The sequence below is a fragment of the Populus nigra genome, chromosome 3 (assembly GCF_951802175.1).
Source record: "Populus nigra chromosome 3, ddPopNigr1.1, whole genome shotgun sequence".
NCBI lineage: Eukaryota > Viridiplantae > Streptophyta > Magnoliopsida > Malpighiales > Salicaceae > Populus > Populus nigra.
This window is the reverse complement of record NC_084854.1, coordinates 18,776,887-18,878,951: the sequence shown is the minus strand read 5'-3', so window position 1 is coordinate 18,878,951 and position 102,065 is coordinate 18,776,887. Positions and strand designations below refer to the sequence as shown.

General features: G+C 32.5%; 7 protein-coding genes and 2 long non-coding RNA genes across 10 annotated transcripts in view; 4 read left to right on the top strand and 5 right to left on the bottom strand.

Annotated features, from left to right (window-relative positions):
- Positions 1–11,584: 11,584 nt before the first annotated feature.
- LOC133687829 (uncharacterized) lies at positions 11,585–12,349 on the top strand. Its single transcript, XM_062107162.1, has one exon. The coding sequence runs from the start codon at positions 11,684–11,686 to the stop codon at positions 12,185–12,187; it is 504 nt and encodes a 167-aa protein (XP_061963146.1). The 5' UTR covers positions 11,585–11,683; the 3' UTR covers positions 12,188–12,349.
- Positions 12,350–14,652: 2,303 nt separating this feature from the next.
- LOC133688988 (putative pentatricopeptide repeat-containing protein At3g08820) lies at positions 14,653–16,943 on the bottom strand. The gene has a single exon (XM_062108677.1). The coding sequence runs from the start codon at positions 16,728–16,730 to the stop codon at positions 14,682–14,684; it is 2,049 nt and encodes a 682-aa protein (XP_061964661.1). The 5' UTR covers positions 16,731–16,943; the 3' UTR covers positions 14,653–14,681.
- A 6,258-nt stretch (positions 16,944–23,201) lies between these two features.
- On the bottom strand, positions 23,202–31,320 carry LOC133689622 (protein SCAR2). Of its 2 annotated transcripts, none has more exons than XM_062109553.1 (9): positions 30,975–31,320; positions 29,759–29,922; positions 29,151–29,274; positions 28,942–29,068; positions 27,959–28,020; positions 24,357–27,849; positions 24,176–24,262; positions 23,951–24,064; positions 23,202–23,868 (listed from the first exon to the last, which is right to left on the bottom strand). In XM_062109553.1, exons 1-9 carry the CDS (start codon positions 31,127–31,129, stop codon positions 23,815–23,817), a joined length of 4,380 nt encoding a protein of 1,459 aa, XP_061965537.1. In that variant the 5' UTR covers positions 31,130–31,320; the 3' UTR covers positions 23,202–23,814. The 2 variants fall into 2 exon arrangements, with proteins under 2 accessions (XP_061965537.1, XP_061965538.1); XM_062109554.1 differs by having other exon boundaries at positions 27,959–28,017.
- A 14,701-nt stretch (positions 31,321–46,021) lies between these two features.
- On the top strand, positions 46,022–47,392 carry LOC133690229 (short-chain dehydrogenase reductase 2a-like). Its single transcript, XM_062110457.1, has 2 exons — positions 46,022–46,270; positions 46,442–47,392. The coding sequence occupies exons 1-2, from the start codon at positions 46,176–46,178 to the stop codon at positions 47,262–47,264; spliced, it is 918 nt and encodes a 305-aa protein (XP_061966441.1). The 5' UTR covers positions 46,022–46,175; the 3' UTR covers positions 47,265–47,392.
- Positions 47,393–58,355: 10,963 nt separating this feature from the next.
- Positions 58,356–67,504, bottom strand: LOC133688045 (uncharacterized). The gene is made up of 24 exons (XM_062107428.1): positions 66,966–67,504; positions 66,815–66,886; positions 66,695–66,738; positions 66,503–66,614; positions 66,340–66,411; positions 65,903–65,965; positions 65,668–65,745; positions 65,477–65,569; positions 64,952–65,071; positions 64,567–64,653; positions 64,162–64,371; positions 64,032–64,079; positions 63,322–63,576; positions 62,891–62,967; positions 62,432–62,676; positions 61,890–61,958; positions 61,740–61,804; positions 61,450–61,619; positions 61,239–61,317; positions 60,331–60,586; positions 59,942–59,987; positions 59,560–59,668; positions 59,359–59,421; positions 58,356–58,634 (listed from the first exon to the last, which is right to left on the bottom strand). Exons 1-24 carry the CDS (start codon positions 67,293–67,295, stop codon positions 58,554–58,556), a joined length of 2,844 nt encoding a protein of 947 aa, XP_061963412.1. The 5' UTR covers positions 67,296–67,504; the 3' UTR covers positions 58,356–58,553.
- A 4,182-nt stretch (positions 67,505–71,686) lies between these two features.
- LOC133688427 (uncharacterized) lies at positions 71,687–72,399 on the bottom strand. The gene is made up of 2 exons (XR_009841142.1): positions 72,249–72,399; positions 71,687–72,072 (listed from the first exon to the last, which is right to left on the bottom strand). It is a non-coding gene; the product is annotated as an uncharacterized LOC133688427 (long non-coding RNA).
- Positions 72,400–82,595: 10,196 nt separating this feature from the next.
- LOC133689108 (uncharacterized) lies at positions 82,596–85,977 on the top strand. Its single transcript, XR_009841249.1, has 2 exons — positions 82,596–85,218; positions 85,713–85,977. It is a non-coding gene; the product is annotated as an uncharacterized LOC133689108 (long non-coding RNA).
- A 1,023-nt stretch (positions 85,978–87,000) lies between these two features.
- LOC133688139 (pentatricopeptide repeat-containing protein At2g38420, mitochondrial) lies at positions 87,001–90,369 on the bottom strand. Its single transcript, XM_062107531.1, has 2 exons — positions 88,232–90,369; positions 87,001–87,925 (listed from the first exon to the last, which is right to left on the bottom strand). The coding sequence occupies exon 1, from the start codon at positions 90,212–90,214 to the stop codon at positions 88,694–88,696; it is 1,521 nt and encodes a 506-aa protein (XP_061963515.1). The 5' UTR covers positions 90,215–90,369; the 3' UTR covers positions 87,001–87,925; positions 88,232–88,693.
- An 8,846-nt stretch (positions 90,370–99,215) lies between these two features.
- The window catches only part of LOC133689133 (TOM1-like protein 6), a 5,085-nt gene continuing 2,235 nt past the window's right edge, over positions 99,216–102,065 (top strand). Inside the window, exons 1-6 of the mRNA XM_062108894.1 lie at positions 99,216–99,671; positions 99,993–100,071; positions 100,321–100,419; positions 101,132–101,245; positions 101,769–101,932; positions 102,039–102,065. The exon at positions 102,039–102,065 is cut by the window's right edge and continues 55 nt beyond it. Coding sequence (XP_061964878.1) covers positions 99,532–99,671; positions 99,993–100,071; positions 100,321–100,419; positions 101,132–101,245; positions 101,769–101,932; positions 102,039–102,065 — 623 coding nt within the window. The 5' untranslated portion in view covers positions 99,216–99,531. The remainder of the gene's footprint in view (positions 99,672–99,992; positions 100,072–100,320; positions 100,420–101,131; positions 101,246–101,768; positions 101,933–102,038) is intronic.

Sequence of the window (102,065 nt, the reverse complement as noted above, 5' to 3'; positions counted from 1 at the left end):
TCAAATACATAATTACAAAAGCTAACAACATTGATATTTTCAATAATTTTATATTGAATAACTTTTTTATCTTAATTAGTGGAAAGTACTGTCATTTTTATTTAAGTTTTTTTTTATAAATTTCACATTATTAAATAAAAAAATTAAAATATCATTAATATCATATTTATATGGCATAAAATTTGAGTACTCAGACAAATTTAAAAAATATAAAAAATATTTCATATTGTAAAAAGCTAGTATTTTCATGGTTATTTGATTTTTTTTCATGAAAAACCTTGTTTCATACTTATGTACACATAGATTAGAGCTATTGACTATTACAATGAAAAATTATGGTATAAAAAAGGTTGGGCTTAATAAATTTTTTCTTAATTTTTTATCTTCACTATTCAAACAAATCTGATAGATTCTTTTGAGAGGAAGAAAGTCCATGTGAAGAGTGTGGGGGCATTACTGTCTTTTCGGTAGAGTTTTGATAGACCTGTACGGGGGAGGACGAGAAGGACAAGGAGTAAGAAGGGAGTGTTGACGGGGGTAGTGTTGTCATTAAGGATGTCGTTGTCTTACCGCAAACTCAGACCATCTCATATGGTGAAGGACTATGTGAGGAAGGACAGATACAAGTGCAGCCCAGTACTCCAATTATTATTTTTACAACATTAAAAATAAATCAAATCAGATAAAAAAATACTTTATTCTTAGTGGGTATAATTGAAATCGAAGAAAAAAAAAGCTGTAATAGAAGCTTACATTACTAAAATGAAAATCAGACAGTGTTGTGGGAATAATATTATTTTGCTATAAATAATGTTATTCTTGAAATGTCATGATAAATTGAATATAATTTGGATTTCGAAATAAAACACAAGACAGGAGAGCATGAAATCAAAGATATCACTAAATCTTCTTGTTTTTTTTATTGGATAAATACTGTAGTATATATAAATCATATTGTTTGTATCTAATATATTAAAGGTTGAACTTGTACATGAATTTTGTTCTTTCAGAAAATTAATTTCATATTACTGAAATTTGAACACAAATCATATTAATTCACATCTAATAAAATAAAATTTGAATTGTTAATAAAAAAAATACACAAATATTTTATAAGTTATCTCCAAAACCATAAATGTTAAATACTCCTTAAAAAAAACCTTAAACAAAACCAATCTATTACTATGTAGCTGGCTAGCACAAATATTATAAAGCAAGAATACTTCTCTCGCAAATCATTGCAAAAGAAAGGAATATCCTAACTCAAACATGCATTAGGGTACTATGATCTCATGCAGGCTTTAGTAAGAACTCCAAGTTCATTTGCTAATCCTCTTTAATTGACGTAGCGAAAAGCTAATAAAAAAAAAGTCACCATCTTTTTTCTAGAATTTACACGAATCCACGAGTAAAATACAACACCCGAATCCATGAGCCACATAGTAACATTTCTGAAAGAAATTCTTATTCAAAATTAAAAGTACCTCTGATGAGTAGGGACTGTTTGTATTTATAAGCTGCCAACTCTAAGCCTAATAAAACTATTACTTATGAAAATAAAGGAGCTAGGAAAATCCCCACTAAAAACATAAATCAAGTCTTAAATTTAAGTAGTAATATTAGCAAAACAACAAGGACCTCAAATAAGAGTCTACGTTTAATAGGGAAAAAGTGGCTGGTAATTGTTTCTTGGTAGTGATATCATCCTTGTAGAACTATTATTTGTTATGTTTTGGGGGGTCCAATCCATTTAGAACTCCTTTAGCAAGCTATCTTGCATCAGTCTCCCCAACTTGAAAAGAACTCGCCCTCGAGTTGGGCAGATGAGAGGAAGATTTGTCGGGTGGATGATATTCGAATAGGTCATCAACATTGAATGTGGGAGATATGGTTATATCTGCAGAGAGGTCCACTACATATGCATTATCATTAATCTTCTGCAGAATCTGGTAGGGGCCATACTTCTTGTCGCTCAACTTATTATACGTTCCCACTAGCATCCGCCTTTTACGCAGATACACCATCACAAGTTTTCCTATCTCGAAGACTTTAAGCCGTCATTTTTTGTCCACCGCTGCTTTGTGTTTAGCATTAGACTCCTTAAGATTCTTTTGCATCTCTTTTAGAATTGCTTTAATTCGGTCAGCCATGTGCCCTGCTGTAATACTCATACCTGAAAGCTTTGGCAGAGGCATTAAATCTAAGGCATAACTTAGGGGTTGACAATATACAACTTAGAATGGTGTCTTCCATGTGGATCTGTTTATTATGCTGTTATAGGCAAATTCAGTCTGGGCCAAATTAAGATACCATTGCTTCGGTTTCTCCCCAGATAGACAGCGAATTAAGTTAAGTTGCGAAGAGTTCGGTTTACCACTTTCATTTGCTCATCAGTTTGAGGGTGGCTTGTGCTGCTGAAGTTCAACATTATGTCAAACTGTCATCATAAGGTCCTCTAAAAGTGACTTTAAAATTTAGTGTCCCGATCTGAAGTGATAGATTTAGGGACCCCGTGTAAACAAACAACTTCTTTAAAGAATAAATTAGCGATATGCACAACATCGATAGTTTTTTTGCATGCAATAAAAATGAGTCATTTTAAAGTACCTATCTACCATCACAAAGATAGAATTAAACCTATGCTGAGTACGTGGAAGTCCTAGAACGCAGTCCATCAACAGATCTTCCCAAGAAGCTACTGGGATGGGTAAGGGCATATACAAGCCTGTATTCTGGGTTTGCCCCTTGGCTGTTTGATACGTAGGCCAGTGTTTGACATGACTACTAATATCTCGCTTCAATTGGGGTTAGCAATACCTTTCTTCTGCAAAGGCCACCATCTTATCACAACCCAGGTGTCCACCCAAGCCGCCACCATATAATTCATGGATCACCTACTCCCGTAATAAGCTCTTGGGGATACATAACTGATTGCCTCGAAATAAATACCCCTCTTAAATATGCACTCTTAAATATGAGAGAAACCCTGTTGACACTTTATCTAGACATTACTGAAATCCTCATCATCAGTATACAGTTCCTTAAGAAAGTCGAAACCTATAACTTCAGCCCACATCATGATAAATAGTAACACCCTTCGGCTTAGAGCGTCAACTACTTTATATAGCTGACTTGACTTGTGTTTCAGAGTGAAAGTGAACCACTATATAAAGGAAACCCAATATGTATGCATCTGGTTCACACTATTCTGACTATTAATGAACTTCAGTGCTTGGTGATCGATGAAAAAGATGAACTCTCTCTACACTAAGTAATGCTCCCAAACTTTTAAAGCTTGAAGCACAACATATAATTCAAGCTCATAGGTGGACCATTTCTGACGAGCCTTACTGAGTTTCTCACTATAAATGCAATGGGCCTGTCTTCTTGAGATAGAACAACACCAATGCCAATGATAGAAGCATCACAGTCCACCTAAAATAATTTGTCAAAATCTGGTAGTGCTAAAACTAGGGTAGGAGACAACTTCCCCTTAATCAACGTGAAACTGTGCTCTATCTTAGCTCTCCAAAGGAATTTCACTTTCTTCATGCCTTTAGTGATCAGTGCGATGATTTGGCTAATCCTTGACAAATTATCGGTAGAATATGGCTAGGCCATGAAAGCTATGCTATTTGTTGACATTTTTTGGGTAGGCCATTCCTGAATGGCATGAATTTTTTCTTTGTTGACCTTAATTCCATCAGTGCTCACAATAAATCCCAAAAATAATAAATTATAGGTCATGAATTTTCATTTTAGCAAATTAATATACAACTTGTTCTACTGAAAAACTGTCAATACTTTCCTCAAATGCTCAAAGTGGTCAGATTCACTCCGACTATAGATCAATATATCATCGAAGCACACAACAACAAAACTGCTAGTAATTGAGTACCTGATTCATTAGTTGCATGAAGGTACTTGGGGCATTGGTTAGTCCAAATGGCATTACTAACCACTAGTACAAACCCTTCTTTCTTTTTAAAATGGTTTTCCATTCATCTCTGGGTCTGATTCGAATATGATGGTATCCACTTCTTAAATCAATTTTTGAAAATATTTTGGACCCGGCTAACATGTATAGCATATCCTCTAGTTGAGGGATGGGAAATCAATACTTAACTGTGATCTTGTTGATAGCCTAACTATCTATGCACATGCGTCAGCTGTCATTTTTTTTGGTACCATCAAGGCTGGTACCGCACAAAGGCTCATACTCTCCTGAACCAATCCCTTTTTGATCAGTTCTTCCACTTATTATTGTAGGATGTTAATCTCTTTCGGACTCATTTGATAGTGTGGCCAATTTGGTAGACTAGCCCTCTGAGTTAACTCAATCTGGTGTTAAATATCGTGCATGAGAGGTAACCCATCTGGTACATCTGGCGGTATTATATCCTGGAATTATACTAGTAAAGGTTGGAGTGCCCTTGAGATGTTAAGAAGTTCGGTTCCAATTCCTCCACCAACTACCACTGCAAAAATCTCATTGGCCTATTTGGTTTCCTCCATAAATTTCCCTCTATCAAACCAAAATATCGGCTTCCCCTTGATCTTTGACTCTACTATAGAGAAGTCCTCTTTTATGAGATCTAACACGACCTTATGCCCTCCCTTCATGAAGACATATATATTATCACGACCCTTATAGGTAACATCCATATCAAATTGCCACGGTCTGCCTAGAATCATATGGCAGACATCCATTTCGACAACATCACAAGTAATCTCATCCACGTAATTTTTTCAATGGAGAATTGAATGCGGCAAATCTTAATAACCTTTGTCTCTGTACCCCGCTTAATCCAGCCAATTCCATATGGTGATGGATGTTTCTTAGTCTTTAACCCTAGTTTCATCACCATTGATTTGGACACTATGTTCTCGCTACTGTCGCTATCGATAATAACATTATATACCTTTCTGTTCACAGTACACCAAGTTTGAAATATGTTGTGTCGCTGTGACTGTTCCATCCATTTCAGCGCCGGTAGAAGTTGTCGAACTACTAGAGAACATGAAAGTAACTCTTCATCATCTCTCCCTGTAATTTCATCCTCTTTGTAGGTGTATACAATTTCATCTTCTACCCTCTCTACCTCCAGGTCTGACTCCTATCTTGATCCGATCAGGTTCACTATACCATGCCTTGGACACTGATTAGAGCAATGCCCTAGTTGTATGCATCGTAGCATTTATCTAAATTTGGTCTAGCATAGGGCACTACCAGAAAATTGATAAATACAAACGGAAATACCGAGGGAATTACCGTGGGAAAAAAATTAAAACAAAGCAAAAAAAAATGATGACGTGTCATTTTTACCTACGGAATCACCGACGGAACAAATTCTGTCGGTGATTCCGTCGGTAAATTTGTTGGTAAATTGTGAACACTGTTCATCATGTTAATTACAAGGGGAATCACCGATGGAAAATTCCGTCGGTATTTTCCAGAGAGTAAATCACCGACGGATTGAAAAGTCATCGGTGTTATTTGGTGGTTTTCTGAAAAAATTCAATTAATTTAAACTTTTCATTTAAATATTACAGACGGAATCACCGACGGATTGAAAAATCGTCGGTAATTTTTTGGCGGTTTCTGAAAAAATTTTACGAAATTGAAAATTTAAATAAAATATTACCGATGGAATTACCGACGGAATAATTAAAAAATATTAATATTTAATTATCCGTCGGTAAAGCGTCCCAATAAAAAGCCTGAATGCCCTTATTTCACAAGAGACAGACCCGTTTCTTATTATTCTTCTTCTTCTTCTTCTTCTTCTTCTACTTCTTATTCTTCTTCTTCTTCTTCTTCACTATATGTAAAAAACATCATTAAGGTATGTCTTCTTCTTCTTCACTTTATGTAAAAAACATCATTTCTTATCTATTTCTTTCTCTTCTTTTCTCTCCTCATCTCCTTCTCTTTTCCTCCATGCTTGGGTATGTCTTCTTCTTCTTTCTTCTTTTATCCTCTTAGTTTTTTTTTTAATTAATATGCTTAATGAAATTTTTTTCTCTCTCCTTAGCTTCACTTGCAACTACATTAAGGTAAATTTTTTTTTCTTCTTTTTTCATGATTTTTTTCACTAGATTTGTTTTTTATTTTATTTTTAATTGTTTTTGTTCTTAATAATTGTATAAATGTTGTTGTGAGATTATTTTTTTCATATGAGATCAATTTTTAATAGATTTATTTATAGGATTTTTAAATTTTTAGCAATTGCAACTTCATTTTTTTCATATGAATTAATTTTTTAGTTGAATTAATTATTTTATTTTATTTATTTGTTACAAATTTGTTTGAATTGATTTTCTTATTCTTTTTTCCAAGCATTTTGAGTATATATTATACAGTGTTAATTTATGTTAATTTAATTATTTTATAATTTTATAAAATGAATTTTTTTAAAATGTTTTTCAATAATTACCGACGGAATTACCGACGGTAATTCCATCGGTAAATCCGTCGGTAATTCCATCGATAAATCCCTTGGTAATTCCGTTGGTAATAAAAAATTATTACCGACGCGTCTGTTCCGTCAGTAAATCCATCGGTAATTCTATTACCAACGGATTTACCGACGGACGAAACATTACCGACGGATCATTTTCGTCTTTGATTCCGTCGGTAATATAATTACCGACGGAATATGTGTCTTACACCGACGGAAAAATTTCATCGGTAAAACTGTTAAATCTTGTAGTGGGGATTCCTTGGTGCTTCTAGAGGCAACGCTCCTGCAATCATCATCGACATCCTGCTACCACTTGGGACTTTAGTAGAACTGGCCGGTGGTGGTGGGTTCATTGGGAACTTCCTTTTATTTGTTGTAGTATGTATGGTATCAAAGAAGTTTTTTGTCACGACTACTGCCTTTGACCTGTCCAATTACGCCCTGCCTTTGTAGCTAAATTAATGGCTTTAGTTAAGGAATAAATGGTATGCATTGAAAGCCGATCTTGTACATTCAAACGCAATCCCTCAACAAACCTAGCGACTTGTTGCACTTCTGTTTCCAACAAGTTATTATGAAAAGATAATTTGTGGAATTCCTCAACATACGCTTGAACCGTCCTACTCCCCTGTTTGCAATCCTGGTACTGTTTATCTGCTCATAATCTGGTGGCAAATACCTGGATTGCAAAAGTCGTCTCATCTTTAACCATGTTTGTACCATCCTTTTTCTTTGTCGCATCCGTGTGAGTTGCAGCTGCTCCTACCAAGCAAAGGCTCCTCTCATTAATATGTAGGCGACTAACTTCACTTTTTTATCTTTAGGGATTTTTATGTAATCGAAGAACCTCTCCACTACTGCCAACCAATCGAGAAACCCCTCAATTTAAAGTTGACCATTAAAACTGGGTAAATCCATCTTCATCCTGAACGTATGAGGTTCTCACTCTCCCGCATTGTGATGACCCTGTCGATTATGCCTAAATATGCATTCAATATATTCTTCATAATTCTTCTTTATAGGCTAGCTGCCTACATGGAATTGGATGGTGTTCACCAACAGGATTAATCATTTCCTTGTAATTCTCGCGACCCTCTTCATCTTTACACCACTGATTATTTCTTGTCGTTAATCTAGCAAAAGTCGCATGCATTGCTTGCAACGCTTACTAGGTTTCATGCTGGAAAGTTCTGAATTCTGCCTGTGTGATCACACCGTCTTCATGATTTCCACCATCAAGGGCTTCTCGATCATTTAATGTGTTTGCAATCTGTACAAAGGTTAAACCAGCTCTGATACCAATTAACGTAGCGAAAAGCTAATAATAATAAAAAAGGTCACCGTCTTTTTTCTAGAACTTACTCGAATCCACGAGTAAAATACAACACCCGAATCCATAAGCCATAAAGTAACCTTTCTGAAAGAAATTCTTATAATGATGGCTCAGACCCTAAAAGGTCTTTAAAAAATTTTCGGGCCTAGAGTTAGGGTTTGGGTTTGGGCACAAAGCGCATGACCTGATGCCCGTAGGCTCAAGCATCACGCATAGTGTTCGTGGCCTCAGGTGTGTGAGGCCTGAGCCCAGGTGCCTAGTGCCCATGGGCTCATGCATGCAACCAACCTGATCCCAGGGGCCAGACACATACCTGATGCTTTATGTCCTTGACCAATGTCTAGTCCCCTGGGATTTTTGTCAATCAATAATGTTTGTGTAAGATATATTCTTTCTTATTAATGCATGTGTATGTGATATTTATTGTTCATTAATACTACAAGGATGATATGACTCTTTGCCCCTCTCATTCAAGCAAAAGAGACAAGGTTCATGAGGTATAAATACCTCGTGAATCATCAAGGTAAGGAATTTATAATTTGTATCACATATTATTTTCTTACAGAACATTCATTTTATATCAAACAAGAATAAACAATTTTTTTATTAAAATTTAATGTTTTTTTGCATATTTATTACACTTTTCCACTTTAAAAACATCAACTTAATCATAAAAGGATTCTCAAATCCATTAAAATAAAACTATTTTACCAGTGTTAAGATTCTTACATTAAACTATCACATTCATTTGCTATGTAAAAAAAAATCTAATTACATGAACACTTAATTAAACCCAATATCCAATCATAAAAAAATATATTCCAAAGTATCCTAAATATTCATAAGAAATTGCTTCTAAAAGTTTATAATAATAATATAAATTTAAATTTAAACACAGGTATTCAATCATTTATTATAATCTGTCTCATCATTGAATCAACGAGCACGAACAAATAAGATTTGCCATAAACACAAGTGTTAATAAAAAAAAAAACATTAAATGTGATTGCCATGTCGTTAATAGAAATGAAGCGTCAAACATGGTATATTTACTCTATTCTAAATAATAAATTTTAAAGATAAAAAGCAGAAGCAGAAGATATTATTATGTGAAGGCACTGTGCTTATAAAATGGACTGCATAATGCACAGTGCCCACCTTTCTCAGATGGGAACGGTATAATATAGTGAAGGAAAGATTTTCCGATATTCCCATCATCCCAGAAGTTGGGTCATATCTAGAATTCCCAATTTGATAAAACTTTTTATTATTTTTATTATTATTTTCTTTTTGTGAGTGTTTAACATTCCAAAATTCTCCTTGCTGTAGACTGCGGGGTCCAATTTGATTAAAAAGAAAGACAAGATACCCTCCCTTCGCCCCTTGGATTTGGACTGCAATGAAGGTTTTTGCCTTTTTCCTTTTGTACTGAAATGCGTCCTTCAGAAAAGTAGATGAGACAACAACAAGTCCAAGCACAGATTCACTTGTTACAGCACAAACACTGTATCCTGCGATTTTCCATCAGATTTTATTCTGTTTCGCTTTCTTTCTTTCTTCTTGCTGGTGGAGGTGTTTTCTGGCTGCCGCTGCGCTCCTCATGTCTCTCTTTTCTATTTGTCCTCGTCCTAATCGTTTCAAAGAGAAAAAAAAAACATTTTACTCAATAAAATAGATTTATTCAGGGCTGAAATATTCTTTCATTTCAAAAAAATAAAAAAGAAATTATACTCGTATTTTTTTAAATGAAATAATAATAATAATAGATCATTTGGAAAGGTGTACAGACTTAATTAATTAAGGGAATATGCTATCGAAAAGCTAAAGCTGAAGAACTTTTGTACGTGTGTATATTTGCTCGATGTTTTGTAAGATTATTAGAATAGATACTGCAAGGATTAAAAAATTAATTAAAAAAAAAATCAATTCATTCCTAGGTGCGCACAGTTTCTACGCGGGATACTCATAACGTCATGTACTACGTGTTTTGTACTAGCAAATTCGCCGGCATTTTATCGCAGAGATACTGTTCAAAATAGATGTTGCAAAATGATCTCACCACTTGATTTTTCTACGATGAAACATGTTTATTTTTTTAGAAAAAAAATTAAAATGTTAAATTGCAATCACATAAAAAAAAACTAAAGCTACTGGGGGAAATAAAAAAGTACATACATACATACATACATACATACATACATATATATATATATATATAGAAAGACAGAGAGAGAAACCATAGATTGTAATAGTGTTCATAATGTATTTAAAAAAAAGACAAATTTCTTGGTAATTTAGTTTTTTCTTTCCTTATTTTTTTCAATTTATTTATTTGATGTTGCATTTACTTGGAATTAGACTTGGATAATTTTTTTTTACTACTTAGGATAGGGGATTGCTTGGTGTAGAGGAAAAATTACTCGCTCAATAAATAATTTATTTTTTGAGATTAGATGAAATTTTATTAATTTAAAATTAGGAACTAAATTTGAATATTAGACTAATGATCATAACCTTTTTTTCTTTGCATTTTAGATAATACATACAGTGTTTTCTAGTAATAAAAAATGCTTTTTTTTTTCGTGTTGTTGAAAGGATCATTATGTTAATATGTGTAAGTGGTGGTTGGATGATTTATCATTAGTGGAGTTTATTTTTTTTATTTCTAATTTTTTTGTTAGTATTTTTATAAAAAATTTATTAGTTTTTAATTTCATCTTCTAATCTATGATATACTATTCTTTTTTAATTTGATCTTTATTTTTTGATTTTATTGTCCTTTTATTAAAGTTATTTTTCTTTTTAATTTCGCCCTTCAATAAAAAAAATTTGTGGTTGCCCTCTAATTTATTTTTTTATTTTGATTTTTATCTTCATTATTTTGATTTTAATTTTTTATTTTGAATCTTTTTTTGTAGTTGTTTTTTCCTGATTTCATTCTTTAGCATTTTGACTTGTCAGGGATTCGACTTCATAATTTTTTAATATATAATATTTATGGTATAATAATTTGAGTCATGGATTAAATATGTTTTTTAAAAAACCCATTATTTAATGGACATAACCCCATAAAATCTAATTTCAAATGGACCAAAATCACACGAAGAAAATTTCAACTTTTTAATCTCAAACACTTGAAATTCAAAGAAGCTTGAATCCATTTATTACTCTTTCAATTTAGTCCTTTGTTTTTTTATCTAATTAAAAAAATAGCTTATTTAACCACTCAGGGCTATAAATCAAGCCGTAGTGTTTTTATATATTTTTTTAAATATATTTGCAATACCTTAAATATCATTTTTTTTAAAAAAAAAGTTAAAGCTAACCAGCGGCGTAGATTAGTGTGCAATGCAAAGTCAGTATTTATAGTTAACGTTCAAGTTTCAAGCTCATTTTTCAATAATTTATGTGGTAATTGCAAGGAGGACTTTTCTTTCTTCTCTTTGGTAATAATTCTAGTGGTGCCATGTGGCCTCTTCGCACAGGCCGAAACAAAAACAAAGGACAAATAAATCAGCATCATTTTCACGCCTAAATAATGACCAAAATAGAAAAATAAATGCGTGTTTTTGTTCCAACTCCCAGCTGGGCAGCCTCTTTCTCTCTGTTCGCCACAACTCCCGTCAACACGTAAGACTCTTCTTTTACACTCTTTTGACCGTCCACTCTTTTACTTGACTCCTCCTCTCTTCCTCTCTCTCTCTCTCTCTCTCTCTCTCTCTCTCTCTCTATATATATATATATATATATATATATATATATATATATATATATATATATAGGCTCCTTCCCCCCTATCCAATGGCCTAAGAAATTAACCAGAAAGAAACACCATCACAATTGCTAGCGCTAGCTGTTCTTGCAAGCTGATCAAACTTGAAATAATATGGGAAACTACACTTCTTGCTGTGCTGTTGTTACCCTCTCAAGAAAACCTAAGACTGCAAAACTTATAAATTCTCAGGGAAACTTTAGGCAAGTAAGTCTCCCGGTAAAAGCTGCAGAGCTCATGCTTGAAGAACCTGGCCATATCATCGCTCCAGTAGATGAGCTGAAGCAAAGGAGTCGTACAATAGCCATGCGAGCTGACGATGAGCTTCTGCCTGGAAAGGTATACCTGTCAGTTCCTTTAAGTAAGGCAAACTGTAAAATTTCTGCGTCGGAGTTGGCAATCATTGAGTCTACCATAGCTGCTTGTGCGAAAAGGTCGAGCAAGAAGAGAAGTGGTGCTAAGGTTTTGCCTGCTATGGCAGTGGACTTGTGGGAGGAGAAGGGATCAGAGAGTGGGGTTAAGGTCTTGGAAGGAAATGATACGAGCTCTACCAGTTACCGGTTAGTGAATTATAGGCAGTGGACTCTGGCGTTGGAGCCGATACCGGAGGAGTTTTGACCACAGATGAACCTTTTTTCTTTCTAGCTAAGGTTTAGAGTTTTTTTAGAGAAAAATGGATACATTGTACACTTGAGATGCAAAGGTAGGGGGTTATTCAGTTAGGAAATTAAGAAATATGTTCATATGGTTTTCTAAGAAAAATTGATAAATTGTACACAAGACTTGCACAAATATTAGCGGCCTTCGTTGATGAACTTGACACAGAAAAAAATCATCATTGCTAATTCTTAGCAGCTGCTCAACAACTGCATTCATGTTATCTAGACGTGTTATCAGCAACCTATACTTTAATGTGAACCAGTTAATGGCTCGATTATTCATACACATACACCATGAACCATTCTTCTTAAAGACTAGGAAGCTAGGACTATACATGGATTCATACTTTCTTGAATTTACCTTTTTTCTAACAATTTCACAACCTGCCTCTGCAAACCTTTAGCTTTCTTAGGGCAAAGTCTATAAGCTAGTTTGTATGGGAGATTAGAACCTAAAACCAAGTTAATATCTGGTGCTGAATATTTTGTATAGGAGGCATCCCCTAGGGTAACTCTCCTAACGTCAATTCTGCAAACTTGTTAGCATATCATATACTTCTTCCTAGTTTTACTACTATGAACTACAACATATACTACTTGTTTACCCCTCATCTCTTTTATAAGCTATGATAAAAACAACAAGCTCTTCCCCTTTCTAGTTTTCACCTTCACCTTTTTCATAGGTGTGACCACCATACGTTTTCCTTTAATGCTAAAGTTATAGATGTTTTTTCTACCATCATATACCACACTTCTATCAAACTATAATAACTTTTTTTTTTTTTAGTTTAACGTGGGTATCTGAGCCAGCTTTTGCACACCTCGACTAATCCCACAGGCCCTGAAGTTAACGACCATGTAAACCTCCAGTGGCTATCATATGAGCAACCACTAGGCTTGAACCTGAGACCACAGAGGGAGTAAACCTTTTAGTCCCAAGTTCTTATCACTGGACCACCACCTAGATGATTACTATCATAACCTTCTTAATAGGACATATCATGTATTTATAGATACCACATCACACAAAGCATTATCAAAATATTTATGTCTCATGGAAAAGAAAACAAGACAACGTTTCTTAACAATTACCTCAATGTTTTTATTTAACCACATCAACTTATAAGGCTAATGATGACTTTTAGTTGCTAGCTGAAGTTTCCTCATTGCCTTTACAAATATCACATTCTCGTAACTACCACTATTTATTATGAGGTTGTAGACTTTATACTTGATGGTTCATGTGGAATGAAAAATACTAGGTATAAGGTTTAAGAATAGCCAAAAGAAAGAAGTGTTTTTTCATCTTGTCTCAATCATTGATTTTTTATTTTCCTTGCCTTTCTTGCGTCTTCTTCAATTGTTCCCACCAGACAAATGCCTGGCCATTCAGTCTGACTGTGATTAACTTAACTAATGTTTGCTCAGGAACCTTTTTATACTGAAAAATCCTGTTAATTTCATTCAACCAATCTATGAACTTCTTTGTCTGTAAAGTTCTAGTGAGCTCGAGAATTTTGACATGAAAACCAAAATCCCCATATTTGATCTCTTTCAATTTAAGAGGTTGTCTCCTTTGTGTTTTAGTACTTATATGGACCTACAATCACTCTCATGGTTCTGCTTCTAGTTCTAGTCTTGTAGGTCCCACTCTTTCAACCTACAAGTCAGCTTTATGATCTGCCTTTAAATATCTTTCATGACGAGCTCTAAAACGTTTTTCTTTCAAAAGAAAGCCTCCTTATCCCTTTATTGACTACACCCCGCTCCACAAACTTTCCTGCCATGTTTTTTAGCAGCATACAACAAGCAAACAATTATCCATGAAATTGCATAACACAATAAGCAATATAAATCTAAGATCATTAAGCTCTGATATCAACTAATTCAAACGAAAGCTATAAAAACAACCATAACATGAAAAACACTAAAATTTTAATGAGCAAACAGACTCTAAATTAATGATTTATTTATATGAAAATAGAACTAATAAAGTCTACATCTTTAAAGGTTTGCAAGACCTATAAATAAGTCAAAAAATCCTACCTCTACTATAAAACAATTAGAAATCCAAAATAAAAATAAAAATCTAAATTCAAAAAAAATTAGAAAATAATAACAAAATTGACCCAAACAATAACATTCAAACCTAATTCTCAATTATGAGAGATCCAACGATCTGCTAAGTGATGCAATAGCTTTTCATATGAAAAATGATTATAGAATTACTTGGAAAGATTTAACTGTAATCCAAAAATTGGATGTCTTGTTTTAAGTTGTTAATTTAATCTGGTATGATAATGCTTTTGTGTTTGAATCTAGACATGTTTGACTGGTATATACTTTTGTTTTTCCAAAGTTTCTTCGCCCTGTAGGCTTCTACTAATTTCTATTCCTAAAGTTAAGAATAACACGTCAAACATGTACCGTTGAAACCAGTACCCAAAAAAATTTCACCAATAATCTTTACATGAACAAGAACCATCATTAAAACAATGGAATCGGTTGTTATCTCTCACAATTATCTCTCTACCTGTAAACCTAGAAATGTGCTTTATTGCCTCATGACAATCACCACAAACACGAAGATTTTTCACAACACGAATTTTGTCATTTGGAGCTGTGCTTATCAAACCAAAGGCAATAGCCAGCTTCTCACTGTGACAACCAATGAAATGCTCCTTCTCCTCTTCTTCTATATCAAACAGCACATAATCTGTTGTGGGAACATAACCTGATGCTTTCAAGTCCGTGACCAATTCGCCAAGTTTTGCATATATTTTCTCCGATAAGGGATGGGATGTATCCCCCACAAGGAATTCATGAACAACTCCATCCACTTCAATCCAACTATACCCTGGTACTTTCTTAATCCCCCTCTCACTCATGATTGACCTAATCTTTGCTGCATCTTCCCATTTATGACTTGCTGAATATATATTTGACAAAAGAACGTAATTACCTGAGTTGGACGGTTCTAATGCTATGAGCTGTTTCAGCACAACTTCCACCAATTGGGTATCTCTATGCAGCCTGCATCCACCCAGCAATGCTCCCCAAACAATAGCATTGGCCTCCATTGGCATACTTTTGACAAGCTGATGAGCTTCATCTAAGAAACCTGCACGGCCCAGGAGATCCACCATGCATCCATAGTGTTCGATTTCTGGAGTCAAGGTAAAAACACGTTCCATACTCTTAAAATATTGACGACCCTCATCAACCAGACCCGCATGAGTACAAGCACAAAGTAGGCCAACAAAAGTGTTCCCATCCGGCTCAATCCCAGATTTCTCCATTTGGCCAAAAAGTCCAAATGCTGCTTTGACATGTCCACTCATGGCAAGACCTGATATAGCTGCATTCCAAACTACTATATCTTTCTTCCTCATTCCCCTGAAAACTTCCCAGGCGCTATCCATTCTCCCACATTTTGCATACATGTCAATCAATGCCGTACCCAAGACAGGATTGCCCAAGAACTCATTTCTATCCATCAAATTGCTAGCCCAGTTCCCTAATTCTAGTGCTCCTAACCTCGCACAAGCACAAAGAACCCCCACCATAGCATAACAATCAGGTCTGAAACCCTCATTCAACATTTTAAAAAAGAGGTCTAAAGCTTCTTTAGGCAGCCCATTGGACGCATAACCCTGAATCATAGAACTCCAAGAAACAATATCCTTCTCCAGCATCCCATCAAAGACACTACATGCTCTCTCCATGTTTCCGCATTTGACATAAAAATCCACCAAAGAAGTAGCCACAAACACATTCCTTACCATGCCAATCTTCGTTATGTAATCATCAATCCACTCTCCACTTCTCAAATCCCCAATTCGTGTGCAGGCAGCCAAAACCCGAACAAGACTGAAACTATCCGGCCTCAAACCCATATCCAACAACCTACGAAACATATCAATCGCCTCCCTACATTTCCCAACACCAATATACCCACTTATTATCGCCGTCCACGCAGCAACATTCTTCTCGGGAATATCATCAAACACCTTAAATGCATTGTCTATAAACCCACATTTCCCATACAAACTGACCAAACTAGTATTAACAAACGCATCCGATTCACAACCCGCTTTAACCACAAGGCCATGCAACTTAATACCCAATTTAGAATCCAAAAGCCTGGCACACGCTTTCAACAAAAAAGGGAAAGTAAAACTATCAGGAGAAAGCCCTTCTTTTCTCATTGAGTGGTAAATTTCAATGGATTCTGGGAAAGAATCATTCAAAACTAAGCCATGGATCATTGTATTGAAAAGGAAAATATTAGGTTCTTTGGTTTGATGAAATATGCGATGGGAATAGTTTGTGTTGCCAAAGTTGAAGCTGAAACGTAAGACCTTGTTAAGGAGGTAACTGTCTTCGTCGAGGCCGAGGCGGAGAAGGGCTGCGTGGACATGTTTTAGGTGTTTGAGAGAGTTAAAGCCTTGAAAGAGGCGGATTTTGATGCGTGCTGACTTGTTGAGAATTAAGGAAGACATAATTTGAAAAAGAAAAGGACTTGTTATTTGTTATCTTCGTCATCATTATCCATAAATTAAGATGTTTAAAAGAAAATTTATTGGAAAAGATTCTTGAAAGAGTGAGGGAGAAATGACCTCCTCTCAGGGGGGTTTAGAGCGAAAACCGAGAATGAGAAGTGAAAGAGCAGACAGACAGAAGAGGAGGAGGATGACAACTGACAATAAAATATGAAAAGGGAGGGAATAATTTTGATGTTGTTTCATGATAGTTATTAAACCGGGCCGGGAGTTGATCTTGCAAAGAAACGGGTATGCGTCATTTGGGTTAATCTAAAGAAAATTAAATAAAAATATTTAAAATTTTAATATATAAAATATTTCATATAAGTTATATTACACAAAAAAAAAAGTTAAAAAACATTCTAATTGTATTATATATATATATATATAGTTCTACATAAAAAAAAAAAATAATATTTTATAGAGATATAAACTATAAAAAAATATATAAAATCAAATATTTACAAATTAATTTTATATTTTTTAAATTTATTAAAAATATATAAAAAAAACATCTTATTTGAGTTTCATGTTCACATTATATGTCATTTGAGAGTGTGATCGGATCAATTATAAATCTAGATTTTAATCATTTATAACTCAGTTAAATTCCCAAGTTACCTAAAATCCGAGTCAACTTGTTATGTCAGGTTAGGGCGGGTTTTATATCAATGTGTTTTATGTATTTTGGATGGGTAGGTTTTATTTATTAGCCTTCCTGTTTTTGGGATCATTTTCTTAATTCATGAATTAATTAGACCTTTATAATTAGATAACCTTACAAACCCTATATATTATTAACAAAGGGTACGGCTACTAAAGTTAACTCTTCAGGAATACCATTTTAGGATACGAATTTGCAAAGTAAGGTTATCAAATTATCTATCTATCACGTACACATACATAAATGAAAATGAAAGATAAAACTATTTAAGGGCTTATAATAGCATTTCTCAAACCCATACCCGATGTACCAGAATTTCAATATATATATATATACACACTTTAAATATATATTACTATTTTATTTTATATTGAATAATAAATAATAATAGGATAATAAATATTTATATAAATATGCAAAACCTGATAAATATAATGTGAATATTTAAATTTTTAATTTGATTGATAATAAATAGAGTATAAATATAAAGAAAATCAACATGTAACTTGTGAGTTAGGAAATGCAATAACTACAATACAGAAAGAAAGAAAAAAAAATTAAACATAGAAATATTAATTCTGGTGATTAAATAAGGGAATGTACGTAAGGGTTTATAATATAATCAATTGCCAAAAATAGTCATTAGTATTGCTTAACCCTTTCACTTTTCACTTTATTATTTGATCTCTATATATTAATTTTTTTTTAAAAAAAAAAACTTAAAGGTTGATTGATTTACCTGTGCATCTTTATATGAAACATTATATATTTCACTGAAACAATGTTTTTATTAAAAAAAATTAATTTTTTTATCATTTATTATTTTTAACTATATCCTTGAAAATTAGATTAAATGAGATTTTGAGATCCAAATTTATTTTGGATAGCTTCTTATAAACAACTATGCATTCCTTTTTTTTTGTTAGTGTGTTGTCGGCATTTTTTCTAAAAAAATCGGCTTGGATTCTTTTTCTTTTTTATCCCTTTCGTTTTCTAAATTGTTATTAATATAAATTTCTTCCTTAAACAGATGAAAAGTTATACTAAGAATTTAATTCATAATTAAGAAGAAGACAATTATCTCTCGATCAAGCAAGGTAATTATAGATTCTCACATAAATCTAGATTAGATTTATAACTTAATCCTGTTGATTGGGTACGTAGAAAAACCTTGGTTTTTACATTAGATAATAAACAAAAAGTTTACTTCAAACAATAAATAATAAAGATTTATATAAATAAACTATGAAGAGGTTACATCGAGCAAAAAAAACTATCAAAACCAAGAGCAAACACTAAATCTCATAATAAAGAAAAAATTAAATAAATTGAAAGCTTATATAAAAAGCATGTAAATAAACAAAGATAAAGCACATAGGTGTAAACATTAAATAACCATTTAATAGATGGTTCACCGGTAAAAGTTTGAGATTAAAGAGTTTGTTTCTCATGTGGTCTCATGTTCGAGTTTTATTGTTGCTAATATGATAGTCATTAGAGGTCTACATGATCATTAACTTTAGAGCCCGTGGGATTAGTCGAAGCGCGTGTAAGCTGACTCGGTCACCCACGTTAATAATATCAAAAAAATACATTAAACTTACAAAGTAAACTGCAGAAGAAAATATGTGTATTGAAATTTTTGTTAATATTATTCTGAGATGTTTATTTTGAGGATCAACATAAATATATAATGTAAATGAAAAATCAATTTTACTTTTTATCCTTCTCTTGTTTCTTAATTTGATTGTTAAATTATTTAAGGACATGTAGTTGCTTTATCTTTGCCATTTCCATATATATATATATATATATGCATAATTGGATTTAAGTATGTTTTTTATTTTTTGTGATATATCTTTAAGTTCTATAATCAATTATGTTTCTATTTTGTTGTTCCTTGTATTAGTAACTTAACTTTTTTTTTTTACTTCAAATTAAAATGTTAACTTTTTTGTTGTTATCAGTTTCTTAAAAATAAAGGTCATGAAGGAGTATGCTAGAGGCTTTTGAAATATATAAATAAAAGGTATAAAAAGATGTGTTTCCTAACATCACAACAACCCGCTCTCTTTCCTCAAATATAAGAAAATGAGTCTTTTTATGTTTTTTTTAGAGGATCTAATTTTTATAAAGACATCGTCACCTAGTATTATAATCACTAAAAGCCCTGACTGATCTTTAAAAATTTATGGTAAGAGATTGATTATGCTAAAGAAAAGATATTATCACCCTAAAGAACTTACCTGATGCAAGCTAAATTTTTATTTGTCTTAAATTGCTAAAAGTATGTTGTGCTTAATCTACCGGTGTTCTATTCACAGGGTAATGACACATTTAATACGACGAGTTAAACTTTTATTGGTGGTTCAAACTTATTCGTCTTAAGAAAATTCCATGGAAGGAGCCTTGATGAGGTTTACATGCCTTATGATATATCAATACTTTTAACTTTGACGTTAATGAATATTGTACTAAAAATTAATATCCTCAATTTTGACATGGTGGGTATTATATTGATAAGGCTTAATATTTTTGACTTTAGTGCCAATGAATATTAGATTGAAATTAATAGTCTTAATTTTGTCTTTAGTTTGTTAATTTTTAGTTAATGAAATTCTATGGATACAATTGTATTATATTTTAAAGTTATTTAAATCATGAATGATTTTTTATTTGAATTATATATTTTAAGATACTTGAACTTTTCTACTGTTTATTTCACTTTTATTTTTATTGTGTTATATTGATATTTACCACTTGACTGAAATTGTCAATATATAATTAGTAAAAACATTGTACTTATAATTTTACAATTTGAGTTGACGATCTGAGTTTATATTATGTATTTCATGTTGTGTCAAAAAAATATTTTTGACAACCTTTTTTCAGACTCTAACATTAGTGGATATTGAATTGAAAAATAATATCTTCAATTCTAACATTGGTGAATATTACATAGTAAAATTTTAATACTTTTAATTCTAGCGTCACTGAATATTAAACTAAAAACTTTTATTATATGAAAAATCCAAACAATGTGCTTCTCCTTTTAATATCTAAGGCTATGAGTCAACTGACCTTAAATATTACAAGTGAATAGCAAAACAATTTTGACATGATTTTTATAAAAACCAAAGAATGTTGACCTAATAGGCCTTTTAATTTGGATCAAGCCTAAATGAGTCTTCTAAACTTGTTATAAAACTCTAAAAATATGCATGAAAAATATTTTTTTGTTTTTGTTTTTGTTTTTTTTTTGTGAAAAATGCTAAAATAAACATCAAAACATATAATACTATTTTTTTTGTTTCTTTTTATATATATTTGAGAAACTTGACCATATGTACATTTTGACGATGATGATTTTTTAAGCTTTAAATTATTAAGATTGTATAATTACCAATAAAATGGATGAAAATCAAGCAAGTTTAATTGTTCATCAAAAAAATTATAAACACATAAGAGCTCTAATTTTGCATGCATAAAATTACAACAAGTAATAAACACAAACACATAAACAAGTCTAAACATGTAATTTCACTGAAACGTTACATATGAGAATACATATGCACAATTTAAAATATTTGGCTAACATCATTCCAATACAAAATCAATCTCATATACATTGCATAATCTAAAATCTCATCACAACAAACATTAAAATCATCGAATAAGCATGATATTTATTCCACACAAATATTCATTCAATGAATATTGCCTAATCAAAACATCATCATAGAACACAAAAAAAACAATAAAGCAAGGTAATTATTTAAGAGAAGTTTGGGGTTCAAAATGAACCTTCTAAGGTGACTAAAAACGATTGAAAAGGGCTGCAATGGTGGCAAAACAATGTTAGAATGAAGAAAATCGGTGTTGGCTCGTGACAACCACATTCCAGGAGTCTTCTTTTTAGTTACTTGGTTCCCAAGTAACATAAATTTTATATATATTCCTTATTTCTCTTGTTTTACACTTAAACCCTCGACTTTTGTCATCTCTTTTTAATTACTTGGTTACTAAGCAACTTCATTTCATCTTAATTCCTTATTTTTTCATTTTTTTCCACCTTATCCCCTGATGCGAATGTCGTTGGTATATAGATCTAGAAACCTACGGTCAATATGATCCTTTCAAATAAATTTAAATTATAGCTTCTAATTGAGTTTGACATAATGATAACTTGTATCGAGACACCAATATTATTGAAACTGAACCTCCATTTAACGCTTATAAAGAGACATAGATAAGTATTATAGAAGACACCATAAAACTTGGTTAATTCTTTGATAAGTTAAAGTATTTCTATGAAGAACCAAGAATAAGCAAACTCTCACACACAAACTTTATTTATGAATAATCAACCATCTCTTTTTTTTATATATATATAAAAACTAAATAAAAGTTAAATAACCATATTTATACTATGTAAAACATCTTAAACAATCCTAGAAAAATAATAAAAGAGTTCTAGGTAAAATAGAAAAAAAGAATCATAAATCAACTAGAAACCTAATGCAATTTTCGTATAGTATCTTCTAGATCTTATCTCAAGGCCTTCTCGATATACGATTGACCTAAAACTTTAATCCAATATAAATTAAAACCTTTGAAAACTTATGGTGAAATTACATCTTCATCAAATACTCAAATAAAAATTTATTCTTGTTAGAGTAAGGTAAAATAGAAAAAAAAAATCCTAAATCAACTAGAAACCTAATGCAATTTTCGCAAAGTATCTTCTAGACCTTATCTCAAGGCCTTCTCGATATACGATGGACCTAAAACTTTAACCCAATATAAACTAAAATCTCTGAAAACTTATGGTGAAATTACATCCCCATCAAATACTCAAATAAAAAATTATTCTTGTTAGAGTAAAATTATACATTAGAAAAATAAATTCAAAACTGCCTCTAATATCATTGAATGATAAGGAAACCTTACTAATGAGAAAATTTACAAAAAAAAAAAAAAACACATGTTGATGACATGAAAATCCTTGACAAGATAATCCTAATTTTGCCACCTATGCTTTCCTTGTAGAAAAGAAATCCTTGCTGAATAAGAAGTCCACAAATCATAAAGAAACAAATAGCAAAACTTGTACAACAACTTCTAGCCTAACTTCAAACACGTCATTCTCTCCTGTTTAGATGAATTAATGGACATACTATCTATAGATAAAAAAGCTTCGTATGTCTAGTTTTCAAATCAACTAGAATTGCAATAAAATTTCACATGTAGATCCAGATATGAACCAAACAACACACAAAGATCTAGTTTAGTAGATTTGCAACTTGTTAATCTAAATATCTAGAATCAACTCAGTTAATTTATCTTGGATCATTTTATTTTTAGAATTTATAATAGGCCACATAAAAACCTCTAATAAATTCTTTAGTAATACTTGTTAATTCATATCAATTTTCCTTTTACTCGAGAGAATTCATCATCAAATTATCATCTTAGATGTTGACTTATTTTTGAAAGGTATATCAACCTTATTTTGTAATTCTAATTTTTTTTTTTGAAAAAAATTATAAGCAACCGCATCACAAATAATCTATTTTTTTTAATATTATGCTGCAAGTCTATATGATTTGACCTTGTTCATCCGTCCTTTTTTTCTCCCTGCCTTTTCCGTGTAAATTGACTGGTGCACAAGTTTCAATTGCTTTTTCGGTAGAAAGTCTTGGTTGCAAACACAACAAATATCATGGCCGCATCAAGTCTCTAGATGAATCTAATCCACGCATACATTTGATCAGGCATATTCCACTTTTGACTGCAATATATTCAATTGGAAGTAACAAAACTATAGTGCCAAATCAATGATAATTACAGTAAAGGATTACCCAAACCATCACAGGATCGTTCCTAAGCCAGAAACGAACAGCAATGTACGACAGAAACTTCCTATCATGACAACACTTGCAAGGTTGCAAAATTTCATATTCAGTTCCTTACACATCAAAATTTATGTGTCTCTGACAATTTACAACTGCTAATATATTTAGAAAAAGAACAATACAATTTGATGGGTAGAGCGCTTACACGCCATACACTTTGAGGGTAGAGCGCTTACACGCCATGCCACAGTCGTTCTTGTATAAACCATTTCACCCTGACACTGGATTTCCATGGATACAGAGAGCAGCATACCAGCAATTACATCCTCGTTGATTATATGTCAGGGGTGAGGACACGAGTCTTAGGGGGGGAAAGGCTGTGTTATAAATGATATAGTGTTGAGAGCAAAAGAATACCAAAAATTGTAGATGTTTGCTATTTACTTGAAGGGAGGATATAATATCTCTGCAGAATTTCGAGGCAATAGCTGCCACCTTGGAGTGATGTAGGTGAGAGTATTGACTAAGAATCACTCCAGCTGTCTGAATCGTTATCTTCATCGCTTCCAGTCAATGCCTAATTCAAAAGTAGACATCATAATTATTATATTCATGCACACACACCAGAGAGAGTGAGAGACAGACAGACAGAAACAGACCTGGCGAATTGCATTTGCTTTCTCTAAGATGGCTGCGACCTTCAAGTTGGTTTTCGGACCCTGAATACCCTGAATGCTAGGCCTTGTCACGGTTGCAGGCTTCAAGTTAAAGGACTACAGCCAAACAAGGAAAGAAAGAAAACTTACGTCCTGAGAACCAAGGGTGGTCATGCCACCGAGAGAGAACAAAAATAGTAAAAAAGAAAAGAAAATGCAGGATGGAACCTTGGTTCGTATCTGTTCCAGAAGTGAATCTCTTTCTTCTACTTTTGGTCCAACCTGAGGTCGAACTAGTTCAGCAACCTTTCTCAACTGCAAAAAGGTTCGAAATGTCATAAACAACAGACCATGAAATGTAAGAACATAAAAACAATTGATTGCAAATAAGACAGCAAATCACCATTACCTTGCTTTTATCATGTGCAGCAACAGCATCAATGAGAGGATTTCTAGGACGAGGGATCTTGTTTCCATTTGGCTTTCCAACTTCATAGGTTGGTGGTGTCATAGCTAATGCACTCGGCGGCCACATTGTTAATCCCCGTGAAGTTACAAAATCATGATGCGGCTCTTCTTCCATAGTTAGTGGTGCTGCAGATTTACCAGAAGAATTCCCTAGTTCCTCTTCTGAACTTTGTGAACTCTGACCAGGAAACTTCATGTCTAATACTGTTTTGGGTGCTGATTGATTAAATGGATGGATTGGCAGGACCTGTGTTGGCATGGGATCATTTACAGCAGTCGTATGTTCTATGTTTGGCTCTAGTGAGAATGGATTGGAACTAGATTGTGCAGATTCTCCTCCTAATGGAAGGAAACCATGCTCATGCCTCTCATTGGACATTTCTGGTAAAGCCAAAGATGAGCTCACAGATTGTGTTGTGTCTGATCGGAGGTGATCCTGTTGACAGTGTGCATCATTGTCAATGATTGGTGTTTCTGACAAGAGTGAAGTTGGAAGCAAGGAATTTCCCATTGACTCTGTAGTCGAGTGTGGAAACATCTGACTTTCTTCAACAGGGAGAGACAGAAATGGGTTTGAAGGGTGCGCGATCTCTCTATCTAATGATGGGAAATCAAAATGGACCTGCTGATCAACCATAAATGGCTGGATCAGTGGGAAAGTGCCTTCACTATTATCAATCATATCTCTGTATGCATCTAGTGAAGCAGGTTGAATTTTCCCTAACCTCCATTGCATAGGAGGTAGAGGTGGCAATGGTGGCATTGCCTCTGGATAGACCTGACTTGCCTCAGGGACAGGGAGTGCACCAAAGCTAGGAAAAGCAGAATCAAATGGATTTGTTTCCAGAACAGTTGCATTACGTTCCTGACAGAATGATTGCAGTAAAAGCTCTTGACTGGAGAGATCTTTCAAACGGGAACTTTCAGACTGAAGATCTGTTGATATACAACTTGCTTCACCTAATTTCAGGCATCCCCTGTCTAGTTGATCAGACTTCAATTCCAATGTGTGCCCCAGAGGAATTCCAGTTCCTACAAGGTACCCAGTAGATGAAGTTTGACTACTCAACAAAGTATTTGTGTTGTCTGCATGACTGGACTCTGCACTAATCTGATCATCTTGCACCTCAGTTGATTGTTCTAGAGTATTTCCCGACTCTGGTAGATAACACAAAGGCAAACAAACAGTGTTGTCGCTAGCCTCCGCATAATGATGCTGATGGTTATCTTTTGTTTCTGACTCCTGGTTGCTCAGTTCCAAAGACAGGTTATGAACTTCACTTACCTCTTGATTTGGATGGCCTTCAGAAACTGGTTTATATGGGTTAGAATCCCAATCTATAGAAGTAACTTCCATCTGCACCTGTGATTCTGACAGAGGTTTGGCAGAAATTACCTCATCAAGGTCCAACCTTGTCAGATGTGGATCCCCAGGGATGGAAAGAGCTTCTAGTGGCTCTGTAGCATTCCTAGGCGGGGAACAAACTAACTCTGAAGAGGGACAAATCACATTGCTGACATCTTCATTGTTTGCACCACATGAAGCAGCACTAGATACAGCCATATCTTCTGCTTGACCAGTTTCAGTTACAGCATCATCCAAATTTACATGATCTTCAAGTATTGGTTTATCTGAACTCAATGACTGATGTTCGAACGACGCAGCATCTCCTCTTGTAATATCCACCTTTGTGAATGCAACGTTTTCCTCAGCATCAAAACCGTTTGAAATTTCTTCAAGATTTATATTCACTTCAGAACATGGAACTCCTAATTTAGATGAGTCAAGTTCCAATTGTGAGGCATCAATAGTTATATCAGAGAAGTGATGCTCGCTAACGCATTCGGTCTCTGAAGTATCCACCACTAGTGTTAAATTTTCTGCTCTAGTCTCCCTTGTTGCAATTGCATCGTCAACTTCAGAAACTAAAACATCAGGCTTTACAAAATCCAAATTATCAGGCAGAGATAGGACCCCTGAATCCAACTCGACTACAGGCAAAGTTGACTTAGGAAATCGCTCCTCTGCCGGTGTCATAGTTGAATGTTCAGCTGCATAATCTGTTTGAAGCACTCCATTCACAGAATCATCACTGCCTTTCTTTTCAAAAGCCAGATCTGACACGTTTGACACAAGCACAACAGCATCGGTTAACATTTTTGGATCTTCATGATCCAACTCACCCACAGAATGAGTTTTAGAAGAATCTGTAAGTGAAGTATCATGCCCCAATTGTGAAGGGAAATCAGATAGTGCTACCAAAGAATCAGCCAGGTTTAAACCATTTCTATCGGAGTTTGGTGATTCAGAGCCAGGTTTAATACTGCCAGAGGATGCCTCATCTAGTTCAGGTCCTGCCAGGGGGCTTACCATGGAACCTGCAACAGGAGCTGCATGCAGGAACACAAGATTCCAATCTGTAAGACATGAACTACGAGAAGCTTCACCAGAATCAGGGATTTTGTCTTCCTCGGTATCATTGAATGTTACAAGGTGATGGGATTCAGTTATGCCACTCTCCGCAAATACAGATGGACTATCTGATGGCAAATCAGCAATGTCTCTTGGATAGTTTTCAGTAGAAGAGATAGAAGGGAACCATTTACCTGCTCCTTCACTATCAGATGCTGTATTCTCAGCCACATTGCTGAGAGTGTCAGAGTAAGAAAAGCTAGACGTTCCTTTCTTAAACGAACTGTTCCCACCCTCTGAGAGAGAAGAGTTTCCAATGGATTGAGAATCTGAAAAATTAGCTTGAGCATCCAGCTGTTCCTCGTTTGCATCAGAATCTGCACCGTGTGCCCTCACATCCATGAAGTCCTGACCATTCATAGGTTTATACTCATTGTCTGTTTCCATTCCAGAATCCATGGTAGTAAGAGCATCCATGTAGTTTTCCACCTCGCTTGTCATGTCATCGGAATGATCCCCATCTACAGTGCCCTCTGCTTTTCCATCTGCATCAACTGATGATTCCTCTTCAATCACCATCTTGTGGACAATAAGGGGATATTCATCCATCTCACGATCAACAATTGGGTTAAGTACCTTAATTATTCTACTATCAACAGGCTCTCCATTCAACTCGTCCATAAAAGTTTTAAGCGTGGCCTCCCGTTCACTGGGTGATGAAGATGTGCTTTCCCCTCCATGTGATGATTGCTTCACAGGGCTTGCCACACTGACCTCATGTATTTCATACCTTGATTCACTAGAATTATCTAATGTCAACTTCAAAGGTGAACGAGTGACAGAATCTTCACAAACTTGTTTACGATCTGGTGAAGGAGTAAGCACAAATTTCTGCATGTAACTCTTCCCAGGTTTCAGATCAAATGGAGATCCATTGAACAGCCTTCTCTTTAATTTCACTACCCGTGCAGGGTCAGAATGGCCATTTTCAGAACGCTCCTCCAAAAACAACTCATGCAATCTGCATAATAGTAAAGCAAATTTCTTCACCAATCATCCATGTTTACTTAGGATTTTGCAACCAAAGCACAGATACAATGAAAAACTAAATAGAAAATCGAAGGCCTCACTTGGCATGTGATGTTGGTACAACTTCAGGAGTTTCTCCATTTTTATACCGTGATCCTTTCTTCTGCCAAAAATAAAGCAAATTACATCCCAAACATTTTCAAGGCATAAAATTGTTTCATGCAATGCTAAAGTGGGGCAAATTCAAGTCACTGTGCCAATTAAAGAAAATAGCTAACCTATTAAAGAAAAATGAGCTTCTAGCAACATAACAAATTAAGACCATTTAGCCTTCAGGCTTGAGATATGGAATACTGTTTATTAAGATGGAAATAATTAGATTAAAAAATGTTAAGCATTGGGCGGGTGCTCCACTCTACTGCTCAACATAATCAAAGAGCACAACCTTGTCCAAATCCATACATGCGTATTATTACTTCCTCTACTATTCATATGAGTAGAGCTTCAAAAACTCATAAAGTTCACCTTCAAAACACTGTGCTTGTATATCACGCCTTTAAAATTAGATTCATAGTTTGAGCCCAAGAACTATTCTCTAACAGCTCGCACATTGAGGATTAATAGTCAGATTCAATGAAATCTATATTTAATTAAACAAATGAAAAAAAAAGGAAGAATAAGAAGATAGTAATAGTTAATTACCAAACAAAAGATAAGTTCTAAGTGATATATCATAATGATGACCACTAATTAATTTCATCAGAGCTAAAGTTTCTCCACAACAATCAAGCTAAGAGAAAAACTACATGATGCAGTGAACTAAGGTCAACATTTCAGTTCCACTAGTCCATTTAAGCTGCAAATGTGCCAAAATGGCAAAGGATTGCAACCATTTCTATAGAACAAGACCTCCCTGCAGGCCAAAGCAAACTATTTGAGAGATAGGCAGCAGGTGGACAAGTTTTATTTTGCAAAATAAAATCCTTGGATGAATCCTATATTGGGGAACATTCGCAATAATATCCCTTAATTTGATACCAGTAAGGTTGTGATCCTATATAGTGATGATCTTTTCATGACCAACCTTCTTTCGAATTTTCTTCCCCCTCTGAACTTCTACAGTTGCTATTCCAGAGGATGCTGCTTCAACTTTAAAGAATGATGGATCGGTATAACGTTTCAAACATGCCCCAGCCCCCGCAACATCAAACCTGTCAGAATTGACACGACTATAATATTTTCCTTTTTCCCTGGTATCATGATTCAAAAGTCAAAGCAAAACGATAATCATACTTATCCAAAAGGAATAACTGTGGTGGGCCACGGCATTCTTCGTAAGAGTCCATTACAAAGCGAGGTAAGCCTCCACGAGTAATTAGATTCTGCTCCATTTGTAAATTAGGATGCCAGTCAGCACCTGCAATGTATTTAATTAACCAATAAATTGCAAACTCTGATATTCCAATGGAAGAATATCGTTCATACACTAAAATGATGCATCATGAGACTTGCTAAACTTATTGGCACAGTACAGTTTCCTAAAATAAATAAAAGGACCTTCTGAGAATTGCACCTGTATTTGTTATCTCAAAAATGACATATCGCTGATATTCGGTATTTCCTAGTTCCTACTTTTTAGAATTATCATACCAGGTTTCTTCAATAAAATGCCTGTAAATGCCCTCTATCCTGTTTCACCTACATTCCAATTAACTCTCACAAACTTCACAAGAAACTGAGTTCACCTTTTCTTTAACAAGGCAGGCTACTTAGCAAGGTTGGGAACATGACACTAAATGAAAGAAAAGATACAGCTAGGTTATATTTCCATCTAATTAATGCACCAATACCAGACATTAACAGTTCATACAGTAATTTTAAAAAGCAGATGGTTTTCAAACCTGAGCTGGAAAAGAATGGTGAATGATTAGTTTGGGAGAGAAATGCCTTCTCAATTGAAGGAAATTCTGCCTCGAGCTGTTGTACACGAGCCATCAGCCCATGGCCTCTTGCTGCAGTTGTCATTACTTCTTCGTGCAGGTCATGGAAAATCTCAGCAGCGAACCTTTTAAAAACCAGAAGAAAAGAGACATCAAAAGCATTTCTTATACAAGAATTACAATGGAGAGTGGAAAGTTCCAAAGTACTATAGCAACGTGGACAAGAGTAAAGCAATATAAACCAAATAAATAGACCTACTTTTAATACTACTGGGCATAGCATGAACTACAAGACTGCAGAAAAAACTCAAGATTAGACAGGTCAAAATTGTGGCATTATGTAAATGATCAATCTTGTCTTTTAAGTGCTTACCCTTTTCATGGTTCCAAAGAGCACCACATCACAACACCTTTAAATAAACAATTACCAAGTAAAAACATATTACTAACAGATATCACCAATCGTCTCAAGAAACATAAAACAAATCATTTCTTTATAAATCAAATGTGTGGGAAATTCAAAACATTAAAGATTCCCAAAACTGCTAGAACACGCTTTCTAGATTATGAAATGAAAAATGCTATTATCCTTTGAGAATAGACTCTCATGCAGACACAAGAAAAAACAGCCCCCTGTTATTAATCAATTTACCAAGTATGCCATTGTTTCAGTTATATACTCCATTAGGAGAATCTGCTCTTAAGAAATGGCACTGTTGTTATTAGTTACAACTAGAACATTTAGTCCACTATTTTGAACAATTCAAAACCTTCATCAGCTAAAAAAACTCCTTCAAAATTCAACAAATAAGTTGACGAGATTGAGCTGCATAAATCTTTAACTCAATTGGGCTCAAGATTTTATCAAAAAATCCCAGTTCAAAACAAAACTCAATTACTATATTTAGAAAAAGAGAAAGAAATCAAATTCAAACCAAATCAGCCTGAGTGATCAGAATATATTAGATTCCTACATCAACTCCACGCTTTATCACCATAAATAGAAAAAATAAGATCAATCAGCATTTCCACAACTACTACTCAAAAAAATAAATAAATCAAAACGCACACTTGACTAATCAAATCCAAGCCCTGGAAAACTAGCATTTCACGAAACAAACACACAACACAACTCAAGCTCGAACCAAAAGAAAACGAGAGAGAGAGAGAGACTGACTCGGCGAGGTCACCGAGCTGGCGCAAGACGCCGACGAGGCCAGCCATGGCGACACCTTCCAAAAGCGCTTCTGGATCATCTTTATCAGCTGCTTTAAACAACTCTGGATCGGCTAAACTGTATTCGTTCCTTATCTGATATCTCGTCAACGGCATTTTGACTATAATAACGAATTATCAGTCGCTAAAAAAAACAAAAACAACCCTAATTCTCCTATTCTCTGTATCTGTATCTGTCTCTGTTTGATTTTGTGTTCTCTTACATTTCTGTTAGGGGGGGGGGGGGGAGAGGGATCTTTGTGTTGTTTTGTTGTTTTTTTTGGGTTAGAGAAAATGGATGAGTGTGTACGGTGTAGAGAGAGGAAACATGGAGAGACTTTATTATTTATTACTTTATGTTTTTCTCTCTATTTACTTTTTATTTATTTATTTCCGTAGTATTATTGTATTTTCAGGTTATTTTGTGTATTAAAAATAATTACACCATCCTGCTCATTGAGGTACTACTAACTGCGGGATTAATTATTTCCATGAATGACAAATGAAGGGTCCTCCCTAAAAAAAAAAATATACCACTCGTGACTTATATTTTGTGTAAGAGAAATATGTGTATATACTATATAGTATTGCTTGTTTAATACGTAGAATATTCCTAAAAAAAAGTAAGAAATTTATATTAAAAAAAAAACTAGCTTTGGTGGTATTATTTGAAAAAAAAAAAAAAGAATTGAAGATATATCAATCAAGACAGTCTATAATTTGAGAGGAGTTCAAACCCAGAAGCGGTGGTTTATTTAGAATGGAAATGAGGAAGAATATTGGTCTAGTTTTTTATTTTTTTGGGAATATAAATTCCTCGAGGGAAAGAATAAGGTTTTGGGGGTTTAACATGGAAGGAATTTGGGAGAGAATTTTGGTGAAAAGGGCGAGAGAGTGGATTATCAAAATCCTAATTGGTGTCTTTTAGCGAGCCACGAGGCGTGCACCCTGGCGTTTATAACGCCACGGTCGTATTGATCCTGTTGGACCATGCCATGCTAACGCGTATTTAATTTGTCTGTGGTCGGTTGGGACCGGGTGGTTTTCGGACCACGAGGTGGTTATCCCGGCTCGTCTACTATTTATAATCACCATCATGTGCTGGATTATTATGAGTCATAAATTATCCACCTCTTTTTTCTTTTTCTTTTTTGGAATAATAAATTATCGACTTGATTGCCTTTAAATTCAAGCAATGGAACTTTTCCGTTCAGTGATCATAGCATTTCTGGATTAAAGTTAAGGGCGATTTTTAAGAAAATAATAAAGAAAGAAACGCGGGATGTAGCAAAGGAATTAACAAAAAAATAAATGATTTCTATTACTCAAATGTTACTATGATCACTTGTTTCACTGAGTTGGTGAATTTTATACCATTAAACTGAAGGATAGTGTTTCATTCCTTGCGCTCTCATGATAGCGGCATGTTTTCTAAAAATAAGTTGAAAGAAATAATTTTATAAAAAATAAATTATAAAGTATAATTATTAATTAAAATATTGTTTTAAAAAAATTAAAACAAAAAAAATTACATCAACTAAAATAACTGGTCAAACTCGCGGTCTGGACTATGAGACTAAAATAGTCTCATAAAAAATAAATTAAAAATAAATATAAAAACCAATCTCCTCTAAATTTAATATTAAAGAATGAAATTGAAATTAAAAAATTAAAATGGATCACAAGAAAAAAGAAAACATTATTCAAATAAATAGATTTATGTGAAAAGGGGTAAAATAAAATAAATTAGTTTCTTTTGACATGTTGAATATTTTTACATACAAATTAGGTTATTTTACATTTGAAAACTTCATTTATAATATAAGTAGTTATATTCTCTGTATTGTCATTAATGTAATTTATTGTGGACATATCAATTTAAATTTGAATAATGTGTTTAAGATTCAACTAAAACTTATTTTTGATATGCAAAAATTAATCTAAAGATAAAGATATTTTAATTGATAAAAAAAATAGTCATATATACAATTATTTTTTTATTAATTTGAAATTTTTTATATATTTTTAAATTATTTTGATATAATGATATTAAAAATAAATATATTATTTTAATATATTATTAAATAAAAAATACTTTAAAAAATAATTATCCTCCCACTAAAATACGAGCTACTTTACTGCTCTCAAGCGACAACTGTGGAGTGGCTTAGATAATTTTACCACGTTGACTGTTCAGCTTTGTCCTGTGGTCCCAACTCCGAATAAAAAATCCAAGCATTTTTGTTTCAAACTGTAATGGTCCCCATGTAAATACACACACACTCTTGTAATTAATAACTCCTTTCTATACGTCCTTCACAATAAATAAACAATTTGTTTTTTCTTAAAAGAAAGAAATCCTAATTAAATTAAGCCTCAAGTGGAGCCCACGAATGGCCTGAAATGGGTGCCCCACATGGACATAATACAACCGCGTCCTTGTGGCTTTTGATTATTCATATTTTGAAACCTGATTAAAGGGATAATCTGCGGGGATTAAGCGAGGCAAGGGCCCCACTTAAGCATCACGAGATCCAGAAATATTAGCTATGCATGCGGTAATCTAACTTGATTGCAACGCTTTTTACAGGATATTACTCTTTGTTTTTTTAATTGTTGGATTATATTTGAAATACATGGGGAGTTGTTTGGAATTATGATAATGATTGTGTTTTAAAAATGATTGTAATTTAAAATATTTTTTATTTAGAAATATATGAAGATGATATTTTTTTAATTTTTAAAAATTATTTTTAATATCAACACATCAAAACAATCTAAAAACATTAAAAAAAATTAATTTTAAACAAAAACAAAAATTTTAAAATTTTAAAAACATGGATTGAATTGTATTTGAAACATGCTCTTCATCTAATGAAATTCAAGTTCTTTTAAAAAATAAATAAATTGGGACGGGCAAACAACCCGGCTCCGAATAAAGGTGAAAACATGTACAAAAAATTAAGAAGAATAGGGGTGTGAGTAAAATATGACAAGTGTTTTGAGGGCCTTATTGAAATACCCTTAAACGTAAGGATAAAATTGTACACCATGGAATAATTAGAGGAGGAGGGGCCATGGCCCAACTAAGCCATAGTCTCGTTGGGATATAATGAAATGGGATTCTAAATAATAAAGGGAGAAGATAAGAAACAGTTCAAAAGCTAGGGTTTTTAAAAGCAGAGACATTAAAATCGAGGAAGCTTCGTGGGGATTTTGTCTTTATAGATAGAACATGGGACGGTTTTGTCAATCTCTCTCTTCTGGTAATGCCTTTCTTTTTATGCCTTCTTCATGAGAGACTGATTGCTAGCTTTCCCTTTCGAAGTTTTGGTTTTTCATCATAATTTTTAGTTTCTACTCTTTCCATGGTCTCACAAGTATCATCCAAGACCCGAATGCTATTAATTTGGCCAGTAATTCTCCTTTCTTAACTTTTTCTTTTTTGTTATTATTTTAAAAATTCTTTTTTACCTTTCTTTTTTTTTTGGTTATTTTTAGTTTCTTTTACTCCTTTCATGGGGTGTTTAAAAATATGGTAGCAATTGTGGTTCAAAGTGTTTTTTTACTCAAAAATGCTTTAGAATAATATTTTTTATTTTAAAAAATTATTTTTTAATATCAACACATTAAAATGATCTGAAAACATTAAAAAAATAATTTTTAATTTTTATAAAAAACAATTTCAATCACAATCACGTATCCAAACACTAATAAAAATTGTATTCTTTTCCCATTGAACCTGTTAATTTATATTTGTACTCGTACATTTATTTATAAGAGAATAATATTTTGTTACAGTCTATTTTTCGTTTTTTATTTTTGTTATGCTTGCATCAAAAAGATGAAGAATTAGACATTATTATAATTGAGGGATCAAATTCTTGTAAGAAATAGGCACAAATTACTAGATTTAGTTTTCCTTTTTTTTTATCACAATCATTTCAGTAAATTTAAAAGTAGGCCATCACTTGAGATTTGAACCCTTATCAACCGTCACTACAGTTGAATTAGATACCCTTTCAACTGTTAGCGCCTTGCCTTAAATACTATTTATGCTATATAAATAATAAGACTTTGACATGGGGCAACATGATTAATTATAAAATTCAACTAAAAAAAAAAACAAGGCTTGATTTTAATTTGAGAGTCATGCCAGTAGAGCTTGTAAGTTCCTCTGACAGCTAATTAAGAACACAAGTACCTAGGATAGAAGGTTCGGTATGTTCGTTGTTTGTATCCCAGAAAAAAAAAAAAACAAAAGTTGTTGTCCCATGAAGAAAGAAGAAGGTTCGGTGTGTCCAATTCACAAACAATTTCATTGTGACACTGACAACACGCGAAATTCACATGAATATGACTTTGGGGGAAAAAAACAATTCAAAGCTGCATTTACCAACCAAAATATTGGAGGGTTAAGATTTGAACGGAGCATATTTAAAGGCTTCGGCAAACCAAAAGGGTCGGGCCCCATGTCAAATACCACCTACCCATGAAACTAGTGTACAGTGATGATGGTTTTAGGTCATTTGTTCAAAGTAATCTTATAAATTATTCTCCCAGACAGGTATTCGTGTGTGTCCTGGATATATATATATATACACACATCAGACGACTGTTGATAGTATATCAGTACTCCTTTGAAGAAGTTGAGAATACTAGTTATAGCATACATGAAAGAAAGAAAGAAAAAGGTTGGATATAATGATGTAATCTTTGCTTTAAAGCTGAGGTTGATGTAGTAAGTGGTGGAATGCTTTTAGGAGGAGTAATCACAGCCGTTTCCATTTCCCAAAGATCTCAACTGCAACGACTGTGTGAGGGCAAGAACGTGTTCATCAATGCAGCAGGCAAATAAAAATGATTGTCTGCGAGTGCTGGAGTTCCACCACTCTGTGTACTGTGTATTCTTTCCTTTTCTTTACCTATATTGCTATGCTAAGTTTGTCTGCATTTGTTAGCTCCAGTACTGATCTATTAATATAGACAAGTACATTCGGGGGTAACCCAACACCTCAGTTCTTTTGAGTTATAATGACCAAAATGCAAATGAGGGCATGATTACTTTTTCACTATTTTTTTTTTTATAAAAAAATTCTAATAAACTTGGACTGTGCACACACCACATAGTTTGAATGTAAACTAATCAGTTAGCCCACGTTTTCGAGATCAAGCAAAAATCTTTTTCAACCCCCAAAAAATAAATATCAACGTGTTTGTTTTTTTTTTTATGTTAAGAAAACATTTAATTATAAATTGAAAAATTTATATATATGTTTAATTAAATAGATTGAGAATCAATAGATGCAAAAAAAAAATTATTAACACTAACTAAAAACTAAACTGAAAAATTAAGAGATAGACGTAGATCAAGATAACTGATCTTACATTACGAGTCATGAATCCAGTTGTTTTTAATAATTTTATTTTTTAAAATTAATTTTAAATTTAATTAAACGATAATAAAAATAGATATATATAGAAAAATGATTGAATAAAATTAAAAAAAATATATGCTAGGTCGACCATCCCATGTATATATTTAGCTAATATTTTTAATTAATTCTAGTTTTTTTAAGAAAGAAAAATTAAAGTTAAGAACAAGGGCACGCGACTAGGCTTGGGAGACCTAGGGCACTCGGCCCATCAAAGAAAAGGTGCAAACTAGAGCGCCTGGTCTTTTATTATTATTTTTCAATTTATTTTTCTAAAAAGATAGATGATCTACCCTTGTTTTTTTAAAAACTAAAGGCAAACGATATTTGGTTTCCGAACACTAGAGAGGTGGTCAACAAATTGAGTTGAGAGATTTTTTTACTCAAAAAATATTTTTTAACATATTTTCATCTAAAACACCCTTTTAAAATCAATAAACCAATAAATAAACTCAAAACCCCCTTAAATTCATCTTAAAAAATCAAACTAAAAATTAAATTATCTCTCAGTCTCGATATACTTTTTCCAGCAATATAAAGGAAAATGGAATTTTTCTCGTTAATTGGGACCCTTTGATATCAAGAATGATATTTTTCATGGCTAGAATGTGGCCAACTGATGATTTTTTTTCTTTCATCATTTTCTGATATCTTTCTCTTCTCTATCAAACTAGAGACTAAAAAATAAGAAAAATAAAATTTTGGACCAAAACAAAACTTCCAAAAATTAAAGGGATTGTGATTGAAGAAAAAGGGAAATATAGGGACCAAAAAGAACTTTTTCATATGAAATTTAGATTGACCACATTATTTGATTATGTTTTACACTTTAGTCCTTGATCTTTTAATTATGTTTTTCTATAACAAATTATAATAAATAAATCACTAATTCGATCATAATAGGATTCAATTAAAGAGAAAAAAGTTCAAGCATCAAAATAATAATAATAATAATAATAAAAACAAAGCATTATATGAATCCTCATTGCTCAGTATTTGTATGTACATAACATAGGGATATAGTAAAAACCTCACGCCTTTTAAGTTTTGCTAATAAGACAAATTTTACAAGTATACAAATACGTTATAGATAAGATTAGATCATTAACCAGTGCTACACTGCAGGTTGAGTCAAATTTTTCTTGAATGTAAAAGGATGTTCAGATATTGCAAATGTTTTTTTAGTGGAAAAAAAATTAAATCATTTGAGGATTAACTCGATATGACCCAATTGACTTTGCGAGTCCAAAAGCAACTTGGACGACCCATAAAAATATAGTTTTATTTAAAAAGAATTTTCAAGATAATAACATAATGGATTGAGTTGGATCGACCCGGGTTAACATGTCAAATCCGTAATTCGGGTTATAAGACTATGATAAACCCATAGAAAACAAATCAAAACAAATTATAAAGCCTAATTTCCAATCTATCCAATGTTGAATGATGAAAATAAAAAAAATCAATTAAAAAAAGAACTTGAAAAAACGACCCGAGCTAACATGTTAAACTCGCGACTCGAGTCTTGAAACCGAGATAGCTCTGTAGAAAGAAAATCATAACAAATTAAGAAAAGAAGTTAGTTAAAAAATATATAAAAAATGATCTAAGTCAATATGCCTTATAAATCGAGTCATGAGATCGAGATAATCTTATAGAAAAAAAAAGACTTGATTTAACCCAGATTAACTTACCAAATCTGAGACTCTGGTTATGAGATTGAGATAACCCCATAAAAAACAAATTATGAAGCTCAATTCCTAATCGATCATATCAGATCCAATGTCAAATGATGAAATTTATAAAAACAAATAATTGAAAAATAACACAAAAATGAGCCAAGTCAATATGGGTTAACCCATTAAGCATTGTTCCCAGGTTATAAGGTTGTGATAACCTCATAAAAATCAAACCAAAATAAATTATGAAGTCTAATTCTCAATCAAACACAATATTAAATGATGAAATTGGGAAAAAAGTTAATTAAAAAAAGAAAAAAAATTGAGTCAACTGGATTAACCTATTAAACCCCCAACCCAGATCATGAGACGGAAATAACCCAATAAAAAGAAAATCCAATGTTGAAGGACATAAGACTAAGATAGCCTCTTAGAAAAAAAATAAAAAAAAACCTAATTTAATTGGGGTAAAAATACAAAAACCTACGACCCTAGTCATAAGACCAAGATATTCTCATAGAAAACTAATCAAAATAGATTATGAAACTCAATTCCCAACCGACCCAATATTAACTGATAAAATTAAAATATGGATTTATGATCTACCTAGTGACCATCTCTCTTGGAGGCAGTATATGAGTTTACAATGAATGGTTGAGGCAAAATATGACCATCATTCTTAGATTATAGTTAATGTTTCATGAATCTAAACCTCGACTAAAAGTCATAGGACAGAATGACACCTCCCCTCCTAGCTTAGAATTGAGTTTATACTCTCAGAATTTAAAATACATAAAGGCATGAGTCCATTTTAATGTACTTATGCATGAACAACATGTAAAAAATATGTGCTAAAATTAAATCACCAACAAATGAAAAATAAGGAGAAAATAAAATAAAGCATAAATAATGTAAGACACAACAAAAACAATCAACAAAGCTTAGTCCATCCAGAGATTCTAGGTTTGTTCCCTAATGAAGTCGCTATCTTGTCGTGACGTGCACGACGTTGAATTGTAGAGATACCTCCTAGATTGAGGGGTGTTTTGAGTTTAATAATAAAATTATGATTTGAGAGAGTCACCACCTAGTATCATGATCATTAGAAAACCTATAATCTATGAGTGTTTGAGTAAGGAGACTGGTTGTGCAAGGAAAAAACATATCATCCTCAATGCTCTATACTTATAGCAAGCTTCATTATTGATTAATTGTTATTCTAAATCATGTTTTTATTTTTTATCTCATCTAAAGTTCAAAATAGATTTCATTCTGTAAGGAAGTCTCTACCTTGTCAGATTAAATATTTTAACTATTCTGAACATCAAATTTTAACATCACATTCATTTTTTATTTTTTGTTTATAATATAATTTTATCAATAAAATTATAATATTTATCGTTATTAATTCATTTAATTTTATATCGCGTGTATGCATTATGTTGTTAACTGCCACGTGAAAGTTGCTGCTGCTGCTATCTAGATTTGCACTTAGTTTTGCTAATGTTCTTTAAAAAAATTCTGGGCAGCAAAAAAACTTCTTTCATGTTGAAGACTGTTGCTGCCTTAGAAATTTCTGCTGCGTCGAAGACCGGTACTCCTGCTGCTGCGCTGATCTGCTGCTGTGTTGCTGGTCTTATTTGCTGGAATGTAACCTACTGGAACGAGTGACTACTGTAGCTGAAACATTGTGACTGCTGTTGGAAGAACCTATTGTTGCGTCTGGTGCTGGATGCTACTGCGTCTGGTGCTGGTTGCTGCTGTTGAGTTTGACTACTGCGTCCGGTGCAAGCTGCTACTGTGTCTGGTGCAAGCTGTTGCTGCTGCTGAGTCTGAAGGCTACTGCGAAGGACTGCTGCTTCGTCTGTGTTGCTGTTGCGTCTGCGTCTTGTTCATTGAATTTACAGGTGCGGCAATTAGGGGCTGCTGCCGTGATCTCTTTTAATTTATTTTTTTCCTAATCTTCGATACCACTGTTGAAAACACTAAACATTTATTGATATTCAACCCACAAAATCCTGAATGCATGATACTTATATTCATAAGAAGATTATAGGATAAAAGACAAGCTAAAACTATCTTATTTTAATCAGGATAGAATCCCAGGTCAATAAAAATTCTAAATACAAATTCTTTTACACTATAATTGCTAGTTGATTTAGGAATTCTTCTCCTATCAAAACATTAATTGGAAGCCTTTTAAAGTTTCTCTACAATTTTCATTTCACCTCTTTGGTAGACGAGCTATAGCTATAGGTAAGTGTTCGAAATTTGGTTTTATACTTTTGTTGTTAATTATTCAGGTTTCAGAGGAGAAGACAAACAAGGATTTTCAGAGGAGAAGACAAACAAGGATTCAACACCTTAAACCTGGATGAGAAGTGGAAGGGTTCGTGTATTTGTGTCATTGCTCCTTTGGCTCTTAATGTTGTCTTGTTGGAAGATATATCATTTTTTATTTTAGTACATTAAAATTATTAAAAACATTTAAAAATATTAATTTAAAAAAATATTAAAAAGCAAGTTAAACCGCAAATTCAAGCACGCTTTTAAGCCCTTAAGCATACAATGGCTTAAAACATAGGTTCCTTGGCATGAATATATATAGAAGGAGGAGGGACGTGTAAGCATGGATGACTATATTTCTCTTCCAAATAAAAGAAAAAAAAAACACTTTAATAAGGAGAAAATAAAATGTTGACTCTCTTAACTCAGTTGACTATTTGGAGTTGTTTTTTCTTGTCGGCCTGGTTGCCTTTCAATTGCATTTAATTTTTAATGAAATCATGTCTATTTTAATCATAAATAAAGTTTTTAAATAAAAACTTATCATAGTTTTAATAAAAAAACAAGAAAACTTGGTCATGGCGATGCACGAATTGAAGCTACTCCCTTCAAACTTTCGTTGATACGGTGTTGGGAGAGCTGGCTGCTTATCGCAAACGCAAACGCCAAGGCATTTGCTCTCTGCTGTCAAGTTCCGTCTCATCTTGACCTTCATAATCTGTTATTAAGAAAAAAATATCTGTGATTATTATTATGTGATTTTGATGGGTGTAATTGAAAAAGAAAATGATAATGACTGGGCAGATTAACGACGGGTGGAGAGGTTTAAGAAGATAAACCGGTGACCAAGCGGTGGAGAAAGGATTATTAGTGGAGTTCAAGAAGGATTCAGAGAGAGTATTGCTGGCGGTGGTGCAGAGACGTGACGGAAAGAAGAATTGGATGGTGGACGATCAGGTTCAAGTAGAAACACAACTAACGTTTTGTTTTCGGTAGATGCTTATGATAAAATTTGTTTTTATTTAGAAATATATTTAAATAATATTTTTAATTTTTAATTTTTTAATATTTATATATTAAAATGATATACGAAAATATTAAAAAAATTAATTTTTTTAAATACTTTTAAAATATAAAACAAACCAGATTTATTATTATGCTTTCTATGTGTGTAGTTTAGAATGGTGTTACTTCTTCGATTAAACCCCAACAAATTAATTGTATTGTTCCCGGTGTTGACAATTTTGACCAAACCCAAATCTCAAGCTTTATTTAGAAGGCCCAATCATGCATGGGCTTTAAAGCCAGACATGTACACCAATTTTTTCTCTCTCTCTCTTTAAAAATAAAAAGAAAATGACATGTTATCTGTCAAGATAAAAATTATATCCTTTATTACTAGATTTTCTGGTGACCATAAAAAAAAAGGTCTAAGTTTTTAAACATAAAAAAATTTAATTTTTAATTTTTTTTCACCCAAGAAACCTTTAAACATTCTAAAAACCTTAATAATTCTATTTTCAACCTCAAAATAATACCAAATCACTTTAAAAATTAGAAGTCAAACATTATATATAAAAAAAAGCTTTGTGAGCCTTAATCTGCTTTTTTTTAGCCCTGAAAAAGGCACAAAACCTTTTTTTTTTTTATCAAACTCTATTATCTAAGATGAACTCATTATTATTAAGATTAATCTTTTTAGTGACCAATATATTTCATTTTTTTTTAATGATTTTTCTTTCATCTCTTAAAATCTACGGAGTGAAATGTAAGGAGGACCAAAATACAAACTTGTAAAGCAATGTGGCTAAATATTCAAAAGTCAAAAATTTCAAGGGCAAAATTGAAGTTTTCCACAACTTTTGAACTCTATAAAAGGAAAATGCAGCTTTTTTATGTTAATTTTGCTTTTTTTTTTCAAAAAAATTTTTTTAACGGTAACTTAAAATTATATTTTGCTATATTGATTTTTAATTTAATATTTGAATATTTTATGATACATCACATACATTAGAGCATGCAAAGTAAAACCTTTCTCAATATGTAAATCCATGTCAATATAACAATTAAGGATGAAATAGTAAGAAAATAAATTTCAATTACTGTAAAAAATTGAAGGATATAAAAAAAACTATGAACAATGAAATAAGTTAAGTGGATAAACAATCTAACAACAACTGTCTACAGTAAGATCACTAGTCCTAGTTGTTTAATTTATAGTGTAATAATATTTTTTTTGACATGGCTAGCCCTATAACAAATGGACTCCACTCCACCATAAAATTTCTCCTTGAACAACACCAGCTGATCTATGGCAATATCGACGTCTTGTCTTGTTCGAATTATTGCTCAAACTTCATTGAGCAACAACTTCACAACATAATCAAGCAACTTATAAGATCCTTAACAACATAATCAAGCAAAGATCATCAATTAGGTGACCATTGTCTATAGGAGCTCTGCTCAAGATTATTTTTCACTCCTTGGCTTCATATAGAGTTCTTAATCTGTGTTATTTATTGCAACATGTAATTAATTAGAATAAAAGAGAGAGGCTGGCTACTTCACACAAGTTTTTTAATGCCATGGAGCTAGTGGAAACATATATATATATATATATATATATATATGCAGAAGAACCAACGTATCGATAATTGCACTTAATTATTGTTTATTTGGTTTTGACCCTTTTTATTGGAATTGTTTTAACGTAATATTTTGCATGGTCGTGCTACACATGGTCAGTTTTTTAAAAATCTGCAAAATCTACTCTTTCCTGGTTGCCAGATTGGCTTGCTCAAGCATGCAATCTTTTATGAGGATTTGGCGTGATTCTCGTTTAAATAAACAACCCTAGCTAATAACTTTGAAAAAAAAAAAGATATAAGAAAATAATGGAGTGTTAGGTAGCAAATCCCACTTGAACAGTGTTTGAAATTACAGTAATAATTGTTTTTTAAAATATTTTTTATTTAAAAATATATTAAAATTAATAATATATTTTTTTTATTTTTTAAAATTTATTTTTAACATAAATGCATTAAAATATTAAAAATTCATAAAAATTTAAAAATATCTTTTAAACACTAAAACAAACAATGCTTTATTTTTATTTATTTATTAAAGGACAAAGACTACACCTTGAAACTACACAAATTTAGTCTTAAACCACTTGACGCCAAAATTCTGGCCCTTTCAATAGTAGGAAAATCAAGGCAATTAATTAAATATGTAGAAAACTTGAAATATAGCTGCATTCATCACTAGACATCTTCTCCGGTTTTAGAAACTGTAACTTTGGCTCATTATGTTTTTGTGTGGACATCACACCAGCAGCCGGCCTAATATTGACTCCACAATTCTGGCACTTCCAATCGACAAAAAAAAAAAAAAAAAAAAAAACCCAAGAACAGACTATGACCATTACAAAATAAAAGGAGTCATAAAACTATGCATCAATATATCCTCCTAATTTTATAAAATAAATTAGATAATTTTCAGTTTCAAAAATTAATTAATTACTCTCTTAATTAGGTTGACCATTCTAATTTAATATTACTTTGTTTAAAAAAACAATATTGTTTCTTCTCATCAACTTTTCTATATTATCTACTTCTTCCCCCCCCCCCTTTTCTATTTCTTAATTAAAACCAAAAAAAGGTACCAAATAAATTATAAAATAACATAAAATGAAAAAAAAAGATTAAATTAGAAATAGCTTTTAAAAATAGAAACTGAAACTAGAGAAACCATTTAATTTGTCTTTGAAAAACTAGAGAAATTAATTTATAAAATACTTATGTTTTAACCATTTAGTAAGTCAATACTGAAAACAGGACAGAAAGAGGATCCAACTAGCTAGTCTACGTGGGATGAGATCTCGAATCCTCTTAAACCAAATGATACAGATACGTATGTTATGCATCGTCCTATATATATATGAATTACTAGCAAAAAATCCCCCGTTCAATATATAATTCTTGTTTATATATATATATATAAACAAGAATTATTTATTGAACGGGGGATTTTTTGCGAATATTTATTTTTTGCTAATATATATATATAATGCGATTATGTACTCCATGAACCGAGAAATTAAGGGAAATATTCTACACAGAAACGAACCCATATTTTGTGGAACGCACATGGAATCAAATCTATTAAACATGTATTAATTAAAGCCCCTAAGGTCCAGACTGTACAATATCTCCAGAAAAGAACAAAGCCAGAGATTGTGGTTCTTGTGCATTTATATATATAATATAAGGTTTTTATATATCATATACTATATGGAATCAAGATTTTAGGTTTTCTTGGATGGCTTTTTTCTTCAATCAAATCAGAAGGAAAAATTTATTTTTTGTTGATTCTAAAAATATGCTTGGTTTTTTTTTTTAAAAAAAAAAAAAAACAAAGCAAAATATTGTTGATTGTTTTTTTTTCTTTTAGGGGTGGGAGTGGGGTTGGGTAGTGGAATATGAAATGAGAGGAAAATCCTTTTTAGGTGCAAAAGATCTTAATTTCTGGCTAGTTCAAGACTGGCACACGTACCCAACCCACACCAGCACCTAGATAAATATATATTGCCTCTCATTTCCTGGTAGTTTGCTGGCTGAAGCAAGTCTATTAATTCCAGTACGTAGAACGACGTAGCATTCATGGATGCTTCTGCAGAGCCAATTATATCTCCTTTTTTATTATTTTTAAATTCGAGTCTTTTCTTTAATATAAGAAAAAACCTTCAAAAGAAATCAGCGCTTTATTTTAGATGGTAATTGAATTGAAGTTTCAAATGTTAAGGGTTTTTTTTGTATAAAACTAAGTTTGAAACGACTGCACTGGTCTCAATGGTTGAAAATAAGGGCAAAATCCACAAGGCCAGACAGTTGTCAGCATGCCATAGGTCACAATTTAACAACCAGTGTTGACTATTGTAGCGTCATGCCAGCTAGCGGGACGAATCTTTGAAACTTCTGAGAATAGTTTGGTCAATTACGTGTTTTGAAAACATGTTTTTTAGGCAGTTTATTCCGTGGGATCATATGGTATGGTATCATGTACTTGTGGGCCAAGTGAGTGGAGGGTTTTTTGTTTTTTTTTTTTTAGTATTCTCAAATTTTATTCTCAAAATAAATTTTTTTGCCTTGATTATTAAAATAGGGTGCTTTGCCATGTTGGAAAAACGATATATATTCATGTCATTATCTTTTTTATGTGATTAATATTATTATGAAAACTAGTTTTTATTTTAAATATTTCTTATTTCTTATTTTTTTAATCTTTAATCTCTTAAATGTATACACTTGACGTAGAGAATGTGATATTTTTAAATTTGTTTTTATTTTTTTTAAAATCTCAACTAACACACACGCACGAGTTCATCTAAAAACTTTTTAAAATTAAAAAAAATGTTTTGATCTTTGGGACGATGGGAGATCCAGAGACATTGAAAGCATGGTGCTTTTTTTTTTCTTCCAAGAACTTAAAAAGTTAAATTCTGACATGACATACTACACGGAACTATGTCCTATTTAAGAAATTAAGTTTTAAAACACACTATTTAGAAAAAAAAAAAAAAAAACTCTTACTTGGGGAAAAAGTTCCAAACAAAAGAGCAAAAGCCTTAAACCCCAAAACCTTATTGCATCCGTCGCCTCTATATAACCCTCCACCGTATTGTTATCCTTACCAACAACAATCTCTCTCTCTCTCTCCATCTCTCTTTCCCTCTCACATACAGTTTGTCTACTGTGATAAATCATGCCTGGTCAAGTGATGCAAGAGAAAACCCTTCAAAGCATTCATGTCATGGGAAGGGAAAAGTCGACAGAAAACAGCACTCGCTCTCCTGGAAGGTATTTGCCCCTTTACCTTAATTTCTTAATTTGTGTTTCCGTATATACGTTCTCTAGCTTTTCTTTATACTAGCTAGTAACCGTAAGGAAGGGAATTAATTAGTACCTACCTAGGTTGAAAGTCTAAAACATCAAAGGTCTTTGTTCAAATTGTTCGGTGCTTTTGTGTAGATTGGAGGGAAGAGTTGCAATAGTCACAGGCGGTGCGCGAGGAATTGGAGAAGCCACAGTAAGACTTTTTGCAAGACAAGGTGCCAAAGTAGTCATTGCTGATGTTGAGGATGCTCTTGGAACTTCGCTCGTAAACTCATTAGCCCCTTCAGTTTCCTTTGTTCATTGTGATGTTAGCTTAGAAAAAGACATTGAGAACCTGATAAACTCCACGATTTCTCAATATGGTAAGTTAGATATTCTTTTCAACAATGCTGGGGTGCTTGGAAATCAATCAAAGAACAAGAGCATTGTTGATTTTGATGTAGACGAATTTGACCGTGTCATGCATGTGAATGTTAGAGGAATGGCACTAGGAATTAAGCACGCAGCACGAGTGATGATTCCTAGAGGAGGTGGGTGTATTATTTCCACAGCTAGTGTGGCTGGTGTCATGGGAGGGCTTGGTCCTCATGCCTACACAGCTTCAAAGCATGCCATTGTTGGACTCACAAAAAACACAGCTTGTGAGCTTGGCCAGTATGGAATTCGAGTTAATTGCATTTCTCCATTTGGGGTGGCCACATCTATGCTTGTTAATGCCTGGAGAAGTAGTGGCGAAGAGGAAGATTCCTTGAATTTTGGATTGCCTAGTGAAAAGGAAGTGGAGAAGATGGAGGACTTTGTTAGAGGGCTGGCTAACCTAAAAGGTCCAACTCTAAGGGCTAGAGATATAGCTGAAGCTGCTCTTTATCTAGCTAGCGATGAATCAAAGTATGTCAGTGGTCATAATCTTGTTGTGGATGGTGGAATCACAACTTCAACAAATTGTGTTGGGTTGTAATACTTATAGAATGTATCTCTCTCTCTATCTCTCCCTTTTTTTTTTCTCGACTTGTAGCTCAATGGTTGACAAAGCCTTGTGTGAGGATTCCATTCAATCAATTAAATTAGTTTTCAGACTTTTCGCTACCAGGAAGAATTGAACTCAAACCGATTTCCAGGCAATTGTTTACCGAAAGAAATCCATACAAATTCCAAAGCTCTGTGTAATGCTGGTTAGCGAAAGTATTTAATCTCCCTTATTCTTTTCTTCTAGCTTAAAATGTGCGATTTCTAGTTCCGAACTACAAGTTTTTTTTTTATAAAAAAAGTAGCACAATAGAAGGGTTTTTTTATAAAAACAAATAACACAATTAGAACTTATTTGGAGAAATAGCATACTCTGAAAAGTTAAAGTTGAAACCCTACGAATCTAAAGTCACATGTCTCATCCATGACTTTAGGGTCACATGTGTTAATTGCAACTTATTTTTTAAAAAATATTGCTAAAGAAATTTCTCTAACTTCTCAACATTCTATTAAAAAACCAAGCAACTCAACAAAAAAATCAATTCAACTATATAGGGTTTGAATTAAAAAGAAATGAAAAGCATGAATTAAGTTGATTATCCAAAATGATTTTTTATTCATTTATAATTGAATTAATATTATCTTATTAATTATTAAGTTCGTTGAGTTGGTTGCTTTTTATATAGAAATTTGAGAGACTAGAGAAATTTTCTCAACCACATTTCTTTAAAAGAAATCTAAAGTCGCAGATGAGACATGCGACTTTAGAGTTGTAAATGTCAATTGCAACTATTCAAACTAGAGAAATTTTCTCAACTATGTTTCTTTAAAAGAAGTCTAAAGTTGCAGATGAGACATGCGACTTTAGAGTTGTAAATGTCAATTGTAACTACTCAAATTATGTTATTTCTCTAAATAAATTTTGAATTATGTTATATTTCTAAATTTTCTTTTCTTGAGGGATACTTTATTTTAAAAATCATGATTGTAATGTGACAATCAAATCAATCACTTACATCATTGCTAAAAGTCATCAAATCACATTTAATTAATTAATTAATCGATCATAGATATTAAAGGATTTTTTTAAAAAAAACTAAGACAGTTTCAAGAAAGTTAATAGAAAATAACATAATTTTATAAAGTTTTGGAAAAATGATATAGTCTGTAAAGAACCGCAATTTAAAACTGTTATTTCCAATAACGGTTCTTTAATAATTGCGATTCATAATAGCGATTTCATATATGTTATTGAAAATATAAATTATATTATTTAGATTAAGAATATTTTTCATGAAAACCTTATTTAATAAGTTTCATTGCTTAATATATGGTGTGAGGGCAGATATTTTGAACATAATCCAACTCACATTTTGTTATTTTATTGTAACGAGTTAGAAAGACAACAGTCAAATTAGGTATGTTGGTAAATTATGAGAAAGAAATAATTATTTGTGTTGATGTTGGTAAATAATGAGAATTAATTGTTTGTGTTGATATTTAATATTTTGGATATTGATAAATGTTAGGAAATAATTTCTCATTGGATGATGTTGGTAAATGATAAGAATTAATTACTTGCGTTGATGTTTAATTTTTTAAATATTGATAAATTTTAGGAAATTATTGCATAGGTTGATGTTGAAATTTTTTTATATTTATAAATGTTGAGAAATAATTTTTCATAGATTGATGTTGATAAATGATGAGAAATAATTATATTGTTGATGTTTCAAGAGGTTGTGTGAAATTCTTATTCAAAAGATGATGTGACAGCTGCTCCTGTTATATGCACATTGATCATGAATTTATGGACATAAGTTGTCTTCCTCATATTATTTGAGCTTATTGAGATGCATTGCTTAGACCGTGTAATGTGACAATTTGACTTTAAGTAACGCATCTCGTCTGACATAGATACGAGCTATCAGTTACATTTTATTAGTCGTTTAGGTAAGCACATTAATTATAATTGGATGATATACCATCTCCAGCATGTATCGATGTGGGATGCATGAATAACGGTTAGTTAGCGGTTGTTTACAATAACGGGTGGTTAACGATTATAAACACCCATAATTGTCATTAGCGATTATTAATAAAACCGTGTTTTTCAATAGCGGTTAAGTCAATAGCGTGTTATTTTACAAATATTTTTCTCTCATGTGTTATTTTTTAAAAACTTTTATCAAACTGTGCTAGTTTGATAAAAGACCCAAATTAAAAAAGGGTTGTTTGGTCCAAACTACTAGATGTTTAATGAGAGATGTGATGTATTGCATGGTAAAATAACAACCCTTATAAATTTGGATATTTTTTTCTTATTTGCATGTCTTTTAAAAAAATTAGCAAAATAACACAAATTTTTTATGAAATAAAATAATTGGTACATGTCAAGATTAGAAAACATGACATTTAAAGTGATTACTAATAGGAAAGCTGACATTTCAAAACAATATTAAATGGACTGCATAAATGACAATGAGGAGAGATAAGAGAGGAAAGAGAGAAAAAAGACTTGAGATGCACATCAAAGTTCTAATTACAAACACTATTGAAAAGATGTTGATGAGATAACTTTAACGACATCAAGGAAGGCCAACAATGGTGATTGAATTGGGCCACACTTACCACCCAAAGATGACAGATGACTTTTTTTTTTTTTTATCTTTGACAATAAGTGTGACCCATTCTAGTCACCATTGGTGCTTTCCTTAGAATCGTTGGATTTATATCATTAAGAGCTTTTCAATGGTATTGATGTTGTTATAATTAAAGCTTTGGTCTACCTTTAAAGTCTTTTTTTTTCATTTTCTTTTTTCTCTCATTGCTCTTTAAAAATTACAATAAGAAAAAATGAGAGAGAAAAAAATAAAAAGAGCCTAAAGGCATACTAAAGCTTTGATTACAACACTACCGATACCATTAAAAAGATTTCGACAAGAAGAATCCAATAATACCAAAAAAGGTCAGCAACAAGGATTGGAGTCGGCCACATTTGTCGTCAAAGGCAAGTGAACCACCCGCCACGTTCGGGTATCAAGTGTGCCCCACTACGGTCATCATTAGTGTCCTTCCTTAGTGTCATTGAATTCGTCTTCTTAAGATCTTTTCATGGTATTGACGATCTTGTATTTAGAGCTTCGGTGTATCTTCGAGGCTTCTATATTTTTCTTCTTCTTTGTTTTTTCTCTCTTCTCATCATAATTTATGCAAACTAATTTCAGAATTTCTTTTACATTCTACGTTTCTGAATTGTGACAATTCTGAATATGGTATTTTTTAATTGTAACATGTATAAACTGTATTATTTCACTAAAACTTTTTTAAATTGTATAATTTTGTCAAGTTTCTTAAACAATCCTAATTTTAAGATAACATTTACAAATTTACCATAACTAATTAGGTCCATTTTCCACCTTGCTCTTTCTTCTAGGGTGTTTGATAGAGATCAAATAAAAGAGGGTTGTTTTAACTAATGAAGAACAACTATCTTGCAAAAGAAAACCTATGGCCTCATGTAAGTCCTACATATAAGGTAAGAATTATGTTGACAGATTGGACACAGTACTTTGCAACTAGAATCCACATATACAGGGTAATCGATTGGTGAGGATAATGTGTGTTCATATTTGGTAGGTTGTTGCTATATATGTTGAATTTAATTTTAAGTTTTAACTAATTAGCCAACCACCAGCATGATTTATTTTTTTGTGGTATTATTTCTACTCACAAAATTATTATTTCTTATAAGAAGAACACTAATAATTTTACAGTAGGAAAATAAAATGTTTTTTTGGAATAACTAAAATTAATAAAATCTGAATGTAGTGTTTTTAATTAGAGGAAAAAGCCAAATACACTATGCTTTATTTAAGTAAATTAATGTTGATATTAAATAATATTATTTATGAAAAAACATGAGTTAAAGGGCTACTTGGTCCATGAGAGATTTGAAAATTTCTTTTAACAAAATAAGAATAATACTATATCTTTCCGTGATCATTTTCTTTCATCTTTAGCTTGAGGTTAACTCTCTGATTATATAATAAATTGTCAAATGAATTTATTACCTTTTTTTAGTTAAAGAAATAACTCAAAGTTTTTTAAAAAAGATTTATATAAATATCAATTAAATTAGAGTTGTTTGGTTGACCCATGAATTAATTAGGTGAATTGAAGACAAGGTGTTAGAAGACAAGGTGTCAGGACAAAGAATAAAGATAGACCACAACCTTAATTTATTATATTTGTAACTTTTAAGAAACTTCATAGCTAATTTATTGTATTTGTATTTGTAGAAGGGTTTTGTTTGGTGCTTAGCTTAAAATGAGTAGCAAGAGCAGAACTAACTAGTTATCTTTATTTATATTCAATATGTCGAACACTTTCTCAACAAACTGCTCCTATGTCATATGCACCTTATTCCCCTTTCTATCTCAATATAATTATAAAATCAAGAATCTATTTTGCCAGTCGATAAAAACTCAAAAATTATCAAAGGGTACGAGCTGTAAATCTATCTCTTCTTCTTCCATGTACCTAGCTCTAGCCCGGCATAATAATTCTTTAGACAGAGGGTGGTATACGGAGGTCTATATATATATATATTGAAATATTGGCCAATTATATGGCTCCTAAGGTGACCAAACAATTTGAGGCAAGCTATCTGGGAGTTGATATTGGCACTCCAGTACCCATGGTTAAGCTAGCACACTCTCACATACCAATACACTATTTTATGAAATGACAGAAAAATCTTTAGAAGAAGTTAAACCTGAACACATATGCTTTCTTGAAGAAAGTGTTAACTAAAAAATCCAACAAAACAAAAACTGGTGACCTAAATGATTAAGAATCCGTTTCTCTAAGCTGCTGCTTTTGGTTAAGGTTGAAAAGTAGTTGAAAAGCATTAATATTTTACATGTTTTTCAACATAAAAAGCAAACTTGGAAACAATTTTGAACCTCTTCTTTTCAAAATGCTTTTGAACATTCTCCAAAACCCTCGTATCCATTTTCCCCTCAAATCGCTAATGCTCATTTCAAATGGAGAGAGGTCTCTGTGCTGAGTCCGTTCCTTGGTTAAATGTAAGCAAAGGAGTACTGAACGTTAGAGTTTCCTACTGTGTGTGTGACAAATTGCCTATGATGGTAAATTATCTACTTTCTTCGGTGTTGCTTGGGAAACCCATTTGCTTTTAGCATTATGCCTCGTCAGGAAGCTTCTGCGTCGGGCTCTAATTCTGAAATTCTAATGAAAAAAAAAATCTTGGTGTTGGGGTAAGCTTGATCTAGAGAAGCCTTTTCCAGTAACAATCCCATGTCCTCATTTTGTTTGAATCTCTTCTCTTCTTCTTTTTTTGGTAAAATTATAATTCACAGCTATCCGATTTCCAGCTCTTTAATAATACGAGCTCACTTATTAAAAAAAAAATGCCTGTTTACGAAAGAATATGAAAATAAAAGCCAATTATTGTCTAGACAATCGATTTTAGCATAGTATTTGGAAACTACCTGTAAAACAAGCTTAGGTTACTAGATATATTTACAGATAATTAGGGTTAACTCGAATCATTGGGAATGAAAGCGTTTCATTTTTTTTCTTTTTTCTTTTTTTCTTAGTTGTTTACCTGCTAGGTTAGATGGGTCAGTATAATTATTAAAAATTTAGTCATTCAAATATAAATGGTTAGGTTAATTAGAAACTCTAGATTAGACTCTAGACTTCTAGTCTTTCGCATCACCTTGTCAGTCTGACAACTACAGACCTTAGCATAGCAGTAGATAGGTGGCAACCAAACTTTCTCGAAACCTAAAAAATAATATTCATACCATAATAATTAAAAATAACCTAAATTAAATTAATTAAAGATATGATTAAAGATATGAAATTGAAAGAATCCACGTAAAAAAAGTAAAAAATTTACAAAGTGTAAAATTTAATAATTTAATGTCAAAAATAAAAACAAAAAATATAACGTTGAAGAAGAAAACCTGAGTCAACTTGAGATAACTTAATGAACTTACAATCCATGATATGAGACTGGAATTAAAAAAAAAAGAATTTCAAAAGACAAACTTAGTAAAAAAACCAAAGTTCAATAAAAAAACACATCAAAAAACCACTGAGCCAACTCAGGTTAATGATACCAACATGTTCTCAAAATAACCAAACAGGAAAAAATGATGAAAAAATGACAAAACTCAAGGGCAAATAATTTAATGTAAAATGATAAAATTAAAAAAAATAATCATAAAAAAATTAAAGAAAAACATTTGAGTCAACTCGGGTTAACTTGACTAAACCGCCACCCACGACATGAGATTACATGAGATTGAGATAAAAGAAAACTAGACTTTCAAAAGAAGGACTTAACAAAAAAGACCAAATTTAAATAAAAAAACATTGCAAAACAAAAAATGCAAGTTGACCCAGATTAACTTGACTAACCTGCTCTCAAAAGTAACAAAACAAAAATAGAAGCAAAAAAAATGACAAAGCTCTAGGAAAAATGATTTAATGTAAAATTATGAAATTAAAAAAAATTAAATTAAAATCATAAAAAAACTATGAAAAAAATCAATTTAGATTAACTCAACTAACATGTCACTCATGAGTCATGACATAATATCGATATAACCCATCAGATTAATTGGCACTCAATATGTTTTTTTTATTTGCTTTCTACAATGTTCTCATTATCTCATGATCCGGATCATGGGTAATATATGCTAACATGGGTTGATCCTGGTCAGTTTAATATGTTGTCATATCAAAAAAATTTAAAAGATGTCATTTTGAAATGTTTTTTAGTCTAACTAGTTTTTTTTCTTAGTTGTCTAGGTTATCTTTTAAATTATCAGGTTGGCCAGATCATACTGGATCAATCTCTACATAATTTATTTTTATTTATTTTAAAAAATATGTTAGCAATGTCTAAATATTTTTTCTAATTAAAAAAACTCCATAAATGATTAGGTACATATTTAATGAAGGTGGATTCAAGTTGACGAGTGTGATGAACCAATATTATGGCCTCATTTATTTGACGGGAAGTGATTTTCTGAAAACCATTTTTCAAAGTTTCTTGTGTTTGTTTATCATTAGTAAAGTTGATCAATGGAAAACACTTTCCAGTCAAAGAAAAATTTGACTTGATTTCCAGAAAAGTATTTTCCTTTTATTTTGGGCGAAAAACACTTTTTGGAAGTTGTGAAAAATTTAGAAATATCATACTATTTGCTAATTATATCAAATTTAGTCCTCAAACTTTTGATTGCTATATATATTTTGTTTAAATTTTTTTTTTCAATTTCATCCCTTAGAATTTGATTTTTGTATTGATTTTGGTTCTCATTTTTATAATTATCATTTGCTTTTCCTTTATTATTTTTAATTGAAATTTTTTATCTATCAAATTTGGTCCTCATTCTTTTGATTGTTACTTATTATATTTGAAATAATTTATGAAATAATAATAATTATTATTATTTTAATTTCTTCATCTTTCAATTTTTTTTTTATTAGATTTGATTTCTATTATTTTTATTATTATTTATTTTATTTGAGATAATTTAAAAATTTTTATATTTTTTTAATTTCATTCTCATTCAATTTTTTAATTTATAAGATTTGTTCCTCATTATTTTAATAAACTTAAAAAAAAATAAAACATTAATAAGTTATTTTCCAGCTTATTTTCCATGACATAATCAATTACTGAAAACTATTTTTCAATTTAATTTTTAATATATTATCAAACATCAAAATAATTTATTTTTTAAAAATTCATTTTTTTAAAAAAATTTTCTAGCAACCAAACGAAATATAAACGCAATTATATATTGAGCAGCAACCACGAAAGGAAATGAATGGACCTCAAGCATTCTTTTTGTGACCAATAGCCATCAGATGAATTTGCACTCTTTTTATGTGCTGACCCATCATCTCAATTGGCCTTTGGTACATAAAACAGAGCATTTGAGTGCACGACGCCATCATTCATGCACCTATGGTGGTCCTTTGCAAAGACCTCCTCTAGTTTGGAGGCCATGGCATCTTTCAAACCACAAACCATGATGATGGGATGGAACCCAGGTGGGGTTTTCAGTTCATCGTACACTCAAAATCATTGTACAATTAGCAGGAGAATGTCCAAACCCCATGAACACGCATCATGAGTTATTCCTTGCATCCAGCTGGTTCTCTTCAATGCATAGGCACGTAGATCAACATCCCTGTCTCTTAATTATTAACTTCTTTCTCTGTTTGTTTTTTACTTTGATTTTTTAAAAAATTTATTTTTTTTTATTTTTTTAAATTATTTTTATATATTATAAAAAAATAAAAAACATTTTAAAAAACAAAACTGCAAGAACTGCCAACAAGCGTGTTTGGTTTGTATCATATAAAGATTTGCTATGGTCATTTTCTTCAAGGCTGGCAGCCTATAGAGTAGTACTATTTTATTCCTTCCATTTTAGGTTCGTTGTAAGCCGAACGTTAAATTAGTTTGACTTCCATTTTCTGTACTAAAATTAACTTTAGCAATTAGAATCAATACATTATTTTATGTAATTCGGTTATAGAGCAAAGAAAATTTTGTTTTCTTTGTTTTTTTCTATTATAATTAGAATCAATATAATTTAGAGAATAATACAATAATTTTTTTTTATGAGAAATGGAATAGATGTACTATGGCATAATCATAATGGATATAATCGCAATCATTGCAAAAATTTCATACTTAAAACACAAACCACATCTCATTAGAAACAAAATATACATGTTCTTTACTTGTGGATCCCACCAAAAAATCCGAACTACATCTCATTACATATTTATCTTAAACACACCCTTAATCTCAATACTAATAAATGATCAATCTTTAGTCTTTGTGATTTTTAAGATTTTGTTCTGTAAAAGAGATGATAGATTCTGTTTTTGTTAAATGAAAAGCATCACAAAAAATATATGTATTTTTGTTGTTGTTATACAATTTTATTAGGGGTGTTTGAGATTGTAGTGTAAAATACTTTTTAAAATAGTTTTTTAATTGAAAATATATTAAAATATATTTTTTTTAACATTGATATATCAAAATCATCAAAAAAACACTAAAAAAAAGTTTTAAATCAATGTTTTTTAAGCTAAAAATACTTTTGAAAATAACTTAAAAACATAAGGAGAAGTTGTGTCAAACAAGATCCTAACTCGGTGTCAAACTAGATCATAAGTTGCAATAGTTTACTTATAAATTCCTCTTAAAATAAAAAAGTTAACATATATAATTAAAAAATTTAAAAGTGTTTATAAGCTAGGGTAAATTATTGAAAACTTTGAAAACACTTTATATCTATATTTTTATTTATTACAATTTACACATTCAATTAAGACTAGCCTAGAATAAAAATGAAAAAAAATACTCTTATTTATTAAGAACCCAAATCTCATCAAGCTACCGTCACAATTCTTATTCCCTCTCTTCCCTTCCGTAAAGAAAACCATGAAAACCTCTCCTTACAACAAAGAGGTATTTGAAAAACACAAAATCATAATGTTAATTCGGTCTGTATTCCTCTGAAGTGTGTTTGTACTGGATAATTGACAAGAATCAAATATATCCATATCATGTAATTTTCTACATAACCCCGAGCTTTCAAGTAAGTATGGATATTGATGGGCATGTTCTTAATAGGCTCGAACCCAATAAAGATGAGTTCGGTAGTGATCACCCCGAGCCTACCACCTTTGGGTGTGAGCTTAGACAAAGACCCTATAAGAATCCACCATTTTGAGCCCAACTGGCCTATACAAGGCTTGAGATTAATTGGGTCATTCTCCATCTTCTTCTTCCCCAGTAAAAATCCTACATTTTTTTATATACACGGTTGGATCTTCTTCTTTCAACTGCACGATGAAAAAAACTAAATAAATTAAATTCTTCTTCATCTTCTTCTTCTCCACCGTATACCTAACCATCTAAACTATCTCAATTAAAAAATGGTCACGTAAAACAAAAACAAGAACCTTTGAAGCATTATAATAAATAATTTATAATCTTCACCAAACTTTCATTATGTAATTAAATACCTAGAAACCATAGTGTTCCAAGAATCTAAATTTCTACGAGATATTTTGTAGAGCATGTTGCATGCGTCATTGATTCCACCATTTTTTGCACAAACTGAGATCACTCTTGATAATGGATGCATCTTGTCTCCTTGAGGACCAAGCTTGGCGAGTCCAAAATCAAAAGCAGTCGCAGCAACAATAGCAATAGTAACAGCCACTATAATAGCAGCAGTAACCATCTATATATAGCAGAAAAAGCAGCAACAACGGTGACAGCAATATCCACCACTAACAGCATCAACAGCAGTTGGTAAAAACCTAAAACAAACCTAATTGATTAGGTTTTTAGTAATTTACCTTTATTATTTTGATACAAGAAACAATTTCAACTAGTAAAAAAGTTTGATAAAATTATTTCTGTAGGAGCTTTTATTTATATTTAAAAATATAAATCCATTTATTGTTGAAGTTAGCTATAGTAACATCAGTTACAAATCGCCTCCTCATCCCCCATCTACCTTTGATCAAATCGAGCTCCAGCCGCTTGACCCTTCGAGTATTCTTGATTTTTTTTATCCACACCTGTCGTTTCATCCAATTTGGGCATCGTTTCTGAAAATTTCATCACCACCCCTTCAACATTAACTTTGGCGTCGTTTACTCTTGCCTTGAGATATTGTTTTGGGTTTGTGTGTTCCATGTCCTTGTGTTTTTATCGCTAATTTGTGTTGGAGGAGAGCACTTTTATGCTCTCATACTCCTGTAGCCAACTCTACCTGTCCTCCTTGGCTTTTTAATATTGTTCTGAATCATATGGTCAAGGTTGTTTTAAACCAATTAGGCTAAGTCAGTCATCTTTCCTGCTATATACAGGCTCGAGTTATAGGGGCTATGGAAGTGATTTTTGAGAAGGGGATGATATACAAGTGAAACTCTTCCTTTTCTTTCTTTTCAATACGGGGAATGCTTGCGAAACCTTTTTTAGGCAAGAAATATAGGTGACAACTGAAGGAAGAAGAGCATGTAATAGCCCCTCCTTGGTGTTATATATATATATATATATAATGCTGCGATACATGATCAAATAGAGGGAGGAACCATGGATGTGATTTCTTAATTTTACAGTTTCAAAGCACCATCCCAAACAACATACAATGATACAGGGTTCTTCCAAGACTTGAAGCTAATCGAGCACAGCTAAATTCTATATGATCCTCTCTGATGCTAAATCAAGCAACGTACGAAAGAATTTGTGAGGATACATGGGAGGTTGTTCTGCTAGCGCCTGAGAAACACAGCAAATTCTAGCTCATTAGGACACAAGTAACTAGTTACTTATGAAATGAATTAATATAGCTTGCTTGATTGTATGTAATGACACATATAATGTAATGGATCATTATAATCCTACGTTCGGTTGTATAATTTTCAAGATTTTAATGTTATGGATCATTACAATTATAATGACTCATTATATTAAAAAATAAAAAGCTACGTCAAACCATTATACGACGAAGAACAATCATACAGAAACCTAATTGCAAATAATTTTTCATATTAAGGACTAAATTTTAATTTTGTTGAAGTGCAATGACCAAAAAACTTTTAAATGAGGACCAACTTGTAAATGAAAATGAAATATAAAGACATAATGTTTTTGAAAAATTACAGGGACTAGATTGAAAATTTGTGAATGCTTCCATTACATGCTTTTCCAAAGCATTACATTACATTTTTCATTAAATTACACATTTCATTATATTACATCTAAACAACCATGCCGATGCAGCCATCCCTAAAATCAATGTTTCAGTAAATAATCTCATTTTTACTTTTCCTTGCAGTGTTTCACAGAAGATTATTGTTTTTCAATATCTAATTTCTATGTTGATGTTTCAAACATAATTCTGCTAATATCTTTTTTAAGATAAAATGCAAAATTTCATTGTAGGGTCACAGAAACAGACAGTCAATTGGTTACCAAATGCTCAAAACACATCGAACACTACCTGATGAATAAGGACAGTGGAAGGAGTCATTCCAGGAACAGTATTGACCTCTATAATCAGCACCTGCAAATAACGATATGGGTGATGGATAAATATCACGAAAGAGAACTTTTGTAAGCAAAACAGAGAGCAGAATCAAGCTCAACTATTATCTTGTGTTGATTCAGCTAATGGCACATGGAGAATGTGGAAAGAGCATACCTCTCCACTATCAACATTAAGAAAAGCATCTATTCGTGAAAATCCTTCTAATTGCAGAGTGTTTGCAATCAATTCAATACGTTGTTTGCACCTCTCCAACACCTCGTTACTGATTCAAGAAGAGAAGAAATTGCTCATTTAGTCAAACTACAATCCAAAGACGAAAAGATGATCAATAAGAGAGTGATGAAGAAAGAGAGTGCTTGCTCCGAATGTCATTGCATGCATTAATTATATTTTCATGCAGCATAGTAATTTTCTAAAAGATGGTCAGAATGATCATGGGAATTGGAGGTGATATTATTTCAGAATAGTTATCAGTACAGGATGTCTTAATCATGGCATTAACATAAAAGACAATTTCATATAGCAGTTAACAAACCTAACAATTGATGCCGGTGGAGGAGTAAGATTGATGCCGGTTCCACCTGTTAAGTAATATCAATGTCAAGATACCAGCAATGCCATCTATACAAATTTGGAATTTCTTCCAATAAATCATGCAAAAATTCACGAATTAATTCCCTCAAATTAAGCATGAAGAAAACTTCAACTGCAGCCACTAAATCATCCTTTTTGATCCATTTTTTTTTAATCGTATCTAATTACTCGTGTGTTTTACTGCATAACCAATAAGGTTCAGGACTACTATATCAACTTCAATGCTACCATTGGTTAACTACCATGATTTGCAAGCAGCAAGTAAAACAAAAGAGATATCATCAAATGCCAACATAATTGAAACAAATTGCAATGTGCAAAAACATGTACCTTGAAATTTCTCTTCAAGTGATAAAATATCACCAGTTTCCTTAACAGTAACACTAGGGCTCAGCGAGCGCATTGATCCAAGAGTTCCTATAACACCAACTGTAATTTCTACCCATCGACTGTTTCCTTTCCACACAAGGCCTTGTGCTTTTTCACCCCCAGATTTGGATGAGACAACAATCTCATCAGTCTCAATAAATGGTTCAAAGATCAAACGCTCTGGAGGAGGGCTTGGCATCTCAATCATTCCATGTGACTGAACATTACACAAAAAGAAAAGGATGTTTGACTGTTGTAAGATAAAAACCCAGTTATTGTTTCAATTATAAATAATGGCTAAGAAAGAAAGATCTGGGTTAAAGAGTATGGACTGTTGCCAACAAAGTATGGACTAATGAGTTAGAAAGTCACAATCATTTATTCATTCGGTAAATGACAATGGGTTTACTGGGGGTTCATTAGACAACTTAAAAGTCAAAAAGTAGCAGACTATTAATTTTCACTTGATATTTAATAATAGTTGATTTCTTTAGGTCTCAAGAACAAAAACTTTCATGCTTGTCAAAAGAAGAAAACAAAAGATGCAAAACTTTCAGAATAAAGTTATTAGATGCACCCAGGAACTACCATCCATGCACATGTTAAATGGGCATCAAGCTCATACTCTTATTACAGGGGATACCCTAACAAGTAATTACAGAGCTGAAATCTAAAATAATTTCCGATTTTCTTATTTGGTGCTAAATGACATCATTTACAACAGTTCATCAAACATGAACATGCACTTTAGCATAATAATCACTTTAAAATGTTTTCAAAGACAAGATATCTGTATTTCTAAAAACAATCTGTGATACTGGCACTTGACATTGATGTCCTGAAACAAAATTATGGAGAAGCTTCTATACCTTTGAGAAACTATCAGGTGGTATCCGGAGAAGGCAATCCTTCAAAGCTTTTATATACACTGCAAGGTCTTCCACGCAGCTGCTCGAACAAAAGGTAAGCAACATATGATTAATTCAAATACACACAAAATATTTAACTAAGTTTAGGGATATATGATATCAGATCAAAGAGATTATTAGCAACTGGCAATAACAAGGGGTATGAACCAACCATAATCTTGCAACCCCAGTTGAGCATCCATCCCTTGCTGGTTTAACACATAATGTTTCACACTGAAGCTTTGAGATCAGCTCATCCCAAATCTCCAGTGCAGGCATATTCAGCAAATCCTCTTTTCTGCGCACATCTTTATTTATGGTAAGAACTCCCAAATCTGCAAGCTGTTCATTACTAGAGATCACAACCAATGCTATGTTGAAAAATATATGATGGAGAAAGGAAAGATTAAACATAGCCTGAGTTTTCATAGGATGATCCCTACAAGTGATTTTGTTACATACATGACTAAGAGCGAGTGATGTTGCAACTTTGTCCATGCAAGTCTTCGAAGCTGCCGCACCAGGACCTTTATTTGAAAATAAAAGAAGAATGAACAATCTGGTACCAAGACAACTAAATTCTTCAGGTGAAAAAGTGTTGACTACAATAACCTGTATGAGGAACTCCTTCAGACTCCAGTAAAGACTGAAGTGTACCATCTTCACCAATGCCTCCATGCACTGTAGAAAACATCAGATAAATTTAATATGGAATATAATCGCTGATTGTTTTGTTAAACAAAAGAGATTAAATAAAAATTTCATCCTTAACATAGTGTTAGCATTCATTTAAGAATATCAGAATATGAACAGCACGCTCCCACATGCTCTGCAATCAAATTTCCCAAGTGTGAAAAGTTATGGCTTAACAAACATGATGTTTACCAGTAGAAGCAAACCATTACTCAGACAACTAAATCCATGTTTGATGACCTTCCTTGTTTGGGTGAAAGAGTATGTTCAGATATTATCTAATGTGACAGGAGCTATATCTGAAGTAAAGCTCTTACTGTATATTCTTGAAAAAAACAGATATCTTAAAACTACAACACACATTCATAGATCAAACATGTACTATTATGTTCATGCTAACAGTGGAAAGAAAGGTTAATGCAAGCATCAATCATAATATTACAATGGTTAAAAAAAAATACCTGCAATGAAAACTGTTGCCTGAACTTCTTTGGCAAGCTTGACCCACTTCTCTAATGAATATCTAACAGGCTGTTCATCAGCTATGTCAAACCCTGTAAACCAACTATGCTTCTTCAGACATTCCATGAGGTCATTCATCACTTGGTTGCGCAAATGAGAAGTCAGCGCGGCCTGAGCTGGTTCAATAGCTTCTATGCAAGCATCAAGAACTTCCTCTGTAGTGTGTCTCAGCACAAGAGAGTAACTGCATATAAATTCCAGGAGCATGATATAGCATACATGAAAATCTAATAAATCAAAACATGGCTGGCAATAAAAAATGTTAAGTATTGCTTCTGAGTGCAGATTTATAGAAAACAAATAAATAGCTGGTGGATTATTTGACTTTTCAAAAAGAAAATGTATTATTTGTGCAAGCTTATAATGGAGTCGAAACATGAACAAAAATCTCTACTTACGGCAATGACCAAACCACTCTGGAACCATCATCAGAATGGTCGTCTGAGGGGGCAAGTAAACAAGGAGTCACATCAAGCTGTAGACAACAAATTGCCAATATCAGACATTATTCATAACCATATTGTACCTCGATTAAAAACATCCAAACAAATTATTGAATCACAAATATTGCTGGCTTGGAGAAGTAAAACGACAGGAATGGAGGATACTCGGTGAAAGGCTAAGCATTGATCCAGGGCACACATATGAGAACTTTTGGATGCTTAGATTCAAAAATCAGAAGATAAACTTAATTGCCTCAGTATTCAAAAGATGCATTAATACTGCATCATCCATGTATAACAGACATCCAGTTATATACTTCATCAAACACATCCGCCAACCATTATGCAAACTAAACAAATTTATAGCTAATGTTTCCTAAACTTACTTCATCAAATGCCAGCAAGTTAAGCCAAACATTTGTTCCACTCATAAGAGATACTTGCCGCTCTGAAGTGTCTCCTCCAAACAAGACAAAAATTTTACGAATACCCTCCCGTTTGTTAAATGCGTCATCAAATGGCAAGGATTTCGATCTTCTTGGCAAATGAGCTGATACTTCGTTGTGTGATGCAAGATTGGGGAACCGCAAGCAAGCATGATGAATAACACTTCGAAGAATGTTAGAATGAGAGAATCCAACCTGAACAAGAAGAGAAACCTTTTGAGGAGATGAGTGGGAATGGTGACAAAAAGCTAAAAAATTATTAGATTCACGAGCATTTCAACATTTCTGTGGCATATAAAGAATAACATGCCTCACTTCACGTGTGCATTACACACGTGAAAATCTGTCAACTTTTAGGTACCAATGAACCATATAGAACAAAGACTCCAAAGTTTGAGCCATGCATCCTCCACACTTCTGTTGCTATGATAATGTTTCCATGAAATGTTTACTAATCAGCATGCCACAGTATCTGACATATTCCTACGCCAATTCCAAGCCTAGCATGAAAGAAAAAGCAACCTGATGGGGAAGGACCCCAGCCTACAAGAAGCATGCAACTCAACTTTGCTACAGTAATAAACAAAGGGGACACAACATTCATAAGAAGTTCAAGTAGAAGCCCGCAGCAAAAGACTGACAATAAGTACCTTTGAAGCTTGTTGAAAAAGAAAACTGGTCTGCTCCATTCCACTAATCTGGCATATTAATCAGAAATCAACATCACAGATGTAATAAAAAATAATATCGGTAGTCCCAGTAAAAATATATTTGACTTACCAGGTTAATGTCATTGTATATTATTGTGCCCAATTCAGTCCTTCCAAATTTTCCAGCTGAAGATGATAATGCATGCATGGAATTAGGCAAAAACCATCCATCAATCCGAGCAAAATCACGTAGACCGAGTTGACGGAATAAAATAGATGCTCCTTCTCGAATATTTTCAATTACTTTGAGAGGAAAACGAGGTGGAGTGTGATATGCTACCTGTGAAGAAAGTAAGAACTTCTGAGACTAGAACAATGAAAGGAGGCATTACAAATTTTACACATCACAACTCAAGACACATATGATGCACCATAGATGCATTCGTTACAAAACAAAAGAAATGGGAAAAGATATTATAATCTTTCTGAAAAATGCAATTGCAATAAGAAATTCTCAGATACACTTCTGCTGTACCTGTTGTGTTGGAAGATACTTCCTTCGGTAATTGAAAATTGCATCTTCTTCTCTCACATCAACACTGCCATGAAATTGAATCTCCACCTGCACCATCAATGACATATTACTAGATCACAGTTCTTCACCAGGTTACTCTAATTTATAGCTTAGTTTTCTAAATCTTGTAAGGCACTACTATACAAGAGCCCCTTTTTTTGAAAAAAATTAACACAACCGCAGACAAATGTTTGAGCATATAACCAATAAAAAAACTCTCTCCACAATTCATGGTCATCTCATAAAAATATGATGAATAAATAAAATAGTATACATAAAATCTTAAAGCACCTTGGAAGATTTAAACCATTATTGAAATGATTCATGAGGGCTGAAAAGAGTATACCTCAGTTGGCAGTAGAACAACAGGGTGACAATCAAAACCAGATCCCACATCAAGGACAATTGCTGTAAACTCGCTCCCTCCTTTGAGAAATATTTCAACAAGGATTTTATCATCTATCCCCTTTCAGACATGAAAAGGCACATCATTCTTCTAGTCAGTTGAACCATCTCACATGGTTTTAAATGAAAACATTTTACGGCAATTGAACCATCTGTAGCCCAAATGCAACAACATTCCAGCTTGCTCATCATTTTTTTCCTTGTCTTCAGATGGTACAAAAAAAAAAAAATTCTTCCCAATTCTTTAGGAATATTAACTTTGCAAACTAAGTATTCATGGTACCAAAAAGTAACCTTGGGCTTTAACATCTTCCTGAAATTGCCAAAAAAAAAGAAAAAAGAACTAAAACCTAAACATGAATAAGCAATCTCAGCACCTTCCATGTAAGTCGGTCTGGTGTTTCAGCATAAAGTTGGTAAATTTCAAAGTATGCATCAATGAGAAATGTTATAAAATTTAAATTACCTCTGAAATGAGATCATTTGCTTTTTTAAGAGAATCAGAAACACCATAAGCAACTGTAACTCCAATACTTGATCCAGCTCTAGCTGGCTTTACCTGCAAACATATGATGACAAGTTTGAGATCCTAATGCTGAACCATCTCACTACGGGTGCTTATTATACTACTTAAACTAGGATGAGGAAGTGTCTTACCACAACTTTCCCAGAGTTAGGGTCCAATTGATTGCTTGTGAACCACTTGGATAATTCACATTCCTCCATTTCACTTCCCTAAATGCCATATGCACATGTTAGTATATCCACTCATAACCAGATACATTGCAACCTAATGCATATCCAGCACTAAATTGGTAGATAAACAAATAAAAGTGGACCCAAACAGGCGTGACAAAAGCACTTCAAATTACCAAATAGTTGGGACCAATACCTGGACTAGAAAACTAGGAACAGTTATGAATCCTTGTTTGCTGAGTTCCAAGGAGGCATCATACTGTCAATGATTTAAAGGTAAATGGTTAGCCTCATCTCACAGAAGAAAGTACTTATAGCACAAGTAACATTCGAAAGTTATCAAGGGTATATGAAAGATGAAGGCGTGACAATTTTCCTTCTCAATTTATTTCCCAAGCATCTATCAATAATTATGTCGACTTAGGAACAGTCAGCTAATAACATAGATGCTAGTAAAAATTGATTCTTCGAATTGCTAGCAACAATCTACTAATAAAGTTCTCCTTTCATCATACCTCCAGAGATACCAACAAGTTTCAAATATTCAATGCACAATACATAGGAACTTCGATTCAATTCTAGGGGCTTCCAAACCTAATAACTTATTACAGACTAATAGACTGTCTCCCTTACCTTATCAAATGCTTTACGACACTCACGAGATCCTGTGCCAACAAATGGAACATTATGCCTTTCCAGCAACTCCTGAATAAAAGACCACCACCCGTTACAAAAATATATCTTTCGAGACAATATCCTATAACGCAAATGAAGGATGATGCTATATATAATGCACCTGAATTCCACCATCTTCACCAAACCGGCCGTGAATAACAGGGAACACTATATCCACAGAAGCAGCAAGATGTTCTGCAAATTCATCCAACGACGAAAAACCTTTGGCAAGGCTGCACAAAACACACAATTAGCCATCCTTCTCTGCATTAGAGGGGGAAAATAATAAATAAATAAATAAATAAAACCTTACCTTTCAAGCTTAAAATCAAAATCCGCCGGAGTATTTGAATATACCTAAGAGAGAAATCACAGTTACTACTTGTAATTCAATTCAAGTGAAAACATTTCGTTGACTGAGTAACTAACCAACCTGAGCAGATGATATAGCGAATGCATTCATATCATAGTCAATATAATAGCAGCTCACTTGCAAATCATCCCCCTGTAACAACAACAACAAAATACCAAAAAAGTTACAATGCACATCCAGTAATTACAAATCTTGGCACAGGCAAGAGTACCTCTATGTGATCAAGTACTGATCGAGCAGAGTTGAGGGAAATCCCACGCTCAGCAGAAGGACCTCCACAAACCAAACCAACTCTTAGAACTCTACTATCCTCTTTCGAAACTCGATTGTTATCCACAACTGCCTCCGTCGTGGAGGCGGCGCGTGTTACTCCAACGCCGGAGCATCGCGTCTTCGAAAAACAAGAATCACTGAATTTCCGGTTCCACTTGTACGAATTTGGGTTATCAAACAGCAAGTTCCTTCCAACGGCATCGTTTTTGTAGTTTCTGTTATGGAGAAAAGAGAGCTTTGAAGCGAAAGAAAGATATGACGATGCCATAGAAGGAGAATTAGGATTTGCTGTTGAGTAGAATTAGGATCAGGTTTAGTATTTAATACAGAAGTTAAGACTTGAGAGAGTGTGATTACTTTTGTGTTCTTTCATTTTGAATGTTTTCTTTGTCTTCTACCACCCAAAAAAAAAAAAAGGTTATTGCGGGCCGGCATTGTAATGCCAACGCCAATTACAATAGCTTCTTCAACATGGACGAGCGAAATAGGAACCGAAGGACCAAAACACCTTTTCTATATTAAAAAGTATTAGTCAACACTCAACAGTGCTAAAAATGGATAATTGATTACAACTATTTTCGTTTGGTCTTTAGAGATTCTGCTTCGGCTCTTTATTTTTTAAGAGTAGGATGATTATGTTATTGGGTGTCCTACGCTACAAATTCTTGTTCTTGGTCATACTGTAACAGCATCCACCATTCAAAATCCCACCTCTTTCGTCTTTTTGCTGCCAACAGAGATTAAATTATCCATGTCCAGCAATTTTTAAAGACACCCACTTGTCTAATAAGCTCAAGGAACTTGGTACAATGAAGTTTATTCTTCTATGTGACTAAAGTGTTCTTGACAGAATTCACACCACCTTATCTTTGTCATCAGTTTGATTCGGATTCAGCCTTCTTAATCCCTCATTAATTATTAAGCCGGCCATGCAAAATGAACTCCGAAGATGATCGAAGGCATCCATAGTAGCTACAAACTATACCAACGACGCACAAATAATAAGATAATCGTGAGCTGCCGCAGCAACAGAACTGTATAGGCAGAGCTGGTAGCTTATATGGGGTTAGAAAGATTTTTGCCGAGGATAAAATAATTGGTTTCTGTATATAAGATCAGTGGTCTTTCTAATAGGAGACGGGGCAGAAATCAAAGACATCGCCAAAACAAAAGTAATTTTAGTTCGTGTTTGGCATTCTCGTAGCTTACAATTGTGAGGTTTTAAAAAAAAAACAATTTAAGAAAAGTACTTTTAATCATGGTTTAAAAAAATAAGTTTTTAATTAAAACTGTTATAAAATATATTAGCTAACACAACATCAAACGGTGTCTTTAATCGAGGGAATAAATCAAGATGGAATCAATGTCATGTTCCTTTTAGTTTTCAAGAGTTCGTTCTCTCCTTGAATGAAACTCTTCAACATGACAAGCCCTACTTCAGCTAGTCACTCCTCTTCAAATCATGGTCAGTCATGGTATCAAGATATCAGGACCAGACATCGTTAGACTTACTCTCGTGAAATCATGTACTGGATTTGAACAACTTAAAATGAATGATGGTAAGATGTACCAACTTGGAAAAACTATCAAATTCCTTGACAATGGAAGTGAACTTTGCAACATTCTCCTCATCAATTGTATTAGCTAAATCCCGAAAAGTTATAATTAAAACTAATGAGTAGGATAAAAGCACCGCCATCCTAAAAATAAAATATCCAGATGGAATATTTGGTTGGCGAGTAAACACTATTTTGTTCGCCATTTACATTGTGAATGGATTTATAGATAGAAATACATCGTCGAGAAAAGTTTTATCAGCGGTTGTTAGCCGTTGATATTTTTATCGGTAATTGGCAATGTTTATAGAATATTGATGCAAAAAAAAATTAATCAACCAAAAGTAATTGATTATTCCATCAATAAATGAATTACAAATGAAATATTTCATTACTTATTTCATCGGCAAAAACTAATTTTGCCGATAGAATAGATGATAAAATTAACAACAAAATATTCATCACTATTTTTATCGAAAAGATCTAAAACTTCTAAACCATTTTATAACTTTCCTGTTAAATAATGTCTATATTTTCAATGAAATCATCCATGAACAAAAAAATATTCATCGGTGACTCTATGGAAAGTTTAGTTTTTTTTTACAGGAGTCGTCTATATGCACCTTTAATTCGAGAAGGTAAAAAAAACTCTCTTTCGGCCTTTTCAAGTTCCCCTCAAGTGTATAGCTACATGACCTGCTTGAATGAACCTATTTACATGAAGATTCTCTCCTTCCATTTCCGTAAATTCCAACATGAATATTATGGTTATGAAAATTTTCATTTTCGTTAATGTAAATTTGATAGTGCATTGCCGCGTTCTGATTTTGATATCTTGCTTTTTCTTTCCATTAACATGTCAAACTTGCACGTAGTATTAAGCTTCACAACATGAATTGAGATGCTATTGTTCTATTGGCTGATTGATGCTCATCATGGGACTGCATTACTAGGACTACCTCTGTAAAGCCTGTATTGGTGTTCATCATGGACCCACATGTTCTCCATTTTCACAGAGCATTGGCAGATTAAAGGATCTGTACTTAGGCAACCAACATCGTACTTGTCTAAAAAGCTTCTAGTCAATTCTTTGTAGAAATATACATGTGTTAAGGTACGGTTCATTGGAGGGGATGGACCTAAACGCGCAAGGCTGGAAGTAAACTCGCAAGGCTGGAAGAGATGAGGGAAAACACACTTCCAAGATCGAGTAGAAATGCTTTCTGGCCGTATATTTTTAAGCAGGTCAGAGGTTCTCCTGATTTCTAATTTTAAATCATTTTTTCATATTATTTACTATAGCTTCAGGATACATTTATGTTTTTTGTTGAATATTGTCTCAGTACTCTTTAATAACTCGTCGAGCAGTTCTTTGACAGAAGCATTCTGCATCCATATTAGAGGCTGCTAGTTGTGGATATCTCTTGTCTTTTTCTTTCTGTTGCTTGAATTTTTACAGGCTTTCTTAACATTGGTGACAATTGTTTATTAGGTGCTTCTCTTGTGGTAGTTGGGCAGGCAAGAATTTCTGCGTCGTTATGATAATTTTTTTTATATTTTTTTTCTATGGCGTCAACTGCAATTATGGCAGGTACCACCAGTTCCTACATATATCGAGTCTTGACCTTTTAGACAAATTCTGCTATCCACATAATATTCGACCTTTAATTATTTTCTTTCTTTGTTTTTTTCTTTTTCTTTTTTGATATTTCCTCAGCCAATGGAGGATATCGAGGAGGTGCCTGAATTTACATTTCCCCGTCATCAATATGAAGAAATGATCTGAAATTTCAAAGAGGACCAAAGCTTGGGATAACATTAATTGTAGTTATAGAGTCCTCTTGGTTCATCAGGATGCCTAGTGGATTCCCCTTCCATCCATGATTTCACTCATCCTTAATGTGAAAGATGAATTTTTGATATCTATGGAAATTAATTTTGAACTCTATAATGTACGTATATGCATGTAGAACGATATAATTATTCTTTAAATCTCTTGAATTATATCTACACTAGTATATAAATATGTGTTCACAGCATTGTGACCTAAATTCAAGTTCATTAGACTTTTCTCTTTTGAGAGTAATAAAAGAAAGAAAGAGTTGTTTTCCATCGATCATGCTTCCCTTCCTATCTTTATCTTCTTTTTTTCTTTCTCTAACCTGGTATTAAAACTAGTTCAATCTAATAGACATTTAAGAGATTAAAACATGTGTATATGTGTTTAGCAAAGAAGAAATCTCAAGAGTGAGTTGATGATTATCAAGTGATATTATAATTAGAGTTGGCTGCTCGTATTAGAAATGAACATTGATCCAGTGACAGTAACAAAAAAAGAAAGCATAAATTAGACTGCTTGACTATAGTCTGTTCAATATTCGTTTTTACTGTTAGATGAAGTTGAAATTTTAATAATAGATTTTCGATACATAGCTAAGATTAGACTGAAGATTAAAGATGTTTAAGTTGGTATTTTGTCATAAAACAAGATTTTTAGTTCTTTTTAATCTTGTTATATTTCAAGAATAAGTTGTTTTTGATGATTTATATATTGTACCCTTTAGTTTTAACTAAAAAAAATACTTTTTAATCCCATTATATATAGTTAAAGTTTCGTGATTATTATTTTTACAATGAGTTTTCCACATAAAAAAAACTTTATATTGAATTGTTTTGATTGGTTGCTTAATTTTAGTAATTGGTTGATAATATTTTAATTGCACAGAAGAGACAAAAGAATTTAGATCTGTGAATTTGGTTAAATTGATTACTTTTTCCATAGAGAGGTATCTTCCAACATGCTTCCTTTCCTACCTTTCTCCTCTGATTTCTTTTTACCTAACAATATCAGATCACTTCGTAACATCTATTGATTTTGCTAGTTATTAACTTGAACAGATCCCACAATGTGCTAAGAAAGCTTATGAATTTTGAAACTTTGTTTTTTTATTTTATTTTTTATTTTTTTTTGCATGTAGTATCTAGTTTCATTGCCATAAATTGTAATCCAAAAGGATTCTAAAAAATCCCATCTAATCAAACTTTTAAAGTATCTCCAGGTGTATACTGAAAACCGGAGAGCACTAGTTTTAATATATATGAATTATCAAAATAGGGAGAACGTAAAACTATTAATAGCTAGCAGTTAACTACAACTAAGTTCCAGTTGTGGAGAGTTACAACTTACAAGCAAGAAGGCGACTCTCCAATCCACTGCTTGCTTGTTATGCATATTAATGGTTGAAAGGAGCAAAATATAGAAAATTTTAAACAAAAGGATACATCACGGACACATTTTGGCTGCAACCACTTCACTTCTTAATCATCATGGTTAAACCAATTTCATCAAAGTATATATTTTGCAGAAATATTGTAACCCAGCTAGCTCTTGAAACTCCTACGGATCGTGACGTATTCGGTTATTTGGCAATGGGGTATTTTGAGAAGAGTCGATCGGCCTCGGTTGTCGACGCTGAAGGACTAGGTTTTCTGTCAAAAACAACTTAAACATGAGCATATCATGAATACAATATACATGCCAGAAAAAGAAATTAAGATTACTCAATTCCATGCATGTTTAGAAATTTCCTAGGCATGCCATACTTTCTATCTATAGGAGTGAAAGATGTCCATGGAAATTCAAAATTAAGAAGTTTTGCACGTACCTTGAATAGCTTCGAACTAGGAAATTCTTGCTTCTGTTGAACTCATGAATAAGACCACATAGGCTATAAGCAAAGCGCAGACTGCAACTTTCCTATGGAACCACCACATTCTGTGCTGTAGTAATGCAAACACGATTAAGCATGAAATATATGTGGATCTCAGCTTACTTTATAGAACATTGAATCAACTTGTCAAATTTAAAGTGCCAGTTAAGCCCAAAATTCTTGTGTACACATTTTCTTATTTTGTTATTCCAAGTCAAAAATATTTTTCTCGCTTTCTTTAAAGTCTTGTAGGAAAAAGCTTCAGAAGTCCTTAGACTCTGAAACACGGCATCAATGTAGGATTTGATCAACGAAATGAATTCATAATAATTTGTGTTTAAACACGTTTAATAGCTACCTGTTCAAGTTATAAACATAAGGTCTCATTTATTAATTCAGATATTATAACACGCAGTTAAAACACAAAGTATGAACTCTTGATGTTTTATGTAAAGTCAAGTCGATGGATCTTGTTTTATGTAAAGTCAAGTCGATGAATCTTGTTTTAAATCAACGCGTTGAATAATTTATCATATAGTTTAGTGATTATGACAATTTTTTACTTACGATGAGTCTTTCTTCTCATAAGCACCATGTTTCCAATCAAAAGATGCCAACCATATATTCATTGAGCAACCTTGATTTTTCTTATACTCGTCCATAATTTCTTGGGTTTTTTTTTTTTTTTCCCGTGCAACTTATCAGAAACTCTAATATTTCAAGTCGAAGCAGAGTCTGAGCAGTAAAGTCGTGGCCCAATAAAGGCCATATCCAGAAACATTTTGAGGCCCAGAATTGAGATCCAATGATGGCTTTAGAAAAGCTGATATAAAAGGCCTAGAGAAAAGATGACCACTTGATTGGGCTAGCTTGCTAACTAGTTTTCAAACTTGTCATCTTTAAAAAAAAATCAGTGCTCTGATGACATTATATTAGCATATGCCACCCTTGATTTTGACTAGTGAGAAATATGTAGTTAAATTAGCTACTGAAAAATTATTATTTATCTACTTAAAGCAAATATTATTACTACTCTAGTTTTTGAATTCTTACTTGTAATATAAGTAATGACATGCAAAGCGTGACCTTGAACAAATTAAAAGTGGTAATAGATATCTAAGATTCAGATTTTACAATATTCATACTCTATTTATTATCTAATAAATAAATAAATATTAGATATTTGTACCTTACATGGCCAGAAAAATTTAAAATACCGATGAAATATTTTGTTGGTGTAAACACATTAATTATATAAGTATAAATATCACTGATGATTTTACCAAGAAAAATATATTGTCAGGAAATATCTCATCGTTAATGTCATATATGTCAGTAATTTTATCAGTGATTTTTATACCGACAAATATAACGACGAATTATTATCATCACTCCTTAAAAAAGAGGCCGACCAATATTTGTCACCAAATTCAACGAGGAGTATTATCAAGGAAATTCCAATGGATACTTCTATCGACAATATGTCTCTCTAACTAATAGTTTTGGTTACAGATCGCCAACGACATATTCTGTCTGTGATCCGTCAAGGTGGATCAAAACAATTAACAACTTTATGTAATTCTCTGATGTAAATTTTGATCATTTATTATTAGAAATTTCACCGGTGTTTAAACAAATTATTAAAAAAAAAAACTATAAAACAATTTCACAACGAGATTAAACAATATCAAACAACTAATCTACATTGAAGAAAAAATTTTATATAATGTAAAAATCAATTACAAATATCTATATAAATCATTTAAATTAAATAAAAAAATTATATAATGTAAAAATCAAGTACAAATATCTATACAAAGTAATTACAAGCTCCAGTTGCAGGTGAAGGAGGAGGAAAATCTTGTGGAGATTCGTAGGAGAAGGATAATGATTAGAAAAGTATGGCATGGTCTTTTTCAAATTCTTTTGTTGTTTTTCATACTTCACCTCCATTTTAGCTCTTAGAGCACCAATTTGTTATTCAATCAACTCCTCAACAACTGGTTGACTCAAGCCGGATTATGGAATGTCTACAGTCGAAACACTACAACCTGATCTCATATCTTAGTTTGTATTTATAGAGATATTGTAAACTCAATTCCTATCGGGTCCACCGATTACTCTGGCCTTCAACCACAAATCTGGATTGTATTTTGGATGAGTTGAAAGGTTCTTTCGATGTTTTGCAGGTATGGTGATGTTATATTATCCCTCCACACACAAAAATTAAAGTCAAAGATATGGATGAAAAACATTAGTCTGAGTAATATATAAAAAGGTTTAAAAGTCCACTTATAATAAACACCTCAACTCGATTATCGACAAACCGTCCCACCCTTTTTTATCTATCCTCCCTTCGTATATGCGTTTCTATATACAATTCCATCAGAATATGACCTACATTTGGGTCTACTCATACATATTTATTTATATTTTTATGTTTGTATTTGTCGTTACATGTTTTGTACTCTTTGTTGATACCTATAAAACTGAGCAAAAGAAAGAATCCTAAAAGAGTCTAACTTTAAGGGAATTATAGTTGAGGAATTCTTTACCATATAAGAAATTCATGGACTCCTTTAGGGATTGTGTCAGTTTGATCAAATAAGCTTATTAGAGATGACACAACCCTCTTTAATAAGTAAGTTAAAGGTCTATATAGCACTTGGACCCAAAAGGGGGAGAAGAATCTTGTGTGGGCATAAAGTGCTTAGACAAGATTGGTGACCCATTAAGCTTTGGGTTGGTAATGTTAATGGGTCTTATCTCATATTTAATGCCAAGACCTGGTGATGGATAGTATAAATCTCAACCCAATTTTAAAGCTATCATTAATGTGATTGGTTCAAGCTCTAAAATGAAGATGCTAAACATGTACCTATCAAATCGCAAAAGGTAATATTCTTAGGCTACATTACTAATTTGTTGGATAAGAAGAGAAATGTATACATACAAGCAAAATAAGGACAACCTTTGCCCAAATCAACTTGGAAGTGCTTTTTGTTTCACTTATTAGTGGATTAAGTGAAGTGCTAAATTATTAACTTTCTTACAAAAGTATTGGCTATCTTAAGAGATACGATAGGAATACAAGAATTTTCTAGTGCAATTGATAGAGTATTCAAAGGTTTAGATATATATTATCTTGTAATGAGGTGACAAATGTGCTCAATATTCATTAATATTCACTAATCTCCGATGCTAGATAAACATAATTACTTGTTGTTTGAATAAAGTTGCAGATATTACTAGGATAATTTCATAATTAAGTTTCATCTTAAAATCAAATTCTGAAAGAGATGAATGAGATTTAGTGGGAAAAAACTTATCTATCAGTATATAATCCAAATCCATTGAAACACCGAATGAAAAGAAAAGGAAAGAAAGTTGTGACAAAATAGTGAGGTCATCTGTTCGCATAAAATTTGAAATTGAGGTAAGTAAGGTAGCACATTAATCAAGTCTGAAAAATAGTAACACTCATTCAATTATTATTTTTCTCTTCTTTTGTGTGTGTGTGTGTTTCAATTATTATTTTTCTCTTCTTTTTTTTTGGGGGGGGGGTTGAAATTGTTTATACTTATAAGAGCCTGTTTGGGAATGCGGTTGCGGTTGTTTTTTAAAGTGTTTTTCGTAGTGAAATGCATTAAAATAATTTTTTTTATTTTTTAAAAAATATTTTTAAGATCAGCGCATCAAAACTATTCAAAACACATAAAAAAATTAATTTCTTTTAAAAAAATTAAATTTTTAAAGAATACAATTTGCACTGTGTTCCCAAATAGTGTGTAAATCACACTAGTTTTCAAATCAACTAAAAAAAACATTTTATTTCTTATGGAAGAAATACATCTAGCTAGTCTATAACAATTAAAAAAATCTCAAACTATATCATTCCTCGTGGCTTTTAGGACAATAATAAAATTTAAGCATATAAGAAGCAAATGTATGCTGTATATGTGTATAGCATGTAACCATGGAGGTCAGTATATAAGTCCATTGTATGTGAAACAAAGGATGCTTGGAATCTTCAATGGTGGATTACAGGATAAAGTGCCTTTTTTGGCCTTTTAATCATTAAATTTTGGACGATGATCGTTAACACTCAATAGTTAAAGGTCTTATTTTCGACACGTAAGAGAGAGAGAAAAGTGCACACCTTAATTTGATTATGTAGACCTAACAAGCCGTTAATCCCACTTAATTAAGCTAACCCTTGCCCATTATTATTTGGCTCCCTCCAGCCACTGCTGGATACTGTGGTTTGTGTGTGATATGGGCATTAATTATACCAAGAGAAACTTTACCAACTTCCATCCCTGTCTCCCCCTTTTCTCTAAAAAGAATTCTTAATTAAGGGGACCCCCCGGGTATTTGAAAGTGATTACAGTTGTTTTTTTAATTATTTTTAAAAAATAATATTTTTTTTAATTTTTAAAAATTATTTTTGACATCAATATATCAAAATAATATAAAAATACTAAAAAATAATTAATTTAAAATAAAATTTAATTTTTTTAAAAACATTTTTAAAATGTACACTAATTTTTAATTTTTTATGACTCCAATTCACTTCGAGTCTTTAAGAATGTGACGTCAACAACAAGTGCATAGATTACAAATTGACATCTCTAAATTAAAAATAATTCTCTTCTTCTAGAATGTATGCTTCTTTTAATGGCTTGACAATTTAATATTGTGAAGTTATTTCTTTATGTATTGGCTTTTTAGTTACATCTCTGTCAGTGTTCGAGTGGAGTGGAATTCCAGGTCAATGGGCCGCATCCTCCAAATTGTTAAGCACTAAAGAACAAGACCATCCAGCCATAAAGGAAAGGATGTGGCTGGTCCAGAATGATAAGAACATGATGTCAATCTTTTTCTTAGGATCTGACATGACTGTTCGAGGTTTTACTTCATAAATAATCTTCCATTCTCTCTCGCACAATATTATAGATATAGTTGTGAGATATATATTATGAATCAGCAGTAAGCACCAAGAGGTTAATTACTATTTGGCTCTTGAGAGGACTAAAGCATAACATTTCTATTTTGAAGTCTTTGGCTCTTGAGAGGACTAAAGCATAACATTTCTGTTTTGAAAACTTTGGCTCTTGAGGTGTCAACTCAGCCCCCCTGATGATTCTATTTTAGTTTTTTCATTTTCAAATCTTTTTTTTTTAATCGAGTTCTTGCATGATCTGATTAGTTTAAATTAGTTTTGAAATTAAAAGAAAATTATCAAATTAAAAGACAAAAGAAAGCAGTTGAGTCCTTTAATTTACAGGAAGCAGCTATTAAACCCAAAATCCCCTCTTCGTGACGCTGTGCCCGTCACGAAAATCTTCATCCTTGGATCCAGATTCAAGAGAGTAGTCTTGAATTGATGAGAGTTTTGGACATGAAGGTTGTCCAATCTCTGCCACTGAAATCTGAAACTGTTCCCCATCTAAAGTCAGTTGAGTTCAGTCATGCAAAGAGTCTGTAGATGGTGTAGCAATTAAGACATGGACTCCAGAGATGTAGCTGTGACCAACACTACTTGTGCTGCTAGAATATTTGTAATGCAGTCCTTCTTCCATGCTGCCAAAGACAACCCAGAGATATTAACCCATGTAAATCTACCAATAGCTCTGTCTGCTCTTGGCCATGGTCTGATTTCAGTAAAAACTCTTTCCCATTCAACAGCTTCTAACTTAGTAGCTTCAATCATGGAGTCATAAGTGTTAAAAGTTAGAATAACTTGTTTTGCTCCCAAAAATTTTAAGCCAATCATCCCCAATCCACTTTGCATCAGCTTTGTTTTGAGAGCAGTATAGTCAACATCAAATGCAATAACACACACAAGAACTATATGCAGCCACTCTACATCTTCGTCCTTAGTTTCATGTATCATTGTTCGTGCCTCTAGAGTTTTTCCACGTTCTGGTGTTTTGACCAAGTCTACATAGTTCCGTCCATCTCTAACGCGTGTCCAGGTTTGATTTGTCTTCGATAAAGCTTCCTGTTTTCCCATTGACAATTTAATAGATGGTTTACTAAATCGCACCGTATTAGCCCTGAGTTTATAGGAGTTAAACCAGATAAGATTCAGCTTTTCTTTGAGGATATCCTGTAGTTGGTGTGATTGTAATGTGACACCACCAAACCGTCTTCCCAATTTCATTTTCCTTCTGGAGACAAAAAGAGAAATAACTTTTCCATGTTTCCTGAACTCCTTTTTCAGTTCTGTATAAGTCAGCTCAGCTGGAAAACGTTCAAAGTAGAATTTGAACGACAAGAGCGGATTATGTATATGTTGCTTGATGGTATAGGATAAAGTTTTCATGGGGGATAAGCCTGAGTACTTCAGGTGATTTAGCAAGAAAAGCTTAAAGGTGAAGAGAAAGCTTTTTGAAAATGAAGACAGGGGAGAAACTGGAAGCTGAAAAAGAGAAGAATTTTTGGGTGAAGGTTGAGAAGGGTAGGATTTAAAGGTTTTAATAGTAGCTGTTTGTGGTTTGAAAGCTATTGTTTAGAGGAAGAACATGTCGGGTAAGAAGAAAAAAAAGGATGAGAGGCTCTGTTTACACACAGTCATTATATGTTGTGTGTGTCCCTTGCGTTTCCTGCCGCATCTCCTACATGTCGAAATTTGACTTCTTTTTTGTTTTTTTTTCAAGTCACTTTCTTATATATCATATCGTAGACAACGTGTATATTTATATCCTATATCCGTATTAAGATATTGGAGCCCTTTTAAAATATATTTACGTTTCAGAGGGTGGGGCTATAGTTTGAATGCGTACGGACTCATGTTAGGTAGCATTTTATTTTTGACAATTTGTGATGGAGAAGTTTATGAAGAAAAAAAGTCTCTTATACTCGTCATGTTTTCAAGACATGAGAAGCATCTATGACTTTGATGACGGGAAGTGGACTTGGAAAGAGACTTGAACACCATGGAAGGACAATAAATCCAATTATGAAGATTTTAAGCCTCGCATATCTCTAGTCTATTGGTATATCCATGTTTTTGAAGTCGAGTTGCTTTCCACTGCTTTCAAGCTGTGTTTGGTGAAATTCTATTTTGTTGTAAGAAGAAAATGTGTGTGGGACTGTGGGTTTAGTAAAAGTTACAATTACGTACAGTCATGGAGTTCAAAACTTACACATCTCTCGTTTGTTTTGTGTTTCTATTACTTTAATATTTTTGAAGATAATTGTTTTTTCTACTTTATGTTTAAAAGTTGCAAGTGGTTAAGATTTATTCTGTTCTTGAAAAAAAGTATATAATTATTTCAATTAAAATTATTTTGCTTTTGAATTGAAATAGAATATTCCATGCTTTGAATCAAAACTAAGATATTTTATTATGATGTCCACTTTTTGTAAGTAAAATGCAATATAATCTTAGAAGCATAATGATAATTTGCCAAAAAATGTTTCCATTGATACTACTTTCAACTATATATCATGCTACAACACAATAATCCAAATACAACACAAGGTGATAATTCCAATCAAACTTTTAATTTATCCAACCATTGCAAAAAGATAAAATAACAGTTGAAAGGATGTGTATGTGTGTGTGTGTGATAGGGGATAGAACCATGCAAATCTAGAATGATGGCCACTTCCACGACCAGAATTGAGACCATAAGTATTGCGAGATGTAATAGCATTGTGAGATGTAGTAAAAGCAGCAGGGGAGCTTGTATAAGAAGATGACTCCAATGATCGAACAAAGATTTCATAGTTTTCGGCCTTTGGAACAATTTCAGTAAATGATGGAAGAGGTGAAATTGACAGTTGAGTGGTAGAAAAGATAGAAAATTAAGAACCAAGACCACACAAATACCAGTGAAGTTTGTCAAGGTCATCAGCAGGTCTGCCTAACATCCAACTAATCGCAAGTGGCTTTGAATCTCAGAAAAATTCTACAACACTACATGAGTTTTTCTTCATGTGCTGCAGGTCATTTTTGATACGTAGCTCACAAGATTTGGAACGATGACTGAAAGTGGTCTCCAGCATAGACCAAAATGCATGAGAGAAAGGTAATCCAACAACAAAAGACATGGCTTCCTCAGTTAAGGAAGAAAGTATAAGGCTCAGCACAAGTTGATCCATTTGTTGCCACTCAACAGGTTCTGGATTTTCAAAACCAGAAGCATCAGTTGCAGAAGACATGGTAACATAATCATTAAAATATCCAAAGAGATATTAGAATTTTCAACAGTGGTAATACTTGACTACGCCAAAGAAGATAGTTAGAAGAAGATAATTTAATGGTTAAAAGGTGTACCATAATGTTGAAGGACAAGGAGGAGAATGATGTGTTAGAGGCCATAGGATCAAAGGATGTGAATTCCTTAACGTTGCATTGATAGCATAAAGAGATTTTGAAATCACCGTCATAAAGTTTGCTGTGGTGTTGTAATATTTATAAATACTAGAATTGTAGACTTACATATTAAGTAAAACACATTTGAATTAAATACAAATTTAAATCTAGCTATCTATATGTAAATCTAACTATCTATAGACTTTATAGAAAGAAAATGAGGAATTATTGACTTTTTTAACAATTCTGTGTAAAACTATCTGGCCACTATCTTGCTAGCTATTTAATTTCCCTTTTTAAATCAATCTATCTATCTTCATTGAAAAGAAAAAAGCAAGAAGGAGAAACTAGCATTAATGTCTTCTGGAAATCGAATCTTGAATCATGCTGGAGATTATTTTTCCAGTTTTATATATAAAACACACCACTACTTGTATCCTGATAAATAAGGAAAATGAAATGTCATTTGCATTGAAGACACTTCCAAATTCTTCTAAGGAGTCAATATTCCAATCTATATGGAAGAACACGTTAGGACAATGCGGATCTCCGAACTGAAAGTGACAAAGGGTTTGGTTTTATATCCACCTTCGGCTAGAGGGGTGGGGTTGAGACATGAGACCGCAATGGAGGGCATTGGTAATTCATTATGGAACAAGATGCCTGTGATGAGCTCGGATATTTTGCCAACCTAGCTAGTTATTATCATCATTGTCCATGGACAATGGCGTTGGGACATCCAGTAATAAATATGCAGTTATAATTATATGGATTCTAGGGAACCTAACTTAATCATACTACCACCTAATACTTTAATATAAGTAGCGATTATTATATATAGTGACCTAGAATATTTATGCCCTTCACCAGTAAAGTGAATATATATTTATTCTTTTTCCTAACTACCTGTTTGCTTTGAATCTTAACCTACTTTTTGGATCAAAAGTTGGTTAAACTCAATAAAAATATATATATTAAAACTCATAGACAAAAGAAGAGAACGAACTAGAAGTTCTACTGTTTTTCTTCTTCTCTTAAGTGAAAATTATTCAAATTGTACGTAGTTTAAATTTATATTAATTAGTGTCCTTCCTTTCTTAAAAAAATCTCAAATTTGAACATGTCATGTCTTACGAACAATTAAAACAGCTAAATAAACATCACTTCGTGCTTAACTATGCGCCTGCGCATGTTACATGCATACATGGGTGGTAGCTAACTAAGAGATACATGTTAGAAACTCTCTCTGTGAACTGGTTAGCAATTGTAGTTTATATATTTTCTTGACAAACCACCTATGGCTTTGGATTCCTTGTCATTCGTCAATTATGTAAGGGTCATTCTACCCCGTATGGTTAATTTTGATTTCCTTAATATTGTTTGGTGTTAGAAATAATTAGAAGAGAAAAAAAGCATGGTGAAAGAAAATTCTTTTTCATATCGTATTATTCTTAAAAGAGAGAAAATATTATGGGCTTGAATTTCGATTACAATGCTCTTGACACATAACTTTTTTTTTTTCCTTAAACTTATCACAAGAGATATGATTGCTTAGTATATGAACACTAACTAAGCCGCTCATGATGAGTAAAGGATCTAAAGCTTATGAATTGTTAAGATCTTGATAGATTTATTTAACTATTGTGGCTTAATTTGCCTCCCATGGATAAGAAATAATGCATGAAAACACTTAAACGCGCCATTGTGAAATGCACTAATTGTAACTACAGTTCATCAGGTGCCCCCAACAAAACAATTGGATTCGGTTTGGTTGTCTTGAATTAAGAATTGGAAGCTACAGGGTATAGATGTAAATAAATGTATTTTGCGTTAGTGATGCTGTGGTCCAAAGCTATTCATGATGGTTGTGACAAGCTGTGTTTGAGGTAAATTGGTTTGCAAACTCATAAGGTCCCACATCCAATTAAGCCTTTTCATTTCTTGCCTCGCAACCACCTTTGAACACACATCTGCATTTACCTCTTTTGTTATAAATTAGTGGACACTGGGTATTGAAAACTGCAGATAGGTGTCCCAAATTCACCATTTTAGGACCTCTCCCCCTCTCTCTTTCTCTCTCATTTTCTTGAGGTAGTTAGGCTTAATTTCTAGCTAGAGTTATAGTAGTGGCATCGAACGAAGAGAAGGGGTGTGTGTGAGCAAGATGGAGAAGCAGGGCACGTGCACTACTAACTCATGCACACAGAGAGGGAGACGCATTTCTTGCTGGAGCTACGAGTTACGACTCTTACCTACTATTGATTTTGTTGGCTCCAGTGAGTTAGTTATTCATGTGCCTGTCTTCCCCATCATGATCACTACCACACCTAGCTATATTGCTCCATCTCGGGCACTTCAAGTAGGAGAATCTCCAGTTCAGGTGCTGAATCCATGCATGCAGGTGAGTCGTATCCAAACCAATATCAGATACTGATTAGAATAATTTATCGACTGTGGTTTTTGTGAAGCTATGGCGACATAAGCATTGCATACCCAACTACTTCTCTTTTCTCTTATGGTCGAAAGGGGATAAAGATCAAGAAAAGATTTGCACTTCATGTATGTCCTATCTGATCTGAGTGGATATATAATATTGCCATATTGCAAATTGTGAGCTGGTGAGTGATATATTTTTAAACAAAAATGTCATGCATGGTGGATAAAGATAGTAATATTAATTAGCAGTGAAGTTTGATCCAACTATCACCAGAGGATTTGTTTTCTACTATCTCTATATAATCTCGAGAGATGCCATTTCACAAGAAAAAATTGCAAAAGTATCCGGCAGTACGTCTAGCAACTCCAATTAATGGGTTAATATTTATATTTTTTTTCGTAATATATGGTGTTTTTGTTTTTTGAAGTAACATTTATTCTCTCTCTCTCTCTCTCTCTCTCTCTCTCTCTCTCTCTTTTTATGGTAATCATCGAAAATACATTAAAACTATAATAAAGTCAATGGCCGAAGCAATATATATAACAAGAAAAAAAATGAATTCTTCTCTCTTCTAGTTTTGCTGACTAGCTTAATTAGTAATCTCTAGCCATATTATTTCAGAAGAATAGATTGCATAAAAAAAAATAACCAGCTCTAGCAGGATCAATAAACATTAATCCCATGATATAATATTTATAATTCTACATATCTATTGTAGTTGTTTTTTCTTATGAAATAACATTTCTCCTCTACCTCCCTCATTATTTTGTGAAGTAAACCTTGTAAGGAAAATATTTAAAATAATTATCTTTATTGGATTCTAGAATTGAATTTAAAAATTTTAAACCCTGTAAGTCTAGAATTGCTTCTAAGTGAAATTATATATATATATAAAATTTCACTTATCCAGATGAATCACAGTATATATATGTGTGTGTGTGTAATATAAACAAGGTTTTCTCCAGGATTTCACGATGGTATTGTTCTTTTATGTAATGCTTTCTTTTTGTGAAACCAGCATTTAATTAGAGCCTCAAAAAAAAAAAAAAAAAAAGGACAGAGAGACAGCGACACTTTAGAAGCAAAAGAGTCTTTACATTGACAGGCCATGCCAGCCATTATTATATATTGCTTATGTCTGTGCTGTAATTTTAATTTTCATATAATTGTAAAGATATATAGCAGTCAACTTTATGTTTTAGACAAGAGTTTTTATTTGAGAATTAGTGAATAATATTGTTATGATATTTTGTTTTAATGTTTGGAAGAATTATAGTTGTCTTAACACATTATTTATTTATATGAATGCGACTGAACTCTTCCGAGATGTTTCTTGTCGATCATTAATTAGGGTTAGCTTCCTTTTCTCTACTCCTTCCACCATTAAGTGGTAGAGGTTGTTAAAGAGGGTGTCTGTCAATGCTGCTCTCATTCTTCACCAATAAGAAGAATTAGGGAAACATGGAGCAAACCAACTGAGGCCTCATATTTTCCAAGAAACGTGTGGGATATAGCACTTTGGGGGCTACCATGTAGGGGACAGTACAAGATAGCAGCAAAAGCCACCGTATAAAATGTCTCTGTTCCGTCAAAATATTTAGCTCTTTTCCCTCTCATCCTCGTCGGAATGACAATGAAATGCCATTCACGGCATCTTGCCTTCTCTATTAGAAAATGATATATATATATATATATATATATATATGGCCTTAATTTTACATGTAATGCATATCTTTCGTTTTCTCTTTGCTCCTTCGTTAAGCTATCATTTTCACTTTTTCAAGGATTATATATATGTTGCCTTTTATATGTAACGTAAATCTTTCATTTTGTTTTGTCGTTCACATTATCATTTTCTCTCTTTTTTTAAAAAAAAAAAAAAGTGAAGCATCAATGAGTTGTACATATTTATGTCTTTCCTTTCTCTAAAAGATCTGGAGTTCAAACATTTCTTATATAATAATAAAAGCAATTATTTCACATGGAGCATGATCATGCATTGAAATTAATGGATCCATTGCATCAGGATTCAAGTCAGGTTAATCTGGACTTTGCTTTGTTTTTTGCTCATGCGTGTCCATCGGACCGGCTATATATTCCGGCTGATTTGTAGCCGAGTACTTTGACCGAGCTTCAGGCTTCGTAGTCCTGGCTCCAATTTGGTGAGTCTTTTTTTTTTTTTAAGACATCTCTGTGATAATAAAAATAGAGTAATTGCACCATTAAAAAAAACCCTGCAACAAATGGATCAAATTCAAGAAATTAATGTAAGCTTTTTAAGTGGCGGCACCAATATATATATGGTGGTCGGAATCGAGAGATTAATGAGTAATGATTGTGTGGATTAGATCAGCTCAGATCTGCATTTTAGATGTTTATCCCATATGGATGTGACCTCTTCTTTATCCAATATACATAAGCACAATACTGAGGCATAATGATTTACTAAGTTTATGTATTAATTCTTAGTTAATCATTATGTTTTCTTACATCATTTTTTTTATATTCGATCTCACATCATATATTTTATTTGCAAAATAAAATTTAATTGTAAAGAAAATATAAACATATTTAGATTCTTTTTAATAATGTTTGTGATAATTATATACATTAAAAAAAACTTTACTGATATACTGTTTATGCTGTGTTGTTTCAGAAATGGACGTTAAACTTTCAACAATTTAGAGAGAAGTCCTTCTAGCACCTAAAAGTCCACTTCACGAAAGTCCTTTCAAACGAAAAGGCAGAAAGTGAATGAATTTTTATTTTTTTTTCCTGCTCTTTATGGTGGCTTATATGGAGTTGTTCTCCCACTGGAGTTGGAAAGTCAGTGAATTTTTAACTATCCTTTGCCAAATATATAGAATTCTCCTAGGAGTTGTGGAACAAAATTATTCTACCACCAACTCATGCTGAAGGCCTTTCACTGTCTTCTAGTCCAAGACTTGAATTTTACAGTTTGAGCCACAAAAGATTTTGATGCCATGAGTGGAAAAGAGGGGGCAAAAGGCAAAAGAAAGCTGGCTTAATTTACAGAGTAAAAACTAAAATCTAAATATATCAGCAATTCAAAACAAACACTAGTGATGTGGATTCTCCGACTAAATACACTCCATAACAATTCCTGGCATGAGCCAGCTCCGACCAATTTATCACAAACCTAAGCTTGCTAGCTGACCTGAAGACTTCACTGCTATATTCGAGTTTTTAACTGTCTCGCTTGTTTTAGCTAACCCGAAAAATAGTTTAAATTTGTAGTTCACCGTATTTCAGGTGCCAGATTAATGATTGCATTAATAAATTGTCCAAAATCACTGTTCATATTCTACAAGCTTGGACAGAAATAGAGCAAATTTAATTTAATTTCAACTCCTCACTCCCTGCAACTATATCAGACTTGCAAGAGGCTTGTGCACACTACTCTAGACAGGTGGTACCAAGTGACGACAGAGTCTAACACCAGTTGTTTAGTTTGTTCTTCTATCTTGGTGGTCTTCAAATCAAATTCTATTGAGATGACAGCAAGAGTTTTGGCCGTTTTCAGGGATAGGAAAGGCAGACTTCATACGATTGAAGACGTTGAACTTGATGATATATGATAAAGAAAGTACATGACGAGTAGACACTGGAAAGGTTTATTCGAATAAGAAATCAACCAACCTATCCCATCTATCAAGTCTATAATCCATATGAAAACTCAACCAATGAAAACCAAGAGTTTGGCATGCATTCACCATCCAGATTCAGCAAGTAAATTTAATAATCGCAAATGCCGTATGAACCTTGACCATAAAAGATTTAAATTTGATCATGCAAAATACCCGAATGTAGACTATTCTAGACGCTGTGTGCTGGTTTACCAATTAATCTAGCAAATGATTCACAGGCCTGTCATTGAAAACAATGACATGTGAAGAGATGAGATGATAGCAAAAACACGCATCTATAATCATGTCACTTCATCACCATTAATCAAATCCAAGCATCAATTCCGTGGAAAGGAGGATTAGTGAGACAGAGGGCTACATCAGCTGGACTATTTGAAAACAAACAAGATCTGAATTATAAATTTCTGCAAAAAAATGAAACTTCCACCAGTAATGAAACTTCTACAAATCCCGTACTTCAATCTTGAACCAATCTTGAAGAACATTTTAGGTTTCTAGGATGAACTCATACCTTGATCTTATCAACCTTATACCTCAGAAAGGACCCAGCTTTTAAGGCTACAAGTTCTACAATAAAACAAGTGTTGCACAATAAACAGCGGTTGAAGCGGTCATTTCGAAATGACAGCACCGAAGAGAAATATACACGGTCATGATTATCCTGGACTGTGTTCCGGGAAAAGTTGGCCTACTTGAAAGAAAGGGCGGGCACTCTCGTGTTTCAACTCCACTATACTATTAATAGTTCTGGTGTGTACTTGCAGCCTCTACGATAAGCAAGTGATTGGGGCCGGCGCGTGGCGAACGGAATAGTTCATCAAGCCATTTCTCGCTGTGTCCCCCAAAATAGGAAGAGAGGTATTTTACAAATAGGGGCTAGTTGCTTCGCACCTGACTGCCCTCTCGATACCTTCTCAGAGCTTTGTAACTTGTGCTGGGAGCTAAAAAAGCTGGATAAGTAAAAGAAGCTGCTCCAACATAAAACTATTGATCTAAACCATTTGGGACCCATTCCAATATGTAATATGATGACATGATACAAATAACAAAAACCAAATATGAGTAACCACCAACAGCTCTCTGCTAAGCTTCCGAACTCTTAACTCAAGCATTTGTTGGAGATCTATATCCTATCTATTAAAGTTCTTGTCTCTCAGAATTCACCTTACAGATGAATGTACTCAGTAGTAAATTTGAGACACTGCAAGAGACAAATCAAAAGAAATAAATGGACAGGCATTGTGAGAGAGATCATAGGATTGAACTTGAAAATCGATGATTCAAAATTAGTGAAAAAATAGCAATTGAAAAGAAAAGTGTTGAGGCATGTTCTTATTAGGTTTAAATTAGTATGCCAATCAAATTCAGTAACTCAAGTCTAAAGTTTTTAGGTTCCATTCAAGAAGGCAAAATTATCAAAACAAGCAAAACGAGACTGGCCGAGAACACACTACAATAGCATTTACATGCCCATCTTATGCAATGGACACATAGACAGAGAGAATACCTGGAGTTGGATGTTGGTCCTTCAATATTAAGTGCATGTCTTGTAATTCGTAAAATTGGGGAAGGGCCAAAAGGCATAAATATTAGGCATGATTTTGCATTCAGAACAGTCTAGCTGGATGTGCCCATTGAAGGAGAGAATCAAACAAAGGCACCATTGGTGCTCAAACCACATAGGCATCCATGCACTGTAGAACTTAGCTTCTGAATAGAAACATTGAATTTGCAACTTGATGCTTCAGCCATACCAGATCATTTGTATTTTTTAATTTGTTAGAAAATTCATAATCTGCTAGTTAGTTGAAAGTTATTAATGTTGCCAACACTCCACCGAGGTATCATTACCGGAAATCCAACAAACACAATTTATTTGTAGATCCACCACCCCAGAAGATGACAAACTCTCCCTAGGCTCAAAACTTTTCACCACTAACTTCAACCATTTCTATAGTTCAAAGGTTTATTACTCAACAGCAACATTCTCACTGCTTAATTGAGTTTGATTTGAGTCCACCAAACTAAACAATTTAGTCTCCACAGAATTAAGTTTGAATCCAGAGCTGAGGAGAAGCGCTTTCCAGGCTCTAGCACCAGGAGAAACATTCTTACCAACCATTTTCTCAAGTAATTTGAGTGCTTTAAAACTTAGGTCTCTATGGCATAAACCAAAAATTATCTCATCAAACATCAAACTCTGAGTGCATAAACCCTTATCCAATGCTTCCTCAAATAAACCACATGCTTCAACAATTTTACCATTGCTTGCCAAGCCATCAATCATTATCCTATATGTCTGCATATTTAGCCCAATTCCTTTCAATCCCATCTCCCTCACAAGCTCGCCTGCCTTACTAAGTTCTCCAACCTTACACAACTGCTTCAGTAACATATTATAAGTAATCAAATTAGGCTTGCATCCCAATTCCTCCATACTAGCAACCATCTTGATCCCCGCTTGGACATTATTTTGCTTACACAAACCATTTATATACACATTGTAAGTATAAGCATCAGGAACCAAACCAAAAACAAGCAACTCATCGAACAACTCATCCGCCTTCAAATAGTCCTTATCTTCAATCACCGCATGCAAAACCATAGTGTAGCAAAAGATATCAGGCTTAATTCTATCTGATTTCATGTGATTCAAAACATGCAAAGCATCCAAACCCCTTTTTCCTTTCACTAAAAATCTAATAACATTACTATAATCCACCATTCCAGGGAAAAATCCTAACTTCCTCAATTGCTCTAAAAACCCCATGACCTCGAATTTAGTTGCATCTTTCTGTTCACAGAGACATGACAACAACAAAGAATATATTTCTGCATTTACAATAAACCCATCATTCACCATACAATTCAGCATCTCAATAGCAAAACCCACCTTTCTAATCCTACAAAGAGCAGTAATCAATACCTGAAAAGTCGATTCTTCCACTCGAATATTCATAACCTGACTCTTCAACAAGATTTCAGGCACCAACTTTAAACCTTTACTGTTTCTACAAAGAACTGAAATCAGAGTATTGAGTGAGTAAACAGAAGGGACACATCTAAACTTTGGGATTCTGTAAAACAATTCAATTGCTTCATGGATTTTATTAGTTCTGCCATAAACTTCAATCAGATAAGCAAAAGTAGATTCTGGTGGTTCAAAGCTTTCAACTTTTTCGAGATGGTCAAGAACTGAAGGAATGTGATGGAATTGAGAGGTTCTAACAAGGGTTTTGAATATAAAGTCAAAGGCTTTAGGGGTTGGTTCAACATCGTAGATGCTAAAGGAGTGAATAAGAGAAGATAGAAGATGGGGTTTGTTGGGAGATTCTTGTTGCGGCGGTTTTAGGGCTGATTGTTTAAGAGATTGCATGGCTTGTTGTTGATTGAAAATTCTGTGCCATCTGGCCTTGTAAGGTGAGTATGGCCATTTCCTGTGTTTTCTTAGGAAGAAACTAGCACTCTTCTTAGAAGTGCAACTAGCCATTGTTGTTGGGATTCTGGAAGAAGATCAATCTGGGAGTATAGTTACAACAGCATGTTGTCAGATTTTCTTACCATGTCACTTCATGTTTGTTGAAGTTGAAATGCTTCAGCTGGGAGTTGGGGGAAAAATCACCCTTTACCAAGATGAAAGAAGGGAATGGGCCACAACACATAGCCCAGTTCATTTCCGAGAAGAATGAAAATTTTGCTTTTTTTCCAACTTAAGTTTTTTTTTTTTTTTTTTTACCCAGCATATCTGCATTGAATGGGCCACAACACATAGACCAGTTCACTTACGTTTGTTTGTTTGTTTTATATTTTTCAAGTAAAATCTTCAAATGCTTTGGAGAATGTACTTGGTTGTGTGATGTAAAGTATTTAAAAAATAAATTGTATTAAAATGAATTTTTAATTTTTTTTTATTTTTATATCAATACATTAGAATTATTAGAAAATATTAAAAAATATTATTTTTTTATTTTTTTCATACTAAATATATTTTTGAAACACAATTTTGATAACAAAAACAAACCAAGTCTTTGTTTTCAATTAAAACCTTCAATTATAATCCTAAAATTTCTTTCCTGTTTATTTCAAAGATATAAATTTTAACTTGTAAAACTAATTTTCTATTTTAAAAAAATTCTTTGTTAACTAGAAAACACATTTCAACTACTCATTAAATATCATTAAATAAACCAATAACGTTTGATCAATTATATTTTTTTATTTAAAAAAAATAATACAATCAAATTAATTAATAAGATATTATAGTGATTTTCCATCATTCTTATATATATTTATTTTATTCAAGCTATAATTATGTGCAAGGACGATCATCATAACTATTGATTAAATATCATTAAATCGTTTTTCATCATACGATTTCTTCTCGATATGATTGGACGTGAAAGCATTAAATTGACCCACAACACAATTAAAATATAAATATAAAAGTGTCTCCTAGCATGATCATATACAAAAGCATAAGTTTATCTCTCTAGTGTGATCAAATGTATGCCTAAAATTATTAGTTTGGCAACATTGAATTGGAGGATCAAGAAATTGAGTAGAAAGAACTTGAAGTTATCGAAGTTGTTGAGCAAGAAATGTTTAAGAAGACTTGTTCTTTGTGAGTAGGAGACAATCAAACATGGATATTTTGAGTAGTGATTTCTTGAATGGTCGCACATAAGGACTTGAGGTTAATGTGATTATGTTTGATATATATAAAAAAGCATGAAATAATTTCTTCATAGTGTAAATTATTTTTATAAATACCTTTCTGATCATAATTTCAAGTGGACCTTGCACTTCATACAGTGATCTGACGTAAAAAAAATCTTGATTACACTAAGCATGCACTTAAAATTGATGGTAGATGCAACGGTCGATAGGTATGGCCAGATGCAATTATCACCACCATGGATGATGGATTTTTAAAGATATATGTAATAATTCTGAAAAAGGAAAGGGAAAGGTCAAATTCGAAGAGCAATTGCCCTTCACTTCACAACGTGCAGGATGGAGGATTCCTGACTGTATTTCCATGACGTCTGCCATCATGGTGCTGGCCCTGTAACAAATGATGGAGATGAGGGTGACTAGATTTTGCCTTGTCTTTGACGGGAACGCACTTCCATCTTCTACCACAATATTTGTACGTGCCTGTTTGTTTCTTTGTTTTAAAAATATTTTTAATAAAATTTAAATTTTTTTTATTTTTTTATTAATTTTAAATTAATATGTTTTTAGTATTTTCAAATTATTTTGATCTGTTGATATTAAAAATAATTTTTAAAAAATAAAAAAAATATTATTAACATATATTTTAACATGAAAAATTATTTAAAAAATAATTACAATCACACTACCAAACAAACCTTAAATAAAATTGCCGGTAGAGGCTAGTGCCTGCAGGTTTTTAAAAACATAGGAAAAGAAGAAGAAGCGGCATAAAAAACAAAAGAAGTTGCAACTGGTGCTAAGCCGGTTTGGCATTGCATTGTTATCACATTAAATAATTTGTATTAAATTTTCATGAACAAAATTTATTATTAGTATTATTATTTTCATATTAGATACGTAATAATGCAAAAAATATTATTAAAATTCAAATAAAATCATATAATATTATCTAATAACCATGTAAAGGCTTAAGAGTCAGCAAATCAAGATAGTAATTATTTGTTTTATAATAAAAAAAAAACATAAAAGGTCAGGCTGAGCGTCTGGCCTTGCTTCTTCTTCTTCTTCTTCTTCTTCTTCTTCTTCTTCTTTTATTAAGAGAACAAACAATGTGTCGTCCGATGAGAAAAATAGCTCATTGTTTGCTTGCCTAACTTTCCACGACCAAGCGACTTGGAAAATAAGCAAAAACTTTTCTTTAGTTTTTTTAATCAAACAACTTATTTTTTAATTGATTTTTTATCTGAAAACACAAAAAAAAAACCAACATACACAACTCAATTAACTCACTTGTGCCTTTAAAGTTTTTTTAAAAAGTCAAAACATGAAAAATTAACTTAAAATTCCAAATATTCTCAAGCCTCAATCTACTTTTTCAACCAATTTAAATGTTAATAACCAACATCATCCAACTCCCCGAGTCGAATGGAAAATTTAGACATCAAATCTAATTATTTTTATAGTCATAATCATAACAACTAATTATTTTCTCTCTCTACCCATTGTTTTTCAATGAGTTTTTTTCATCTAAAGATCCAAAATGAATAGAATGAACTTGTGGATCAAAATAAACATTGGCAAGAATTTTAAATTAAATTTATTGTTCTTTGTGTTTTACTGTTTAATCTCTTTTCTTTTCATATAGTATTTTTATCATAATTTCAATACTAATTCCATCTAATTAGATCATTGAATAATGTAATTAAAAGGAGAGAAACATTTGAAAATGAAAAAGAAGAAGAAGAAGAAGACAGTGAAGCACTATAAGAAATCCCGATTCCTTTAGAGTTGTAGGTAATTTAACATTATTCTATTAAGATCTTGTATATCCAGAAGTCATTTATTTATTTTTGAAATAGGAGATTATGAGTTCGAATTCCTCTCTTCTATTTAAACTACTACTAGAATATTTTTTGAGAATGAGGGTGATTTGTTTTCCTTTTTTTTTTTTTTAATAAAATCTGATATAAATGGATTCTTAGTCTGTTGTTCGATTAGCTAAAAGAAGAACTAAATTAACACCTATGAAGAGTTGAAATAAATTAAACACCAGTTGAAGAGTTGAGGGGTTATGAGTTATGACAGGGGCGTGCCACAAAAGTCGTAGCTTCAGAAGAAGGTTGGGTGCATCAAGGATTTTTTATAATAAAAAACGAAAACGGGTTGTAATTCTTTATCTAACTGTTGAATTGGAATTAAATTTTACTAAATAATTCTACAAATCTAGTTTTTTAAGGAGGGCAGTTGACGATTTTCAGCAAAGATCCGGGGATCGAACGAATCTTAAATTAGATTCAAAAGATATTATTTTTGTTATTTTAATTATTTTTCTAATTAGTTTAGGATTTTAATTATGTTTTCAACTTAAATTTAATTTTTTTTATTTAATCATTTCAATCTCTGTATAAACAGTTATTATTTTTTATTTTTTTATTAAATTATTTAATTATAAATATTTCAAGACATATCTAGTTTTCTCTATATAATTTAAGATTATAGTTTCAAAATTTAAGAAACCTTACTTTTGAGAACTCTTTAATTTTTATCACCGTTGTACACCATGATAGGCTAAATAACTATTTGAAAGTATGGTAGAAGTTATTTTTTAAAGTATTTTTCACTTGAAAATATATCAAAATAATATTATTTTTTAGTTTTTTTAAAAATTATTTTTGATATCAGCATATTAAATTGATTCAAAAAAATAAAAAATAAAATAATTTAAAGCTAAAAAAATAAAAAAAAAATCAAAAACACAAGTGGACCGCAATGTCAAATGGAACCTAAGCAGCCATCTCAAAATACTAGGGATATTAGATTGGTGGCCCATGTGATGTTGCAGGTCAGATAAAAAAAAAACTTCATCCCAAAAAAATAATTTTGGAGATGATTATTTTTTTATAGAAGTAAGAGAAATTTGATAATAAGGTTAAATTTTGATTAATTTAATAATATGATAAAAAAAATGAGGTAACAACAATAAATAAATAAAAAATATTACCTCTAGCAAAAGCTGAGCTAACACGTGAAACTTATGGCCTGAATGTAAGATATGTTCATATTATATGTCTATCATGCATCCTAAGTTTAAAGTTGTGATAATTCAATAGAAAATTCTTTGACAATAAATAAAAATAAAATAGGAAAAATTAAGAGACAAATATAGATTAAGATATTTAATATCGCAACACGGATCCAAGATTGTTAAAATCGCGATTTTAACACTGCCCGAAAAATACAATACAAACTCGGATCGTAAAAACGGATCGTAAAATCTTAAAATCATAAGGAATTTTAAAATACATTAACAAAAAATTCATGCTTCAAATAAAAATTAATATATAGTTCAAGTACCTTAAAATACATGCTTCAAATAAAAATTCATACATTATTCAAGCACTTTAAAATACATGTTTTAAATAAAAATTCATACATAATTTAAATAACTTTTCATTACCAATTGTAACAAAACAACTCCATAATCAAATACATCAACTTTAGATATCAATGAGTCTGTGGCAGGTCTAGCCATTGAGAAATTTACTATTTTCACTCGAAATGTGGAATCAAGAAGAATATTTGTTGTTCGAATATCCTTGTGAACGATGCTTGGTTGAGTGTGTTCATGCATGTATTGCAGGCCATTGGCCACATCTAGTGCTACATGTAACCTTTAACTCCAAGTGAGGAAACCCGCAGAGCTTGAGGAAGATTCAGAGGTGGGATGCAACCACTTTTCCAGCGATCCATTTTCTGCAAATTCATAGACCAAGAAGCGATTTCCTTCTCTGTCAAATCTAGATGACATCCCTATTAGTTTAACCAGATTTGCATGATTGACTTTCTACAAAATCTTTAGTTCTTCTGTGACATCATCCTTGGTTTTCTTCATTGCCAAGACCCAACCATTGATTTTGGCCTTGTATACCGATACTCCTATCTTATAATGTTCATTTAGATCCATCATTCCCTCCATGATCTCTTTAACCTCATAAATGATCGGCTTGCCCAAATAGCCTGAAACCCCTGGAAACAGCTTATATGGTGTGATCGGTGCCTGGTTGGTTAATTAGAAAAGGGGATTAGGGATTTGTTCGGTGAAAGAGAAGGAGTGAAGACTGAAGACTCTTTTGTGACTGAAGGTTGAAGAGTGAAGACCACATGGCGTGACTGTGCATTTCCACATCCAATAAGCGCCTAACAGTTGGACCATGGGGGAGGACATTTTGTTTAAGTGCATGCATTTTGTTACAATCGTAAAATCGGTCCTCAAATCGCGATTTCATCCGATTTGAATGATTTCACTCGATTTCAACCCGATTTCACCCATTTTTGATTTTTTCAAACGATTCAGCACGTAAAACATGTTTTGACTTGTAAAATCGTACAATTTTACGAGTCAAAACACGATTTTAACAACTTTGCATGAATCATTTACATGGCTGTATTTAATGAATTTGTTTATTAAAATAAATTTATAATAGAAATTAAAACACATGTAAAATTTATTGAATAAAATAAAAGGAAACAAATATGATGTAAAGTTACACATATTAGAAATATTATAAAAAGATAATTTTTAAAAATAAACTTAATCTATATGAAATAAAATAAAACAATTACAAATGAATCATACTAATCTCTTCAAAAATTAAATACACCCAAGATAATAATAATAAAATATTTCCATTTAAAAAATGTTAAATAAGCTAAAATAATTATAGAGAATGAGTATTAATTAAAACATAAACTTATAAAAATATGTAAAAAACATGTAAAAAAAGTATTAATTAAAAAAATCAAAAGAAAATAAAAGAAAAGAATGAGAACATGCGCAGCTAAGCCTAGAAAGTCAGGCCGAGCGCCTGTCCCATCAAGAAATGGCATGTGTATGGACCTTTTTTTATAAGTGGAGGGGGGGGGGGTTTCTCTAGAAAAAATAGATGATATGTCATCTAGATTCCACCTGTTATGGTGATCGAAAAAATAAGGTTTATGTTTTTTTCACATAAAAAATCATTTTCAATCTATTTTTGATACAAAACACCTATAAAACATTCTATGAACCTTGTTAAACGAATTCATATCTGCAAAAACATGAAAACAAATGCCTTAAAACGTGAAATGATCATGAAATCAAAAATCATTCCAAGCTCATATATATTTTTAGGCATTTTCAAGGTAAAAAAACACACATAGTTCGAACTTCTATCATTGTATGAAATCATTTGACACAAAATAAACAAATTTAGTGGCTGTAATTGTCACCAACGACAATCTTTTCTCTTTACGCTGAAGTCCAGTGAGTCCCTCTCTCTTCCAACCTTGTTAAACGAATCCATAGCCTAAAAAACATGGAAACAAATGCCTCAAAACCTGAAATGATCCTGAAATCAAAAATCATTTTAAGCTCATATATATTTTTTAGGCACTTTCAAGATTAAAAAAAACACATAGTTCGAACTTCTATCATTGTATGAAATCATTTGACATAAAAATGAACAAATTTAGTGGTTGTAATCATCACCAACGGTATTTTTTTTTTTTACGCTGAAATTCAATAAGTCCCTCTCTCTTCCAACCATAAAGGACTGGAAAATAAAAAAAAAAGTTAGGCATCAAAATTAAATTTTTTAAAATTAAAAGGACCGGTTACTTAAGAGCTTAAAAAAGATTGGGGATGAAAATAAACTTATAAGATAAATTTCAAAGTTGCCACCTATTTTACTTATTTTTTTCATTTTAGTTCTTTATCTTTTAATTCAACCCTCCCTTCTAAAAAAATATAATTAAATGCTAATTTAGATTCAAAAATATTTTTACTGTAAAATAAAAATTCAATGATCCAATTAAAATTTTCAAAAAAAAATTCACTACTGCAATCTGCAATGATATATAAAATGATGTACAATATATAGTTAAGCCGAGTTTCCCAGAGGAAGGTTCGAACCCACGCACCATCACCTTGTGAGTGAGGTTTGAATGGATAAATCATGAATTACAAAAACAAATATTTATTATTAGCAAGCATTTGATAATAAAATTTAGAGGTTTCCACTTTTCCAAACAGTCATCTGTGTAAGTTATTCAGTGGAGGGATACCAAAAGAAAAAAGGGGCATGATCTTTTCTAATTATTAATGTCTTTATGGATGAATTTTTTTATATATAAGAGTAAATATTTTTTAAAAAATAAATATTTATTTTTAGATAATGTTTCTAACATGTGTGGAGGATTTGTTTTTTTTTTATTTAATTAATTTCATGTGCATATCTATTTTTATTATCGTTTGATTGAATAAAATTTTGATTTTAATAAATAAATTCAGTAAACATAATCAAGTAGATATTCTATGTTGCGATATCAAATATCTTGATTTGTATTTATTATTATTTTTTTATTTATCGTTAATGATTTTTTATTTATTTACACAAATAATTATCAATTTATTTAATTAGTGATTACATAAATTTTTTGATTTAGAGTTATAATCTTTTTATGTAAAAAAAAAATTGTCAGAATAGAATGTATATCATTTTTTTTTTGTTAAAAAAAACATACAAGCAAGAGCGGAAGAAATAGCTAGTGTTTATCCTATTGCTGATACTGGGCAAGCTGTTGATTGTGAATAGCCATTAATTGGAGATTATTTTTTTAATAATCATTGGCAAGCTTCAAACCTGGGCAAGCAGTTCATATCTCTCTTTTATTTTATCTTTTTAGATTTTAAAAAAACTAAATCATATTCAAACGGGTGAATTCATGAAAACAATTATTTTTCACCACTTTTCCTATATTTCATTAAAACAAATATTACTATATCAAACCTGGATTCTCCAGAAAAAAAAAAAAAAAAACACCTTGCAGGAAAATATTTGATGACGTGGGACAGTGTGCAGTATTTGGCATAAACAGCCTCACAAAGGATGCTAGTCATAAATGAACTTTCTTACAAGTAAAATCGAACTGCTTAGAAACAGCCAAAACAATCCTATGTTTACAGTATGCTCTCTTTTCACTTCAATGTCTAATATTGGCAATATCTCTATGAATTTCAAGCTTGTCCGGAAATGTAGTTATTATTATTTTTTAAAATGTTTTTTTTTTAAAATATATTAAAATAATTCTTTTTTAGTTTTTAAAAATAATTTTTAATATTAACACATCAAAACATAAAAAAAATATTAATTTAAAATAAAAAAATAAATAAAATATTTTTAAAACATAAAAAGGTGTAAAAACCACCCATGTTTTGTGGGTTGCATGACAAAACTGACCTCCACTTTTCTTTAACAGACAAAGCCCCACCCTGATTGATTCTGACCTCTGATAATCATTTTTGTCCGCTCTACGACCACACCCTCTAATCTCTCTCTCTCTCAAATTATTCTGACAAAAAACCTGTTAAGTGTTTGTTTTTTTTAAATATTTTTAATTTTTAATTTTTTTAATATTAATATATTTAAAAAGTTAAAAAATATTTTTAAAACATATAAACAAATAAGCTTAAAATCATAAAAAAAAACACCCAGAAAAATAAAGAAAAAGAAAAACAGTTTGGTCCATAAAACTAAAATAAAATAAGCAAGAGGCAGGATCAGATTCTCATTCTCTATTCTAACATGCAAAAAACCATTAATCATGCTTTATTCTCTATTCTAACATACAAAAACACAAATATTATATTTTTCCTTTCACAAAAACACTCTTTTTTTAAAGAAAATAAAAGTAAATACATGATATTTCTGTATGATGTAAGACAATTTTTCTAATTTAAAGAAATTTGTTTATCAACTAATAAAATAATGTATAAGGAGAAATAAGAAAAAGGAAACGACATTTCCGCGAAGAGAAGGCTGAAAGAAAATGGCGAGTCAAAAAATAATGAAAAGAAAGGGGAGAAAATCAATGAGAAGTGACCCAGATAAAGAAAGAAAGAGAGAAGGAAAACAACCAAGAAGGCCTAGATTGATTTTCTTTCCTGCCAAACAAGAAAATAATTAATAAGAGAAAGAAAGAGAGAGACTTTCTTTTTATCATCATCATCTTCATCACCGTCACCTTCAATTTTGTCGTCAAACAACACTCCCAGAAAACGAGCTAAACACAAGTAAAGAAAGAGAGAGATTGATGGCTCTTGCTATGGGGATGGGTTTGGGTTCGTCTTCTTCGGCAACAGTAGCCGTTGATAAAGCAACAAGCGATCTTTTAATCGGTCCTGATTGGACCATGAATATTGATATTTGTGACTCCGTTAATTCTCATCACTGGTAATTCCTTTTTTTTTCTTTTTTAACTCTTTTATGTTTTTATCCAGAATTTTACGTTTTGATAACAGGTGGGTTTTTTTATCCTGTGCATTTGTATACGTATGTTTATACGTATACGTACGTGTTAAAGATTCTGCTTCTTAATTCTCTTAGGTGTTGTAACTGAAATTGAAGCTTACATCTTTGAAAACGGTTAATCAGTATGCTTTGTTTTTCCGGAAAGAATTTTAATTTTATAAGAAATAATTTATAAGAAGAAATGGTGTTTTTTTTTTCAAGTGGGTTTTTTGTAGACACTATGTTGTGTTGTTTGGTGATCAGGCAAGCCAAAGATGTAGTGAAAGCTTTGAAGAAAAGGTTGCAGCACAAGAGCCCTAAAGTCCAACTACTCGCTTTGACGGTAGCCTTTTGTTTTCTTGAATTCACTAATTTTTCTATTTTTTTTTAAGCTTTTATTTCGATTATGGTTTTGTCGAATTCAAATGTGTGTTTTGGAATGTGAAATTCTTTTGATTTTTGCACCAAAATACGGATTTGAATTATCTATTTGGCATTCGAGGAAGCTCCGTTGTTTATAAAGTTTTCTTTCTTCTTCGTTTTTTTTTGGTTTTTTGGGTTTGCTTAATTGAGTGCAAAACTTTCTCTGTAGCTTTTGGAGACAATGGTGAAGAACTGTGGTGATTATGTCCATTTTCAAATTGCTGAAAAGAATGTATTGGGGGAAATGGTGAAAATCATAAAGAAGAAGGTAACTCCTTGAATTCTTGCTAGAAGTAATTATCCACAATTTTACCATCTCTGTAGAGTTTTTTTCTTTTTTAATATGTGTTAGAAATCAGTATATATGATTCCCTTCTTTAGAATCCTTTGTAATTGTAATTCTGTAGACATTCTGTTTTCAAGATGTTAAATTCTGAACTCCAGCAACCAAAAGGATAAATGTCAGCAGAATGTCTAATAGTCAAATGGAGTTTTGCATATACATTAAAGTGGTGGAACCATTTGTGTTTTGCAATTGATACATTGTTATGCTGTGTGTTTTATGGGAATTCCAGCAATGGTTGTTTATCTAAAAACTTTTAACTAGGCCAGCCAAAATATTTCAGGAGAAATCGTAATCGGGTTTATTTAAGAGTAGTATAAGCAAAAGTTTTGGCCCATCTTAACTGGGATAACAGATAAATTGTTTTGATATGATTGCCACTTATTGGTGCCTTTGCCATAAAAACCACAGTTCTCAATGAGCTATTTGGTTTTGATGTCAAAAAATTCCATGTTATGTTGTCTGAGGCCTCCATTGATCTCAAATAAGATTGAATGTGGTTGATTTTTCATGAGAAAGTCGAAACCTTGATGTTTGTATTTTTCTCATCTAATCACTCTTCATCAAAAACAAAAAAGGGGCTAGGCTGGGGGAAGCCTCAATCTTAACTTAACACATATTTTAAATGGTTGTGCAGACAGATATGCATGTGAGAGATAAGATTCTGGCTTTGCTTGATTCGTGGCAAGAGGCATTTGGTGGGCCTGGAGGAAAACATCCTCAGTATTATTGGGCATATGAGGAATTAAGGGTAAGTATCTCGCTAAAATATTCTATTATTTTATTTGATGTGCTCTTGCTGGGTTCAGTATGTGTGCCAACTCTTGCATGAAATTTTTACTTGGTTGACTTTGGAAGTGGGGCAATAATCATTGAATGCTAGACTGATAAGCCCCTGATCTAAACATAATTTATAGGTTTTGTATCCAACCAAATATTGTTGTGGATTACAGTGCGCTGTCAATTTTTTAATTTGGTTTTTAATTTAATTTTTAATGCTAGAAAGATATGGTCTTGATTTAATTTGATCCGTGTTAAAAACAATGCATGATTCATAATAAGAGTGCCATCAAATGATGCTATAGATGATTGCATTCAAATGAGATGCAAGCCAAGTCCTTTGGATGGAATATTGTTCATATGCTCTTACATGCCTTTATGACAGCCAGATCAAAAGTTTTTTCATTCATAGTAATTAATTAACAAATTATGCCATATTACATGGAATCTATACAGAAAGATTAATTTTTAGTTACGGGGTGTGCGAATGGCAGCGTGCTGGAGTTGAATTTCCCCAGCGATCATTAGATGCAGCTCCAATATTTACACCACCGGCAACCAATCCAACATTGAGGCTTACCCAACCTGGTTATGGAATGCCTAGCAATTCTTCTAGAAGACTTGATGAAACAATGGCTGCAGAGATTGAATGCTTAAGGTTAGGATCAACCGCTGGTTTACACGTTGTATTTGTCTATGATGTATTCTCAAAATTGCCAAATCTCATGTTTTGTATTGACTGATATTTTTCTCAATTATCATAGTTTGTCAGGCTTGGATTCCATGTGGGA

What these genes read in the sequence shown, in the direction of transcription:
- LOC133687829 (XM_062107162.1), top strand. Translation starts at nt 11,684, where the DNA reads ATGGGAAACTACACTTCTTGCTGTGCTGTTGTTACCCTCTCAAGAAAA.
- LOC133688988 (XM_062108677.1), bottom strand. Translation starts at nt 16,730, where the DNA reads ATGTCTTCCTTAATTCTCAACAAGTCAGCACGCATCAAAATCCGCCTC.
- LOC133689622 (XM_062109553.1), bottom strand. Translation starts at nt 31,129, where the DNA reads ATGCCGTTGACGAGATATCAGATAAGGAACGAATACAGTTTAGCCGAT. An exon ending in CAGTTATTCCTTTTGGATAA is followed by an intron (nt 29,069 to 29,150) that starts GTATGATTATCG and finishes CAATTCTGACAG; the next exon opens with GTTTGATGTTGCGGGGGCTG. An exon ending in GGAAGAAAATTCGAAAGAAG is followed by an intron (nt 28,021 to 28,941) that starts GTTGGTCATGAA and finishes TATTTTTGGCAG; the next exon opens with AAGAAAGGATCACGGTATAA.
- LOC133690229 (XM_062110457.1), top strand. Translation starts at nt 46,176, where the DNA reads ATGCCTGGTCAAGTGATGCAAGAGAAAACCCTTCAAAGCATTCATGTC. An exon ending in AGCACTCGCTCTCCTGGAAG is followed by an intron (nt 46,271 to 46,441) that starts GTATTTGCCCCT and finishes GCTTTTGTGTAG; the next exon opens with ATTGGAGGGAAGAGTTGCAA.
- LOC133688045 (XM_062107428.1), bottom strand. Translation starts at nt 67,295, where the DNA reads ATGGCATCGTCATATCTTTCTTTCGCTTCAAAGCTCTCTTTTCTCCAT. An exon ending in TATACAATGACATTAACCTG is followed by an intron (nt 64,080 to 64,161) that starts GTAAGTCAAATA and finishes TTAATATGCCAG; the next exon opens with ATTAGTGGAATGGAGCAGAC. An exon ending in ACTTGCTGGCATTTGATGAA is followed by an intron (nt 62,968 to 63,321) that starts GTAAGTTTAGGA and finishes TGTTGTCTACAG; the next exon opens with CTTGATGTGACTCCTTGTTT.
- LOC133688139 (XM_062107531.1), bottom strand. Translation starts at nt 90,214, where the DNA reads ATGGCTAGTTGCACTTCTAAGAAGAGTGCTAGTTTCTTCCTAAGAAAA.